This window comes from Scyliorhinus torazame, unplaced genomic scaffold, assembly GCF_047496885.1.
Source record: "Scyliorhinus torazame isolate Kashiwa2021f unplaced genomic scaffold, sScyTor2.1 scaffold_579, whole genome shotgun sequence".
NCBI classification, from domain to species: Eukaryota; Metazoa; Chordata; class Chondrichthyes; order Carcharhiniformes; family Scyliorhinidae; genus Scyliorhinus; species Scyliorhinus torazame.
Window position 1 is genome coordinate 9,032 of NW_027308306.1, and position 122,554 is coordinate 131,585.

General features: G+C 51.8%; 1 protein-coding gene across 1 annotated transcript; it reads right to left on the reverse strand.

Annotated features, from left to right (window-relative positions):
* Positions 1-11,303: 11,303 nt before the first annotated feature.
* Positions 11,304-119,640, reverse strand: LOC140406521 (putative sodium-coupled neutral amino acid transporter 10). Its single transcript, XM_072494524.1, has 12 exons — positions 119,464-119,640; positions 76,249-76,366; positions 69,185-69,230; positions 58,469-58,562; positions 54,558-54,698; positions 45,005-45,129; positions 41,857-41,959; positions 40,407-40,589; positions 36,936-37,047; positions 31,515-31,621; positions 30,264-30,411; positions 11,304-13,645 (listed from the first exon to the last, which is right to left on the reverse strand). The coding sequence occupies exons 1-12, from the start codon at positions 119,551-119,553 to the stop codon at positions 13,299-13,301; spliced, it is 1,614 nt and encodes a 537-aa protein (XP_072350625.1). The 5' UTR covers positions 119,554-119,640; the 3' UTR covers positions 11,304-13,298.
* Positions 119,641-122,554: the final 2,914 nt, after the last annotated feature.

The following is a 122,554-nucleotide window of genomic DNA, read 5'->3' on the forward strand; positions in this document are numbered from 1 at the left end:
CCTGACTTCGCAAAGACACTACGGAATTTTAATGTGTTCTTTAAGCCTAAGCAGCTCACTCTTATTTTGAAATAATTTTGATTTATTTTACAATTTATCCATCCTGCCATTCTCCAGGGTTATCACACACTACTAAAGAGGAGCCTCAAAAAGAGAAAATGGGATTACAAAAAGGAAAATAAACAAAAGGAAACAAATTTACTAAACAAATGAATATGTGCACACTCAAGAGTAATCTATGTGCAGGGGTGGGGGGGCCTACTTTTGTGTCCACGGTGGTCAGTTGCTGCAACTGTACTGTTTTGATTCTGTACATGCTGCGTCCTGATATTAGCACATACCAGGGGTGAGTTTGGCATCTGCCTTGGCATTGCCGGCGTGGTCACAGATGACCGCGTCTCCGCTGCTTGTCCAATCTGGCTCCCTACTTGACTTGTGTTTGGTTGATCTTCTCTCCCCCCCCCCTCATCTTCACAACCTTGGACATAGAACATAGAACATACAGTGCAAAAGGAGGCCATTCGGCCCATCGAGTGTGCACCAACCCATTTAAGCCTCACTTCCACCCTATCCCCTCAACCCAATAACCCCTCCTAACCTTTTTGGACACTAAGGGCAATTTAGCATGGCCAAGACACCTAACCCGCACATCTTTGGACTGTGGGAGGAAACCGGAGCACTTGGAGGAAACCCACGCAGTCACGGGGAGAACGTGCAGACTCCGCACAGACAGTGACCCAGCCGGGAATCGAACCTGGGACCCTGGAGCTGCAAAGCAATTTTGCTAACCACTATGCTTCCTTGCTGCCCATGGACAACCTTGGACATGGATTCGAAGAAGGTTGTCCAGTACCCGTAAAGTCTGGGGCAAGACCAGAACATGAGGGTGTGGTTGGTCAGGCCTCCCTGGCACCGTTCACATTTTCCTCCACCTCCGGGAAGAACCCGCTGATGCCTGTTCTGGTTAAGTGCACCCTGTGCACCACCTTTAGCTGCATTAGGCTCATCCATGCACACGAGTGCAGTGCTTCGATCCAGAGTCCTCCCTCCTCTCTCCATGCCCAGTTCCTCCTCACATTTCTTCTGTGCCTTGCCAAGGGGTGTGCGTACCTCTTATAGTGCTGTTTGTACATGTTCATGCAGTTACCGTTCCCTAGTTCGCCCGCGGTCAGAAGTATATCCAGTAGTGTGTGTCATGGTATCTGAGGGAATGTCATTGTCTCTTTTTAAAGGAAGTTTCTGATTAGTCTGCATCTTAGCTCGTTCCCTTTCGGGAGTTAGAGCATGTCCATGATTTCCCCCAGGGTTACAACTCTGCCGTCTACATATATGTCCTCTACCGTCATGTACCTTCGACTTGTTTCCGACTTTTGAAGGAGGCGTTCATCGTCGCGGGGATGAATCTGTAATTTTTGCAGATTGGGGCCATGATAACTATCGTGGTCAGACCAAAGTGGTGCCATGGTTGGTCCCAAGTCCTCAGCGTGGCCACTACCATTGAGCGTTTTGAGTATCTGGCTGGAGGGTGGGAGTGTGGCCATGGTCAGCACACTGAGGGTTGTCCCCATACAGGAACTCCCCTCCTCCATCTTAACCCATTCTGCAACGGTTCCTTGACCCATCCCCATACCCTTTATACGGTGGCAACCCAGTGGCAGAACTGGTTTGGGAGGGCCAAGCCTCCCATGTGTCTCCTTCTTTGCAGCATCTTTTTCTTGATTACCCCCCCCCCCCCCCCCCCACACCCCACCACATACACACACACACATACACACACACACATACACACACACACATACACACACACACAAACACCATGAAGAACGCCTTGGGAATAAAGATCGAGAGGAATCAGAACAGGAAGAGGAACCTGGGCAGCATGTTCATCTTGATCGTCTGCACTCTCCCTGCAAGGGAGAGCGGGAGCGAGTCCCACTTTTAAAGGTCCTTTTTTGCCTCCTCGACCAGATTTGTTAGGTTCCATTTATGGATCCATGTCCAGTTGTGAGCTATATGGCTCCCCAGGTATCGGAACTTGATCTGGGCCAGTTTGAACGGCAACCTCCCCAGCTCTGAATCCCCCTCTGTGGGTTCATGGAAGATTTCGCTCTTGCTCATGTTATGGGCCAGGGTTTAGAGAATCCCAAAGTGTATCATGGAGTTCACCTGACCCACAACTTTTACGAGATTGTGGTATGAGGAGCACACGGCCCACTCTACAGGTGTGGTACAGCAGAAATCGAAAAGTATTTTTTTAAGCAAAACAATGTTTATTCTACGAACTCAAGTTAACATTTTTAAAACATACAGTGAACATCTTAGCAACCATTAATTCAAATACAACCCCCAAAGAATACAACACTAAGTAATCCTTAAGCGTTCCTTTTAACTTCCTAAGACTTTAAAAAAAACGTTTTAACAGAAGCACATCAGGTTTAAATGCACTACTGAGAACAGTTATCACTCGGAATTCACCAAATGATCAAGAGATAGTCTTTACATGGCAGAGAGAACAACATTACACATTCTGTGGCTGGCTGCAGCTCCAACACTGAAACAAAACCAAAAAAACAGACACACCCAAGCTTTTCTCAAAGTGAAACTAAAAAGCAGAGCCAGAGGTCAGCGCCACCCACACTCTGACATCACTGCAGCAACTTTAGCAGACTACCATTTCTTAAAGTGATATTCTCATGACACTCAGGTTATGTTTGTAACCTGAGAAGACTCTGATTTCCCTTTGTAGTTCCATTATTACTCCCAAACTGGCCAAGGGGTTAGAGGCGTAGAGGAACAGGTCATCTGGGTAGAGTGAGACTATATGGTCTCCTGTAGCAGAGATAGTGGCCACCCCTGCCTCGTGCCTCTGTGCAGCCAGACGTATCCAGAGCTCGTGATGTTTGTCGACGCGTTCGCTATGGGAGTGCTGTTCAGTAGTTTCATCCACGAGGTGAACCCTTGTCACCTCATTTGACCCTATCAAAGGCTTTCTCTGCATCTAGGGATGGACCATGATCAGGTTCAGCAGGCGCCTGATGTTTGCTGTTAGTTGTCTACCCTTGATAAAGCTAGCCTGGTCATCTGAGACTACCTCTGGCACACAGCTCTCCAGTCACCTCATCAGGGCCTTCACCAGGACTTTGGCATCAGTGATTAGGAGTGAGATGGGGGCAGCACGGTGGCACAGTAGTTAGCATTGCTGCCTCACGGCACTGAGGTCCCAGGTTCAATCCCGGCTCTAGGTCATTGTCCGTGTGGAGTTTGTACATTCTCCCCGTGTTTGCGTGGGTTTCGCCCCCACAACCCAAAGATGTGCGGGGTAGGTGGATTGGCCACACAAAATTGCCCCTTAATTGGAAAAAATTAATTGGGCACTCTACATTTATTTTTATAAAAAGGAGTGAGCTGGGTCTGTATGACCAGCATTCCGGCGGGTCTTAGTCCTTTTTTGAGATCAGTGGCATCAAGGCTTGTGCCAGCTTGGATGGCAGGGACCCTCTCGGTAGCAAGTCATTGAACATCTCCCACAGGTGCAGGGCCAGCACTGGCATGTAATTTTTATCAAAGTCTGCCGGGAATACATCTGGGCCCAACGCCTTCCCCACCTGCGTGAAATTGATAATCTCCATGACTTCCCCCAGTTCTAGTGGTGCTTCCAAGCCCTGCCTATTTTCCTCCACTATGACTGGTATGTCCAGCCCATTGAGGAACTGCTTCATCCTCCAGTCTCCCTCCAGGGGCTCGGAGGTGGCCAGCTCTCAGTAGAAAGTTGCAACGGCTTCATTGATCTCGTCAGGTGCTGTGACTAGTTTGCGGTTCCCATCCCTCATCTGTGCTATTTCCCTTGTGGCAGCCTGCTTTGTCAGCTGGTGAACCAGCAGGTGGCTGGCTTTGTCTCTATGCTCATAGAAGGTCCCCGGTGTCTGACGGAGCTGGTTCACTGCTTTCCTGGTGGAGAGCAGGTCGAATTCCATTTGTGATATTTTCCTCCAAACCATTAGTTCCAGGGTTGGGGCTGTGAAGTACCACCGGTTCAATTGCAGTATGGAGTTGACCAGCTGCTGCCTAGCTTGCCCTCTCCGCCCTGTCTCTGAATGCCTTTGTGCTATTATTACCCCCCTTATCACCACCTTCAGTAGTTCCCAGAATGTGGAGGGTGAGACCACCTCGTTCTGGTTGCAGGTTACATACCTGTCGATGGCTTGTGACATTCTCTCATAGAATGGCTTGTCGGAAGGAAAGCTGCGTCTAGCCTCCATGGGGGGACATTGGGACCCATCTGTCTCCAATCTCACATCCACGGAGTGCGGTGCGTGATCGGAGATGACTATTGCGGTGTATTCTGTGTCCTTACCACCCCTGACAGCACTGTTTCCCCAATATAAAGAAGTCAATTCTGGTGTGGAATCTGTGGACCTGGACGAGAAGGAGACCTTCTTCTCCCTTGGGTGTGTGAACCTCCCTGGGTCCACCACCCCCATATGTTCCATAAAGGCGTTCAGTTCTCTCGCCATGGTCGATTGTTTCCCTGCTTTAGGGATGGATCTGTCTGTCCGTGGGCCCTGTACACTGTTGAAGTGCCCCCTCCCCCCCCTCCCACCTCCCCATGATGAGTTGGTGGGATTTCTGCTGTGGTCTTTTTTATAAAGTCTGCTTCGACCCAGTTGGGGGCATACACATTCACACGCACCACTGTGCACCTTCCAGGACACCGCTGACCATGGCATACCGTCCCCCGGGTCATCACTGTCTTTTTCACTGTGAATATTGTCCTCTTATTTAACAGTATGGTCACCCCCCCCCCCCCCCCCCCCCCCCCCCACCAGCCCTCGTTCCGTTACACGCTTGATAGGTCTATCCTATCCAACTCGTTCTTACCCTCAGTCGGTCTTTCTCTCTCAAGTGTGTCTCTTGGAGGAAGACTATGTTGGCCCTCAGGCTTTTCAGATGGGCGAAGACTTTGGATCTTTTCACTGGGCCATTAAGCCCCCTGATATTCCAGGTGACTATCCTGATTAGGAGTTTCTGTCCCCCCCCACTCCTGCTCCATCTATACTCACCATGTGGATTGACACTGCTCTGTGGATTTTCCTTTTGTTCGGGGGTCATTAAAGATGGATTTGCCCCTGCACTCCAGGGTTTCCCTTTGTTTGTGCCCCCCCCCCCCCGCCCCCAGGGAGTGACTCCTCCATTTTTCACCCGTTCTTTTGCTATTCCCTCCCCCATCCCTTCCTGGTTTGGTCCCCTTCTGCCCTCTCCCCTTCCTTCTTGGACATTCATTCATGCCAAAGGAAACTAAATTTATCATTGACCCTGGTCCATATCTGATTTACCTTTGCGGCTTTCCCAGCCCGTTCCTGTGGTAAACTCCTCCGCTTCTCCCGGCATGGTGAAATAATGTTCCTTGTTTTTGGTAGGTCACCCACAGTTTGGTCGGGTATAACATCCCACACCATAGCTTGCTATTAAATAGAGCTGATTTGGCCCCCTTAAATTCAGCCCAGAGCTTGGCCAGGTCAGCCCCAAAGTACACGTGGATCGTCTGCTCTTCCCACATGCAAGACAGTGTGTTTCATGCCCAGCTCAGGATCCGCTCTTTGTCTTGAAACCAGTGGAGCTTGGCGATAGTGGCCCATGATGATTCTCCTGCTTTGGGCATCTGCCAGAGCAACCTTTGGGCCCTGTCCACTTCTAGGGGCTTGGGAAGTTTTCACCCCCGACCAGCTTACCCAGCATCTGGGCCACATACTCAGTCAGGTTCATGCCCTCAATGCCCTCCAGTAGTCCTGCAATCCTGAGGTTCTGAGGCGCGACCTTTACTCTTGGTCCTCCACCTCCCCCTTGAGCACTCCCTGGGCTGCGTCCAGCCTTGTCACCTCTGCTGCCCCGAGGCGATCCGGTCTCCCTGGTCATCGGTCGTCCTTGAGTTCTCGCATCATTACTTCCTGCACCGTCGCTGCATCCTGTCCAGCCCCTCTTTGAAGGGGGCCAAGTTGTCTGCGATTGCCCACTTTACGGCTGCCATAATTTCTTTCTTTATGGCATCTCTGTGTTTTAGGAGCTCCTGTGTTAGCAGCTCCATCCATTGCCCCATTGGTGGGTAAACCAGTGTCTGTATCGGCGGCTCCACCCTCTCCGCCTTTTCTTGTTCTGCCTCACTCCTCATGTCCGCTGTCTCGTCTGTTCTTTCCTGGCTCTTGCTTCTCTTATTCTTTCTTTGATCCTTTTGTTGGTTCAAGGGCATATCATAATAATAATCGCTTATTGTCACAAGTAGGCTTCAATTAAGTTACTGTGAAAAGCCCCTAGTCGCCACATTCCGGTGCCTGTTCGGGAGGCCGGTATGGGAATTGAACCCGCATTGCTGGCCTTGTTCTGCATTACAAGCTAGCTGTTTAGCCCACTGTGCTAAACCAGCCCCTTATCTTCGGGTATGTGGTGGTTTTCATGGGAGGGTGGGGACGGGGTTTTGTTGACTTAGTGGCCAATTTTTGGACTAAAAGTACTCAACTGCATATCCTTGCCACCGGAAGTCCAGCTGTTCACCCACCTGTCACTCACCTCTTTCTGGAATGTACGTTTGCAACGTAAAGAGGTTCTTTTAAGTAGCTCCGTAACACAGGGCCCAGTGCTCTGTGGGCTGTTCCCAGGCATAACTATCAACTACACTGAGATAACTCTCAACTGCTGCTGCTACTCAGTGAGAATCGCTCTTTGGTCTGCCCGAAGATGCTGGACTTCCGGTGCAAAGAGCTGATGACACCCAACTGTAGCAGAACTGGCACATTCCAAGGTCCAGGACCACTTGCCGAGGGGCACACTAAAGCAATGGGCAGCCACTGCAAAGGCACAATGGGCCCCTGTCTAAGGCCCTCCCATCACAGTACACGGTGGGATGGGAAAACAAGGTTGTACGCACCAGAAAATGACATGAAATGCAAATGTAAATACAAACCTGTGATGGCAAGTAAGGCACCGCATGCACGGTATGGAAAAAAACCTATCTGCTTTACATTTTTCGTAATGTTAAGTTGAACCGTAATGCATTTCTGCACATTTTTGCGAAGAAAGTATTTTTTTGGAAAAGTTACCTCAAAGTTTGTTTTAGAATTGGAGGATAAAAACTGCTGAGCTGTTTTAATTTTCATACTTCTCAATCTGAGGCAGGTCCATTTTATTAGAGTTTAATGTTGTGACGTTTCAGAAGTGTAAAGCATGGAAAATGAGGGGATGATAGATAGTGTTCATCTCTTTGATTCAGAGACACGAGGAAAGTGGAACAGAGCAAACTGCGTTCCCCCCCCCACCCCCACACTCCCAATTGCATCTGGAATTTGTGAAAACACAAATAAAAATCCAAGAGCTTCACCGTGAACAAATCTACTCTTCCTTGGGACATATCGTACCAGGTTTCGTTGAAACACATCCGTCAGTTTTTGAGATATATTAACATTACCATTGGCCACTTCAGTAACAATGGAGCCAGAAGGAATTGGAGGTGTGTTGCCAATCCGACAGAATTGTCCTGGAGTCTTCAGGGACTGAAGATTAATCCCCGGGATCCTGTTGTGAGCAACCCAGGAGAAAGAACAGAGGCACAGAGAAACAATTGTGTCTCTTTACATTCCCTTCAAGTCCTTTGATTTATTAGCTGCCAAAAATATTCGAGATAGAAGGAAAAGATCTGTCGCGCTAACAGCCACAAATAAACCAATTTGTTAATAAAGAGCTTGCTCCCTTTCTAATTATCTGTGAGATGACAGTGTCCCTGGAGGACCGATCAATGGTTGAAGCGGCGTTTAGCTGAGGATCATGGGATGAAATCTCCAGGAATACCACTGACTGGAGTTGGCAACCTTAAACAAGAGTGGTCCTCCTGACTCTAGTGAAGGCTTCTGCTGGTCTGGCTGGCCCCACGACAACGTTGGGGTGGTGATTGGTGGGGATTTGTAAAGCCTCTTTATCATGTAACAATGAATTTGCACAGACTCACAGAACTATTGCAGAAGGAGGCCATTCAGCACAATGTTTCTGCACTGGCTCTGCAAATGAGCAGCTCACCCAGTGCCATTCTCCCATTTACTTCCCATAACCCTGCACATAAGGGGCAGGATTCTCTCTAATCAGCGCGATGTCCGCCGACCGGCGCCTAAAGCGGCGCGAATCAGTCCGGCATCGCGCCGCCCCAAAGGTGCGGAATTCGCCACATCTTGAGGGGTCGAGCCCTTACCTTGAGGGGCTAGGCCCGCGCCGGACTGACTTCCGCCCCGCCAGCTGGCGGGAAAGGCCTTTGATGCCCCGCCAGCTGGCGCGGAAATGACTTTGCCGTGGAGACCATGGCAAAGGCGGAAGGAAAATAGTGCCCCCACGGCACAGGCCCGCCCGTGGATCGGTGGGCCCCGATCGCGGGCCAGGCCACCGTGGGGGCACCCCCCGGGGCCAGATCGCCCCGCGCCCCCCCCCCCCAGGACCCCGGAGCCCGCCCGCGCCGCCTTGTCCCGCCGTTCAAAAGGTGGTTTATTCCACGCCGGCAGGACAGACATTCCAGCAGCGGGACTTCGGCCCATCGCGGGCCGGAGAATCGCCGTGGGGGGGGGGGCCCGCCAACCGACGCGGCGCGATTCCCACCCCCGCCGAATGTCCGGTGCCGGAGAATTCGGCAACCGGCGGGAGCGGGATTCACGCCTGCCCCCGGCAATTCTCCGACCCGGTGGGGGGTCGGAGAATCCCGCACAAGGTAACAGTCTATTTCCTTTGTGAATATTTCAATTGAACCTGCCTCCACCACACTGTGAGAGAGTGTGTTCCAGATCCTAAACACTTGCTTCATGAAAATTACTTTCCTCACTTTTGCTTCTTTTACAAATTACTTTAAACCTGTGCCCTCTCGTTCTCAACCCTTTGACCAATGGGAACAGTTTCTCCCTATCTACTCTGTCCAGACCCCTCTTGATTTTGAACACCTTTATCAAATCCCCTCTCAGCTGTCTTTACTCCAAGGAAAATAGTCCCAAATTCTCCAATCTCTCTTTGTAACGGAAGTTCCTCAACCATGGAATTGCGTGAATCTTTTCTGCACCCTTTCTATTTTCTTCACATCCTTCCCTAAAGTGCAATGCCCAGAACTGGGCACAATACTTCAGCTGAGGCCAAACTTCTACAAATTCAACACAACACCCTCACTCTTGTACTCTATGCCCATGATAGTTCAGGGTTGCTTTGACTAAATCCCCTCAGCTGGAATATGTGCTGCTGTGAACTTTGGATGAAAGTTTGCCTCAAGCTGTAATCGTTGAGTGATAACGGGTAACAGTGTAGGAGTTGTCGCCTGGCTATATGAGTGGGAGGCCTGACTGGCTTTAACTCAGCAGCACCGAGGCCAAAAGTATGCCAGTCCTATTGCCATTCTGAATAATCTGAGCTCATGCAGCAGCAGGAATGCCAATCCTCCAAGGCTCTGGAGGCTCCATGAATGAGAGCACCGCGGTAGCACAAGTGGATAGCACTGTGGTTTCACAGCGCCAGGGTCCCAGGTTCGATTCCCGGCTTGGGTCACTGTCTGTGCGGAGTCTGCACGTTCTCCCCGTGTCTGCATGGGTTTCCTCCGGGTGCTCCGGTTTCCTCCCACAGTCCAAAGACGTGCAGGTTAGGTGGATTGGCCATGATAAATTGCCCTTAGTGACCAAAAAGGTTAGGAAGGGGTTATTGGGTTATGGGGATAGGGTGGAAGTGAGGGCTTAAGTGGGGCGGTGCAGACTCGATGGGCCGAATGGCCTCCTTCTGCGCTGTATGTTCTATGAGAGATAAATCTGCAAGGCACTGCGAGATGAGACCAAGAGAAAAATCAAAGGGTCAGCTTTTTTCAATTCAAGTTTACTGGATATGGACTTCGCTGGTTAGGTCAGATTGTGTTGCCCATCCCAAACAGCTGCAGTCCATGTGGTACAGGTGCACCCACAGTGCTGTTGGGGAGGTAGGTAGCAGCAGCCACAACATGATTGAATTTTACATCCAATTTGAACATTACAATTACAATTTGAAAGGGAGAAGAATGGATCTAAGACAAACATTTTAACTTAAATAAGGGCAACTATATGTGAATATGAGCGTTGAGCTGGCTGAAGTGATCTGGATTACGAGGCTAAGAGGCAGATCAATAGAGAAGCAGTGGCAGAATTTTAAGGAGATATTTCAGAATACTTAGCAAATGTATATTCCTGCATTTTTTTAAATTAATTTTTTCGGGTACGTGGGCTTCGCTTGCTAGGCCAACATTTATTGTCCATCCCTAATTGCTCTTGAGAAGGTGTTATTGAGTTGCCTTCTTGAACCGCTGCAGTCCCTGAGGTGTAGATACACTAACAGTGCTGTTAAGGAGGGAGTTCCAGGATTGTGATCCAGCGACAGTGAAGGAACAGTGATATAAGTCAGGATGGTGAGTGATTTGGAGGGAAACTTCCAAGTGGTGCTCTTTCCATGTATCTGTTGCTCTTGTCCTGCTAGATGGTAGTGGTTGTGGGTTTGGTAGGTGCTGCCTAAGTAAGTCTTGGTGAGCTCCTGCGATGCACCTTGTAGGTGGTATACCCTGCTGCTATGGGGGGGTTGGCGGTGGAGGGAGTGAATGCTTGTGGAAGGGGTGCAATCAAACAGGTTGCTTTGCCCTGGATGGTGTTGATCTTCTTGAGTGTTGTTAGAGCTGCACTCATCCAGGCAAGTGGAGAGTGTTCCATCACACTCCAAACTTGTGACTTGTAGGTAGTGGGCAGGCTTTGAGGAGTCAGGAGGTGAGTTACTTGTCACAGGATTCCTCGCCTCTGATCTGTCTTGTAGCCACAGTATTTATATGGCCAGTCTAGTTCAGTTACTGATCATTGGTAACCCCTAGGATGTTGATAGTGGGGGATTCAGTGATGGTAATGCCATTGAATGTCAAGGTGCAATGATTTCATTCACTCTTATTGGAGATGGTCATTGCCTGGCACTTCTGTGGCGTGAATGTTACTTATTACTTGTCAGCCCAAGTGTGGATATTGTCCAGGTCTTGCTGCATTTGCACGTGAACTGCTTCAGTGTCTGAGGAGTCATGAGTGGTGCTGAGCATTGTCCAATCATTACAAACATACCCACATCTGACCTTATGTTGGAAGGAAGGTCATTGAAGCAGCTGAAGATGGTTGGGCCTCGGACACTACCCTGAGGAACTCCTGTCATGATGTCCCGGAACTGAGACGACTGACCTCCAACAAAACCATTTTCATTCATGCTAGGTATGACTCTAACCAATGACTCCAGTTTTGCTAGGGTTCCAATTGCCTCAACTGATTTATTTCTTTAAAAAGCAAACAAATTTCTATTCAGACCCCACATCATAGACAACTAATCCTTTAATAACCCCTTTAAACTGTCAGTCAAACTGTCAGTCAAACTGCAAAGTTAATTGTGGATTTTGAAAATCAGCCAAACATCCAAAATGATATCGAGCCCTTGGAGAAATGCTAACAAAGAATTATTTTGAAGCCACATGACCAGATGGGAATGCTTGTTCTAACCTACACTAGACAGCCTATTAATCAAGAGCTAAAAGTTTTTACTACTTTTTAACTCTTAATGATAATTTAAGCCTTGTTCATCATGCTTAAAGATTGGAAGGTTTAAAAGACTTCAAATCTTGACACTTCAGACCTAATCTCCCCTGCAATAGTGTTTATGTTTACTCCATAAATTTATGACTCCCAAACTGAGGGTTAAGATCCTTGCAGCAGCCAAAATGGGGACAGTTTGAACTTAGTGTTAAGTTCAAATGGCTGTGCTGAGTTTGGGTATCCCTCCTGCGTGACCCATGCGCTGCACCTTTCCCCACTGTTGGGAATCCAGCCCCAGCTATTGCTCCAAAGTTTACTTTTCAACAGATTCACAATGATTCTTCAGTACTTTAACATAGCAAAATGTCCCGAGGTGCATCACAGAGCATTAACAGGCAAAAACAACTGACATTCAAACCATTAGGATATGTGGCCTGTTTGAAAGGAAGAGAGAGGTTTATAGAGGTGGAGAGGTTTAGGGAGGTAATGTCAGGGTTTAGATCTAGATGGCTGAAGGCACAGCCTCCCTGGTGGCGAAAAGGAAGCCTGGGATGCACAAAGGCCAGAATTGATAGAACCCAGAGATCACAAAGGGTTTTTGGGGCTGGAGGAGGTTACAGAGGTAGGGAGCAGTGAGGCCATGGAAGGAATTGAACAGGAGGATGAGAATTTTAAAACTGAGGTGATGGTGGGGACAGAGAGCCAATGTAGATCAACACGTCCGCTCTGCCGGCTCCACATTCAGGCAAGAATGGAAGTTCTTCTTACCGAAGAGTGATATGTTGTGCAATGCGAATTCGGCATGTGGCAAGTAAGGTACAGAATTTTTACGGGGTTCTCCAAATGAGCACTTTGACTTAGTGCCATTTTCCGCCTTTTCCTATACCCCCGCATATTGTTTCTATTCAAATAATTATCCCATGCCCTCTAGAATGCGTCGATTGAACCTGCCTCCACCACAAACCGAGTTTAAAAAGTGAGAGGTGGGTCAATGCTGCTCATTTCAATCAATTTTTATTTACCACTTTAAATGTGGCCGGTGTGCTCTCCAGCAGCCAGTGCAAGGGGCTGTCTCAATATGGGAGGTGACCCGAAATATGTTCTGCCCTCGGGAGCAGAGGGGGGAGGGGGGGGGGGGGGGGTCAGTGGGCTGGTTAGCACTCGAAAAACAGATGCTATGTAGCTGAATTAAATGATTGTAGCTCTTATTTTCTGATTCGCGTTTTGCAAATGCCCGTGGGAAATGCAGTCAGAAAATCCAGGTTAATATGCTCACAGAAAGGAAGCAGATCGCAGGTCTCCCGTGAGTAAAACTTGGCACTTGCTCCAGACGGTCATCCAAAAGCTTTTGTTCAAATAAATTACACATCCATAAAGGACATTACACTGAGTTGGACGGACATGTTGCTGCGGTAGTCAAGATCAGGGATGGCAAATCTCTTTCTTGGAGACCTGCGCACTGTCAGTGATGGCCTCTATTCTGTTCTTGGGGAACGGTGTACTTGGAGAACTTCCAATCAAAGACAATTAGGAAAAAAGGTACAGTGGAACTTTCAAGAATTAGGTCTTATTTCCAGCAGTTCCCAATCAACTTTAGCTTGATAGTATAGAAGGCAAAGAACAAGCTGAGACGTTGTGCTTCCCTCCTTTCCCGAACACTTCCCACCTTTCCACAGTCTGGTAATGCTAAATCAAAAAATAAACGGAACTGTACATTTAAGTTCCAATCTGTTGGTTCCTTTTCAGCCTGTCGGCTGGTACAGTGTCAGGCGAGGACCATTCCTGTGCGTGTGTTCTTCCTGGTGGGTTTGATCGTTTTGCCTTTTGCCTGATTTCTGATAAAATCTTTAGTGCTTTTCTCCTTTCCCTTTCTTTCAGTTCCTTTAATCTTTCCTCCATGCTGGTCCCAGCCTCTCGGTGTTTGACAGCTTCTTCACTGCCATCGGTTTCTCTGGTGACAACAGATTTTGCATTGGCTTCACCAGGCCTGGTGATAAGTCCTCGGCCTTGTCGTTTAAACTGTTTCTCTCCACCATTCCTCATCAATCCTGGTAAGACTGGATCTGTGAGAGGGGGTGGGGCATGTGGGGATATAAATCAAGGTTAGTGTATTTTCACAGCTATCTTGCTCAGTGAAATCTCGACTAATTAGATCGCTCAGAAGGACTGTCAGAAAGCACTTCTCCATTCAAAGGGTGACAATCTGGAACCTCGTAAGCTGTTGTAGCTACAGATCAATTCACACAAAATGTCAAAACGGAGGTTGATACGCTTTTACTGAACTAGGGCAGAGATTTATTTAGGGTTAGGGAACCAAGGGAGGTAGCTGGAGTTAAGACACAGAACTGGAACATTAAAGTAAGTAAAGTCGCCCTAGTCCCAGATGACCATTGGCTGCTTTCCCCTTTGTGGTGGAGAGCTGACTGGTGGTGATTTAGCCTGAGGATCACCGCACCTCAGGCGAGGGTGAGGTGAGAAGGCGGGGCCTTCATGAATAACCCGCACTGCTGGCCTCGCTCTGCATCACAAACCAGCTGGTCAGCCAACTGAGCTAAACCAGCCTCCCTACATGATTTAATTAAAAAGTGTGGAGCAGGTTCCAGGGGAAGGATAGCCCAGCCACCCTTGTTGTCATGTGCCCCACATTCCTAAGCCTTCTTTGTTGGACTGCACAGAATGAATTTTCAAGCTACACTGAATTATGGTTCTGTCGTTCCTTCCTAACTGAAATCCAGCACTGTGTGTGTACCTACATGACTGCAGCAATTCAAGAAGGTGATAAATTTGTCTAGGGGAAATTAGTGCTGGAAAATAAATGCTGGCCTAACGTTGCATAAAATAACAAAAAAACAACCCCCAGTACAGGAGTGTGGGCGTCATTGCGGAATAGTACCCCAGTATCTGAGTGTGTCAATGACAGTGAAACTGTATCCCAGTATCTGTGTGTGTCATACATACATACACTGTAAATTGTAAAGGAGGCCATTCGGCCCATCGAGTCTGCACCGGCTCTTGGAAAGAGCACCCTACCCAAGCTCACACCTCCACCCTATCCCCATAATCCAGTAACCCCACCCAACACAAAGGGCAATTTTGGTCACTAAGGGCAATTTAGCATGGCCAATCCACCTAACCTGCACATCTTTGGACTGTGGGAGGAAACCGGAGCACCCGGAGGAAACCCACGCACACACGGGGAGGACGTGCAGACTCCGCACAGACAGTGACCCAAGCCGGAATCGAACCTGGGACCCTGGAGCTGTGAAGCAATTGTGCTATCCACTATGCTACCGTGCTGCCCTAATGACAGTGACAGTGATAGTGAAACTGTACCCCAGTATCTGTGGGTGCTGATTGACTATGAAACTGTACCCCACTATCTGTGGGTGCTGATTGACTGTGAAACTGTACTCCAGTATCCGTGGATGTCGATGATTGTGAAACTGTACCTCAGTATCTATGGGTGCTGACTGACTGTGAAACTGTACCCCAATATCTGTGGGTGTTGATTGACTATGAAACTGTACTCCAGTATCTGTGGGTGCTGATTGACTATGAAACTGTACCCCAGTATCTGTGGGTGCTGATTGACTATGAAACTGTACCCCACTATCTGTGGGTGCTGATTGACTGTGAAACTGTACTCCAGTATCCGTGGATGTCGATGATTGTGAAACTGTACCTCAGTATCTATGGGTGCTGACTGACTGTGAAACTGTACCCCAATATCTGTGGGTGTTGATTGACTATGAAACTGTACCCCAGTATCTGTGGGTGCTGATTGACTATGAAACTGTACCCCAGTATCTGTGGGTGCTGATTGACTATGAAACTGTACCCCAGTATCTGTGGATGCTGATTGATTAAGAAACTGTACTCCAGTATCCGTGGATGCTGATGACTGTGAAACTGTACCCCAGTATCTGTGGGTGCTGATTGACAATGAAACTGTACCCCAGTATCTGTGGTTGCTGATTGACTAAGAAACTGTACTCCAGTATCCGTGGATGTTGATGACTGTGAAACTGTACACCAGTATCTGTGGATGTGAATGACTGTGGAACTGTATCTCAGAATCTGAGGGTCTGTACCCCAGTATCTGTGGGTGCTGACTGACTGTGAAACTGTACACCAGTATCCGAGAGTGTCAATGGCAACTTATCATGATTATACTTTAAGTAAATATTAATCACAAAAGCTATGTGGAATGGAAACAGGCCATTAGGCCCTGTCAGTCCATACCATCATTTCATCTCTGTTTGAGTCTCCTACCATTTACAGCATCAGATTTAAAGTGGAGATAAGGATTAATGCAATTTCTCCACCATAGTCCAACAATCTACCACAACCTGAATAAACATATGGATAACAAGTCATGTGTATGGCTCCTATACCTTTGATAATTTTGGGGAAAACTATAGGTGAAGGGCTAAGACGACAAAGCTAAAGTGTAGTAAGGACAGGATATATGACAAACTGTTGACTGGGTGTTTTGGAAAAGACTTGGAAAGAAAGGGGCAGTGTTGGGCACAAAGCTTTCTAAGTTCGCTCAACACCTAATGACTGAAGTGCACTCGGCCTGTTGTTGGAGAATGCACGTTTTACATTCTCATTTTCAAACACATGACCTGGGTGTGGTATTATAGGTATTACGGTACCTGATAGGCTACAGCACCATTGGTGGAAACTGTATGCTTTCTATTGGTTAGAATGTATGATAGCTCCGCCCTGCTAGGCGGGGTATAAGAACCAGTGCCGCCCCAGCAACCTTCATTCTGTACCTGAGCTGCTGGGGGAAACTCTAGCTTATTAAAGCCTTCAGTTGGACTACAACCTCGCTTTAGTGGTCATTGATGGTGCATCAATTTAATAAGCTAGTTTTTTTAAGAAGAAAGGTGGAGCTCCGAATCAAGCCTGAGTGTCTGCAACTTAGCCCCCACGCGGCGAACTCAACGGCAATCTTTAAGCACTGGCTGGCGTGCTTTAAAGGGTATCTCGGGACGGCCGAAAACGCACCCACAGGAGAGCAGAAACTGCACGTCCTGCACTCAAGGGTAAGCCCGGAGATTTACATCCTCATCGAGGAAGCGGAAGACTTTGATACAGCAATCGAGCTGCTAAAAGGACACTATATTCGCCCGGTAAACCAGGTCTACGCCCGGCACCTTCTTGCAACAAGGCGACAAACCCCTGGGGAATCGCTGGAGGAATTCTACCGTGCACTCCTGGTGCTGGGAAGAAGCTGCAGCTGCCCGCAGGTTTCGGCGAGCGAACACACGGAACTCTTAGTCCGGGACGCTTTCGTGGCAGGTATGCTATCTTCACAAATCCGCCAGCGTCTGTTAGAAAAGGACACCCCCAGACTTTCGGTTGCGGCTATGCGGAGCTAAGTCGCACATTCAGCAGCTCCCGCTAAAAACGGACTTTTGGGCTATTTTCAGAGCCCCCAATGGCATTTTTTCGACGTTTCCCGGTGTGATTGCAGTAGTTCCCTGATAGTGTATGACTTGGACCGGGGCGGGGCGACTAAAAAAGTGGTGGTGAACCCAAAGAAGGTGCGAGGGAAGAAGAGCAAAATGGCGGCGAGCGGGGACCAGGCAGCGTGTATGCAGTGGGCGCAGGAGCAACAGGAGGGTATCCAGCGCTGCTTCAGGGAGATTAAAGCGGACCTGCTGGAGCCGATGAAGGCTTCTATCGACAAGCTGCTGGAGACCCAGACGACCCAGGGGGTGGCGATTCGCGAGGTCCGACAAAAGGTCTCCGACAACGAGGACGAGATCTTGGACCTAGCGGTAAAGGTGGAGGCGCACGAGGCGCTCCACAAAAATTGGCAAGAATGGTTCGAGGAGATGGACAATCGGTCGAGGCAGAAGAATTTGCGGATTCTGGGCCTCCCGGAGGGGCTGGAGGGGCCGGACGTAGGGGCCTATGTGGTCACCATGCTGAACTCGGTGATGGGAGCGGGGTCCTTCCAGGGGCCCCTGGAGCTGGAAGGGGCTCATAGAATGCTGGTGAGGAGGCCCAAGGCTAACGAGCCTCCGCGGGCGGTGCTGGTGCGGTTTCATCGGTTCGCTGATCGGGAGTGTGTGCTCAGATGGGCCAAGAGAGAGAGGAGCTGCAGGTGGGAGAACGCGGAGGTTCGCATATATCAGGACTGGAGTGCGGAGGTGGCGAAGAAGAGGGCCGGGTACAACCGGGCGAAGGCGGTGCTGCACAGGAAGGGGGTGAAGTTTGGCATGCTGCAGCCGGCGCGACTGTGGGTCACCTACAAGGACCGGCACCATTATTTTGAGTCCCCGGAGGTGGCGTGGGCCTTTGTTCAGGCCGGGAAGCTGGACACAAACTGAGGGTCGGGATGGGTGGTCGGGATTGTTGTTGGGGTGTTACATTTTGAGGGGGGGGTTCTTTGCTCTTGTTTCTTTTTGGTTCGGTGTGGGTGGTTAGGGTGGGTTGGGCACTGTTTTGGTTGGGTCTGTCGGGTGGGCTCTTGGAGGGGGGTAAGTAAATGGAGTAGGGGTGGATGGCAGGTAGGGGGGATGGGGCCCCGCGGGGGAGGGGGAGGCCCGAGTCGGGGGTGAGGGGACTGGGCCTGTAAAATGAGCGGCGACAGAGGTGGCGGGACCGGGCAGGTGGAAACCGTGGGCTATTTCCCACGCTGAAGGCTGGAGGGGGCGGGGCCGGGGGCAGGGAAGCGAGGGTTGTTTCCCGCGCTTGGGATGGAAGAGGGAGGCGGAGAGCCTGCTGAAGGGTAATGGAGGAGGAGGGTATGTCCCACAATGGGAGGAGTCGAAGGAGAGGCGGGAGTAGCCGGGGTCAGCAGGAGTCAGCTGACTTGCGGGAGTGCAATGGTGGGAGCAAAGTGGCTAGGAGGGGTCCTAGCTGGGAGGAGGGTGGGGGATGGGGGGTGGGTGGGGGGGCACCGGGTTGCTGCTGCTATGGTCAAGGGGGAGCTGGAGCGAGGAGAGGGGGTTGGGACAGGGGTCTGCCGCCGTGGGGAACGGGCCGGGCGTGGGGCGCGCGCGCGTGGCTGGCCAAGGAGGGGTTATGGCTAGTCGCCGAGGGAGGGGGGTGGGTAGCCCCCCGATCCGGCTAATAACCTCAATGTAAGGGGACTGAACGGGCCGGTCAAGCGTGACTGGGTGTTCGCGCACCTGAAGCGGCTGAAGGTGGATGTGGTCATGCTCCAGGAGACACACCTGAAGGTGGCAGACCAGGTAAGATTGAGGAAGGGGTGGGTAGGTCAGGTGTTGCACTCAGGGTTGGATGCCAAAAATCGGGGGGTGGTGATCTTGGTGGGAAAGAGGTGTTGTTCGAGGCGTCGAGCATTGTGACAGACAATGGCGGCAGGTACGTAATGGTAAGTGATAAGCTGCAAGGGGAGAGGGTGGTGCTGGTCAACGTGTTCGCCCCGAACTGGGACGATGCGGGTTTTATGCGGCGTATGTTGGGTCAGATCCCGGACTTGGAAGTGGGGGGCCTGATAATGGGGGGGGGGACTTTAACATGGTGTTTGATCCGGCACTGGATTGCTCCAGGTCTAGGACGGGTAGGAAGCCGGCGGCGGCTAAGGTGCTGAGGGGGTTTATGGACCAGATGGGAGGGGTGGACCCTTGGAGATTTGCAAGGCCGGGGGCTAGGGAATTTTCATTCTTCTTGCATGTTCATAAAACTTATTCCCGGATCGACTTTTTTATTATGAGCAGGGCGCTGATAGCGAGAGTAGAGGATACCGAGTACTCGGCGATAGCCATTTCGGATCACGCCCCGCATTGGGTAGACCAAGGGCTGGGGGAGGAGAGGGACCAGCGCCCGTTGTGGCGCTTGGAGGTGGGGCTGTTGGCGGACGAGGAGGTGAATGAGCAGGTCCGAGGAAGCATAGAGAGATACCTGGAGGCCAACGATAACGGGGAGGTCCGAATGGGGATGGTATGGGAGGCGCTGAAGGCGGTGGTTAGGGGAGAGCTGATCTCCATTAGGGCCCACAAGGAGAGGAGAGAGCAGAGGGAGAGAGAGAGGCTGGTGGGGGAGATGGCGAGGGTAGACAGGAGGTATGCGGAGGTGCCGGAGGAGGGACTGTTGAGGAAGAGGCGAAGCCTCCAGGCCGAATTCGACCTGTTGACCACCAGGAAGGCGGAGGTGCAGTGAGGGCCCAACAGGTCCACATATTTCTTGTAGAATTCGTCCGGGAAAAAGGCAAGTCGGATGCTGGTGCATCAGCTTCGGAAGCGGGATGCAGCTAGGGAGATCGGGGGAGTTAAGGACAGGGGAGGGAGTGTGGTATGGAGTGGGGTTGACATCAATGGGGTCTTCAGGGACTCTTATGATGAATTGTATCGGTCCGAGCCCCCACGGGAGGAGGGAGGGATGGACCGCTTCCTGGACCATGTGAGGTTTCCGAAGGTGGAGGAGGGACTGGTGGTGTGATTGGGGGCCCCGATTGGGCTGGAGGAGCTGACCAAAGGGATAGGAAGCATGCAGGCGGGGAAGGCACCGGGGCCGGACTGTTTCCCGGACGAATTCTACAAGAAATATGTGGACCTGTTGGGCCCGTTGCTGGTTAGGACCTTCAATGAGGCAAGGGAGGGGGGGGCTTTGCCCCCGACTATGTCACAGGCACTGATCTCCTTGATCCTGAAGCGGGACAAGGATCCCCTGCAGTGTGGGTCTTACAGACCGATTTCGTTGCTAAATGTAGATGCCAAGGTGCTGGCGAAGGTCTTAGCCACGAGAATTGAGGATTGCGTGCCGCAGGTGATCCACGAAGACCAGGCGGGATTCGTGAAGGGGAGGCAGTTGAACGCGAATGTGTGGAGGCTCCTGAACGTTATTATGATGCCGGCGAGGGAGGGGGAGGCGGTGATAGTGGTGGCGGTGGACGCTGAGAAGGCCTTCGATAGGGTAGAGTGGGGGTACTTGTGGGAGGTGCTGAAGAGATTCGGGTTTGGGGAGGGGTTTGTCAGGTGGGTTAGGTTGTTGTACGAGGTCCCGATGGCGAGTGTGGCCATGAATAAGAGGGGGTCTGAATACTTTCGGTTGCATCGAGGGACGAGGCAGGGGTGTCCCCTGTCCCCCCTGCTCTTTGCACTGGCGATTGAACCCCTGGCTATGGCACTGAGGGAGTCGAGGAACTGGAGGGGGCTGGTGCGGGGCGGGGAGGAGCATAGGGTGTCGCTCTATGCGGACGACTTGCTGCTATACGTGGCGGACCCGGTGGGGGGAATGCCGGAGGTAATGAGGATCCTCAGGGAGTTCTGGGATTTCTCAGGGTACAAGCTCAACATGGGGAAGAGCGAGTTGTTCGAGGTTCACCCAGGGGACCAGGAGAGGGGGATTGGCGAGCTCCCACTAAAAAGGGCGGAGAGGAGCTTCAGGTATTTGGGGGTCCAGGTGGCCAGGAGCAGGGGGGCCCTGCATAGACTTAATTTCATGAGGCTGGTGGAGCAAATGGAGGAGGAGTTCAAGAGGTGGGACGCGTTGCCGCTGTCCCTGGCGGGTAGGGTGCAGTCAGTTAAGATGACGGTGTTCCCAAGGTTTTTGTTCCTGTTCCAGTGCCTCCCCATTCTTATCCCAAAGGCCTTCTTTAGGCGGGTCAACAGGAGCATAACGGGGTTTGTGTGGGCGCGAGGGACTCTGAGGGTGAGAAGGGTGTTCCTGGAGCGGAGTAGGGATGGGGGGGCGGCTGGCACTGCCCAACCTCTGTGGGTACTACTGGGCTGCCAATGCGGCGATGGTGCGCAAGTGGGTGATGGAGGTGGAGGGGGCTGCATGGAAGAGGCTGGAGACGGCGTCTTGTGAGGGTATGAGTCTGGAGGCGCTGGCAACGGCGCCGCTGCCGCTCCCTCCATTGAGGTATACCACGAGCCCGGTGGTGGCGGCTACCCTCAAAATCTGGGGGTAGTGGAGGCGGCACAGGGGGGAAATTTGGGGCCTCGGTGTGGACCCCAATACGGGGGAACCACCGGTTTGTCCCAGGGAGAATAGATGGAGGGTTTTCGGGGTGGCACAGGGCAGGGATAAGAAGGTTGGGGGACCTGTTTGTGGACGGGAAGTTCACGAGCCTGGGTGAACGGGAGGAGAAGTATGGGCACCCCCGGGGAAACCTTCAGATATTTACAGGTATGGGCGTTTGCCAGGCGGCAGGTGGTGGAATTCCCGCGGCTACTGCCACACACAGTACAGGACTGGGTGCTCTCGGGGGGGGGGGGGGGGTGGGAGTGGGGAAGATCTCGGAAACTTACCAGGTGATGCAGGAGGAGGAGGAGGCCTCCTCGGTGGTGGAGTTGAAAGGTAAGTGGGAGGAGGAGTTGGGAGAGGAGATCGAAGAGGGGACGTGGGCAGATGCCCTAGGGAGGGTGAACTCTTCCTCTTCGTGCGCGAGGCTCAGCCTCATACAGTTTAAGGTGCTGCACAGGGCACACATGACCGGGACAAGGATGAGCCGGTTCTTTGGGGGACAGGACATGTGTGTTAGGTGCTCAGGGAGCCCAGCAAATCGCACCCATATGTTCTGGGCAGGCCCAGCGCTGGAGGAATTTTGGAAGGGCGTAGCGAGGACAGTGTCGGGGGTGGTAGGATCCAGGGTCAAGCCGGGCTGGGGGCTCGCAATATTTGGGGTTGCAGAGGGGCCGGGAGTGCAGGAGGCGAAAGAGGCCGGTATTCTAGCCTTTGCGTCCCTGGTAGCCCGGCGAAGGATTCTTCTTCAGTGGAAGGATGCGCGACCCCCAAGCGTGGAATCCTGGATCAACGATATGGCGGGGTTTATTAAATTTGAGAGGGTGAAACTTCTCCACGGGCCCTGTGCGGGCACCGCCATCTTCATATTCCAGGGCCATGTGTGCACCCCGGGCGCCGCCATCTTGTTCCGCGGACGCCACGTTGGAGAGATGGGCGCCACCATTTTGTGCACCCCCAGCCATGTGTGACCAATGGGAGCCGCCATCTTGGATGAACCCCCAGGACCCCAACTCGGTTGACCACGCACTGCCCGAAGAGAACTCTCAACTGCTGCGATTAGCCTCGGTGACTCTGGATCAGTCTCGGCCTCGAACACTCTCAACTGCTACGACGACCGTGTTCATCAACGGGCACGAGACGTCCTGCGTAATCGACTCTGGGAGCACGGAGAGCTTCATACACCCTGACACGGTAAGACGCTGTTCTCTCCTCATCCACCACATCAATCAAAAACTCTCCCTGGCTTCCGGTTCACACTCAGTGGAGATAAAGGGGTTTTGTGTAGCAAACCTCACAGTCCAGGGAAGGGAGTTCAAAAATTACCGGCTCTACGTCCTTCCCCACCTCTGCGCGGCTGCTCTCCTGAGTTTAGACTTCCAGTGTAACCTTCAAAGTCTGACCTTCAAATTCGGCGGCCCTATACCCCCCCTTACTGTCTACGGCCTCGCGACCCTTACGGTCGACCCGCCTTCCCTGTTTGCAAACCTCACCCCGGATTGCAAACCCGTCGCCACCAGGAGCAGACGCTACAGTGCCCAGGACCGGATCTTTATTAGGTCAGAGGACCAAAGGCTACTGAGGGAAGGGGTCATTGAAGCCAGTAACAGCCCCTGGGGAGCTCAAGTAGTGGTGGTAAAGACCGGGGAGAAGCATAGGATGGTCATCGACTACAGTCAAACCATCAACAGCTTTACGCAGCTGGATGCGTATATTCTCCCCCGCATATCCGACCTGGTAAACAGGATCGCGCATTATAAGGTCTTCTCCACAGTGGATCTCAAGTCCGCCTACCACCAGCTCCCCACAAATACACTGCCTTCGAGGCAAATGCCCTACTCTATCGAGGAGGTCAGGACAGCCACCAGGGACTGCTAAATCTGCGCGGAGTGCAAACCGCACTACTACCGACCAGAGAAAGCGCACCTGATAAAGGCTTCCCGTCCCTTTGAACGCCTCAGCATGGACTTCAAAGGCCCCCTCCCCTCCACCGACCGCAACACGTACTTCCTGAACGTGATTGACGAGTACTCCCGGTTCCCATTTGCCATCCCCTGCCCCGACATGACCGTAACCACCGTCATCAAGGCCCTCCATAGCATCTTTGCACTGTTCAGGTTCCCCGCTTACACACACAGTGATAGGGGGTCCTCCTTTATGAGCGACGAACTGCGTCAATTCCTGCTCAACAAGGGCATCGCCTCGAGCAGGACGACCAGTTACAACCCCCGGGGTAACGGACAGGTAGCGAGGGAGAATGGAACGGTCTGGAAGACCATCCTACTGGCCCTACGGTCCAGGAACCTCCCAGTCTCCCGTTGGCAAGACGTCCTCCCGGATGCCCTCCACTCCATCTGGTCACTGCTTTGTACGACCATCAATCAGACACCTCACGAACGCCTTCTTGTCTTCCCTAGGAAGTCCTCCTCTGGGACCTCGCTCCCGACCTGGCTGGCAGCACCCGGACCCATCCTGCTCCGAAAACAAGTGTGGGCGCACAAGTCGGACCCGTTGGTCGAGAGGGTCCATCTGCTCCATGCTAACCCCCAGTACGCCTACGTGGCGTACCCCGACGGCCGACAGACGGTCTCCCTACGGGACCTGGCGCCCGCCGGAACCCCACGCACATCCCAGCCACCAGTCCCACCCTCCCCTCCACCGCAGCACCTTACAGGAGGATCGGTCCTTCCGTCGGCCCCATCTAGGCCCCCCCCCCACCCACCGATGCCCCCCGCAGGCGCTCCCTTCCCAGGTCAACCATTTTCCCCACCAGTGCCGTCTAGGGGTGCCGAAGCTGCCATGGAGATCGAAGCCACGCTCCCGGAGTCACAGACGCCCGAGCCTCCACCGGAGTCACCACCGAAGCTCCGACGATCACAGAGGACGACCAGGGCCCCCGATCGACTGATTGCTTCATTTTAATTGTAAACTGTAAATATAAACCATCAAATGTACATAGCTATCAGAATTGTAAATAGTTACTCAACACTGGACGGAGGTATTACGGTACCTCCATAACTAATTATACCACGTTGCCATGTTTTGTAGTTTCAGGCCACCACCCCCGCCGGACTCATTTTAACAGGGGGTGAATGTGGTATTGTAGGTATTACGGTGTCTGATAGGCTAAAGCACCATTGGTGGAAACCGTATGCTTTCTATTGGTTAGAATGTATGATAGCTCTGCCCTGCTAGGCGGGGTATATAAACCAGTGCCGCCCCAGCAGCCTTCATTCTGTACCTGAGCTGCTGGGGGAAACATCTAGCTTATTAAAGCCTTCAGTTGGACTAAAACCTCGCTTCAGTGGTCATTGATCGTGCATCACTGGGCTACCCTTGAAGTAGGTGGTAAATGTTCGATTCCTCTACTCTGGATAACTGCCCCATTAAACTAAACACCTGCCATCCAAATGGGCAAAATATTACTCTTGGCCTTTGGCCTTGCTTGTGACTTGCTCCAAATTGCTTGAGCAAGTTCCAACTGAGGAACCTATTCCCAGTGACTTGTCATTGTTTATGTACTGTGGTAATGTAATGTAGTTCATGTAATGGAGACTAAATCTTAACTGGGGAGGCGGTGGCGTAGTGGTTTTTTCACTGGACTGGTAATTCAGAGACCAAGGGTAATGCTCTGGGGTCCCAGGTTCAAATCTGACCATGGTGGATGGTGAAATTTGAGTTAAATAAAAATCTGGAATTAAATGATGACCATGAAACTGTGATGTAAGGTAGACTATCACCTGTATATAATATGAGTAGTTCATCATCCCTGTAAATTCTATGATCTGCATGTGTATTATAAATTTTCCATTTTATTGTTGTAGTTCTACCATCCGACCAGCAGGTGGGGCGAGCACGGAGTCCCAGGACCTGGGATGCACCATGTGTTGCTTCAGAAGGTGTTTGTCAGGAGTTGTTAGCTGTCGCAGTTTAAAGTAACTCTGCTGTATCTTAGAATAAGTCAGTGATAGACTGTATTCACCTTAGACATTTTAGTTATTCGTTAATGTATTAGTAATAAATAGCTTTTTTATAAAACAAGTCTAATGTTCTTTGTTCACATCAGCTCAATCAAAGAACATTACAGAAACCATTGCCAATTGTTGAAAAAATCCATCTGGTTGACTAATGTTCCGGGAAGGTAATCTGTCATCCTTAACCAGTTTGGCCACATGTGACTCCAGATTCACACAGCGATGCGGTTGACTCTTATTTGCTCCCCCCCACCACTGAAATGGCCTAGTAAGCCTCTCAGTTCAAGGGCAATTAGGGATGGGCACCAACGGCACGCCAAGAACGAAAACAAAAGAACTAACGCCTTGTCTCCCTTTCTTGAAAAACCACCTGCATCTCTGCACCAATGATGGGTGAACAGGGGCGACTCAACCTCAATCACATATACCATTTATCTGTCCTGCAACATCTTCCCCAGCTGTTAAACAAAGGCTGAATGTCCCATCTGGAAACATTAAATGGAACTGCAGATGTTTAATAGATTGGGAAAGGCTATGGTCGTGGGTAGCCCATTGACGGAAGGTGAAGGAGGGAAGATGGCCGCCACACCCATTACTTTAGACATGTTGGCGGTAGTGATGGTGTCGGAGCTGGAGACATTTGCCAAGCAAATGGATTGGCAGTTCGATCGGCAGGGCAAGGAGGTAAAGGAATCCTTTACAGCCACTGTTGAGGAAGCTTTGGGCCCAATTTGGGAGCAGCTGGTGAAGCCCTCGAACGTGGTTAAAGTGCAGGATGAGACATTGAAGGGGGTTGAGGAGGCCTTGACGCAGCACAAGGATTGGCTTGCCTCATTGAAGGCTGAGTTGCTGATGGTATCGGATAACAACAAAGGCCTGAGGCTGAAGGTGGACGATCTGACAGGTCAAGACAGTTAAACCTCAGATTGGTGGGGCTGTCATCCTTACCCAGTTTGGAGGGCTCGAAGCTGACCCAGTACGTTTTGGAGATGTTTGCTCAGTTGGTGGGCGGGGATGAGCTGTTTTTCCCTCCGGAATTGGACACAGCTCACTGGGCGATCAGGTAAAAGCCAAGGCCAACTGAACCACTGAGGGTGGTGATTATCCAATTTCATATTTTCCATCAGAAGGAGAGGGTCCTGGAGTGGGCGACTGGGATGGACACATGGTGCAGTTTTATCAGGACATTGGGACTGAGCTAACGAAGAGGCATGCGGCCTTCAACAAGGTAAAGGCTATTTTCTACAGCAAAGGCATGCGATTTGGGGTGGTGTACCTGGTGAGATTGCGGGTCCCCATGGACCCAAAAGATCACTTTTTCAATATACCAGAGCAGGCAGAGGCTTTCATCAGAGAGAAGAGGATGGGCCACTGTGAGGAGGACTGTTTGGAACTCTGTGTACTTATGCCTTTCTGCTTTTGGGTGTTATCTGTTTTGGGGCTTTGTCGGGGGGACGGGGGCTTTAATAAAAATATGGGAATTGTTCAGTTTGTTCTGGAAGGGGAAGAGCTTCGTTAATGGTGGCAGGGTTTAGGTGTTGTTGGGGAGTGTGGGCCGGAAAAGATGTTGGTTTTGAACAGCTGTTGGAGGAGGGGCCTGGCTGAGGGTCACTTTGCTAGCAATGAGGAGAGGAGAGGCTAGTGAACAGGAGTGGTGTGGGGGAGAGGCTGCAATCTGATGGGCCTGTTTGGATGGGTTGCAATGGACCTAGCTGTTGTTCATGTGGTGGGGGGATGGTGGTGGGGGTGAAATGTTACGACAGGCAGTCTGTGGGCCTCTTTGGGGGAGGGGTGACAGGGGAGTGCTAACAGTGTCCAGGGTGTTTTCTTTGTTCCACCTTTGGGGTAGGGCTGGTGGCCATTTTAGGTGGGCCTGCAATCTGGGAATTTCGGCTGGAACATTAAGTCACGTTCTCGATGGCTGACTTGAGGGGAGGCGGGGGTGAGAGACCCCCAAGAAGGTTGACCACCTGGAATGTGTGGGGCTTGGGTGTCCTGTGAAGAAGGCAAGGGCTTTTCCTATTTGAAAAGTTTGAAGGCTGATGTTCTGTTCCTACAGGATACACACCTGCGGCTGCGGGACCAGATCAGGTTGCCGACGGCTTGGGTGAGCCAGGTTTTTCCATTCAGGATAGTAGGGCAAAGGGGGCTGGCGATTTTGGTGAGCAAGCTGCTTCGTTCTCAGGCTGGTCGGTGGTGGCTAATCATGGGGGTCGTTATGTGATAGTTACAGGTACGCTGGAAGGGAAGGTGGTGGTGTTGGTGAATGCCCTAAATTGGGATGACATTAAGTTCATGAAATGGCAGTTAGCTTCCATTCTGCAGTTGGATATGCATCAGCTGAGTTTAGGGGGGAATTTTAACTTTGTTTTGGATCTGAAGTTAGATCGCTCCAGGCCAAGGTCTCTGACTCTTTCAGGGTTCATGGAGGAGACAGGAGGGGTGGATCCGAGCGGTGGGGGTAGGAGTTTTCATCTTTTTTGCCAGTGCACAAGGTGTACTCAATTATTGACTTCTTTGTTATGGGTAAGTCTTTGCTCCCTGGGGTAAAAAGTGTGGAATATTCGGTGGTGGCCATTTTCGGACCATGGGCCGCACTGGGTAGATTTGAAGCCGGGGGCAGGTTAGGTATAGCATGGGGGCTGGAGATTGGATGTGGGTCTGTTGGCTGACCTCGGGTTTTGTGTTACGATTTCCAGGACTATAATGGATTATGTGGCATGGAACGAGAACAGGATGGTCTCCCCTTCTATATTAAGGGAGGTTTTAAAGGTGGAGATCAGGAGACCTGTCAAAGAGATCTAGGAGTACAGGTCCACAGGTCATTGAAAGGGGCAACACAGGTGGAGAAGGTAGTCAAGAAGGCATACGGCATGCTTGCCTTCATTGGCCGGGGCATTGAGTATAAGAATTGGCAAGTCATGTTGCAGCTGTATAGAACCTTAGTTAGGCCACACTTGGAGTATAGTGTTCAATTCTGGTCGCCACACTACCAGAAGGATGTGGAGGCTTTAGAGAGGGTGCAGAAGAGATTTACCAGAATGTTGCCTGGTATGGAGGGCATAAGCTATGAGGAGCGATTGAATAAACTCGGTTTGTTCTCACTGGAACGAAGGAGGTTGAGGGGCGACCTGATAGAGGTATACAAAATTATGAGGGGCATAGACAGAGTGGATAGTCAGAGGCTTTTCCCCAGGGTAGAGGGGTCAATTACTAGGGGGCATAGGTTTAAGGTGAGAGGGGCAAGGTTTAGAGTAGATGTACGAGGCAAGTTTTTTACGCAGAGGGTAGTGGGTGCCTGGAACTCACTACCGGAGGTGGCGGTGGAAGCAGGGACGATAGGGACATTCAAGGGGCATCTTGACAAATATATGAATAGGATGGGAATAGAGGGATACGGACCCAGGAAGTGTAGAAGATTGTAGTTTAGTCGGGCAGTATGGTCGGCACGGGCTTGGAGGGCCGAAGGGCCTGTTCCTGTGCTGTACATTTCTTTGTTCTTTGTTTGTTTGTTGAGACAGGTCATTTTGTACAAGACTAGGATAGGGAGGCTAGACAGGAGTGTCAGGAGCTGGTGGATGAGATTCTAGTTGTGGATAGGGAGAGTGCAAGTGACCCATGCCTGAGCTTTGGGCACACAGGAAGATGCTGCAAATGCAGTTTGACCTGTTGCCCATGGGCTGGATGATGCATGGGCTTGTGAGGAGCAGGAAGCTGTCGTCTAACGTGAGGCAGTTACTCAATGTGGTTTTTGCACCAGTGGTGGGGCCAGGCCTATTTTTGGAGGGTCAGTTTGCTGACAGGGAGGAGCTGAGGGAGGGGACAGGTCACGGTGGGATGGTTCGGTGTAGGTACTTTCAGGTCCGTAACTGGGACCGGCAAGATTTTCAACGTTCCCGGGGGTTCCGCCTTCCACCTCGCTGCAAAAGATTCTGTCCTGTGCAGGGTCGGAGGAGAGCGGTGCGTCTGGGTTGTACGGTCGAATCATGGGCGAAGAGGACGTTTCGCTGGAGGAGGTGAAGATTCGGTGGGAGGAGGAGGAGCTGGATCCCATTTTGGAGGAGGAGGTTTGGAGTGAGTCTCTCTGTAGGGTGAATGCGCGAGGCTAAGTTTGATACAGCTCAAGGTGGTGTTCAGGCCACATCTCGCCAAGGCCAGGAGTTTTTTGAAGGGGTTGCGGGTAAGTGTAAGCGGTGCTCGAGAGGGCCTGTGAACCATGCACACATGTTCTGGCCCTGCCCCAGATTGGTGGGTTTCTGGGGGTCTTTTCTCAAGACCATATCGGCAATTTTAGATGTGGATTTGGAGCCCTGCCCATTAGTTGCGGTATTTGGGGTGTCAGACCAGCCGTGATTGAGGACTGAGGTGATGGCGGATGCTCTGGATTTTGCCTCGTTGTTGGGTTGGCGGTGGATTTTCCTGAGTTGGAGGCAGGCGGCACTACCCAGTGCTACAGCATGGCTGGGTGACTTGCTGGAGTTTTTGTACCTCAAGAAGGCCAAGTTCATGGTGAGGGGAGCGATTGACGGTATTACAGTAGGTGCCGACTGTTTATATTGCATTTCAAGGATCTGATTCCTGTTTGCTGTTGAGTGGGGTGTTAAGTTGGGGGGGAATACAATTGTTGGCTGGGTTTTTGTTTTAATATGTTTGTTGAGGTTGTTGATGCATGTTTTATTGTTTGATTGTTCTTCATGTATAAAATGTTACAAATTTAATAAAATATTTTCAAAAAATAATTGAACAACGATCTCACCTTTATTCCTATATTCTGGCTTTGCATTTCCTGATTCATCAGCCGCTCTGGATTTCAAAGCCACTTGCAAATGGAAGTTTTTTCCGTTTAAATCAATGATACTGGAAACACGGATAAGTAGGAGGAGGATTCCAACTCCCAGAACAAGCTGCAAGACCAGGTTTCAGTTGAGACTCTTTTAACTGCATCAATATTGTCCACAATACAGGTTTCAAAATGGAGCTTGGAATTCAGCCTTTCAAACGTGAGAGAGATTTTTCTCAATAGTACAATATCCCCCTGGTTTCCTGGATTTACCGGCAGAATCTGCTGACCATTTTTTGTCTCCATTACCCGACCGCTGACAGTCAGATGGAGAGGCTGCTGGCTGTCAGGTGGGTAGGCCTTCAGCACTAGGCCGCAGTCGGGGAGTGAAGGGGAACCCGGGTAGATTGGGGAGGCCGGAGGGAAGAGGGAGATTGGAGTCTTGGAGCCTGGGAAAATCAGGAAGCTGCAGGGTAAGGGCCATTCGGAGTGCTAAGCCAGGAACCAACCAGGTGGCTGGAGTTGGGGGAGGTCTGGGTAGGAGGTAGAGTCTGGTTGCAGATGGTAAAGCAGATAGACTGGATCCAGCAGGTAAGCGGAAAGGCGTCTACCACCTGGATCAACATCATCACTTCTCTCTAACCACTGGTTCTCCCGGAGCGTGGGAGATCTCGACTGGCCAAATGGGGGTTAAATATGAAACATGCAGCCTCGTAATATTTAAATTGGCAACCTGCTTCCTGTGAGCTGGTTGGTTGCCCAGCACCTGTCCTGCCTCCCATTAAAACTGCACGGCGACAGTTTGGGTTCGGGATACAGATTTTTAGTATTTTAATACCACAAAAGGCCTCGCCGAGTTGAAGTCATCCCAGCCCCACTAGCAAAGGAAGTCTATCCCTTTATTCCCATCGGGCTGTTCCTTAAGATTAAAGGCCATTGAGGTGTGAAGGGGAATTTGTAACCACAGAATGTGGAATAGTAAATTACCATCTTTCACTGCTAGAGTTTAGAACATAATGTAATGTTGGGGCTGGTTTAGCACAGGGCTAAATAGCTGGCTTTTAAAGCAGACCAAAGCAGCGCGGTTCAATTTCTGTGCCAGCCTCCCCGAACAGGCGCCGGAATGTGGCAACTAGGGGCTTTTCACAGTAACTTCATTTGAAGCCTACTTGTGACAATAAGCAATTTTCATTCATTTTTCATTTCATGTCATAAAGTTAAACTTACACTTCCTGTGAATGTATGTTTCCGCAGTTTTGCATGAATTACAGATGGACAGATGAAGCAGATGAAACTCCCCATGGTAGTTCCCATTATCCCTAACACAGTCTCCACTGGAAAAACAAAAACACAACACAATCAGGGCAATGAGAATCTAGGTGGAGCGAAAGGTGTAAAGACTCATCGTCAGAGAGCTTTACAGCACAGAAACAGGCCCTTCGGCCCATCTTGTCTGTGCCAAACATCAAGTACCTATCTATTCTAAACTCATTTTTCATTCCCTGGTCTGGAGCCTTGTATGCTGTGGAATTTCAAGTGATCATCTAAATAGATCTTAAATGTTGTGAGGGTTCCCGCCTCTACCACCCTTGCAGGCAGTGAGTTCCAAATTCCCACCACCCTCTGGGTGAAAACGATTTTCCTCAAATCCCCTTTAAATCCCCTTTAAATCACGTGCTCCTTACCGTAAGAGCGTGATTCTCCAGCCTCGGTGCGCTCTCGCTCGAGGGAAACGAAGCCGGTGAATAGCGGGAGGGGCTGAAAACGAGAACCGCACCAGGTGCCAAACAGTTTGCGATGCAACTGGCCTGCTCGCGTAGGCAAAATCGGGATCTCGCCGTGGTGTGGCGAGAAACCAATTATCCCCACTTAAGCCCTATTTCCATGCAACTAATGGGAGCCTCCCCATATCCAACGGTCTCCTGTCATTCAGCGGCCTCCCCAGCAAGTGGTCACTCTGGCGCCGATTAGTGCTCCTTTTGAAAAACGTGAACCTAGCGGAAGGGCTTCTGCGGGGAGCCGAGGAGGTGAGTAGCCATCTTTGCTCACAGGCAAAGAGCCCGGGGGCGCTGGGCTTGCCACCGTAGTGCTCAGCGGGGAGTTGGGGGCACCCTCATCTGAGTGGGGGAGGGGGTCCACCCTCCAGAGGGGTGAGCCGCCACCATGGGAAGGGGCGGCGGCCGCTGGGGGGAAACCGCACGCAACACCAGCATACCAACTCCTGGTTCGTGTGTATCCATTCAGCGGGCAACCCTAGCTGCAACCATCTGCCCCACCAACCACTGTAACCTCCACCGACTGCCGAGGCCTCTGGCTGTGCGGCTGAAGGCTATTGCTCATAGGGAATTGGCAATCGTGGTTAAGTGAGCACTTGACACAACCCAAGTGGATTCCAGTGGGTGGGTGGGCCATGTAGCATGTGGGAGTCATTGCCTAGCATCCTAATCACACCTCGATGCATGGACGTTGTGGCTGAACTCCACAGGAGGCAACACCACACATGCAGCAGCCAATATCCGAAAACCCAGGGGGTGGGACACAGCTCCGGGGACATGTTCACGGCCAGAGAGTGGGTGAGTGATACGGAGAGGGAAAGATGCCTGGAGAGATGGGCCAAGTGTTCGGAGGTCAGGCCGATTTGCAGAAGAAAGTGACAGACACAATATACTGCTTGCGGTCAAGGGTGTTTATTGTGTTTTAAAATTCCCTACTCTCTCAATGGTGCTGCCCCCCCCCTCACCCCCTACCTATCCCCCCAACCCTGCCCCCCTCTTCCATTGTCCCCAGTGATCCTCGATGTGCTTTGCCTTCCTAGCTCTACTGCTACGTCTAGGTGTGTCCCCAGGATGCACATCTGAGGTGGAGGCAGCCAGCTGTTTACCTTGTCCCGTGGCTTTCGATGCCCCTGGCGGGTGTCCTCTGGGGGCAGAGATGCGGCCTCATCAGAGGGGTGGAACTCGGGGGAGCTGGTGGTCACCGTTGTTACTCCACGGGTCAGGTCCGTGTTGGCACTCAGTGCCCCCTCCTCCCGGTCAGTGTCCATAGGGCCCTGCAGTTCATCTTGGGATGGAGGGGCAGCTGGTTCGAGCCCCGGGTGCCCTGCATCATCTGGCTCTGCCAGCCCTGGCGGCTCGCTGATGCTTGCACCATCGTGTCAACGCCTTCGGCGATGCTCCTCAGTGATTGGGCCATGCTCTGCAGTGACTCGGCAATGTCTACCTGCGACTGGGACGCGCTCTGCAGCGGCTCGGCCATTCCCATCTGAGAGTGGGACACATCCCACATCATCTCATCAAGGTCAGCCTGGTGCTTGGTCACATCCCCCAGTGAGGCGGTCATTCTGCCAAAACCCTCAGCCATGGCCGTCACCGACTGCACAAAGCCTTGGACACCTTCACTCATGGTGCTGATGTCCACTGCGGTCGTCAAACTAGCAGTGTTGGCCTCGGTGCCACCCATTGCCAGCGACATCCCCTACACTCTGGGACTCCGCCAATTATGGATCTGCTGGAGTGTCGCTGACATCACCCTTTGAATGTTCTGGTCGCTTCTTATTATCTCCACCAGCTCTGGGAATACCTCTTCCACAGGCTAGGAGCCAACTGGGTCCTGGAATTCAGCAGACCTCACACTGCTGTCTCGCCTGGGCGTTCCTGCCTCAACCTGATGTACAGCAACAGCAGTGTGGTGCTAACCAGATGTGCCCTGAAGCCTGACCACTAACATTTCCCACCGAGGTGTGTGTATGTGCGCTGGTGGAGAATGGGGATGACAGCTGTGACACCTTGATTGTGTCTTCCTCCGAGCTGCCCTCCGAGGTGGTCTCCTGGGAGGCTGGAGAGAGTGCCCCCCGGGATGGGTCAGCAGCGTCAGCTGGAGGACCTGCGGGAGAATGGATATGTGGGAGGGATGGGTCAGTCAGTAGGGCAATAACACAGGTCCTCCGGGTGGGGCCCGATGGATCCTCACCTCTGAGGCGTCCACCAACCTCCGCGGGGGTAACCGCCCTATCTTTGGCCACCTCAGTCACCTCCAGGGCCCTCTCCTCGAGGAGGTGTGGATTCTTAAGTCTGGCACCCCGCTGCCAGTCTGGACCCTCTCCCGGTGATTGTGGGAGGGCTTTTTCTGAGTAGATACAGAGAGGGCATCGTTAGCCACATGCGTGGTTCACAGTGGTGGGAGGGGGTGTGAAGGAAGGGTTGGGGGTTGAATGGAGAAGGGATAAAGGGTGGGTTGGGGATCACATGGAGAGTTGGGGGGGTGGATGCTTGTGTGGGGGTGGAAAACCCGGAGTAGGGGTTGCGGTTGGTGTCTATTCACACATGCTGCTCTGTGTAGGTCGTTGACCTTTTTTGGCACTGGAGGTGGGTCTTCCTGGTCATTCTCTTGGAGCTTACAGCCATCGCCATCTCATCCCAGGCAGCACTGGCTGCCCTGTGGCTGACCCTCCGGGTTCCTTGGGGGAACAGAACATCTCTCCTGGCCTCCACTACACCTGGGAGCCTCCCCTGGTCTGCATATCTGAATCTTGGGGTTGGACGGTTGTTGCGAGCTGGCTGGGGTTCATAGAATTCCTACAGTGCAGAAGAATGCTATTCGGGCCATCGAGTGTGCACCGACCCTCTGAACAAACACCCTACCTAGGGTCAGGCACCACCCTATCCCCATAACCCAGTAACCCCACCTAACCTTTTGGATACTAAGGGGCAATTTATCATGGCCAATCCACCTAACCTGCGCATCTTTGTGACTGTGGGAGGAAACCGGAGCACCCGGAGGAACCCCACAGAGACACGGGGAGAAAGTACAAACTCCACACAGACAGTGACCTGAGGCCAGAATTGAATCCGTGTCCCTGGCCCTGTGAGGCAGCAGTGCTAACCACTGTGCCACCGTGCCGGGTTGGTTGAGCAAGTGCTGCTCGACCTTGTTAGTGGGGGCCTGGCGAGCGCCGTGCCGACAAATCGGCTGGCATGCCTTTATTTGTGGTGGGATGCCCATGGAGCCTCGTTGAGTGGACCAATTAACGTTGAATAGCATTGCCAGCCTTGCCGGGCCAAGTGCCGGGAAGCTCGCGGCAGTTCCCGCTCGCTACCACACTAAGAAATTGTTTGGGAGAATCGCGCCCGAAACATTTGCCTCCTGGTTATTGACCCCTCCACTGAAGGAAAAAGCTTCCTCCTATCTCGAACTCTTATAATTTTGTACATCTTGATGAGGTCCCCCCTTAGCCACCTCTGCTCTAAGGAAAATAACCCCAGCCTAACCAGCCTCTCTTCATAGCTGAAATGCTACAGACTAGGCAATATCCTGGTGAATCTCCCCTGCACCCGTTCTAGTGCAATCACACCCTTCCTATAGTGTGGTGACCAGAACAGCACACAGTACTTTAGCTGTGGACTAATGAGCATTTTAAGCAGCTCCATCATAACCTCCTCGGCTAATAAAGGTACGTTTCCCATATGTCTGCTTGGCCACCGTATCTACTGTCCTGCTGCCTTCAGAGATCTTTGGAGATGCACCCCAAGGTCACTCTGGTCCTCTGTACATCTCACCGTCCTACTTTCATTGAAAGGAGGTCATTCGGCCCATCGAGTCTGCACCGACCCACTTAAGCCCTCACTTCCACTCTATCCCCGTAACCCAATAACCCCTCCTAACCGTTTTGGTCACTAAGGGCAATTTATCATGGCCAATCCACCTAACCTGCACGTCTTTGGACTGTTGGAGGAAACCGGAGCACTCACTATTGAAAGTTACTTTTGAAACTGGTTCCACCAACCTTTGCATTCCATATCATAACAACTTACTGATTTTCAAATATTCTCTTTCTCTCCTGCCTGGTCCATTTGTCATGTTTTCCTTGCACTCGGAAATGTAAACACCCCACTCCCACCCCTCTTCCTCGCCAATGCATCACAGCTCTAGGGGCTGGTTTAGCTCACTGGGCTAAATCGCTGGCTTTGAAAGCAGACCAAGGCAGGCCAGCAGCACGGTTCAATTCCCATACCAGCCTCCCTGAACAGGCGCCGGAATGTGGCGACTAGGGGCTTTTCACAGTAACTTCATTGAAGCCTACTTGTGACAATAAGTGATTTTCATTTCATTTCATTTTCACTAGCAAATCTTCACACATTATGGGCCAAAGAATAATCTTACACATACAGCGGGCGGGACTCGCCGCTCTCCCAGCCGTGTGTTCCTCGGCAGCGTGCCATTTGCTGGCGGCGGGAACCTCTCTTCCTGCCGCATTTCAATGTGATTTCCCATTGAAGCCACCCCACGCTCCCAGGAAAAGAGAATCCCAATGGCCGGAAAATTCCAGCTAATATTTGGCGTTATAATGTGGTGTTAGAATCAAACAGAAACCCTTGCTGCAGAACGTAGTTTACTGGATATGACACAAGCTGTCTTGTGATCACTCTCACTCTAGAAAACGGTATAGCAGAACGATGAGAACATGGCTTAGGATATAAACTAGAGACTGGAATTCTCCGGCCGTTGGGATTCTCTGTTCCCGCCGGCAGCGCATCCCCCGCCCCCCGGGTTTCCCGCCAGCGGGATAATCACCAGTTGATGCTTAACTATTCTTTTTAAGAAAACAAATACTCTTGTACTGCTGGTTCCAGCTCACAGAGTTTGACTTACCGTCAGGCACCAGTATACCCAGGCTCATTGTGCAGTACACGATGAAAACTGTGGCTGTTACATGCTGGTGAAAGGGCATATCTCCACTGACTGAGAATGTGCCATCATCTTTCTGTAAAAGACGTAAAGGATGTATCTGTGAGCTTTGAATCGTTTCCACAGTGTTCAGACATTCAGAAAATGAGTAAGACACAAGCACAATCTGAGTCTTGCTTTCCTCAGCACACACATGCGAATATCCTGTCTGTTTTATATGAGATAGGAGCAGAAGTAGGCCATTCGGCCCCTCAGGCCTGCTCCGTCATTTGATATGATCATGGCTGACCTATTTGTGTTTCAGGTTCCACATTCCCATGTACTCCCAGATAACCTTTGATTCGCTCTCCTAACAATAATCTATCTCCACCTTAGAAATATTCATTGGCCTTGCCTCCACTGCCTTCCGAGAATGGTCAGTCTGAATGAAAAGATCTTTAATCATATCATTTAAACAGCCTAAGCTAACGGGTTACTTTAATCAGTCATCTGTTCCCTCTCAACTGAGATCTAACATCCAAACTCACACACATTTGGCAGGGTTTCAGGAAGCACTGCTTCCCTCACATCCTGTTGTCCAGGGACAATGAGGCCAACTGTAATAATCCTGCTGCTGTCCTGAATCTGGGAGCATCCTGATCCGACTGGCTGTGTCCTTTATTTAAGCCATCAGACTAACCTGGCTGCAAACCTTGGATCTGATGATGGGAGGAAGTGTCCTATGGGTCGTGGTGTAATTGGAATACCATTATGCAATTCTGATTTTGGGAGGCATGGGTTCAAATCTGATCTCTAATTTTCTTTTTCATAATGAAGAGTATTAGACTTTTGTTCAGTTCTCACTCATTCAGTTTTAATTGAAGCGAAGGAGAGTTGTGTTCCGTGTAGTGATTAGGACATTTTGGCTTGCACACATAAGCAGCCATAGGATTGGTTCGAGTTTGCAGTACAGACACAGGCCATTTTGTCCCACTCTACATGAACCTCCTCCTGATTTACTTCATCTTACTCCATCAACATAGTCTTCATCTATTGTCACCCGCTTTAGCACAAGGCTAAATAGCAACCTTTGCATTCCATATCATAACAACTTACTGATTTTCAAATATTCTCTTTCTCTCCTGCCTGGTCCATTTGTCATGTTTTCCTTGCACTCGGAAATGTGAACACCCCTCTCCCACCCCTCTTCCCGGCCAATGCATTGCAGCTCTAGGGGCTGGTTTAGCTCACTGGGCTAAATTGCTGGCTTTGAAAGCAGACCAAGGCAGGCCAGCAGCACGGGTTCAATTCCCGTACCAGCCTCCCCGAACAGGTGCCGGAATGTGGCGACTAGGGGCTTTTCACAGTAACTTCATTTGAAGACTACTTGTGACAATAAGTGATTTTCATTTCATAAAGTTTCCCCTTAAATATATTACAAGTCACACTGAAGAGAACAAAAGACCCTTCCTTAAAGTCTTCAGCCCTGATTTTAGCCTGGTTCACCTGAGAAGAACATAGTTCAGGTTGAATTGCCCAGTTTGCACTCTGGTCAATCATACTTCAATAGAGAGGGAAATTGAGTGACTGTACATCAGGTTTTCAACCCCAACCCCTTCAGTTTTCATGGGTAGACTGGGTTAAAATTAAAGCTTACGCATTCTAGAAATGTTTTAATTTCATATGGAGTGACTTGGTTTTCACTGCTATTGTGTAGTGACCGTCATGTAAGTAAAAGCTGTAACATTATGTGAAATGTTCAGAATACAAAGAGTTACTGTCATATAATTAACCACTAGATGGAGCTAGATGCAGAACGATATAAAGCACTGACTCACAGTCTTCTGGGAGAAGGCTGGAGAGGAGCAGTGAGAGAGATCAGAGTACAGTTATAGATAGAGTGTAAAGACTAGTGTTAGTACAGTGTAGATTGTAGATTACTAGATTATTGCTTACTATAGGAGTAAGTGGTTGAGCTTCAATAAGTAGTACAAATAAAAGTTAGCTTTGTTAATGAAGTTAGCTTCTGTGGTCTTTGTGAACACTACGACATCCATCCTGATAACAGAATCACAAAGAACACCACAAAAGTTTTAATTTTAGCATGAGAGCTATAGGTCAGAGTTTTTTGGATGCTGGGGCTCAGGAACACATCTGTGCCAACTCAGATAGGCCCGCTGCCATTTTATGCTCTAACGAGCGTTATTTGGCAGCAGGTGGGACTTCCCTCTGTCATTGGAAGACTTGTCTGTGAGAGCTGGCGGCCAATCAGATTGAGGTAGTTCAATCAGTTTTGTAAAATCATCCAAAGACCCCAGGCCATTAACTTTCACAGTGGCACCAGTTAATGCATTCTTACAACCCCAATGTGGTACTGGGAAACTGAAGCCATTAATAAGAATAATTGGATGGGTTGCATAACGTCTGACAAATCCTTCGCTGTAGGTTGCGTTCTTATAATCCATGACCAGCCCTGCACCAAAAATAACAAATACATTTAGAAAGAAGGTGGGATTTTCCACCTCCCTCCCTCATGGTGTGTATTGTGGCAGAGGCAGCCGCCATTGGTGGCGGCGGGATTGTCCAGTCCCGCCACTGTAAACAGGTATTCCTGTTGTCTGCACCCTCCCCTGCCAGCCGGGGGAGGGGGGGGGGGGGCTAGTGGGATCAGTGCTTTCTGTGGGAATGGCTGGAAAATCTCAATCTCAGCCTCCGGCATGGTGACACAGTGGTTAGCACGGCCAGGGACCGGGTTCAATTTCGGCCATGGGTGACTGTGTGGATTTTGCACTTTCTCCCCATGTCTGCGTGGGTTTCCTCCGGGTGCTCCGGTTTCTTCCCACCGTCCAAAGATGTGCAGGCGGATTAACCATGCTAAATTGCCCCTTTGTGTCCAAAAGGTTCGTAGGATTACTGGGTTACGGGGATAGGGTGGGGGCGTGGGCCTAGCTAGGGTGTTATTTCAGAGTGTCAGTGCAAACTCAATGGGCTGAATGGCCTCCTTCTGCACTGTAGTGATTCTATGAATTCAGAACAGAGAAACAAACCAGTAAGTTCAATTGATCTACAAGGGTATTAATATTCCTCGCAAACCCCTTCCCACCTTTACCTCATCTCATCCTCCCACCATAATCTTCTATTCCTCTTTTTCTCATGTATGTCTCCAGTTGCACCTTAAATGCACCTTTGCTACCCATTTCAACCACTCCAATTATGGTAGCATGTTCTACATTCTAACCACTCTCTGAATAAAGAAGTTTCTCCTGAATTCTGTATTGAATTTGTATGTGACTATCTTATATTTATGGCCCTTAATTTGGATCTCCCCCACAAGTGGAAACATCTTCTCTGCCAGTCTGTCAAAACCCAAGAGCTCAATTTGTGAATCATTTAGCTTTCCCTTAGCTATATGTTGAACTGTTATTAGCAATTATTGTGATTGATCAATAAACCAACCTGTTGTTCGATAAAGAGGGTGCTGATAGCTTGGCGACAAGGTAAAATAATCATTGGGAAGCTCAGTGCGAGGGAGATGTAAAATATAGCACGTATACCATATGTTACAAAGCTTGGGGGTAAAGCAGCAAGGATATCTCCTGGTACAGCTTCAGTGAGAGGCAGGTAGCCACATAATCCGACCTGAAATGTTTTTTTTTAAAAGAAAATAACACATCAGGAGCAGATCTTGATTGTTTTTTGTTTTCTGAATATTTTCTGAAGAATAATGGTTAAGAAAAAATAAAAATCAGTGTCATGACCAAAACATTTCAAATCCAAACACATGGAAGATATCAATATGATTAAGCTTTATGACTAATCCCCATTCGCCAGGATGATACGGAGCAGCATCTCCCTATAACCTATGGCCTCTGCCATCTAGAACACTTTCAAATTCCCCTTCAAATCACACAACATCCTGGCCAACCCTTCATTGTTGCTTCCTGAGGTGATTTGTTCGTCATAAGCCCCCTTAACCTGTTCAATGTACCTCTTTGCACTTTGCCAACACTTTATTTTCACTTTTAATAAGCTTCAGGCAGCTTTTCACCATAGCACGGAAGCACAGTGGTTAGCACAGTCGCTAGCACAGTCGCTTCACAGCTCCAGTGTCCCAGGTTCAATTCCCGGCTTGGGTCAATGTCTGTGCGGAGTCTCCACGTTCTCCCCATATCTGCGTGGGTTTCCTCCGGGGGCTCCAGTTTCCTCCCACAGTCCAAAGATGTGCACGTTAGGTGGATTGGCCATGATAAATTGCCCTTAGTGTCCAAAAAGGTTAGGTGGGGTTACTGGGTTGTGGGGATAGGGTGGAGGCGTAGGCTTAAGTAGGGTGCTCTTTCCAAGAGCCGGTGCAGATTCGATGGACCGAATGGCCTCCTTCTTCACTGTAAATTATGTGATTCTATGGTTCTATGATATAAGATGGGTGAAGGGGGCAAATTTGACTTTGGGTCAAAGTTAAAAGCAGTCTATGTCAAATTAATAGCTAATTCTACACCACTCCTCATTCACGTTAATCAGAATAAAAGTGAGGAGCCTAATCAATGGCTGCACGGATAGTACCCACTTATAAAGTAAAATGACCACCGTCACCTCCTCACTGCCCAGGTCAGAAACATACAGATATCAGTTCCAAGTTTGCTGTTCATTCGCTTAAAGCTGCATGCTTCTGTCTTATGCAATTTGAAATAAATGTGATGCCTGCTTTTAAAAATGTGAATGCAGCTTAATTTCAGAGTCATGGTCGGATGTGTCCCACCACAAATTGGAACGGGAGTTCTTGAAGGAGGTTCTGTCCTGCTTCATTTAGCAGTCAGGTAGGACTTAATCTCTGAATATACATCACACCAGTGCTCAGTGACTACACCAACAGCAAGGTTATAGCAGAAATAGAGTGAAAGTAACTTACTACTGTATATAAGGTGAAGGTAATGATGGTCGCTCGCTTGAAGACTCCATTCATTTGTACCACTGATTGCCCTCTGAGGTTGAAGAATATAGGAAGCACTAATCTTGACAAGGAACATTGGAGAGAAACCATAATGCAAACTGAGCTTACAGTTGAAGATTAATGTCTGACTCTGTAATGATGCACTTTCACAAACATCACTAGAAACACAAAATGTATTTACTAATAAGAGATCAGCAGCCTCATAGTTATAGCTAGCTCCGAAAATGTCCCTTTGCCTAAGAAGACTGTCTCACTATCACATTCTGAGTCCCGATTGGTCGCACAGGCCATGTGACCCTCACTCTGCTGTGTTCCCTTACTCTGCTGTGTTACCCTTAAAGGGACAATCACCACATCCCTCCCCTTTAAGTTCTTTGTACAATCTTCAATGACTAATTCCCCTGTCTTAAATATTAGCTAAACAATCTTACAAGAGAGGATCTAACCATCAGTTCTTGACATTCAATGGCATTACCATCGCTGAATGCCCCACAATCAACATCCTGGGGGTTACCTGGGGGAAACTGAATTGGCCTAGCCATATTAATACTGTGGCGACCAGAGCAGGTCAACAGCTAGCAATCCTACAGTGAGTAACTCACTGTCTGACCCCCTAAAGCCTATCCACCATTTACAAGATGCAAGTCAGGAGAGTGATGGAATACTCTCCATTTGCATGGATGAGCGCAGCTCCAACAACACTCAAGAAGCTCAACACCATCCAAAACAAAGCAGTCTGCTTGATTGCTACCCCTTACACAAACATTCAATCCCTCCACCACCGATGAACAGTGGCAGCCGTGTGTACCATCTACGAGATGCACTGCAGCAGCTCGCCAGAGTTCCTAAGATAGCACCTTCCAAACCCACGATCCCTACCATCTAGAAGGACAAGGGCTGCAGATACCTGGGAATCCCACCACTTGGATGTTCCCTCCAAGTCACTCACCACACTGACTTGGAAACATATCACCGTTCCTTTACTGTCGCTGGGGCAAACTTCTAGAACTCCCTCCCAAACAGCACTGCAGGTGTACCTACACCTCAGGGACTGCAGCAGTTCACAAAGGCAACTCACCACCACCTTCTAAAGGGCAATTAGGAATGGGCAATAAATGCTGTCCTAACCAGCATTGCCCACATTCCGCAAATAAATAAAATATTATGTACGAGTTGGGTCTTTGAAGGGGGTTTCTGATCCTTGTAGAGCGCCATAATTATGTTGTCTGAAGTTCTTCCACAGGATCAATGTTGTCTTTAATAAATTTAGAGTACCCAATTCATTTTTTCCAATTAAGGGGCAATTCAGCATGTCCAATCCACCTACCATGCACATCTTTGGGTTGTGGGGTTCCGCGGCATGGGCTTTAGGTATTCCAGGAGTTGAAAAGCTTTGGCATAATCTTTCAATAGCGTGCAGTGTAGGTTGCTTCACCTCAAAGATTTCCATCCATTTAGAGTGTGCATCAATCAGGACCAAAACGATTGTGCCCAGGAATGGACCAACACAATCAATATGGATTTGTACACGTGACCGACCAGGTCAATCCCAAGGGAGCAGTGCGGCTTTAGCAGACAACCTTCGTTGTGGTTGGTACTGTTGACAGTGCTTGACTAGCTTCTCGATGTCAGCATCAATACCAGGCCACCACACATAATGCCTGGCAAGCATCTTCATCTTAGAGATGCCAAAATTGTGTAATTCAATTAGGAGCAGCTCTCTGCCTGGGTGGCGCGGCCTCACAGCGTCGAGGACTCCAGCCCTGGGTCACTGTTCGTCTGGATTTTGCATGTTCTCCCTGTGTCTGCGTGGGTCTCACCCCACAACCCAAAGATGTGCAGGGTAGGTGGATTGGCCACGCTAAATTGCCTCCTCATTAGAAAAAAAATAATTGGGAACTTAAAAATCTCATTGGTGACGAATGGCAAGCCTCCTCTGCCACACCGGGGACGGAATTCCAACCATTGAGTCGGCGGGTGACTTGACGATGGTTTTCATATTGAAGTGGCATTTAACTAAAAAGGCTGTATCACACACAAATGAGGTGGCATGGTGGCACAGTGGCTAGCACTGATGCCTCACAGCGCCAGAGACCCAGGTGCAATTCCGACCTTGTGTGACTGTCTGTGTGGAGTTTGTACTTTCTCCCCGTGTCTGTGTGGATTTCCTCTGGTTTCCTCCCACAGTCCAAAAATGTGCAGGTTAGGTGGATTGGCCATGCTAAAATTGCCCTTTAGTGTCCAAAGAAGTGCAGGTTAGGTGGGGTTATGGGGACAGTGCGGGGAGTGTGCCTAGGGGATGCTCTTTCAGAGGGTCAATGAGGGTTGGACGGGGCCAAATGGCCACCTTCTGCACTGTAGGGATCCTATGGACAACAACTTTGCATTTATCTAGTGCCTTTAATGTTGTAAAATGTCCCAAGGTGCCTTGCAGGTGTATTATTGAACCAGATTTGATCCTGAGACACATAAAGCGATGTTAAGACAGGTGGCCCAGCGGTTGGCCAAAGAGGAATGTTTTAAGGAGAATCTTAAATAGAGGATCAAGAAACAGATATGGATGGATTTGGGAGAGAATTCTGGAGATTAGGTCCTTAACAGCTGAAGGCTGGACAGCCAATGATGGAATGATTAAAATTAAAGGCCACTGAAGAGGAGAAATGGAGATATCTAGGGAGGGAGGGGTGGGGGGGGAGAGACTATTGTAGAAAATTAGATAAATCAGGAGGGATTTGAAAACAAGGATGAGAATTTTAAAATCAAGTCATTGCCAGACAGGATCCAATGTGGGTCAATGGGCGCAGGGGTAATGGATGAAAAGGATGGAATGCAAGTCCATGTTGTGGATGAACGTTTGTCTTTAATGTTCCTGGAGGAGGACATTGTACACCAGAAGGCCAAGACCGGGTTTTAAGCCCTCCCCCCATTCCATAGGCCCGTGATGTTCCACCATTCAAACAAACATTAAAGTGTGTATTGGAAAATTGACCCTTGTACAATTATAAAAGAACGGCATTTTCTTGAGCTAACCTATCTCCCTCATGCAGCTATAATTCCAATCGTTAAAGCAAACAGTTTGCTAGCACCGTATTTTCACTTCACTTACGGGTGACAACAGAATGAGGTGGCAAATATTGGCAGAGAGGTGGCGATTCCAGACCACTGCCAGAGGCGGACATTCTCCATCACCATGTCACCAGACAGCACTGAGTTCAGGCAGTATGCCAACAGCTGAAAAACAAGATGGACCCCCGTGAGAACTCCTCATCACCCACCAACACAAACAAAATCACAGCACGCTCTGCCTGCATAAACACTCGCTTGAGTGTAATAATAAGAAGCTGTTTTATTCTCGGAGTCTCTGGCACTTCTGCCAAAGCATAACGAAAACAATACAAAAATGTTGACCTTGGAGTAATTGCTACAATGTGCTGGCTCCCACCAGGGACTGTGGAGTCGCTCAGTTAACCACTTTTAGGCATCAAACACAGCAGAGCGGACTTTTTAACATATACTTTCTCCCCCTCTCAATTGTCTCCCATGGTTTCCTCAAGAAGAGACTCCTGATGGGGCACCATGCATGGCCATTGAGATCAAACACAAGAAATAATGAATGTAATTTAATGTGGCCGACAGATGGCTCTCACCATTTGGGTAGACGGTGGGAGCCTGTGTGTCCCATCTCTCTGGGAGGTCTGACACTATCACATTCCAATCAGGCAGTTTTCTGGGCGGGGTTGGGCCTCCTGTCTGACTAAGCCTGCAATAGGGTGCAAGTTCCACCCCGAGGGATGTTAATTAAATCAGAGGCTGGAAGCGCCACTGGGAGCAATGTTCACAGCTGGTACTACAGTGGGCCCTTCACCATGGATTGGCGATGGATCCCGGGAGAGGAGCGAGTACTGGTTGGATTGTGGGGGGCTCGCAGGAAGGCGTTCAAGGGCAAGGGAGCTGGAGGAGAGAGTGGGGGGGTGGGGCTGTCAGAGGCTAGGGCAGGGATGTGACTTCCTGACACTGGATCCCTCGATCGGGCACAGAGCATCTGTGAATGAGGGAACCTCCTCTACTGGCCACTGGCAAACCTGACACGGTTTACTGGGCGGCCTCTCTGGATAGCAAGTTCCCCCACTCGCCTGGGGGTGGGTTGGGGCATTACATTCTGCCCACCGAGTGCAAAATTGTAGGGAGAATATAATTTTTATTGAAGGAGAGATCCTGCCATTGGCAGGGATACTGACATTAAGATCAGGACAGGCATTGCGGTGAATTCTACAGCAGCTCCCACCAGCGGGATTGTCCAGTCCTGCCAAAGTCAATAGAGTTTCAAGCTGCTCGTCGCATTTTCTGTCCCCGCCCCACTGCGGTAGGGGTGTAAAATTCTGCCCGGATCATTACATTTGATTGGTTTGACCTGACTCGTTGATATTTAATCTTCATGGTGAAGTCCATGGAAAATGGAAAATCTCTGGATTTAAGTTAAATCATCTTTTGGGGTTTTTCAAGGTATGATTGTCATCAGAATAAATTAACGGGTGCTGACATGTGTTATTTTGTCAACAAGATTGCTTCACAGAAATGGATATTTCTTTCTACTCCTTTTGTATTGGATGTGTCTGGTTGGATTCCAGGAACTGCATCAACTTTAACCAGTGAGTATAAAATGAGTTCAAGTAATGGCTCTTCTTACAGATACCAAAAACCAGGTCAAAGAATTTTTACTCTGTCCCTTCTGCACTGCTGACTTTACTTCTGACATTGAATAGGATTGTTTCATTTTGCACATACTCCCGACATCTTCCTGCTGAAAACCTGCATGAAATGGCCTCATTCACATCGACTGTTCCTCCCTCTGTGCCCTGGGCTAAGGTGGAAGAAACTGAGGTGCCAGTTTAGTGATCGTGAAGTTACCACGTCTGAAACTGAGCCACCCTAATGAGACTTTTCTGGATTCTGTGCTTGATTGATTTCAGGAAGATCAGTGGTAGACACCCATGAGTTTATGAAGGACCATGATCACTGCTTCTGACTATTGCCCATTGACCCCTGTTGAAAAGAGCAGTGTGCAAAATTGAGGGATGATGGAACGGGCTCAGCTTTGACATTCTACAAACAGGAATGTACAGTTAACATTCTCCATGGAGGCTCCACACCACAGAGATTCCCCACCACAGAGACATACCCACCTTGTATGCTCCTCACCATGAAGGCACCCCACCGCACAGACGTTCCCACCGCAGAGACGTTCCCACCGCAGAGACGTCCCCACCGCAGAGACATCCCCACCGCAGAGACATCCCCACCGCAGAGACGTCCCCACCGCAGAGACGTCCCCACCGCAGAGACGTCCCCACCGCAGAGACGTCCCCACCGCAGAGACGTCCCCACCGCAGAGACGTTCCCACCGCAGAGACGTCCCCACCGCAGAGACATCCCCATCGCAGAGACATCTCCACCGCAGAGACATCCCCACCGCAGAGACATCCCCACCGCAGAGACGTCCGCACCGCAGAGACGTCCCCACCGCAGAGACGTCCGCACCGCAGAGACGTCCCCACCGCAGAGACGTCCCCACCGCAGAGACATCCCCACCGCAGAGACATCCCCACCGCAGAGACGTCCCCACCGCAGAGACGTCCCCACCGCAGAGACATTCCCACCGCAGAGACGTCCCCACCGCAGAGACATCCCCATCGCAGAGACATCTCCACCGCAGAGACATCCCCACCGCAGAGACATCCCCACCACAGAGACGTCCCCACCGCAGAGACGTCCCCACCGCAGAGACGTCCCCACCGCAGAGACGTCCCCACCGCAGAGACGTCCCCACCGCAGAGACGTTCCCACCGCAGAGACGTCCCCACCGCAGAGACATCCCCATCGCAGAGACATCTCCACCGCAGAGACATCCCCACCGCAGAGACATCCCCACCGCAGAGACGTCCGCACCGCAGAGACGTCCCCACCGCAGAGACGTCCGCACCGCAGAGACGTCCCCACCGCAGAGACGTCCCCACCGCAGAGACATCCCCACCGCAGAGACATCCCCATCGCAGAGACGTCCCCACCGCAGAGACGTCCGCACCGCAGAGACGTCCCCACCGCAGAGACATCCCCACCGCAGAGACGTCCCCACCGCAGAGACATCCCCACCGCAGAGACGTCCCCATCGCAGAGCCGTCCCCACCGCAGAGACATCCCCACCGCAGAGACATCCGCACCGCAGAGACATCCCCACCGCAGAGATGTCCCCACCGCAGAGACATCCACACCGCAGAGACATCCCCACCGCAGAGACGTCCCCACCGCAGAGACATCCCCACCGCAGAGACATCCCCACCGCAGAGACGTCCCCACCGCAGAGACATCCCCACTGCAGAGACATCCCCACCGCAGAGATGTCCCCACTGCAGAGACATCCCCACCGCAGAGACGTCCCCACTGCAGAGACGTCCCCACTGCAGAGACATCCCCACCGCAGAGACGTCCCCACCGCAGAGACATCCCCACCGCAGAGACGTCCCCACTGCAGAGACGTCCCCACCGCAGAGACGTCCCCACTGCAGAGACATTCCCATCGCAGAGACGTCCCCACCGCAGAGATGTCCCTACCGCAGAGATGTCCCCACCGCAGAGATGTCCCCACCGCAGAGATGTCCCCACCGCGGAGACGTCCCCACCGCAGAGACATCCCCACCGCAGGGACATCCCCACCGCAGAGACGTCTCCACTGCAGAGATGTCCCCACCGCAGAGACATCCCCACCGCAGAGACGTCCCCACCGCAGAGACGTCCCCACCGCAGAGACGTCCCCACCGCAGAGACATCCCCACCGCAGAGACATCCCCATCGCAGAGATGTCCCCACCGCAGAGATGTCCCCACCGCAGAGACGTCCCCACCGCAGAGACATCCCCACCGCAGAGACATCCCCACCGCAGAGACATCCCCACCGCAGAGACATCCCCATCGCAGAGACGTCCCCACCGCAGAGACGTCCCCACCGCAGAGACGTCCCCACCGCAGAGACATCCCCACCGCAGAGACATCCCCACCGCAGAGACATCCCCACCGCAGAGACATCCCCACCGCAGAGACGTCCCCACCGCAGAGACATCCCCACCGCAGAGACGTCCCCACCGCAGAGACGTCCCCACCGCAGAGACATCCCCACCGCAGAGACATCCCCATCGCAGAGACATCCCCACCGCAGAGATGTCCCCACCGCAGAGACGTCCCCACCGCAGAGACATCCCCATCGCAGAGACATCCCCACCGCAGAGACGTCCCCATCGCAGAGACATCCCCACCGCAGAGACATCCCCACCGCAGAGACATCCCCATCGCAGAGACATCCCCATCGCAGAGACATCCCCACCGCAGAGATGTCCCCACCGCAGAGATGTCCCCACCGCAGAGACGTCCCCACCGCAGAGACTTCCCCATCGCAGAGACATCCCCATCGCAGAGACATCCCCACCGCAGAGACATCCCCATCGCAGAGACATCCCCACCGCAGAGACATCCCCACCGCAGAGACATCCCCATCGCAGAGACATCCCCATCGCAGAGACATCCCCATCGCAGAGACATCCCCACCGCAGAGACATCCCCATCGCAGAGACATCCCCATCGCAGAGACATCCCCACCGCAGAGACATCCCCATCGCAGAGACATCCCCATCGCAGAGACATCCCCACCGCAGAGATGTCCCCACCGCAGAGATGTCCCCACCGCAGAGACGTCCCCACCGCAGAGACATCCCCATCGCAGAGACATCCCCACCGCAGAGACGTCCCCACCGCAGAGATGTCCCCACCGCAGAGATGTCCCCACCGCAGGGACGTCCCCACCGCAGAGACTTCCCCACCGCAGAGACATCCCCACCGCAGAGACATCCCCATCGCAGAGACATCCCCACCGCAGAGACATCCCCATCGCAGAGACATCCCCATCGCAGAGACATCCCCATCGCAGAGACATCCCCACCGCAGAGACATCCCCATCGCAGAGACATCCCCATCGCAGAGACATCCCCACCGCAGAGATGTCCCCACCGCAGAGATGTCCCCACCGCAGAGACGTCCCCACCGCAGAGACGTCCCCACCGCAGAGACATCCCCATCGCAGAGACGTCCCCACCGCAGAGACGACCCCACCGCAGAGATGTCCCCACCGCAGAGATGTCCCCACCGCAGGGACGTCCCCACCGCAGAGACTTCCCCACCGCAGAGACATCCCCACCGCAGAGACATCCCCATCGCAGAGACGTCCCCACCGCAGAGACATCCCCATCGCAGAGACGTCCCCACCGCAGAGACGTCCCCACCGCAGAGACATCCCCACCGCAGAGATGTCCTCACCGCAGAGACGTCCCCACCGCAGAGACGTCCCCACCGCAGAGACGTCCCCACCACAGAGACGTCCCCACCGCAGAGACGTCCCCACCGCAGAGACGTCCCCTCCGCAGAGACGTCCCCACTGCAGAGACGTCCCCACCGCAGAGACGTCCCCACTGCAGAGACGTCCCCACTGCAGAGACGTCCCCATCGCAGAGACGTCCCCACCGCAGAGACGTCCCCATCGCAGAGACGTCCCCACCGCAGAGACGTCCCCACTGCAGAGACGTCCCCACCGCAGAGACGTCCCCATCGCAGAGACGTCCCCACCGCAGAGACGTCCCCAACGCAGAGACGTCCCCACCGCAGAGACGTCCCCATCGCAGAGACATCCCCATCGCAGAGACGTCCCCACCGCAGAGCTGTCCCCACCGCAGAGACATCCCCACTGCAGAGATGTCCCCACCGCAGAGACATCCCCACCGCAGTGACGTCCCCATCGCAGAGACATCCCCACCGCAGAGATGTCCCCACCGCAGAGATGTCCCCACCGCAGAGACATCCCCACCGCAGAGCCATCCCCACTGCAGAGCTGTCCCCACCGCAGAGACATCCCCACTGCAGAGATGTCCCCACCGCAGAGACATCCCCACCGCAGAGACGTCCCCACCGCAGAGACATCCCCATCGCAGAGACGTCCCCACCGCAGAGACATCCCCAGTGCAGAGATGTCCCCACCGCAGAGACATCCCCATCGCAGAGACATCCCCATCGCAGAGACATCCCCACCGCAGAGACGACCCCACCGCAGAGACATCCCCACCGCAGAGACATCCCCACTGCAGAGATGTCCCCACCGCAGAGACATCCCCATCGCAGAGACATCCCCATCGCAGAGACATCCCCACCGCAGAGACATCCCAACCGCAGAGACATCCCCATCGCAGAGACATCCCCATCGCAGAGACATCCCCACCGCAGAGACATCCCCATCGCAGAGACATCCCCACCGCAGAGACGTCCCCACCGCAGAGACATCCCCACCGCAGAGACATCCCCACTGCAGAGATGTCCCCACCGCAGAGACATCCCCATCGCAGAGACATCCCCATCGCAGAGACATCCCCATCGCAGAGACATCCCCACCGCAGAGACATCCCCACCTCAGAGACGTCCCCACCGCAGAGACATCCCCACCGCAGAGGCATCCCCATCGCAGAGACATCCCCACCGCAGAGACATCCCCATCGCAGATACGTCCCCACCGCAGAGACATCCCCATCGCAGAGACATCCCCATCGCAGAGACATCCCCACCGCAGAGACGTCCCCACCGCAGAGACATCCCCACCGCAGAGACATCCCCATCGCAGAGACATCCCCATCGCAGAGACATCCCCATCGCAGAGACATCCCTATCGCAGAGACATCCCCATCGCAGAGACATCCCCATCGCAGAGACGTCCCCACCGCAGAGACGTCCCCACCGCAGAGACATCCCCACCGCAGAGATGTCCCCACCGCAGAGATGTCCCCATCGCAGAGACATCCCCACCGCAGAGACATCCCCACCGCAGAGACGTCCCACTGCAGAGATGTCCCCACTGCAGAGACGTCCCCACCGCAGAGACATCCCCACCGCAGAGACATCCCCACCGCAGAGACGCCCCACTGCAGAGATGTCCCCACTGCAGAGATGTCCCCACCGCAGAGACGTCCCCACCGCAGAGACATCCCCACCGCAGAGACATCCCCATCGCAGAGACGTCCCCACCGCAGAGACATCCCCACTGCAGAGACATCCCCATCGCAGAGACGTCCCCACTGCAGAGATGTCCCCACTGCAGAGATGTCCCCACCGCAGAGACGTCCCCTCCGCAGAGACATCCCCACCGCAGAGACATCCCCACCGCAGAGACGTCCCCACCGCAGAGACGTCCCCACCGCAGAGACGTCCCCACCGCGGAGACGTCCCCACCGCAGAGACATCCCCATCGCAGAGACGTCCCCTCCGCAGAGACATCCCCACCGCAGAGATGTCCCCACCGCAGTGACATCCCCACCGCAGAGACGTCCACATCGCAGAGACATCCCCACCGCAGAGACGTCCGCACCGCAGAGATGTCCCCACCGCAGAGACATCCCCACCGCAGAGACATCCCCACCGCAGAGACGTACGCACCGCAGAGACGTCCGCACCGCAGAGATGTCCCCACCGCAGAGATGTCCCCACCGCAGAGATGTCCCCACTGCAGAGACATCCCCACCGCAGAGACATCCCCACTGCAGAGCTGTCCCCACCGCAGAGACATCCCCACTGCAGAGATGTCCCCACCGCAGAGACATCCCCACCGCAGAGACATCCCCATCGCAGAAACATCCCCACCGCAGAGACATCCCCACCGCAGAGACATCCCCATCGCAGAGACATCCCCACCGCAGAGATGTCCCCACCGCAGAGACATCCCCACCGCAGAGACATCCCCACCGCAGAGACATCCCCATCGCAGAGACGTCCCCTCCGCAGAGACATCCCCACCGCAGAGATGTCCCCACCGCAGAGACATCCCCACCGCAGAGACATCCCCATCGCAGAGACATCCCCACCGCAGAGATGTCCCCACCCCAGCGGCATCCCCATCGCAGAGACGTCCCCACTGCAGAGATGTCCCCACTGCAGAGATGTCCCCACTGCAGAGATGTCCCCACCGCAGAGACGTCCCCACCGCAGAGACATCCCCACCGCAGAGACGTCCGCACCGCAGAGACATCCCCATCGCAGAGACGTCCCCACCGCAGAGACATCCCCATCGCAGAGACGTCCCCACCGCAGAGACATCCCCATCGCAGAGACATCCCCACCGCAGAGACATCCCCATCGCAGAGACGTCCCCTCCGCAGAGACATCCCCACCGCAGAGACGTCCCCACCGCGGAGACGTCCCCACCGCAGAGACGTCCCCACCGCGGAGACGTCCCCACCGCAGAGACATCCCCATCGCAGAGACGTCCCCTCCGCAGAGACATCCCCACCGCAGAGATGTCCCCACCGCAGAGACATCCCCACCGCAGAGACATCCCCATCGCAGAGACGTCCCCATCGCAGAGACATCCCCACCGCAGAGACGTCCCCACCGCAGAGACGTCCCCACCGCAGAGACATCCCCATCGCAGAGACATCCCCATCGCAGAGACATCCCCACCGCAGAGACATCCCCACCGCAGAGATGTCCCCACCGCAGAGATGTCCCCACCGCAGAGACATCCCCACCGCAGAGCCATCCCCACTGCAGAGCTGTCCCCACCGCAGAGACATCCCCACTGCAGAGATGTCCCCACCGCAGAGACATCCCCACCGCAGAGACATCCCCATCGCAGAGACATCCCCATCGCAGAGACATCCCCACCGCAGAGACGTCCCCACCGCAGAGACATCCCAACCGCAGAAACATCCCCACCGCAGAGACGTCCCCACCGCAGAGATGTCCCCACCGCAGAGACATCCCCACCGCAGAGACGTCCCCACCGCAGAGACATCCCCACCGCAGAGATGTCCCCACCGCAGAGACATCCCCACCGCAGCGGCATCCCCATCGCAGAGACATCCCCACCGCAGAAACATCCCCACCGCAGCGGCATCCCCATCGCAGAGACATCACCACCGCAGAGACGTCCCCACCGCAGAGACGTCCCCACCGCAGAGATGACCCACTGCAGAGACATCCCCATCGCAGAGACATCCCCACCGCAGAGACATCCCCGCCGCAGACACGTCCCCACCGCAGAGACATCCCCACCGTAGAGACGTCCCCACTGCAGAGACGTCCCCACCGCAGAGACATCCCCACCGCAGAGACGTCCCCACCGCAGAGACGTCCCCACCGCAGAGACATCCCCGCCGCAGACACGTCCCCACCGCAGAGACATCCCCACCGTAGAGACGTCCCCACTGCAGAGACGTCCCCACCGCAGAGTCCCCATCGTAGAGCCACTTATCGCAGAGCCTCCCAACCACAGAGACGTCCCCACTCTGGAACCTCCCCAGAGTGGTAGCTCCTTCCCAAATAAGCTTACCCATGGGTACCAGAGCAAATAGTGCAGAGCGTTCAATTTCTATGGAACTGTACCCCAGCGAAGTCTAAAATGAGGACAATAAGATAAATCGCTTTACCCGTTAACGCAAATACAATAAAGTCAAATGTAAACATAATATTTTTGAAAACCTAACCTTTATATAATGGACAGTGATATATACACTGAGACAATCCATTTAACCAGCTGATTAATAATTCCAATCTGCTTCTTATTGTGCTCCTAATACTCACCACAATTATTAATAACAGGTAGAAGATAAGAGAGAACACTGACTGCCAGGCTGAATCTGACATATTCTTCTCCAGGCTGAGAGGAAGAATCACTGCCGAGGTGATGGTAAACAGTGCGAGAGCACATTGCCAGGGAGTACTCTGCCGGGAAAATTAACAAAAACTTGTGAAATGCCACAAACAATGACTACAGGAGGTTGCTTTTCCAGTTTATTTTAAGCCAGCTAAACTTAATTCACCTCATCATGGTTCTCCTGCACTGCTCTCCATGTTCAGAGCTTGAGGTCGCTGATCCTTCCCCAATCTAGTATTGAACTGTCAACGTGATCCAAAGTGGTGTGAGGCGACTCAAGTGGCATACTTACCCTTGGTCATCTGCACACCAGCATTTGTTCCCCCTTCCTTTCTGTCCACAGGTTTCCTCACCTCGTTTCATCTGCTGAACAATGACTCACTCCTTGGCTCTCAGTTGATCACCTGCCCCTCAGCCAAAAGGCCTTGTTCAGCTTTGGTAACAAGTATGGCAAGCTGTTTACCCAGGGAGGCATCACTGCCGTTTCTAACCTCACTAGGTATCCACACACACCTACACTTCTAACAAGTTTCGCCAGAGAGTGACTGCAAGGTTTTAAAAAATATTCATTCATGGGATGTGGGAATTGCTGGCAAGGCCAGCATTTACTGCCCATTTCTAAATGCCCTTGAGAAGGTGGTGATGAGCCACATTCTTAAACCGCTACAGTCCAAATGATGTAGGTACATCCATAGTGCTGCCATGGAGGGAGATCCAGGATTTTGACCCAGTGACAGTGAAAAAACAGTGATATATTCCCAAGTCAGGATGGTGCATGGTTTGGAGGGGAATTTGCGATGGTGGTGTTTCCATGTACCTGCTACCCTTGCTCTTCTGGATGGTAGCAGTCACAGGTTTGGATTGAGTGAGACATTACTCAAGTAGTCTAATATATCTTTGGACAGGCTCCATTACAATATTTAAAAAATAAGCAAACTACCGTCGAGACTGGAAATCTGAAAGGCGACACGGTGGCACAGTGGTTAGCACTGCTGCCTCACAGCGCCAGGGACCCGGGTTCCATTCCAGCTTTGAGGGGCTGTCTGTGTAGAGTTTGTACGATCACCCCGTGTTTGTGTGGGTTTCCTCCCAATGCTCTGGTTTCCTCCCACAATCCGAAGATGTGCAGGTGGATTGGCCATGTTCAATGCATGGGGTTATGGGAATAGGGTGGGGGACTGGGCCTGGGTGGAGTGCTCTTTCAGAGGGTGGGTGCAAACCCAATGGTCGAATGTACTCCTTCTGCATGGTAGGGATTCTATGAATAACTTCTATGGAAATCAGAAAAATGTTGAAAAACACCAGCAGATCAGGCAGCATCTGTGGAGAGAGAAATGGAGCTTGGTTCAGGTTGAGGGGGGACATTCTCCTTGTTTTAGTTCCGACGAAAAGTCATTGGCCTAAAACGTTAATTTTCCAATGGGGTGCTGATGAGGTGAAGTAACTAGAATGGGAGGAGATGCATGTTGCGCAGACTAATTTATCCCAATGGCATATTTTTATACATTCCATACAGTTCATGACACTGTACTTAAAACCACATGGGATCTAATATGGGAGTCTATCATTCCCCACTGCCATCCCTTCCGTCTTAGTGAGTAGGGATCAGGCCAAGTCAAATGCTGAGATCAATTTTTATTTGTTTATATTCCTCACACCTTGGTGGAAATTTGTTATTGACTGAGGCAGGCTCCAGGTTGCTGTCAAGCTGCAGGAGACATCAGGATTTCTATGGGGTTGAATATCGCTTGGGCTCATTAAATATAGTTTAGGTTAAGTACTTGTGGTGCTGTCGACTCACCCTTGCAATTAGAGACCACGGACTAATAATAGTCAGTGTGCATAGGGTCTGAATCACATTTGTATAATGAAAGACTACAATTAAATCAGGTAATGGGAATGAGTAGGAAGGGACTGAAATGTTAATGGATCGAGAGGGATGGAGGAGCACAAGGTATTTATGAAGGAACGTTTACAAAGGTATTTGTGGCATCTCTGAGTGTGTTGCATTGGAAATTCAAACTCGTTTGCCCACCTTGCATCAGCAACATTCTTTAGGAGCCTTCCCAGGTGATCCCAGGAGTCATGGCTAACTGGCTCTCGTTAACCTAAGGCAGGATGTTCCAGACAGGGGTGAGAAGAGCCCAGGTTCCAAGGGAGGAAAGGATCCCCGGTGTAGATCGATGATCTCATGGTGCCCAGACACTATCCCCCAAAAGGGAGGAAGCGTTTTCCAAACTTCAATCCTTGGCCATTAAGAGGCTCTGACTTTGGGCGTCACAGTGGGGCAGTGGTTAGCACTGGTGCCTCAAGGCACCCAGGGCCTGGCTTCAATCCCGGACCCCTGTCCATGTGGAGATTGCACATTCTCCCCGTGTTTGCGTGGGTCTCATTCCCACAACCCAAAGATGTGCAGGCTAGGTGGATTGGCCACGCTAAATTGTCCCTCAATTGGAAAAGAAATGTATTGGCCACTCTAAATTTAAATGAACAAGGCTCTGACTCCCTCCATTGGAGAATCCAAGCCTCCATTTTACCCTTCAGGTAGAAGAACTGCACTTCTTCTACAGATTTGGGAACCTGCCTCAACTATTACATCAATTATTAAGTACTAAACAATAATACTGGCGCTCCAGTCCAGTACTATGGAGGTGCTGTACTGTCGGATGTGCCATCTTTCCAATGAGACATTAAACTGAAGCCTGGCCTTCGCTCTCAGGTATATGTAAAATATTGCTTCTACACTATTTGAAGAAGGGCAGGAGAATCCTGGCCAATATTTCCTCCTTAACCAACACCACTGAAACAAATTGACTCAACATTTCTGTTATTCCTTCATGGGATGTGGGTGTTGCTAGCGACGCCAGCATTTGTTGCCCATCCCTAATTGTCCATGAACTGAGTGGCTTACTCGGCCATTTCAGAGGGCCATTTAAGAATCAACCACATTGCTGTGGATGTGGAGTCACATGTAGGCCAGACCAGGCAAGGACGGCAGATTTCCTTCCCTGAAGTGCATTAGTGAACCAGATGGGTTTTTACAACAATCAATGAGAGTTTCATGGTGACTATTACTGAGACTAGTTTTATATTCCAAATTTATTAATTAACAATGAGAGTGTGTGAGTGTTTGTGAGAGAGTAAGTGTGAGAGTGAATGTGAGAGTGAGTGCGTGTGCAAGTGTGGGAGTGAGTGTGTGAGAGTGAGTGTACGAGAGTGTGAAAAGCATGTGAGAGTGTGTGAGAGAGTGTGAGAGTGAGTGCATGACTGTGAGTGCGTGACTGTTTGAGTGCGTGACTGTGTGAGTGTGTGAGAGTGAGTTTGTGAGTGTGTGTGGCTGTGTGAGTGCATAACAGTGAGTACGTGAGTGAGTAAGTGAGTGAGTGAGAGTGTGTGTGGGAGTGAGAGGGTGAGTGTTTGTGAGAGAGTGTGTGGGTGAGTGTGAATGTGAGTGTGAGAGAGTGTGAGAAAGTCTGTAAAAGATGAGTGAGTGAGAGGGTGAGTGACAGAGTGAATGTGAATGAGTATGTGTGGGTGAGTGTGTGTGTGAGTTAGTGAGAGAATGAGTGTGTTGTGCACATGTATGGATTCCAGGGCATGGCTAGAATCTGTTGATAATCCCCCAGCGCTCACTGTCCTGAATCACACATGAATAATTGACAAGGGTACGGATAGTCACTGCTACCTGAACAATTGGACTGTGGTGACGAAACCTATTTGTTCACGAGGGCAGGTTGGGGAGAAAATTGCAGAGAAACAAAACAGGATAAAAAGAGAAAAGTTAACCTCAACAAACCTTACATTTTGCCCGTTTTACTGAATAATATATTGAACTTACTGGGGTTCCAGTTAATGCCAGGTAAAGGTTGGCTCCCAGGTCATGAAGCACAGCAAAGAAAGCAATGCAGGTTCCCAGCATCAATCCAATCATGCTGTAAGCAGAAAATCAGCAACACCTCATTATTAAATTCAATTAAATTCAAAAGCAAAATTCTGCTTCTGTGCCAATGATCAAGTAGAAAATATTTAAATGGGAAATGAGAAAACTTTTCTCTTATTTTGTGGAATCCCAATGTACCATTGACTGATTAATGTCTTTATGGGGTATCCTCCCTTTTCTCAGCCCTGGTCTTTTGTTGTGACTTCAAGTTCCAGAGCCTTATGCACATAATATAGGCCGACACTCGAGTGCAGTACTGAGGAGTGCTGCAGTGTCAGAGGTGCCCTATTTTGAATGAGACGTTAAAGAAAGACTTTGGGCAGAATTCTCCGGGCCTTCCTGCCGGCAGGGTCTTCCATTCCCAATTAAGTTACCCACCCCACCACCACTCCTCCACCCGCAGCGCCCCTGAGGCAAGCCACGAAAATTGCCACTGTCTTTGGCGAATTTCTTATGGCGAGTTTCTTCCGCCATGGGAAAACCTGCCATGGGTCTGGAAATTCCCGGACCTTGTCTGACCCCCTTGTCTAACACATTCCAGGGTGCTATTTTGAAGAAAAGTTGGGAAGTTCTGCCAATATCTTGGCCAGTATTTATCCCTTAATATGTCATTAGAAAATGTGGTCATATATCACATTGCTGTTTCTGACATCCTGCTGTGCACAGATTAAGAGCAATGGGGCGCGATTCTCCGAGGCCGCGCCGGTTGGGAGAATCGCCGGCCGCGCCATTATATCGCACGACGCCGGTCCGACGCCGTCCCGCCACTCTCCCAACCTGCAAGAACGGCCGCGTCGAGTTCTGCGCCGCGCCAGCCGGAGAATCGCCCAAGACATTCACAATGGCGATTCTCCGGTACTCCCGCTATTCTCCGGCCCGGATAGGCCGAGCGGCCTCTCCGACACGACAGGTTCCCGCTGGCGCCGTCCACACCTGGTCGCTTCCGGCGGGAATTGTGCAGGAATGCTGGGGGGGCAGCCTGTGGGGGGAGGGGGGTTCCTTCACCAGGGGGGCCTCCGATGGGGTCTGGCCCGCGATCGGGGCCCACCGATCGGCGGGCCAACTTCTCTAAAGGAGGACCTCCTTTCCTCCGCCGCCCTGCAAGATCCTCCCGCCATCTTCTTGCGGGGCGGCCTCGGGGAGGACGGCAACCGTGCATGCGCGGGTGACTTCATTTACGCGACGCCGGCCGCGTCATTTACGCGGCGCCAAGGCCCAGCGCACGTAAAATACGCGACCTCGCTCCTAGCCTCCCGGGGGCGGGAGAATAGGGGGCTGGGAGCGGGCTCCGACGCCAGAGTGAAACACTCTGGTTTTCACTCCGGCGTCAGGACTTTGTCTCCCTTTGGGAGAATCGTGCCTATGATTCCTACAATATGACCGGCGCCAAAAAAGGTGCAAATCAGTCCGGCATCGCGCCGCCCCAAAGGTGCGGAATCCTCCGCATCTTGACCAGCCGAGCCCTAACCTTGAGGTGCTAGGCCCGCGCCGGACTGATTTCCACCCCGCCAGCTGGCGGGAAAGGCCTTTGGTGCCCCGCCAGCTGGCGCGGAAATGACATTGCCGGGCGGCGCATGCGCGGGAGTGTCAGCGGCCGCTCATGGCATCCCCGCGCATGCGCAGTGGAGTGAGTCTCTCCCGCCTCCGCCATGGTGGAGACCATGGGGAAGGCGGAAGGAAAAGAGTGCCCCCATGGCACAGGCCCGCCCGCGGATCGGTGGGCCCCGATCGCGGGCCAGGCCACCGTGGGGGCACCCCCCGGGGCCAGATCGCCCCGCGCCCCCCCCAGGACCCCGGAGCCCACCCGTGCCGCCTTGTCCCGCTGGTAAGAGAGGTGGTTTAATCCACGCCGGTGGGACAGGCATTCTAGCAGCGGGACTTCGGCCCATCCGGGCCAGAGAATCGCCGGGGGAGGGCCCGCCAAACGGCGCGGCGCGATTCACCCCCCCGCCGAAAATCCAGTGCCGGAGAATTCGGCAACCGGCGGGGGCGGGATTCACGCCTGCCCCCGGCGATTCTCCGACCCAGCAGGGGGTCGGAGAATCTCGCCCCAGAAGTATTTTCATGGGATGTGGACATTACTGGCTGGGCCAGTATTTATTGCCCATCCCTAATTGCCCTTGAACTGAGTGACCTGCTTGCCGTTTCAGAAGGCAATCAAGAGTCAATCACATTGCTGTGGGTCTGGAGACACATGTAGGCCAGACCAGATAGGTTTGGCAGATTTCCTTCCCTAAAGGGCACCAGGGAACCAGATGGGTTTTTACAACAATCAACAATGGCTTCATGACCATTAGACCAATAACTAGTGGGAGATACAGTGTGGGGGTGACTGTTTTCCCCGTGCTCCTTAAGGAGTATGAGCTCCCCCACCAGGGGCGGGGAGCTTACCCATACTTGTATAAAAGGTCGGCCATTCTGGAACCGATTGACAGGAGAGAGTGCCTAATGAGGTTCTACCTGTACTCATGTATATAATTAATGTAAAGTAAATGTCATTTACTTTTTTGCTTATTGTGGACTCCCTGTACCTTATTAAAATTAGACATCACTTCCGGTTGCGGCCATGCCTGAATAGGTCGCACGTTCGCCAGCTCCCGCCGGGAACGGACTTTAGGGCTCTCTAGAGGGGCCCCAACGGCACTTGTTCGACGGCTTCCAGTGTGGGAAGGTGACAGCAAGGTCCCCCCGACAGTATATGGATTGGACCAGGAGTGGAGCGGTGAAAAAAGAGATCTTGGAGCAGCGAAAAGTGAGAGGGAGAAAAAGCAAGATGGCGGCGGGTGGAGACCAAGTAGCATGGGCGCAGTGGTCGCAGGAGCAGCAGGAGTTTCTTAAACACTGCTTTGAGGAGCTGAAGATGGAAATGCTGGCGCCAATGAAGGCGGCGATTGAGAAGCTAGTGGAGACCCAGAGGACCCAGGGGGCGGCGATCCGGGAGGTGCGGCAGAAAGCCTCGGAGAACGAGGATGAGATCTTGGGCCTGCCGGTGAAGGTGGAGGCACACGAGGCGCTGCATAAGAGGTGGGTGGAAAGATTTGAGGACCTGGAGAATAGGTCGAGAAGGAAGAATCTTCGGATTCTGGGTCTCCCTGAAGGAGTTGAGTGGCCCGATACCGGGGCATATGTGAGCACGATGCTCAATTCGCTGATGGGCGCGGGAGCTTTCCCGAGGCCCCTGGAGCTAGATGGGGCTCATCGGGTCCTGGCAAGGAGACACAAGGCCAAAGAGCCGCCAAGGGCTCTAGTGGTGAGGTTGCACCGATTTATGGATAGAGAGTGTGTCCTGAGATGGGCCAGGAAAGAGCGGAGCAGCAGGTGGGAGAACACGGAGATCCGAATCTACCAGGACTGGAGTGCAGAGCTGGCCAAGAAGAGAGCTGGCTTTAATTGGACCAAGGCGGTGCTCCATCGGAAGGGGGTGAAGTTCGGTATGCTGCAGCCAGTGCGATTGTGGGTCACATTCCAAGATCGACACCACTATTTCGAAACACCTGATGAGGCTTGGAGATTTATACAGACTGAAAAGTTGGACACAAATTGAGGGTTTGCTGTTGTGGGGGGGGATGTTTGTTGTATATATGGTTTTAACTAGTGTAGGGAATGTTCCCTTGGTTGGGTGCTGGATGGGGATGGATGAAGGGATTTGATGGGGAGACTGTGGAAGAGTGTGGGCGCCGGTGTTGGAGGGAGGGGAGGCCCGGGGATGGGGGAATTGAGATAAGGCCGCAAAAGGAGCTGCGCCAGTGGGGGCGGGGGCGGCTCAGGAAAGCGCAGGCTTTTTCCCGCACTAGGGAAGGACGGCGGTGGGGGTCGGAGGAGCGCACACCGACTGCTAGGGAGGAGGGGGAGGGGGGATTCCCACACTGGGGGGGGCCGATGGGAAGGCAGGAGAGGCCGGGGTCAGCAGGAGTCAGCTGACTTACGGGAGTGTTATGGGGAGCAAAAGAGCTAGATATGGATCTAGTGGGGGGAGGGGGGGAGGGGGGTATAGGGTTGCTGCTGCATTGGCCAATGGGGAATTGGAAATAGGAGAGGTGGTCGGGGCGGGGGTCCGCCGTCTGGGGGACTGGAGAGTGCGGGAGGCGCGGGCACGTGACTGGCCTAGAAAAGGAGATGGCTAGTCGGCAGGGGGGTGGTGAGAAGCCCCCCAATCTGGCAGATAACTTGGAATGTGAGGGGCCTGAATGGGCCGGTTAAGAGGGCCCGAGTGTCCGCGCACTTAAAGGGACTGAAGGCAGACGTGGTCATGCTTCAGGAGACACATTTGGTGGCAGACCAGGTCAGGTTGAGAAAGGGATGGGTAGGACAGGTATTCCATTCGGGGCTGGATGCGAAGAACAGAGGGGTTGCAATACTGATGGGGAAGCGGGTGTCGTTTGAGGCCAAGAATATTGTAGTGGATAATGGGGGTTGATACGTGATGGTGAGTGGTAGGTTTCAGGGGGTGTGGGTGGTACTGGTAAACGTATACGCCCCGAACTGGGATGATGCCGGATTTATGAAGCGCATGCTGGGTTGGATTCCGGACCTGGAGGCAGGAAGCTTGATAATGGGGGGGGATTTCAACACGGTGCTGGATCCAGCATTAGATCGCTCCAGATCCAAGGCAGGGAAGAGGCCGGCTGCGGCCAAGGTGCTTAGGGGGTTTATTGACCAGATGGGGGGAGTGGATCCGTGGAGGTTTGCTAGGCCCCGGCCAGGGAATTCTCATTCTTTTCCCATGTACATAGAGCCTACTCCCGGATGGATTTTTTTGTGTTGAGTAGGGCGCTAATCCCGAAAGTGGAAGGAACGGAGTATTCGGCCATAGCCATCTCAGACCACGCCCCGCACTGGGTGGAGCTGGAGTTAGGAGAGGAGAGGGACCAGCGCCCGCTGTGGCATCTTGATGTGGGATTATTGGCGGATGGGGAGGCATGCGGGAGGGTGCGGGGGTGCATTGAGAGATACTTGGAGGCCAATGACAACGGAGAGGTGCAGGTGGGGGTAGTCTGGGAGGCGTTGAAGGCGGTGGTCAGGGGAGAGTTAATCTCCATTAGGGCCCACAGGGAGAAGAGAGAGGGCAGGGAGTGGGAGAGGTTGGTGGGGGAGATCTTAAGGGTGTACAGGAGATATGCAGAGGCCCCCGAGGAGGGACTACTTAGGGAGCGGCGAAGCCTCCAGATGGAGTTTGACCTGTTGCGACAGGGAAAGCAGAGGCACAGTGGAGGAAAGCACAGGGGGCGACGTACGAGTATGGGGAGAAGACGAGCCGGATGCTGGCACACCAGCTCCGTAAGAGGGTGGCAGCGAGGGAGATAGGGGGAGTTAAGGATAGCAGGGGGAATACGGTGCGGAGTGCGGTGAGAGTAAATGAGGTATTTAAGGACTTCTATGAGGAGCTGTACAGATCTGAGCCCCCAGCGGGGGAAGAGAGGATGCGACGATTTTTGGATCAACCGAGGTTCCCGAGGGTGGAGTAGCAGGAGGTGGCTGGTTTAGGGGCGCCAATTGGGTTGGAGGAGCTGGTTAAAGGATTGGGGAACATGCAGGCGGGGAAGGCCCCGGGGCCAGATGGGTTCCTGGTCGAGTTTTATGGGAAATATGTGGACCTGCGAGGCCCATTGTTAGTGTGAACTTTCAATGAAGCAGGGGAGAGGGGGACCCTGCCCCCGACAATGTCTGGGGCGCTGATCTCGCTGATTCTGAAGCGGGAGAAGGACCCGTGGCAATGTGGGTCGTATAGACTGATCTCGCTCCTCAATGTGGATGCTAAGTTGCTGGCAAAAGTGCTGGCCACGAGAACTGAGGACTGTGTCCCTGGAGTGATTCATGATGACCAGGCGGGATTTGTAAAGGGTAGGTAGCTAAACACTAATGTGCGGAGGCTCCTCAATGTGATTATGATACCATTGGTGGAGGGAGAGGCGGAGGTAGTGGCAGCTATGGACGCGGAGAAGGCCTTCGACCGGGTGGAGTGGGAGTATCTTTGGGAAGTGCTGCGGAGGTTTGGGTTCGGGGAGGGGTTTATCAGTTGGGTCAGGCTCCTATATAGAGCCCCGGTGGCGAGTGTGGCTATGAATCGGCGGAGTTCGGAGCACTTTCGGCTGCACCGAGGGACGAGGGAGGGGTGCCCCCTGTCCCCCTTGTTGTTTGCATTGGCAATTGAGCCTCTGGCCATGGCACTAAGGGAGTCCAGGAAATGGAGGGAGTTGGTCCGAGGGGGAGAGGAACATCAGGTGTCGCTGTATGCGGACGACCTGTTGCTGTATGTGGCAGATCCAGTGGAGGGGATGGTAGAGGTCATGCGGATCCTAAGGGAGTTTGGGGACTTCTCGGGCTATAAGCTCAACGTAGGGAAAAGTGAGCTCTTTGTGGTGCATCCAGGGGACCAGGGAAGGGGGATAGACGACCTACCATTGAAGAGGGCAGACAGGAACTTTCGGTACTTGGGGATCCAGGTGTTTGGGAGCTGGGGTGCCCCGCACAAGCTCAATTTGACATGGTTGGTGGAGCAGATGGAGGAGGATTTCAAAAGTTGGGATGTGCTGCCACTCTCGCTAGCGGGCAGGGTACAGTCGGTTAAAATGATGGTCCTCCCGAGGTTTCTCTCTGTGTTCCAGTGCCTTCCCATTGTGATTCCCAAGGCCTTTTTTAAACGGGTAGGTCGGAGCATCATGGGTTTCGTGTGGGCAAATAAGACCCCGAAGGTAAAGAGGGTGTTTCTGGAGCGTAGCAGGGACAGGGGAGGGCTGCCGCTGCCGAATCTGTGCGGCTACTATTGGGCAACCAATGTGGCGATGATCCGTAAATGGGTAATAGAGGGAGAGGGGGCAGCGTGGAAGAGGTTGGAGATGGCGTCCTGCAGGGGCACGAGCCTGAGGGCGCAGGTGACGGCACCGCTGCCGCTCTCGCCGACAAGGTACACCATGAGTCTGGTGGTGGCGGTAACGTTGAAGATCTGGGGGCAGTGGAGACGACACAGGGGCGAGGTGGGAGCCTCGGTTTGGTCCTCGATTCGGCAGAACCATCGGTTCGTCCCGGGAAGGATGGATGGGGGGTTTCGGAGCTGGCATCGGGCAGGGATCAGAAGAATGGGGGACCTGTTTATAGATGGGACGTTTGCGAGCCTAGGGGCACTGGAGGAGAAGTTTGGGTTATCCCCGGGAAATGCGTTCAGGTCTCTGCAAGTGAGGGCGTTTGTGAGGCGGCAGGTGAGGGAATTCCCGTTGCTCCCGGTGCAGAGGATTCAGGACAGGGTGATTTCGGGTGCATGGGTCGGAGAAGGCAAGGTTTCGGCGATCTATCAAGAGATGAAAGAAGAGGAGGAGGTTTCGGTAGAGGAGATAAATGGCAAGTGGGAGGAGGAGCTTGGGGAGGAGATTGCTGAAGGTCTGTGGGCTGATGCCCTGAGTAGGGTTAATTCTTCCTCCTCTTGCGCCAGGCTCAGCCTAATACAGTTCAAGCTTGTTCACAGAGCGCATATGACAGGGGCGAGGATGAGTAGGTTCTTTGGGGTGGAGGACAGGGGCGACATTCTCCGACCCCCCGCCGGGTCGGAGAATCGCCGGGGGCTGGCGTGAATCCCGCCCCCGCCGGTTGCCGAAGTCTCCGGCACCGGATATTCGGCGGGGGCAGGAATCGCGCCGCGCCGGTTGGCGGGCCCCCCGCTCGATTCTCCGGCCCGAATGGGCCGAAGTCCCGGCGATAAATTGCCTGTCCCGCCGGCGTAAATTAAATCACCTACCTTACCGGCGGGACAAGGCGGCGTGGGCGGGCTCCGGGGTCCTGGGGGGGGGCGCGGGGGCGATCTGACCCCGGGGGTTGCCCCCACGGTGGCCTGGCCCGCGATCGGGGCCCACCGATCCGCGGGCGGACCTGTGCCGTGGGGGCACTCTTTCCCTTCCGCCTCCACCACGGTCTCCACCATGGCGGAGGTGGAAGAGACTCCCTCCACTGCGCATGCGTGGGAAACTGTCAGCGGCCTCTGACGCTCCAGCGCATGCGCCGCCCAGAGATGTCATTCCCGCACCAGCTGGCGGGGCAACAAAGGCCGTTTCCGCCAGCTGGCGGGGCGGAAATCCCTCCGCCGTCGTCCTAGCCCCTCAATGTTGGGGCTCGGCCCCCAAAGATGCGGAGCATTCCGCACCTTCGGGGCGGCGCGATGCCCGTCTGATTGGCGCCGTTTTGGGCGCCAGTCGGCGGACATCGCGCCGTTTCCGGAGAATTTCGCCCTAGATGTGGGAGGTGCTCGGGGAGTCCGGAAAATCACGTCCACATGTTCTGGTCGTGCCCGGCGCTGGAGGGGTTTTGGAGGGGTCTTGCGAGGACTAAGTCCAAGGTGGTGAAAGTCCAGGTCAAGCCAAGTTGGGGGTTGGCATCATTTGGGGTAATGGACGAGCCGGGAGTGCAGGAGGCGAAAGAGGCAGGTACCCTGGCCTTTGCGCCCTGGTAGCCCCGTGGAGGATCTTGTTATTATGGAAGGACGCAAAGCCCCCCAGTGTGGAAGCCTGGATAAATGACATGGCAGAGTTCATTAAGCTGGAGAGGATAAAGTTTGCCTTACGAGTGGCAACCGTTCCTAGACTATCTCGCGGAGCGCTAGGAGGAGGTCAGCAGCAGCAGCAACCCATGGGGGTGGGGAGAGGGTGGTGTCTCTTTCGGGGGGTATTTGGGTGGGTGGGGGGGGTTTCCCCAAGGGTACTCTTGAATGTCATAGGGGGGTGTTAATATATGCGGGAGAAACCCAATGTATAAGTAGTTTATTATTTTTGATTGTGCTGTTTGTGTTCTTTCTTCTTTTTGTTATGGGGGGGGGGGCTTGTTTGTTAAAACATTTTGTTGGAAAAATTTGAATAAGCACATTTTTTAAAAAAATTACATTAAAATTAGACATTTAATTCCAGATTTATATTAACTTCAAACGTCACCATCTGCCATGGTGGGATTCAAACCCATCTCCCCAGAGAATTACCGAGGGTATCGGAATTACTAGTCTAGTGACAACACCACTAAGCAATTGCCTCCCCTCATTGGCTATTGAGCACTTTGGGATGTCCTGAAGTCTCTCCAGGCACTATATCAATGCAAGTCCTTTGTTTTTATCTCCCCCTCTTCATTTACCTGAACATTTTGACAGTATGGTCCTACCTCTATTAAAACACCAAAACATGTTGATGTAATTGGAATGCTGCCATGTTAGAGGAACTGAGCTTTTCACAGATGGCCAGGAACTATTTACAAGAACAACAATTCGCATTTGGAGAAAAATAGCCCAAAATGTTTCACAGAGCTCTAATCAGAACCTATGTGACTGGATTCCCCGCTGGCAGGATTCTCCTTTGCGCCGGCAGCGCACCCACGCCCGCAGATTTCCCGGCGGCGTGGGGCCTCCCACAATGGGCAATCCCATTGGCCGGCTGGCGGGACAGAGAATCCCCCTGCCGGCTGGGGCGCGCCGTAACAGAAAAAGGGGGAAAGTTGTACAAACTATGGACTGTGAGTTTGTAGAGTGTGTTTTTGTATCTGTGGCTATTTTCTTTCCACATGCTTGAAATAAAATCCATTTTTTGAATAAAAGGATTGGAATTCGAGAGAACCACTGTGGGAAATTCCAGCCAATTAAAGTTGTCAGGCCTGACTTCCCCACACAGGATAAAGTGAAAACATTATCCATTTATTTTTAGGGACAGATGGATGATTGTTAAGACAAGGAGAGGGGCAATGATTAGATCCTGACTCTGTCAAACGGTGAGTCAGCAGTCTGTTGTGCATTCCTGTAGATTTTTAATTCCATTGGCTCCAACAAGCAGCTGGCTTGCTTTATTATTAGCAAACAGATAATCAGCAGAGGATGCCCGAGAATAACTGAGGGCGAGACAGTGGAAGCAAAAGGGGGGAAATTATCTTGGGCCAATCTACGTGGATTACTTTGTAGTTCCTTTCAAATGACTAGAGAGAATTCAGTCACCTTGGGCGACATTCTCCGACCCCCCCGCCGGATGGGCCGAAGTCCCGCCGCTAAAATGCCTGTCACGCCGGCCTAAATTGAACCACCTACCTTACCGGCGGGACAAGGCGGCGTGGGCGGGCTCCGGGGTCCTGGGGGGGGCACGGGGCGATCTGGCCCTGGGGGGGTGCCCCCACGGCGGCCTGGCCCGCGATCGGGGCCCACCGATCCGCGGGCAGGCCTGTGCCATGGGGGCACTCTTTCCCTTCCGCCTCCGCCACGGTCTCCCTCCACTGCGCATGCGTGGGAAACTGTCAGCGGCCGCTGACGCTCCCACGCATGCGCCGCCCCGACATGTCATTTCCGCGCCAGCTGGCGGGGCAACAAAGGCCGTTTCCGCCAGCTGGCGGGGCGGAAATTCCTCCGGCGCCGGCCTAGCCCCTCAATGTTGGGCTCGGCCCCCAAAGATGCGGAGCATTCCGCACCTTTGGGGCGGCGCGATGCCCGTCTGATTGGCGCCGTTTTGGACGCCAGTTGGCGGACATCGCGCCGTTTCCGGAGAATTTCGCCCCTTATGTCGCAACTGCAAACTGTACAGGGAGAATAAGATAGGAAACAACGTGGGAACTCTCACCCAAACAACATGAAAGCTTCCGGTGTCAAACTCATCGTAGGCCGCTTACCTGATTGCAACCACTAACTTTCCAAATATTCCATTCGATATCTGAGCTGAAATGCAAATTGTAAATTTGGTGAGTGATAATTCAAAATTCTCAGCTATCATACAATCTTCAGGAAAGGACAGATAAAGGAGTATTGAGGAAGTCCGACTGATTTCAAAGTATGTAGTATGGGCCAGGATTTAGAGAACACCAAAGTATATCATAGAGTATATCATAGAGTTCACCTGACCCACAATTTTTAATAGATTTTAGTTATGGGCCACACTTTACATGTGTGGTGCAACAGAGATCTAAAGTATTTTTAAACAAAAACAATGTTTATTCTATGAATCCAGTTAACATTTTATAAACACACAGTAAACATCTTATCAACTACCAACCTTGATAATCCCCACAGATACAATACTCTATAGGTAACTCTTAATAACTTTCCTAGCAACATCCATAAGTCATATACCCTTTTTAACAAAGCCAACAGGTTTGAATTCTCTATAGAAAGCAGGTATCACTTTTAAATTATCAAGTGAGCTGAAGACACTCTTTAGATTGCACAGAGAGAGATCAATACAGCTTTTTGCTTGAATGCAGCTCCCTACTACTTAAAATGAAAGTAAAACACAAAGCAGCATCCAGCTCAAAACGAAAGTAAAAGACAGAATCACATTCCAGCTCCACCCACACAATGACATCACTGCAGCTATTTGATAAAACACGCCTTTCTTAAAGAGACTCTCACATGACATATGCAAGCCACATTTTGAAAGCCAAGCAAGTTTAATGGTCGAAATAATGAATAAGTTCCAAGTAGTTCAAGTAATTGGACAAAATCAATGATTGTTAAATGTATAATCCACACTGACATTAAAATGCAGCAGCATTTTCACCATTATTGTCGGGAGTGACCTTTCCTACCTTTTGGGTTATTAGTTTACAAGGCCTTGCAGAAGCTTAGATTGTTCACTTTACTGAACAGAATTGTGGTAAGGGTTTGTTCAGTACCTCTCACAATGAGGTTCAGAGGCTTGTAAGGTCAGTCATGCTAATTGGTAACATATAACTATAGACATATATTTGACCTGTATTCGAATCTCTCCATACAACTCTGTCTCCTGACTACTGCCATGCGTCTCTCTATATCACACTATGGGCAGTACAGTTTGTCAGTCCCACATTAACCCTTTTTATGCTGGAAACCCCTTATACTACACCTCCCCCCAAGTCTTTACCCAACATGAGTCATGAGCTCAGCCTGCAGTTTGACTTTCATGGGCACATTCCATTCTTTCCTGCGCCCTTGTACCTCCCTGAGGTATGCGCTGGTGAGTTGATGGTGTTACGACTCCTGGGCCAGTACACGTTCAATTCCAGCCCCACTTGACCCGGAGTCACAACACAGATGAAAATAGATCTTATATTTGGTTGAATTAAATTGACCACAGCCACCACAAGTAACACAAGTAACCTTTTATTATTAACAGTAATTAGAATTAAATGGGCAAAAAATATAACTAACTATCCACAAGCTGATTCCTAACTCCCCTCCCCTTTCTAACTCCCACCCTCTCTACACACACACAACATAGATGGAAATGGTGGTTGAGAAGTAAAGAAAATATAATATAATAGAAGGAAAAGGATCTTTGATTCAGATGGATGTCTTCCAGCTAGTTTCTTTCTCAATGTTAAGTCTTCAGTTGGGTACTTTCTTTTCCTTCAGCTTGAAATGATCTTCACTACAGACTCACAAAGATAGCAGGCAACCGGTCGTGGAGAAAGAGAGAAAACACAGCTCCTTTTCCTTCGAGGGTCTAGAGGCTTCTGGCAGGTTTTCTCTGAAAAACCAAACGCTGACTGTTGTCAGGCAGAACACTATCCCTGGCCAATCCACTGGTTGCCAGTTAACCATCGAACCGACTTCCTCCAAAGCCAGTCCTAACATTCATTCAGTACCGATGAGTCTGACAGAATGTCAGCATTCCAAAAGGAGAATCCAGGATCCTTGATCTCACCCCAGAAGCAGAGTTGAACTTTTTCCTGGTGTGGTACCTCAATGTCATGGACTGTTTTGGGATCCTCCACATGTCTTTCTGTCTTAGAATCGCGCAGCTTTCCAAAACGTCCCAGCCGGTTGCAGTGGAAGCACTGTGCAGGGATTGCTGCACATTGCTCTCAGCTGTGAGCTCTTTTGACACCACAGCACAGAAATGGTCTCCCACCTTTGTGTGGTCTGATTGGGTATTGTCCTCCTTGGCCTGGAATCTTCCTGGCTTTTTGTTGTTTATGAGATGGACCATTGGAGTTGTTCTCTCCCATGGCTTCCTCGCCTCATAGAATCATAGAATTTACAGTGCAGAACGAGGCCATTCAGCCCATCAAGTCTGCACCGTTCCTTGGAAAGAACTACCTAAGCCCACATCTCTACCCCATCCCTGTAATCCAGTAACCCCACCCAACCTGTTTGGACACTAAGGGCAATTTAACATGCCCAATCCACCTAACCTGCACATCTTTGGACTGTGGGAGGAAACCGGAGCACCCAGAGGAAATCCACGCAGACACGGGGAGAATGTGCAGACTCCACACAGACAGTGACCCAAGCCGGGATTCAAACCTGGGGCTGAGAAGCAACTGTGCTATCCACTGTGCTACCGTGCTGGCCCACCGGAGCTGGTGTCGTTAGCAAAATTCAGATTACCTGATTATTTGGAAGGCCTTTTCTAGAATCAGAGATCTTCTTTTGCCTATAGTACGAAAGACAATCATCAGACAATCTGACCACTATTCGCTCTCATGTGAGCTCTAACGTAAGTCTGCCAGAATCAGACTTCAGCAGTCTGTATAGCTGGTTTATGAAAGAATCAACAGGGTCTCCAGGCTGCTGCACTCACTTGTTGAACTTTGCTCGCTCCAAAATATAACTTTTGAATTATAGTAGGTATCAAAGGATTTCAGAACCTTTCCAAACATATCTGAATAAACTTATTGTTTATTCCTTGCCTTGCAATGATGTCATCAACTATTAGCCCTACTGAGTACAGGAGTGTATTCACTTCTTCAGCCTCTGTCTTCTTATCTTGCCAAAGCCCTCAATTCTGTGCCTGGTCTGGCCCTTGAATCAACCCAAATTGATCTGGTAGAGTAGATTTATTATCCACCATTGCTTTTCAGCCCAGGGGAGTACAGCTTTAAATGCTGTTCCACTCTTCAAGATGGGGAGATACTGGCATTGGACTGGGGTGAGCACAGTAAGAAGTCTTACAACACCAGGTTAAAGTCCAACAGGTTTGTTTCAAACACTAGCTTTCGGAGCACTGCTCCTTCCTCAGGTGAATGAAGAGGTATGCTCCAGAAACATATATAGACAAATTCAAAGATGCAAGACAATGCTTTGAATGCAAGCATTTGCAGTTAATTAAGTGTTTACAGATCCAGAGATAGGGCTAACCCCAGGTTAAATAGGTGTGAATTGTATCAAGCCAGGACAGTTGGTAGGATTTCGCAGGCCAGATGGTGGGGATGAATGTAATGCGACATGAATCCCAGGTCCCGGTTGAGGCCACACTCATGTATGCGGAACTTGGCTATAAGTTTCTGCTCGGCGATTCTGCGTTGTCGCGCGTCCTGAAGGCCGCCTTGGAGAACGCTTACCCGGAGATCAGAGGCTGAATACCCTTGACTGCTGAAGTGTTTCCCGACTGGAAGGGAACATTCTTGCCTGGTGATTGTCGCGCGATGTCCGTTCATTCGTTGTCGCAGCGTCTGCATGGTCTCGCCAATGTACCACGCTTCGGGACATCCTTTCCTGCAGCGTATGAGGTAGACAACGTTGGCCGAGTCGCACGAGTATGTACCGCGTACCTGGTGGGTGGTGTTCTCATGTGGTAATGGTGGTATCCAAGTCGATGATCTGGCACGTCTTGCAGAGATTGCCATGGCAGGGTTGTGTGGTGGCATGGTCGCAACCTCCAACAAACCATTGTTTACAGCAAACTACCCAGCCTTCAGAACAGCGACCACAACTGTCCTGGCTTGAGACAATTCACACCTCTTTAACCCAGGGTTACCCCTATCTCTGGATCTGTAAACACTTAATTCACTGCAAATGCTCACATTCTACACATTGTCTTGCATCTTTGAATTGTCTATATATATGTTTCTGGAACATACCTCTTCATTCACCTGAGGAAGGAGCAGCGCTCCGAAAGCTAGTGTTTGAAACAAACCTGTTGGACTTTAACCTGGTGTTGTAAGACTTCTTACTGTCTTCAAGATGGCGCAGCAGTAACCAGTTTTTTCAATGCTTCTTCCCATGCTTGTCAGGTTTAGACAGGTGAATTTTCTAATCAAAGGTTCGGGCACTTTAGAACATTTTCAGAATATTCGGGTGATTGAAAGGCAATTCCCAGCTTTAGCTGGGTTTGTAATTATTTTTCCATGGGATTTGGCTGCCACAGCATTTGACGCCAACCTGGCTAGCCACGGTGATTAATGAAACCCACTGCTCGGACTGATCAATAGCTTGAAGACTTTGAAAGGCTAGCTTAGCCTTAGAACTGAATTTTTGCTCACCTTTGCTCGGCCCTTTGACTCTGATTCCTAATGGATCTCCAAGTGTTCTGGTGGAGTCCTCTAGCTTCACCATGGAATTTTCTTCTGCCCTCCAGCCTCCATATCTGCAGTGGAGCTTCTTCCTTGGTGATCTCCTGCTGCCTTCGGTTCAAATGCACTTCAGTCAAGTCAGGACGCTGTACCTTCCGTTTTTCAGATTCCAGGTCCTTCACCAGCTTCTTTGGTTCTGCATTTTGCTGCTAGCGATCACCATGTTGTAAGGGTTTGTTCAGTAGATCTCACAAAGAGGTCCAGAGGCTTGTACGTTGAACAGTTGGTAAGACATAACTACATACATATGCCTGACTTCTACTCGAGACTCTCCCGACGACTCTATCTCTTGCCTGCTGCCATGTCCCTCTCCACTTCACGGTGTGGGCAGTGCTATTCTCCAGTCTCACATTAACCCTTGCCATGGCGGGGTTTGAACCCGGGTTCCCAGAGCATGACTCTGGATCACTAGTGCAGCGACAATACCACTATGCCACCGCTTTGCCTGTTGACACTGAGTTTTTCTGATCTGGGGAATATTAGGCGGGGTTCTCTGTTCCTGAGGCTAAGTGTTGACTCCGTCGTAAACGGTGTCGCGTTTTACGACGGTGTCAACAGGCCCCTATGATCAGCGATCCTGCGCCCTACAGGGGGCCAGCATGGCACTGGAGTGACTCACGCAGTTCTAGCTGATATCGGCGGCAAACAGGTGCCACGGGTCTGCGCAAGCGCGCTGTGACCGGCGCGAACTCGCACATGCATGCTAGTTGCCTGAGAAAGGACGTACTGGCGCTGGAGGGTGTGCAGAGGAGATTCACTAGGTTCATCCCAGAGCTGAAGGGGTTGGATCACGAGGAGAGGTTGAGTAGACTGGGACTGTACTCATTGGAATTTAGAAGGATGAGGGGGGATCTTATAGAAACATATAAAATTATGAAGGGAATAGATAGGATAGATGCGGGCAGGTTGTTTCCACTGGCGGGTAAAAGCAGAACTAGGGGGCATAGCCTCAAAATAAGGGGAAGTAGATTTAGGACTGAGTTTAGGAGTTTAGGAGGAACTTCTTCACCCAAAGGGTTGTGAATCTATGGAATTCCTTGCCCAGTGAAGCGGTAGAGGCTCCTTCATTAAATGTTTTCAAGATAAAGATAGATGTTTTTTGAAGAACAAAGGGATTAAGGGTTATGGTGTTCGGGCTGAGTGGAGCTGAGTCCACAAAAGATCAGCCATGATCTCATTGAATGGTGGAGCAGGCTCGAGGGGCCAGATGGCCTACTCCTGCTCCTAGTTCTTATGTTCTTATGTTCTCCGCGTCGGCCCCGATGCAACATGGCGGAGAGCTACAGGAGCCGGCGCGGAGTAAAAGAGGCCCCCACCAGGAGAAGCCGACCCGCCGATTGGTAGGCCCCGATCACGGGCCAGGCCATGGTGGAGGCGCCGCCCGGGGTCGGATCCCCCCTCTCCCGCACCAGGCCGCCCCCCGCAGGATGGACGCCGAGGACACGCCAGGTAGGACCACATGTGAACGGCGCCGGCGCCACTCGGCCCATCCCGCGTGCGACACGCCATCAGGATTCTCCGTTTCGCTGGCTGGTCAATGGGGTTTTCCATTGTGGGGCATCTCATGCCATTGGGAAAACCCCAGGCTGCCGGAAAAATGGAGAATCCCGATTGCGAATAATTCAGTCCCTTATTCCTGATTCACAATGCACAAATTACAAGGGCTTTTAACTTCACTGCACAAATAACCGCATTAATCCATCTGTGCCATATTATTCTATCCCAATTTTGAAAGCGAGAGGTGTGGTGAATGTATTGTATCAATAATCCACCATTGTATTTATGCTATGCTGTTGCCCTTGTATTTGTATCTGTGCTATGCTGTTGCCCTTGTGGGCTCCCCCTATGGGCCATTGTGTGGCATTATCCATAAGGGAACATGTTGGGGCCTGTATGGGCTCCACCCATGGCTCCTCCCCTTGAAGGGAGGTATAAAGAGCAGTCGACCTGTCGGCGGTTCTCAGTGTTAGCTCAGTCGCAGGCAGGCATTGTTCTAGTTGATTAAAGCCACAGTTTATTTCTACTCTTGTCTCGAGTGAATTGATGGTCGCATCAAGAGGAACAGAAGCAAAGGAAAGCAAACCACTCACACAAACAGTTAAAATGGCCAGGGCAGGATGGGAAGTTGGAGATTGTTGTCTCAAGTAACTGCTTTGTACAGTGTACCCTCTGGCAGCTGGCGTCTCTGCGGCAACTAATGTTAAACATTTAAATTGTTTGGCCTAAAATCGAGGTTTGAATTGATGGAAGATGATGCTGTTACAGCACAGAGCAAGTTAGTGCATGATGGTGGAGCTCATTTAAAATGGTTGGCTGCGCACAAACTACAGCGCTGTCATCCTTTAGCTAGTTATCATAATCTCTGCTCAAGGCAGAGATTCCTCCCCCTGTTCTCATAAACTTACCGAGACCAAAGTATGTTTTGCGTTTAGCAGCAATTGCCGCTTCGAGCAGCATCAGGCTGGAGCTGTAAGCCAACCAGGAGCAGCAACTCAGCAGGAGGGAGCCCAGGATCACACCACACTGTAAACAAAGAGCAGGACAGCATTAAACCTTCATTATTAGGTTGCACCGCTTCATGGAGATCTCATGCTCTCACTCGGATTTCAGGAAATTTGAAAGTAAAAATGAATGCTGAAGAAAAGAAAGAACTGCATTTATATAGCACCTTTCCCAACCCCGCCCTCCCCCCACCATCACCACCCCAGGATATGGCGTGAAGTGCTTGTTTGTAATACTTGCCTGTGTCACCATTACATGTGACTCATTGGTTGCTGACTCGTGGGCTCTCTGGTTCCTCCAACTCCTGTTGTTTAACTGGTGTTGTTAGAACATGGGGATGAGGGTGGCACGGTGGTGCAGTGGTTAGCACTGCTGCCTCACGGCGCTAAGGACCCGAGTTTGATCCCTGGGTGACTGGTGGAGTGCCGTGAAATCCTGGCCATGGATTTATAAAGAGGTTTCTACACTCAAGGCAATCCCCAAAGGGCTTTTAGAATCACTTACATCATTTTTGAAGTCAAGCCACTATTGCAATTTAGGAAACATGGCTGACAATTTGCACATCACGAGATCCCTTAAGCAATAATGAGCAGCTAATCTGGTTTTTAACGTGCCGATGACTAATGGCAAATATTGGCTAGCACACCAGGGAAACCTTCTTTGCTATTCTTCAAAGTGGCACCACTGGGTCTCTTACTCCCACCTGAGAGGCCAGAAAGGGATTCAAATGAATGTCGTCTGGTACCTGCAGCAAGGCAGAACCCCCTTGATACCCCCGGAGTGTTAAGACTGGATCATTGTGCTCAGGTCTCTGGATGGTCGGCTTGAATCTGTAGCCTCCGAGCTCAGGGATAAGAATATAACCCACTGAGCGATGACTCACAGCACTCTGATAGTGCTGAGAAAAGCTTCAATTTTCATGAACTTTCAGCAATGTGTGTGTCACTCTTGCGATATGAAGGCCTAACCCTGAAACCACCCCTCCAATTACTCCATGCTCCCCTCAGGGCTTAGAGACTGCAGTCATTCATTGACTTCATACACAGTCATTGATTTTGGCCAGCTGGTGTTTTTGTCATGCTTCTAATTAGTTGGAGTCATACTTGGCACAAAGGAAGATGGCTGTGGCTGTTGGAGGTCAATCATCTCAGTCCTAGGACATCACTGCGGGAGTCCCTCAGGGTAGTGTCCGAGGCCCTATCACCTCCAGCTGCTTCATCAATGACCTCCCTTCTATCATAAGGTCAGAAGTGGGGATTTTCACTGATGATTCTGCAGTATTTAATACCATTCATGACTCATTGAATAGTCTGTGCCTGCATTCAGCAAGACCTGGAGAACATATGGGCAGCATGGTGGCACAGGGACCTGGGTTCAATTCTAGCCTCAGGTGACTGTCTGTATGGAGTTTGTACTTTCTCCCTGTGTTTGCATGGGTTTCCTCTGGGTGCTCCGGTTTCCTTCCACAGTCCAAAGATATGCAGGTTAGGTGGATTGGCTATGCTAAATTTCCCCTTAGTGTCTAAAAGATTAATGGGGTTACTGGGTTGTGGGGATAGGGTGGAGGCATGGGTTTAAGTTGGGTGCCCTTTCCAAGAGCCAGTGCAGACTCGAAGGGCCGAATGGTCCCCTTCTGCACTGTAAATTCTATGATTCTACGATTCCTCCCCGTCTCTGCGGGGGTTTCCTCCGGGTGCTCCGGTTGTGGTGGTATGTATTAGGGGTCATGTGGGACTGTGAAGCCGTGATGATATTGGCTGACAGATCCCGGGTCCTGGTTGGCTGCTGACTCCTGGCTCCGCCCTGAAGGCGGAGTATAAGAACCCGAGCTTCTCCCCGCCACTTCATTCTGTTGCTGAACTGCTGGGGACAAATCTCGCTTAATAAAGCCTGGATCGACTTCATCACTTCTCGTCTCTCTCGTAAGTCATTGTGCGCTACAATTTATTAAGCGAGCTTAAAAGACTATGGAGCTCCGTATCGCCCCGGAATGCCTGCGGATCAGCCCCCACGCAGCGAACTCGGCAGCAGTATTTAAGCACTGGCAAGCATGTTTTGAAGGCTACCTCCGAACGGCCCCCGGCCGGATCACAGAAGACCAGAAAATGCAGGTCCTGCATTCGAGGGTAAGCCCGGAAATTTACCCTCTCATAGAAGACGCAGAGGATTTCCCGACGGCACTCGCATTACTGAAGGGCATCTACGTTCGGCCCGTTAACCAGGTCTACGCGCGCCACCAACTCGCAACGAGACGGCAAAATCTCGGAGAATCGCTAGAAGAATTCTACGCCGCGCTGCTAATTTTGCGACGGGGCTGCAGCTGCCCGCCGGTGAACGCGATGGAACACACGGACATGCTAATTTGCGATGCTTTTGTGGCAGGTATGAACTCTCCCCAAATCCGCCGAAGACTTTTAGAAAGAGAGTCGCTAGGATTCTCTGAGGCACGGGCCCTTGCAGCTTCCCTAGATGTGGCCTCGCAAAACGCCCGCGCCTACGGCCCCGACCGCGCGGCAGCCCCTTGGGCTCCGTGGACCCCCGTCGCGACAAACCCCTCCCTCGCAGGCTTGCGCGGTTATAGCGCCAGACCATCCCGGGGGGGCCCGCTGCTATTTCTGCGGGCAAGTGGAACACCCCCGGCAGCGCTGCCCGGCCCGCGCAGCTATTTGTAAAAGCTGCGGCAAGAAGGGCCATTACGCGGCAGTGTGCCGGTCCCGGGGGGTCGCCGCAATCCCCGGAGAAGAACAAGCCCAGCATATCCCAAACGCTCCCCAACCCCCCCCAGCGCCCCATGTGCGACCCGCGGGTGCCGCCATTTTGGGTCCCGGGCACCACGAGGGGAGGATGGGCGCCGCCATCTTGTGACCCCCCAGCCAAGTGCGATTCATGGGGGCGGCCATTTTGTCCACCCCCGACCACGTGCGATCCATGGGGGCGGCCATTTTGTCCACCCCCGGCCGCGTGCGATTCATGGACGCCACCATCTTGGTTGACAACAAAGGACCCCAGCATCGACGGCTCCACGGGGTCCGAAGAAGACGCCACGACACTACTACCACCTTAACCAAGCGGGTAGACCCGTGGCCTTTTTCTCCCGGACCCTCCACGCCTCAGAAATCCGCCACTCCTCAGTGGAAAAGGAAGCCCAAGCCATAGTGGAAGCTGTGCGACATTGGAGGCATTACCTGGCCGGCAGGAGATTCACTCTCCTCACCGACCAACGGTCGGTAGCCTTCATGTTCGATAATGCACAGCGGGGCAAAATTAAAAATGACAAGATCTTAAGGTGGAGGATCGAGCTCTCCACCTTCAACTATGAGATCTTGTACCGTCCCGGAAAGCTGAATGAGCCGTCCGATGCCCTATCCCACGGCACATGTGCCAACGCACAAATAGACCGCCTCCAAGCCCTCCACGAGGACCTCTGCCACCCGGGGGGTCACTCGATTCTACCATTTTGTAAAGTCCCGCAACCTCCCCTATTCCGTGGAGGAGGTCCGTACAGTCACCAGGAACTGCCACATCTGCGCAGAGTGCAAACCGCACTTTTTCAGGCCGGATAGAGCGCACCTGATCAAGGCTTCCCGCCCCTTTGAACGCCTCAGTTTGGATTTCAAAGGGCCCCTCCCCTCCACTGACCGCAACGCATACTTCCTGAACGTGGTGGACGAGTACTCTCGTTTCCCCTTCGCCATCCCCTGCCCCGACATGACAGCGGCCACAGTCATTAAAGCCCTTGGCACCATATTCACACTGTTCGGTTGCCCCGCGTATATCCATAGCGACAGGGGGTCCTCCTTCATAAGTGACGAGCTGCGCCAGTTCCTGCTCAGCAAGGGCATAGCCTCGAGCAGGACGACCAGCTACAACCCCCGGGGGAACGGGCAAGTAGAGAGGGAGAACGGCACGGTCTGGAAGACCGTCCTGCTGGCCCTATGGTCCAGGGATCTCCCAGTTTCCCGGTGGCAGGAGGTCCTCCCGGATGCTCTCCACTCCATCCGGTCGCTGCTGTGTACCACCACTAACCAAACGCCTCATGAGCGCCTTCCTTGTCTTCCCCAGGAAGTCCTCCTCCGGAACGTCGCTGCCGACCTGGCTGGCGGCCCCAGGACCCATCTTGCTCCGGAAACATGTGCGGGCGCACAAATCGGACCCGTTGGTCGAGAGGGTTCACCTTCTCCACGCGAACCCGCAGTACACCTACGTGGCGTACCCCGACGGCCGACAGGACACGGTCTCCCTGCGGGACCTGGCGCCCGCCGGCAACACACACCCCCCCGACACCGATCATCCCCTCCCTGCCACCGGCGCACCCCGCGACCGCCCCCTTCCCAGGGGGATCGGTCCTCCTCCCATGCCCGCCCATGGGTAAAACAGGAACAAACACCGAAACGCTCCCGGAGACGACAACGCCTGAACAAGCACCTGCACCACCACCGGGGCTGAGGCGATCGACCAGGAAGACCAGACCGCCCGCTCGACTCGTGGCATCCGCATGACACCAAGAATGTTGTTGTATTGTAACAAAAAAAATGTTTTTCTTGCTAATATTGTAAATAGTTTCACAAACTTGTACATAGCCCAGTGTAGGGCTAAAACTGTAGTAACATGTCCGAAATTTTCCTTCCAGGGCCAGCCTTGTAAACCCCTACCACCATGCAAACCACCACCCCGCCGGGTTCCTTTTTAACAAGGGGTGAATGTGGTGGTATGTATTAGGGGTCATGTGGGACTGTGAAGCCGTGGTGCTATTGGCTGACAGATCCCAGGTCCTGGTTGGCTGCTGACTCCTGGCTCCGCCCTGAAGGCGGAGTATAAGAACCCGAGCTTCTCCCCGCCGCTTCATTCTGTTGCTGAACTGCTGGGGACAAGTCTCGCTTAATAAAGCCTGAATCGACTTCATCACTTCTCGTCTCTCTCGTAAGTCATTGTGCGCTACACCCGTTTCCTCCCATTGTCCAAAAATGTGCAAGTCAGGTGGATTGGCCATGCTAAATTGCCCCTTCGTGTCCAAAAGGTTAGGTGGAGTTATTGGGTTATGGGGATATGGTGAAGGCATGGGCTTAAATAGGGTGCTCTTTCCAAGGGCTGGCGCAGACCTGATGGGCTGAATGGCCTCCTTCTGCACTGTAAATTCTATGATTCTATGATACAGGTTTGAACTGATAAATGGCAAGTGACATTCACAGCACATACATCCCAGGCAATGTCCACCTCCAAAAACAGAACATCTTAACCATCTCCCCTTGACGTTCAATAGCATTATCATCACTGAATCCCCCACTATCAACATCCTGGTGTATCCTCATTGACCAGAAACTTAACTGCATCAATCATATATTGTGGCTACAAGAGCAGGTCAGAGGCTGGGAATACCGCAATGAGTAACTCTGTTCCTGGCTCCCTAAAGGTATCTACAAGTCAGGGGAGTGATGGAATACTGCCCCCTTGCCTGCATGGAATGCAGCTCCAACAACACTCAAGAAACTTGACACTAGCCAGACCAATACCCGCTCCATAAAAATTCACTCCCTCCACCACCGATGCACAGTGGCATTAGGGTGTACCATCTACAAGATGCACTGCAGCAACTCACCAAGGTCCTTTAGACAAGTTCTTTAGACAACACCTTCCAAACTCCGACCGCTACTCTAGAAGAACACAGGCAGCAGATACCTGGAAACACCACCACCTGGAGGTTCCCCTCCAAGTCACTCACCATCCTGACTTGGAACTGTATCGCTGTTCCTTCACTGTCGCTGGGACAAAATCCAGGAACTTCCTTCCTAACAGCACTGTGGGTGTACCTACACAATGTGGACTACAGCGGTTCCTGAAGATGGCTTATCACCACCTTCTCAAGGACAAATAAGGATGGGCAACAAAAGCTGGCCTAGCCAGTGACATTCAGATCCTAAAAATGAATTTTAAAAGACTGTACCAGTCTTTGTGAGCTCTTACTTCACTCTTTATATTTGTATAGATTTCCTTAAAAGTATAAAATAAATTGCATAATTTTAATAAACTTAAAAATGTAAATAAAAATAAAGTTTACACAACATTACTTTTGTTTCTTCCTTGACTATTTACTGCTTTAATTACTATGACATTTCTTCCCTATAAATGTACTCCTCTCCCCACCCCCCACCATCTCCTGAATCTTCGGCCTTCTTGCTGGAATCTGAAGCTGTTGGATGCCCATTGATCTCAGTTTGACTGGAGCACAATAGGCTGGAGGTTAATGTTGAGTTAGCCAATAGGGTAAGTGATACTTTGGCCTTCAGTGTATGATGGGGAAAAGCATTGAATGCTCGTAACAAATGAGGAAACCTGCTTATTTGTGATCCAAAGGTCAAGTCTTGCTAGGGGCAAATAGGAATACATTTTAGTGATAGTAGATACCCTTACGCAGACTTTATTGCATGTAACAGGAAGGTCTGGGCTAAATGGGCAAGGGGAATATTGGTAATGAATGGCCAGGAGCTCAAATTGCAGCCATCCCTTGAACACAATTGTTTTTTGGTAAGCAAGGCATGTATAAAAATCCTAGATGATCAGACTTTGGTAGAACAGATCCAAAGTGAAGACCATACAGTTAAACCGCTCAGTCTCTCAAGACCTTTTTATTAACAGCATTGCAAATTACTGATTATAGTTTATGGTTCCCAAGCTATTTGTTCCCAAGTTAAGTTTGCTGTGAACATGATTATCTGGTGTTTGAAACAATTTAACAATTAATAGCTCTTTTCTGCCACACTTGGTCAAATATTCTCTGCATATCAAAGACAGTTACTCTTCCCCTGCCTCAGCTATTCAACTCATGTCCAAGACTCGATCAAAGCTGTGACGGGATCTGGAGCAAAATAATTATGTAAGCAGAACCTGAGCATTGGTAATGTAGCCACTTAAATTGGCCAACTCCCGATTTAAAATGGCGAACGGCAAAGGCTGATGGGAAAGTCAGCCAACAAGACAAAAACCAGCAGCTGCAGGTTTGCTGTGTATTTACCTCTGCAAAAACCAGACAACATCGATACCAGCGACCATCAGCATAACAAAGTGAACAGCCATCTGCATATTGATGAGCAATCCCCGGGAACAATAAGTAACATTTTTGACACACAAAGCAAAGCCAGACTCCTCGGCGCAGCAGGAGCCAAAACAAAGGAGGTGAACGAGCACCTCAAGACCGCCCATCGATCAGGGAATCGCTCCAGTATTGGAGAAAATCGAACCAAGCGATTGGGACAAAGTCCAATCACTTGGCACCAGGTACAGGGTCCGCCCCGAAAGGCGGGAAGCCCCTGGGGACTATAAGAGTTGAGCCCCAAGTTCAAATCGCTCTCTTCACTCTCTTCTTCACCTCTTCGCTCTCTTCACGCTCTTCTTCCTGCCCGGGTCACCCAGCAACAACGAACCAACATTTATTTTTTATTTTTATTTATTTATTTAAAAAAATATATATTTATTAAGAATTTTAACACAATTTTTCACCCTTACAGACAAACCCCCCCCCCCCCCCCCGTAACAAAAAGAAAGAAAGCGCACATAGCAAGACATGAACATGGTAAATCGATATGATACAGAGCTTTGTACATTGAATTCCTCCCGTACATGTCAGTTTTCCAGATCCTTCATGTATTTTCTTGCTCAAATACCCCCCAAACAAGCCCCCCCCTTCCCCCCCTCCCCCCCCACCCCCCTCCCCCCCCCCCCCCCCCACGCAAGACATCCCCCCCTCCCCCCCCCCTCCCCTCTGGGTTGCTGCTGCTGCTGGCCGACCTTCATCTAACGCTCCGCGAGATAGTCTAGGAACGGTTGCCACCGCCTGTAGAACCCCTGCGCAGACTCTCTCAAGGCAAACCTTATCCTCTCCAACTTGATAAACCCAGCCATATCATTTATCCAGGCCTCCACGCTGGGGGGTTTTGCCTCCTTCCACATTAGCAAGATCCTTCGCCGGGCTACTAGGGACGCAAAGGCCAGAATACCGGCCTCTTTCGCCTTCTGCACTCCCGGCTCGTCCACTACTCCAAATAATGCTAGCCCCCAGCTTGGCTTGACCCGGACTTTCACCACCTGGGATATTACTCCCGCCACTCCTCTCCAGAACCCCTCCAGTGCCGGGCATGACCAAAACATATGGACATGGTTTGCCGGACTTCCTGAGCACCTCCCACATCTGTCCTCTACCCCAAAGAACCTACTCAGCCTCGCCCCCGTCATGTGCACTCTATGAACCACCTTAAATTGTATCAGGCTAAGCCTGGCACACAAAGAAGAGGAATTAACCCTACTTAGGGCATCAGCCCACAGCCCCTCCTCAATCTCCTCCCCCAGCTCCTTCTCCCATTTACCCTTCAGCTCCTCTACCAACGCATCCCCCTTTTCTTTCATCTCCTGGTATATCGCCGACACCTTGCCCTCTCCGACCCATACACCCGAGATCACCCTATCTTGAATCTCCGGGAATTCCCTCACTTGTTGCCTCACAAACGCCCTCACCTGCATTTTTCTGAAAGCGTTTCCCAGGGGTAGCCCAAACTTCTCCTCCAGTGCCCCTAGGCTCGCAAACGTCCCATCAATGAACAGGTCCCCCATTCTTCTAATCCCTGCTCGATGCCAGCTCTGAAACCCCCCGTCCATCCTTCCTGGGACAAACCGATGGTTACCCCTGATCGGGGACCACACCGAGGCTCCCATTGCACCCCTGTGCCGTCTCCACTGGCCCCAGATCTTTAGCGTTGCCGCCACCACCGGACTCGTGTGTACCTTGGCGGCGAGAGCGACAGCGGTGCCGTCACCAGCGCCCCCAGGCTCGTTTCCTTGCAGGACGCCATCTCCAACTTCTTCCATGACGCCCCTTCTCCCTCCATCACCCACTTACGGATCATCGCCACATTTGCTGCCCAGTAGTAGCCCCCCAGATTCGGCAGCGCCAACCCTCCTCGGTCCCTACTGCGCTCCAGAAACCCTCTACTTACCCTCGGGGTCTTATTCGCCCACACAAAACCCATAATACCCCTGCCTACCCTCTTAAAAAAGGCCTTGGTGATTACAATTGGAAGGCACTGGAACACAAAAAGAAACCTCGGGAGGACCACCATTTTGACCGACTGCACTCTACCCGCTAGCGAGAGCGGCAACATGTCCCATCGTTTGAAGTCCTCCTCCATCTGCTCCACCATCCTCGTCAGATTAAGTTTATGTAGGGCCCCCCAACTCCTAGCTATTTGGATCCCCTAGTACCAAAAGCTCCTTTCCTCAGCGGTAGATCGTCTATCCCCCTTTCCTGGTCTCCTGACTGTACTACAAAAAGCTCACTCTTCCCTACATTAAGCTTATAGCCCGAAAAATCCCCAAACACCCTTCGAGTCTGCATGACCTCCACCATCCCCTCCACTGGATCCGCCACATACAGCAACAGGTCGGCTGCATAAAGCGACACCCGATGCTCTTCTCATCGGACCACCCCCCTCCATTTCCTACACTCCCTTAATGACATGGCCAAGGGTTCAATTGCTAATGCAAACAACAGGGGGATAGGGGGCACCCCTGCCTCGTCCCACGATACAGCCGAAAATACTCCGACCTCCGCCGATTCGTAACCACACTCGCCGCCGGGGCTCTGTATAGGAGCTTAACCCAGCTAATAAACCCTCCCACGAACCCAAACCTCCGCAGCACTTCCCAGAGGTACTCCCACTCTACTCGGTCAAAGGCCTTCTCCGCGTCCATAGCCGCCACTATCTCCGCCTCTCCCTCCACCGATGGCATCATTATCACGTTTAGGAGCTGCCGCACATTGGTATTTAGCTGCCTGCCCTTTACAAATCCCGTCTGGTCCTCGTGAATCATCCCCGGGACACAGTCCTCGATCCTCGTAGCCAGCACTTTTGCCAGCAACTTAGCATCCACGTTGAGGAGCGAGATAGGCCTGTACGATCCACATTGCAGTTGGTCCTTGTCCCGCTTCAGGATCAAAGAGATCGTCGCCTCAGACATTGTCGGGGGCAGGGTCCTTCCCTCCCTTGCCTCATTAAAAGTCCTCACTAGCAACGGGGCTAACAGGTCTACATACTTCCTATAGAACTCAACCGGGAACCCGTCCGGTCCCGGGGCCTTCCCTGCCTGCATACTCCCCAGACCTTTGATCAGATCCTCCAACCCAATTGGTGCCCCCAAACCAGCCACCTCTTGCTCCTCCACCCTCGGGATCCTCAGTTGGTCCAAGAATTGTCGCATCCCCTCTTCTCCAGCTGGGGGCTGGGATCTGCACAGCTCCTCATAGAAGGCCTTGAATGCCTCATTTACTTTCGTCGCATTCCGCACCGTAGCTCCCCTTCCATCCTTGACTCCACCTATTTCCCTCGCTGCCATCCTCTTACGGAGCTGGTGTGCCAGCATCCGGCTCGCCTTCTCCCCATACTCATACGTCGCCTCCTGCGCTTTCCTCCACTGTGCCTCTGCCTTCCCTGTGGTCAACAGGTCGAACTCCGTCTGGAGATGTCGCCTTTCCCTAAGTAGTCCCTCTTCAGGGGCCTCTGCGTATCTCCTGTCCACTCTTAAAATCTCCCCCACTAACCTCTCCCTTTCCATGCCCTCTATCTTCTCCCTATGAGCCCTGATGGAGATTAGTTCTCCCCTGATCACCGCCTTCAGCGCCTCCCATACCACCCCCACCTGCACCTCCCCGTTATCGTTGGCCTCCAAGTACCTTTCAATGCACCCCCTCACCCTCCCACACACTGCCTCATCTGCCAGCAGTCCCACATCCAACCGCCACAACGGGCGTTGGTCCCTCTCCTCTCCCAACTCCAGTTCCACCCAGTGTGGGACGTGATCTGAAATGGCTATGGCCGAACACTCCGTTCCCTCCACTTTCGGGATGAGTGCCCTGCCCAGAACAAAAAAATCTATCCGGGAGTAGGCTTTGTGCACGTGGGATAAAAAGGAAAATTCCCTGGCCTAGCAAACCTCCACGGATCCACTCCCCCCATCTGGTCCATAAACCCCCTAAGCACCTTGGCCGCAGCCGGCCTCTTTCCGGTCCTAGATCTGGAGCGATCCAGTGCTGGGTCCAACACCATATTAAAATCCCCACGCATTATCAAGCTTCCTACCTCCAGGTCTGGAATGCGCCCCAACATTCGCTTCATGAATCCAGCATCATCCCAGTTCGGGGCGTATACATTTACCAATACCACCCACGTCCCCTGCAACTTACCGCTCACCATCACGTATCGACCTCCATTGTCCACTACGATATTCTTGGCCTCAAACGACACCCGCTTCCCCACCAATATTGCCACCCCTCTTTTCTTCGCATCCAGCACCGAATGGAATACCTGTCCTACCCATCCCTTTCTTAACCTGACCTGATCCGCCACCTTCAAATGTGTCTCCTGGAGCATGACCACATCTGCCTTCAGACCCTTTAAGTGCGCGAACACTCGGGCCCTCTTTACCGGCCCATTCAGGCCCCTCACATTCCACATTATCAGCCGGATTGGGGGGCTTCCCACCCCCTCCCCCCCTGCTGACTAGCCATCCCCTTTTCTAGGCAAGTCCCGTGCCCGCGCTGCCCTCACCTTCCAGTCCCCATGTCTAGCTCTTTTGCTCCCCCCATAGCACTCCCGTAAGTCAGCTGACTCCTGCTGACCCCGGCTTCCCCCGCCGTCCCATTGACCCCGCCGTGTGGGAATCTCCCAATTAGTGTGCGCTGCTCCATTCCCCCCCCCCCCTCCGTCCTTCCCTAGCGCGGGAAAAAGCCCGCGCTTTCCTCAGCCTGCCCCGCCCCCTCTGGCGCAGCTCCTGTCGCGGCCTTGTCTCATTTCCCCCATCCCCGAGCCTCCCCTCCCTCCAGCACCGGCGCCCACCGTCTCGCACTGTCTTCTCACCCGGTCCCTTTCCCCATCCTCATCCATCACCCAACCCGTGGAACATTTCCTGCGTGTGATTAACACCCTGTGTACAACAAACATCGAACATCCCCCCCCATCCTCACACACCCTCAGTTTGACTCCAACTTTTCAGTTTGAATAAAGGTCCAAGCCTCCTCAGGCGTTTCAAAATAGTGATGCTGATCCTTGAATGTGACCCACAATCGCGCTGGCTGCAGCATTCCGAACCTCACTCCCTTCCGATGCAGCATCGCCTTGGCCCGGTTAAAACTCGCTCTCCTCTTTGCTACCTCCGTGCTCCAGTCCGGGTAGATTCGGATCTCCGCATTCTCCCAGCTGCTGCTCCGCCCTTTCTTGGCCCATTTCAAGACCCTTTCTCTGAAACGGTGAAACCTCACCACAATCGCCCGTGGCGGCTCATTAGCCTTGGGCCTCCTTGCCAGCACCCGGTGTGCCCCATTCAGCTCCAGAGGCCTCGGAGGGACCTCCGCACCCATCAGCGACTCGAGCATCGTGCTCGCACATGCCCCGGCATCGGCCCCCTCCACTCCTTCAGGGAGACCCAGGATCCGAAGATTCTTTCTCCTCGACCTGTTCTCCAGGTCTTCGAATCTTTCCGCCCACCTTTTGTGCAGGGCCTCGTGCGCCTCCACCTTCACCGCCAGGCCCAAGATCTCACCCTCATTCTCATTAACTTTTTTCTGCACCTCCTGGATCTTTATCTCGTGGGCCTTCTGGGTCATCCCTAATCCTTCAATCGCCGACAACATAGGCGCCAGCATCTCTTTCCGCAGCTCCTCAAAACAGCGCTTAATAAACTCTTGCAGCTCCGGCCCGCATTCCACTTTATCTCCGGCCGCCGCCATCTTGTTTTTCTTCCCTCGTTTCTCCCGCTGCTCCAACGCTGCTTTTTTAGCCGTTTCACTTGTCCATTCCATATACAGTGAAGGGGAACCTCACTCTCACCTTCCCACACGGAACGTCTTCAAAAAATTCCCGTTGGGGCTCATCTGGAGAGCCCGAAAGTCCGTAATCGCGGGAGCTGCCGAATCGTGCAGCTTAGCTCCGCATCGCCGCAACTGGAAGTCCACAACGAACCAACATTGACCGTGACCGGTGCAGTTACTCCAGTGATCATCCAACTCGTAAGTCTTAATTCAACGCTCGCTACGAGATAGGCGCTCCTAGCTACCAATCCGTACCAACTTCGAATCCCGCAGACTCAGAACCCGAACGAAAGGCCATTTGTTTCCCTGACCTGGTGGGCCAGTTCAAAGTTAAGTATAGGCCTGTTAGTTGTAGAAGTAGCTTAGACATAGAATTTGTGCATGAGTAGCGATTACCGTGTATAATAAATTTGCTTTGATTTAAATCTTACTAATCGGTGTATTGGATTATTGATCATTACTCGGACTTGAACCTCGTGGCGGTATCATAAAGATACCTGGCGACTCGAGAGCAAAGGTAATAAAACAGAGCAATTGAACCAATGAGAAAATCAGCAACAGTGTGCAGGTTATTAATGTCATGGGATCATTGGTGATTCCTTCCCGCATTAATAATCGGGGAAAAGGTTGATAAACTGGTAACTGGCCAGTTTAGGTTGATTAGGGTTAGGGTTGATCCCAATAGGTGGCCATTTTCCATATATTCAGGTCAATGCCAGTGTCTCATCTGCACTGGAATAATTTGCCGAAGAAAGCTGCCAGTTCTGTGCACAGTCTTCAGTGCTACAAGTAGAATGTTCTCGGGACCTGTAGACTTCTCTATGCTTGGTGCACTGAACATCACAACATGGAGTAGAAGGAATTGGTCAGACAATGAGAACTATGATGGTTATCAGTCCATAACCTGACATCCAATAATGGTAGATTTATTGTGATTTAGCGGGCCTGTCACGGTATTCCGGGGTGCCCACGATTCTCCGCCTCCACCGGGGGGATTCCTGGCGGCGAGGTTCACTTGTGCTTTCAAAAATCGTGCAACAGTCCCTGCAGCTGCTGAGGGGGAGAGGGGGGTTGCAGAAAGTGTCCAACATCGCCATTGTTTGCTGACAGTTGTGTCGCTGGCCGGGGACCACTGCCAGGGCCGGAGGGGGAAGTGGTGGGGGATGGCCAGGATGTGGGCTGTGAGGTCGGGGTGGACGGGCATGGAACACAATTGGACAAACCGCTGACTGCCCACTGCGAACTTAGTGCCACGGGTCATATGGGTGTCCTCCCAGGCCACCCTTCCTCGGTGCCCTCTCGCCCCAGCTGACCCATCAATGGGATGGTGGTGCACCAGCACAACCAGTGCCATCTTGTTGGCTGGGATGGTGTATGTGGGGAGTGAAGTGTGTACATGTGGCTGCAGCTTGTCAGCCTCCTGAGTGTCAATCACGGGCCCGGCAAATCTGGCACCATTTCTCATAGGAATCGACCGTGATCCATGTGGCGCAGATGCCAGCCCCCTAACGGTCGCTAAATTGTTCCAGGTGCAGTGCCAGTTTTGCTGTCGTAGAAATCCACTAAGCCTGCCCCGTGTCAACACTTAGTATCAGGACCGGAGAATTCCGCTGACAATCTTGTGGCCTTAACTACTTCCGGTGGTAATGAATTCCACAGGCTGACCACTCACTGGGTGAAGAAATTTCTCCTCATCTCTGTCTTAAACCGTCTACCCCGGACCCTCAGACTGTGACCCCTGGTTCTGCACATGCCCACCATTGGGAACATTCTTCTTGCATCTATCCTGTCTGGTCCTGTTAGAATTTAAGAGGTTTCTATGAGATCCCCTCTCATTGTTCTGAATTCCAACCAATACAATCCTAACTGAATGGGGCCAGTAGAGGCCGGAAGTGGCCTCTTCTGGGATTTACCCAGCTCACCACGCCTCGCGAGATATCACGATTTGGATCCACCTGGGTTCCAGTCTGGCACTACCAGGCTGGCAGTGGTGCTGGTAGTGTCAAAGTGCCAGGCTGGCATTGTGCCTGTGCTGGGGATCAGGTCTGGGGTTGCCCTGCCTGTATGAGGTTGGGGGTGGGCCCCGGGGGTGGGCCCCGAGAACTCCCTTATAGCTTAGTTGGGGCTCTGGGGCTCATGTCGGGGGGTGGGGGGGGGGTGGGGTGGGGGGGAGGTTGAGAGACCGGAGAACCATTTAAAAATGGCATCCCCATCGCCACCTGCACTAAGGAGTCCTGGAGAGTAGAGCTCATCAGTGCAGGAAACGGACCTAAGTGCGGCCTTGGTGGGTGCCCCTCAGAGGTCCCAGATTGAAACAGAGACCTATTCGATAGCATGGTCTTTCCTGGCACTGTGACAACCAGGAAACACCTTGCTAAACGCGCTCGACATGGGACTCTATTGCAATTTGGTTAGATCGCGCCCTTAATGTCTCGTCACACGTCAGTCCTGCCATCCCAAGAATTAGTCTGGTAAACCTTCACTGTGCTCCCTCTAGAGTAAGAATATCCTTCCTCATAGAAGGCGACCAAAGCTGCACACCATCTTCCGGTGTGGTGTCACCAAGGCCCTGTACAATTGCAGCAAGACATCCCTGCTCTTGTATCAAATCCTCTTGCTGTGAAGGCCAAGATACCATTTGCCTTCTTTACCGCCTGCTGTACCTGCAGGCTTACCTTCAGTGACTGGTGTACGAGGTTACCTAAGTCTCGTTGCACATTTCCCTCTCCTAATTTATGGCCATTCAGATAATAATTTGACTTCCCATTTTTGCAATATCACCTCACATTTATCCAGATTATGCTGCATCCTCCTCACAGCTCACCCTCCCACTCAGCTCTGTGTCATCTGCACCACACTGACCGAGACCAACTAACTTGATACAGATCAGTCAACAAACTTTGTACCATCCCTTCCTCTATAGTTCAGTACTCACTGGATAGTCAGGGGGTCAGTTGGGGAGCACCTGATTTTATTTCCTACCTGATTAGCTTGTTTGACATTTATTCCTTGTTATCCCATTGCACTATTGAAGAAAGGCAGCGGAGAAATCCTGGTGTCCGTGCCAATCCTTATCTCTCAATCCACACCACAATAAAGTAACACAGTTGGCCATTTATATCATTTCTGAAGCTCGGGTCAATTGAATGACAGCACGCTGAGAGATGTGTGGAAAGACGGGAGGTGGAGGAACAGATTCATAAGACCGCTAATTAGTTTTAACAAGAAGAAAACAGTTATTAAACATGAAAAAATTGGATTATGATACAATGCTTCTTGACTCATCCCCTTAGTTTAACAATTACACACAGATTTTAAGATTAACACAGATTACCAAGTATATCTTAAGGTACAATGGTCTCATTAATACACAAAGTCCCTTTTAATCACACAAGATGACTGTAGACAAATACACTCTACACTCTGAACCCCCAAGTGATTGTTTGTGGATATCTGTTCAGAATTTCCCCAGATGATTATCATGTGGGAGTTTCCAAACTCCACTCCCAAAAACACGCCTTAAAATCTTCTGAGGGCGGCATGTGGCGCAGTGGTTAACACTGGGACTATGGCGCTGAGGACCTGGGTTCGAATCCCTGCCATGGGTCACTGTCCATATGGAGTTTGCACATTCTCCCCATGTCTGCATGGTTTTCACCCCCACAACCCAAAGATGTGCAAGTTAGGTGGATTGGCCTCTTAATTGGGAAAAAAATAATAATAATTGTGTACTCTAAATTTTTTTTAAAAAATCTTCTCTTGTAATTATGCTTTTGCTGAGTAGTTTGTATTCCAAAATCCATACCAGGATTTCCAAATAACACTTTTAAAGTTTCCTCTCCATTTTAATAGTGAATCCAGTCCAGGATTCCTTCTCTAGGCTCTTATTTACTCTTCACTCTGCAACCCTCTCTAAGCACAATAGAATCACAGTTGGAACTTAACCAACCCCCACACACACAAACACCTTTGTCCAGCATGAATCTAATTATAACTTTCACAGCTCCAGGCACAGAAACATTACATTAAACCCACTTAAAACTATACCTTATTTCTAAGTTTTACCAATACAAATATAACTCCCTTAAAACTACCTTTGTTTTCTTAACTGTTGTGAGCATAGCATGCCATCTGGGAGAGACATGAACGAATTCAGGCTACCGTGCATTTATCCAGATCCACAGCCCTCCCACCCCTAACATTAGGCATTGATGAGATGGAGAACATGGTTCTGCTATGTAAGCAGATATATGTGTGTGAGACCATTCGAGACTGAAAGTCTCATGTGCCTTTTGTCATGATATGCAGACACACACATAATGATATACAGACAAGCAGCTAATGGACACAGAGAACAGGACATGACCAATAAGCAGGCAGGACACGCAGGGGTGGGATCTGACTATAAAAAACACGAGGCACTCACACTCCACCTCTTTCCACTGATGAACATCTAGAGAGTCAGTCAAGGGTGTTGTTACAATCTCACACCTCCACCACGTGGCTAAGAGCTAGTCTGGTTCAGTCAGACAGAGCAACCAGACTTAAGTTAGCAGAGAGTCGAACTCATAGAGAACTGTGCTAACTGTGCTATTAGTTCTATAAACCTGATTGAACTAACTTTAAGGTCTGGAGTATCTTTCTGATCTAAGCTGCATCCAGTTGCAGCCAGTGTTAGACCAGTGTACCTAACCAACACCTTTTTCCATTTCTCAAGCCAGAATATCTCTCGGAAGGGGAAGTGCAGCAATAGGAGGGACTGCCCCCCACTTCAGCGACCAAGACCTCCAAATCCTGGAGGAGGAGGCTCCGAGAGAATGCTCCGTGTTATATCTCAATGGCTGCTGGAGCTTGCCCACATTAACCAAGAGGGAATTTCAGAAGTATGCCACTGCAATGAGTGCAGTAGGAGATCATGGAAACTCTTAGATTGAGGAGGCTGTGGTGTAGTGGTCTTGTCACTGGACTAGTAATCGAGAGACCCAGGGTAATGCTCGAGGAACCCACGTTCTAATCCCATCATGGCAGATGGTGACATTTGAATTCAATAAAAATCGGGAATTAAAAGTCGAATGATAATTAAACCAATGTTGTAAAAATCCCTCTGATTCATTAATATACTTCAGGGAGTGAAATCTGCTGTCCTTACCTGGTCTGGCCTACATCTGACTTCAAACCCACAGCCACAGCAATGTGACTGACTCTTAAATGCCCCACAAAATGGTCCAGCAAATCGCTCAGTTCAAGGGCAACTAGGGCTGGGCAACAAAAGTAGCAGGTGAAGCCCACACCCCTGAACGAATAAAAACAAATGTCAATGTGGGGAGAGGTTCCACACCCAACTGCACTGTGGCAAGTTGAGTTGTTCAGCACATCTATCCAAGAGATGTTTCACATACTGCATGCTGCCGGTGGGAGACCTGGCACATTCCTCTCCTTTAGCGTGGAGGCTTGGCTGCCGAAACTGCTCCTGCGGGGCACACATGTGGAGACACATGCAAGAAATGTGTCCCTGGTGACACTATATGCTCGGCTAACATCACTCTTTGTTTTGTATCTGCAGGGCAGGATGGCCCATAATACCAGGGAGATGGTCCAGACTGAGGGTGTGTTTGTGAGGCTACAGGCAATAAGGAATGTGAAGGGACAGACATGGAGGTAACCAGGGTACCCACCCGGCTGCACGGCAGGGATGGTGTGCCGCCCAAAGCCAGTGCTGTAGGTGGTGGTATCAGCACTTTGGACTTTGCTGATAATAGTGGATGTGCTGCTGTAACTAATTGAGCACAAGGGGAAGTTGGTATAAGAAGGAGTGTGACGGCTGGATTGCATTAAAAGGGGAGCATGATTAACGTGTGTATTACATTGTGATCCCACAATGTGAAGTTCTTCATCTCATTACGTACTTTTGTGCCTCAGACAGATCCCAGTATCTGTTGCTCACCGCCCCGACCCACGACTGCCCACCAAGCTGGGTCAACCTATCCCTTCGGCATGAAGAGGAGGAAGAGAGGCCCATGGAGGTAGAATCACAACTGACTAGCCCAAAGTCTGCCAACACAAATACCAGCTCATCAGAGGGATGCATATGAACATACAAAATGGGAGAAGAGGAAGACCATTCAGCTCCTTGAGTCTGCTCTACCATCCAATCAGATCATGGGCGGGATTATCCATTGGCCACCGCCGGAATCGAGAAACGTGATTGAGCGGAGAATCGGTTCTGATGCCGAAATTGCGGCAGGCGCCAATTTCACGCCAAAATCACAATTCTCCGTTGCCTCGACAGCGGCATCAATGTGGTCCGGGATGTACGTACAGGCAACACCGTCTGCAGATCATTATTGTGCCCGACACGGCGATGCTCCGCCTCCGATGGACCGAATTCCCGACAGCGAGGTTCACTCTGCTCTTAAAAATTGTGAAACCGGCGTCGTGACTGGTGAGGGAGAGAACGCGGCTACGGAAAGTGTCCAACAACGCCATCGTTTGCTGACAATTGTGCCGCTGGCCAGGGGCCTTCTGCGGCGGTGGTCAGGAAGTGGGCTGTGATGCCGTGGTGGACGGGCAAGAAGCACCATTGCCGCGGCCTGCCAGGCAGCCATGCAGCTGCGCATGCTGCTGACTGCTCACTGTGAACTTAGGGCCACAGGTCATATGGGTGTCCCCCTAGGGCACCCCCCTAGGTGCCCTCTGGCCCCAGCCGACCCATCAGCTATATGGGCATGCTCCAGCACAACCAGTGTATGGGGAGTGAAGTGCGTATATGCGGCTTCATCTTGTCAGCCTCCCGAGTGTCAAACCCGGACCCAGTGAATCAGACACCATTTTGCATTGGAATCGATTGTGTTCCAAGTGGCGCCAGTGCTATCCCCTCAACGGTTGCTGAGTCGGTCCAGATTTGGCGGCAGTTTTGCTGTCGTGAAAGTCCATGAATCCTGCGTCGGCGTCAACACTTTCCCACCCCATGTGCCCTCTTCACAACATACTCTCCTACCTATCTTTGTATCATCTGTAAATTTAGCTCAGGTTCACTGAGGGAGAATGCAGAATGTCCAATTCACCTAACAAGCACGTCTTTCAGGAATTGTGGGAGGAAACCGGAGCATATGGAGGTAACCCACGCAGACACATGGGCAACGCGCAGACTCCGCACAGATGGTGACCCAAGTCGGGAATCGAACCCGGGTCCCTGGTGCTTTGAAGCAACAGTGCTAACCACTGAGCTACCGTGCCACTCATAAGGGAATTGGTATTAATATTTTGAAATCTGGGTCCACAGGGTGGGTAATATCAAAGGGAAAGAATGATATATCCATAGCACAATAACTGGAGAAAAGCACACAGTGGCAACAGCTACCATCACAGCCACACCCAGCTGAAGAGAACAGTCTCCCCTGAAAACAAGTTGTTGCCAAATGGGTAGCTGGTTAAAACTCAAAATATGGACATAGAAGGATACACCTTCGCTGAACTGAAGACTGTTCTTCCCAAATGTGGACAAATAACCTGTGCGTGGTAGTTATCTGCTGGATTTAGCCCATCGAGTTATATAATACTGGATGTTGCTTGGGAAAAAGGAAATGGAGGAAGCTGGGAATGAAGGGGTAACTTTATGAGACACTGCGTCTGTATAGCCATCAGTGTAGTTAACTGCATTGTTGTAATGTATAACAGTCCTTCTTGTCATGTGTTTTTTTCTTTTAAGTTAATAAATATTCTGTATTATTTGATCACAAAATGACTGGACTATTCCTCCCTGGTTTGCCTATCTTTTCTCACACTGTACCAAATTGAAAATATACACCACTAAGAACCAGAGTTCCAAGTTACCCTTCTGGGATTTGGGATACCCTCATATTTAACATCAGTAGTGTTTTAACTCCCATTCTCAATCTCTAAAGGACCAACACTCATTTTACTTAATCTTTTCCATTTCAAATAGCTGTAGGAGCACTTGCGATCAATTTTTACATTCTGAGTTAGCTGCACCTTATACCCGAATCTCTTTCTCCGAATTAACCTTTTTAGTCATTCTCTACTGTTCTTTATATTCTGACCAACCACCTGACCTGCCACTCATCTGACCTGTCACTCATCTGACCTGCCACTCATCTGACCTGTCACTCATCTGACCTGCCACTCATCTGTACATAATTATGTGCTTTTCCTTAAGTATGATGCTTTCCCTAACTTCTTCAGTTAACCACGGATAGTAGGAATATATTTCTACTGCGTATTCTGAAATATCCGCTTAAAATTCTGCCACTGCTGCTCTATTGATCTGCCTCTTAGCCTCGTAATCCAGATCACTTCAGCCAACTCAACTTTCATACTCACGTAGTTGCCCTTATTTAAGTTTAAAATGCTTGTCTTAGACCCATTCTTCTCCCTTTCAAATTGGATGTAAAATTCAATCATGTCATGGTCCTTGCTACCTAGGGGTGCCTTTACACTCTCTGCATCTGCATCTAACGGGAGACTAAGTTGCTCTCCTCCAAACCCGTGTAAAGATGGTATCAATGACAGCCCTGACGTGACTGTGTGTGGCTGACTCTGAGATTCCACAGAGGTCGCCTGCTTTATCCTGGAAAGAGCTGGTTGCATCAAACGTCAGAGCCGCAGTAAGAGCCAGTATCAGGGCCTGTGGATTGGCATGGTGCCCGACCTTGTTGCACCAGGGCACATATGTAGGTTACCATTTCCCAGGTTAACCAGAGCCGGATTCATAGAATCATAAAATCCCTACAGTGCAAAAGGAGACCATTCGGCCCATAGATTCTACACTGACTCTCTGAAAGAGTACCCTACATAGGCCCAAACTCCCACCCTATCCCCGTAACCCCACCTATGGCCAATCCACCTAACCTGCACATTCTTGGACTGTGGGAGGAAAACCGGAGCACCCGGAGGAAACCTACATAGGCACGGGAAGAATGTGCAAACTCCACACAGTCACCCGAGGCTGAAATCGAACCCGGGTCTCTGGCGCCGTGAGGCAGCACTGCTTACTGTGCTGGACTCACTCTAATTTGCAGTTCCCAGAAGCACCCGAGGCATTGGGACCGGAGACCTCGGGCAAGCGCCGTTCATTATTGTCTCCACAAACGGGGACCAGATGGAACAGCCCCTTGTCCGGGTCTCCCAGGCGATCGGAGGCTCCAGATGCATGCCCATTGGGCAGGGTGGCATCCTGACACTACTGGCACCACTGGGGAACCTTGGCAATGCCAGCCTGGCACCTTCACCTGTGCCAGCCTGGCACAGCCAAGGTGCCTGGGTGGCACTGCCAGGATATCAGGTTGGCACTACCAAGATTCTAAACTGGCATTTTTCACATGGCATTGATCAGGGCAGAGGTGCCCTGAGCGGGTGTTAGTGGGTGTGGGGGGGAAACGGGTCCTCCTAATGGTGAGTTGGGGCTTGGGTGGGGGGAATTGGGGGTTGCGCGGGGGCTCTAGAAATCAGGATGCCATTTAAAAATGGCATCCTGATCTCTCGCTACACTGAGGAGTTCTGGCAAGGAGAGCTCCTCAGTGCCGAAAACGGGGGCTATGTGCGGCCTCGGCCACATGTACCCGCTGCGAGTGCCAGGACACACACGGCTAAATGTGCTCAATATGGGACTTTGTTCCCATTTAGTTAAATCGTGCCCAGAAACCTTTCCGTTAGATCGCACCCCATGTCTCGAAAACTCTTCACTCTTCCATTTTGCTCCAAAATATAACAGTCTTATACATTTCTTATATGTAACAATTTCCTTACATTGTGACAGTGGCTACACTCCTCAAATCATTCATTATTTAGGAAGCGCTTTGGGATGTCCTGAGGTTCTGATAGGTGCTGTATTAATGCAACGTCTTAGATAATCATGAGGTGGATTTTATGGAGGCATCATTGTTCTCATCTGCTGGCTGCAGAGAGCTGATGAGAGACACCCGTGGGCTCCTCCAGGAAGGCCCGCTGGAAATAAGTGTCACTCAGGAACTTAGATAGCTGTAGCAGGCCTCTCCTGGGATCAAGGACCTTGGGAGTAGAAGCCCCAGCTACAGAGAGCTGCTGGCCAATCAGAGGCCACCAGCTCTTTTAAACAGCAGCGCAGTTTGGGAGGCAGTGGCTGCTGCCGGAATGACACCTACTGGAGGCCCAGGGTCGAATAGTGGCAAACAGGCCATATGTAAGTAATAGTGGGAGGGATTTCACAGGTTAGAGGTCATGGGGAGAGGGCTCTCGGAGGGATAGCAGCAAGGGATCATGGATCGAGCCACTGCCTTTCCAGCCCCCCTCCGAGATGCCAAGTTGGCCGCAATTTTACCTGTTGTGCACACGACATGTCGACAGGCCTGACGGCCGCTGAGTTAATGTCAGCGGTGACAAGATGAGGCTCTTAAGGACCCTTAATTGCCCATTTAATGGCCTCAATTGGTGGTGGGGCAGGAAGTCCAACCACGGGCCTTCCCGCCCTGACTTAATTCTGACCAAGGCTGGACGAGGCACACCACCATCATATCCAATGAAATGTCTTCCCTGCTTCCGAAACATGCCCTGGGAGAGGTCATAAAATTCCATCCCGTGAGTGAATTGGAATCTGAGCAAATCCCTGCCTGTCACAGTTGGGTTGCTGACTACTTTCTTCCTTCCCTCATTTCAGCCTTGGTGCTATCTTGCACTATGAACTTTGACCTCTAGTTTTCCCACTTGGGAAGGATCAACTGGCGTGGCAGCACTCAGAGCAGCAGCCGCACCCGATCCAGACCTGGACGCCTTGAACCAGCCCAGTTGGAGAATTAGCGCAGAAGTTCATTCCAACGTCAGCTTTACCTCACCAAATCCGTCAGTTCTCTCAACTTGGTTTCTGAACCAGTCGACTACTTTTCAAGATAATTTCCCCAAATTTGGGGATCTTTCACCGTGTGCAACAATAACAAACAGTTTAACAGGTGGAGCAAAACAAGTATCTTCAGTGTGGCAGGGCGAGTTAGACCAGTTGTTAACTGAACATTCCAGTCTGACTCTTTGAAGCTAATTCAGTACAATGGCTGTGCTTAAATGTTATTTCAATAAAGATCTCTCATGAATAAAGACACCTGCATACTCCAAACACAACGCCCATGTCATCATAGAATCTTCTGAAAGTCCTCTGAAAGAGCACCCCACCCGGGCCCATTCCCCCGTTACCCTACACTGAGGGACAATTTAGAATATCCAATCCACCTAACCTGCACGAAGGTTCATGAGATATAGGAGCAGAATTAGAGCATTTGGCCCATCGAGTCTACTTCGTCATTCAATCATGGCTGATCTCAGGGCGGCACGGTGGCGCAGCGGCTAGCACTGCCGCCCCATGGAGCCGATGACCCCGACTCGATCCCAGCTCCGGGCCACTGTCTGTTTGGAGCCTGCACACTCTCCCCGTGTCTGCGTGGGTCTCACCTCCACAACCCAAAAAATGTGCGGTATAGGTGGATTGGCCATGCTAAATTGCCCCTTAATTTAAAAAAAAAATCAAGGCTGACCGCACCCTGGCCTCAACTCCACCGCCCTGCCCGTTCTCCATAACCCTTCGACTCATTACAATTGCGAATCCGTCTAACACCTCCTTAAATTTGTCCCAGCATCCACCGCACTCTGGGGTAGCAAATTCCACAAATTCACAACCCTCCGGGAGAAATAGTTTCTCCTCAAATCTGTTTTAAATTTGCTATCTCTAATGTTAAGGCTAGAATGCCCCGTAAGAGGAAGCATCTGCTCCACGTCTACTTTATCCATACCTTTTATCATCTTGTTATTATTATTATCTCAATTTGATCTGCTCTCATTCTTCTAAACTTGAGAGAGTATAGGCCTAACTTGCTCCATCTCTCTTCATAACGACAAACCCCTCATCTCTGGAATCAACCTAGTGAACCTCCTCTGAACTGCCTCCAATGCCACTACATCTTTCCTCAGATAAGGGGACCAAAACTGTGCACAATACTTCAGGCGTGGTCTCACCAATGCCTTGGACTGTGGGAGGAAATCGGAGCAGCCGGAGGAAAACCCACGCAGACATGGGGGGAAAGTGTAAACTCCACATGGACAAGGTCGGAATTGAACCCGGGTCCCTGGAGTTGTGAGGCAGCAGTGCTAACATGTGGCACCGTGCTGCCCTAATCTTGATCCTGATCATTCGGGAATCTCGTGGTAATTCCTGCTTGCTACAACACTTAGAAATCTTTCTGGGGAATCGCGTCCCATGCTTCATATTCATGTGGATTCCATAAAACCCTGTTAGTTCAGGATTCAGACTATAAAACATGGGGCACGATTCTCCGGAAAGGTTTCTAAGTGTTATAGTGAGCAACAATTGCTGTGAGCTTCCTGAGGCTCGGCCCAGCGAGGCCGGCAACGCTATTCAACGTTAATTGGTCCATTTAACGAGGCCTCACAGGCTTCTCGCCGCAAATGAAGGCTCGCCAGCTGATTCGCCGGCACCACACTTGGCATCCCCCCCCTAACAAGGTTGAGCAGCACTTGCTCAGCCATGAGGACACCAATGTCTCGCTTTCCACCTCTCTCAATTTACACCCATTCAAATAATAATCTGCCTTCCTATTTTGGCTGCCAAAGCGAATAACCTCACATTTATCCACATTATACTACATCTGCCAGCATATACCCACTCACTCAGCCTGTCCAAATCACACTGAAGCATCTCTGCATCCTCCTCAAAGCTCACCTTCCACCCAACTTTGTATCATCTGCAAATTTGGAGACAATACACTTAATTCCCTCGTCCAACTCATTAATATATAATGTGAACAGCTGGGGTCCCAGCACTGATCGCTGTGATTCCCCACTGCCAGCCAATCAGAAAAAGGCCCATTTATTCCAACTCTTTGCTTCCAATCTGCGAACCAGCTTTTTATCGATCTCAAGATACCACCCGCAATTCCATGCACTTTAACTTTACACAGTAATCTGCTATGTGAGACCTTGTCGAAGGCCTGCTAAAAGTCTAAATAAAGTGAAAAAGTGAAGTGAAATCTAAATTTGAAAAAACATCGGTGTCACCTTTGTGTTCTTAATAAGTCTTATGTTAATGGCAACGAAGTTGAACAGGTAAGTTCTAGCCTTCATACAGAGGCTCTTTTATAGCCTGCCCTTCGCTGCACCACTGCCAGCTGACAGTGGGTTTCATCAGTGAAAAGCTTCCCTCTTTGCAGAATGGCATGTTTCTCCTGTGCACACCGCCAGAATGTTGGGCGCTATTCTCCCCCCTCCCACGCCGGGTGGGAGAATCTCAGGGGCACCGTGTGAATCGCGCCATGCCACCCCGACCCCCGCACGCGATTATCCCACCCCCCCGGAAACCAGCGGCGCGCGATTCGCACCGGACCGCTCGGAGAACCGGCGAGCGGCGATTCTCCGGCCCGGATGGGCCGAGCAGCCACTACGACATGACAGGTTCCCGCTGGCGCCGTCCACCCCTGGTCGCTGCCGGCGAGAACTCTGCGGGAACGCTAGGTGGGTGGGGGTGGGGGGGGGGGGGGGGGGTTGGGGGGGGCTCCTTCACTGGGGTGGCCTCCGATGGGATCTGGCCCGCGATTGGGGCCCACTGATCAACTTAGCCATATTCTTGTAGGCATCAGACTTGTCTATCCATAAACCTTCCTCGTTGTTTCCCATCCTCCACCCTCCATAAACACCAACTTGTCCAAACCTCCTGCCGCTTGTATCCTGCTCTGCACCATGTTTGTTTCATCCACAATCCCTATCATCATTCTCTAATATAAAAATATAAAATCCATGCTCTGAATGAGAAAGCTCTCTCTGGACTTGCTGCACTCTGTCTGTATACATGGGCATACTGAAATGGGCAGCACGGTAGCACAATGGTTAGCACATTTGTTTCACAGCTCCAGGGTCCCAGGTTCGATTCCCGGCTTGGATCACTGTCTGTGCAGAGTCTGCACGTTCTCCTCATGGGTTTCCTCCGGGTGCTCCGGTTTCCTCCCACAGTCCAAAGATGTGCAGGTTAGGTGGATTGGCCATGATAAATTGCCCTTAGTGTCCAAAATTGCCCTTAGTGTTGGGTGGGGTTACTGGGTTATGGGGTTAGGGTGGGGGTGTGGGCTTGGACAGGGTGCTCTTTCCAAGAGCCGGTGCAGACTCGATGAGCCGAATGGCCTCTTTCTGCACTGTAAATTCTATGATCTATGTATACTCTGTCCTGCTGCTGAAGCTGCTCCAAAATACTCCGGTCCCCCAAAGCTCACCTGAGACATTGACAGGGATTGAAAGTTTGAGGCAATGGCAAGGGTACAGTGTTTGCAGTGAGCATTGTCCTCCTTAAGCACAATGAAGTGTGGATGTGACATGTGCAATTATTCATTTTAGAGCACGTTGGTGTTCACAGCGCCTAAGGGAAAACAGGACAGTTGTCAATGTTTTATCTTCCCTGCTTTTGTAAGGTAATTGAACTTTTTTCTGATACTGATATGTGCTGTTTGAGTTGGGAGGCGTTCCAGCTAGTGTCACTGCCACCTTTCTGTACATTATATATGGAGCACATTTCTGAAGCTTGTTCTTATGTATGTCTCATTTCATTCAAGAGTAGGTTTAAAATTGTGTGATAAAAGCAAATTACCACCCATGCTGGAATCTGAAACAAAAACAGAAAATACTGGACAATCTCAGCAGGTCTGACACCATCTATGAAGAGAAAAAGGGGCTAACGTTTCGAGTCTGGATGACTATCCGCTTTGACAAAGAGTCATCCAGACATGAAACTGTAGCCTCCTTTTCTCTTCACAGATGCTGTCAGACCTGCTGATATTGTCCAGTATTTTCTATTTTTGTTTAAAATTGTGTGCTTTGTGAATTAGGTCTGTGATAAAGCCAGGGGAGTCCAACGAGCTTCTTAAAAGTCCTTTATTTCAGCAACAGCATCATACACGCACAGGGCCCGGTTCCCTTTCACCGGGTCCTCATTCCTTTTTAGCTGGCTCTACAGCTGCCTGCCTTTTATGCTCGTGCTGGGTTAACTCAGTCCAATTGAACACGGGGAACAATCATCTTCAGCTGGATGAGTCCTGTGCAGGTTATTACAAGGTCATTTTTCAGTTCCTAAAGAATATGGGATTGTCCTTGGGAGTGGAGTCTTTCTGAACATGGGGAAATTGAATCTGAATCACAATGGGCAGTTTGTTAAATAAAACGAAGTCTGAGAGTACATCAGATTTACAGCAGAGAATACAGAGTAAACCAGCAGTATCTGTAAATCCTTCATCCCTCGATCATATTCTTGCTGGACCAACTTGCCCCCTTTGCTCCTTCAATACTGGATTACTGCCCTTTTCCTGTTCCCTCCACTCAACCACCTAAGGTAAGTTTTTCAGTCAATATACACCATCCTTCCTTTGATCTTTTTGTGCATAGCCACTCTGCCTTACTGCCTCCCAACCTCCAATGGCCTGCTTAAAACCAACCTCTTTAACTGTACTTTCAATCCCCTCTCTATATCCGTTCCACTCGATCAGTAACATCCCCTCATCCTTCCTGTCCTACATGGAGGATGTTATAGAAATGAATGGCCTTGTTCATGCTATCAGTAAGATACATGCATCTAAATGCGAAAAGCTCAATAAATCCTAATAATGAATAACAGTTTTCCTAAATTGGCCTGTTACTTTAGATCCTTGGACTCTTTAGTTTAGTTGTGAAATGTATAAATGGGAGAAACACTCTGTTTTTCTTTACAATCTGCTTTTTAAAGTGGCGATGTTCCAAAATGTTTAATTGGCTTCAAAGAAACTTCTGTTTGTTGCCACAACATTGGTATATTCATGGCTTCACTTGGTAATGCCCCTGATACGTTTTCTTTGGATAGAATGTGCCGTCGAAAGTATGACTCTGGAAGGAATGAGACTATTTCCTTTCCACATTATTGAGAGGTGACCGGTTTCAATTCTGTTAAAAATGACACTTTGCTTAACGAAAATCCAGGTTCTCTCTGACTAACTGTCCGAGCAGTGCTTTTTTATTTCTCTCTAAAACCCATCTTTTAAAATTGTGTGAAAGCATGTTAATTGCAGATCTCTTAGAGTGAGTGTCACAGAACGTGACAAAAGTCAGTATGCCCATGTTCTTAGATGTAAATTTGGGCCACCTTTTCATCCAACTTCGCTGGGCTGGCCACATGCTCAGAATGTCAGAGTCCTGACTGCCAAAGCAAATCTTCTCTGCCCAGTTCAAGGAAGATCTAGGCGACTTAAATCTGATGAAGCTTTGGAGGAATATCGAGAAAGTAGGACAAATCTCAAACGCGCAATAAAGAGGGCTAAAAGGGGTCATAGATTTCATAGAATTTACAGTGCAGAAGGAGGCCATTCGGCCCTTCGAGTCTGCACCGGCTCTTGGAAAGAGCACCCTATCCGAGGTCCACACCTCTACCCTATCCCCATAACCCAGTAACCCCACCCAACACTAATGGCAATTCTGTACACCAAGGGTAATTTATCATGGCCAATCCACCTAACCTGCACATCTTTGGACTGTGGGAGGAAACCGGAGCACCCGGAGGAAACCCACGCACACACGGGGAGGATGTGCAGACACCGCACAGACAGTGACCCAAGCCGGAATCGAACCTGGGACCCTGGAGCTGTGAAGCAATTGTGCTATCCACAAGGCTACCGTGCTGCCCAATCATGAAATATCTTTGGCTAACAAGGTTAAGGAAAATCCCAAAGCCTTTTATTCGTATATAAGGAGCAAGAGGGTAATTGGAGAAAGGATTGGCCCACTTAAAGACAAAAGACGGAATTTATACGTGGAGTCAGAGGAAATGGGTGAGATTCTTAATGAGTACTTTGCATCGGTATTCACCAAGGAGAGGGACATGACGGATGTTGAGGCTAAGGATGGATGTTTAAATACTCTAGGTCAAGTCGGCATAAGGAAGGGGGAAGTTTTGGGTATTCTAAAAGGCATTAAGGTGGACAAGTCCCCAGGTCTGGATGGGATCTATCCCAGGTTACTGAGGGAAGCGAGGGAAGAAATAGCTGGGGCCTTAACAGATATCTTTGCAGCATCCTTGAGCACGGGTGAGGTCCTGGAAGACTGGAGAATTGCTAATGCTGTCCCTTTGTTTAAGAAGGGTAGCAGGGGTAATCCAGGGAATTATAGACTTGTGAGCTTGACGTCAGTGGTAGGCAAACTGTTGGAGAAGATACTGAAGGATAGGATCTATTCACATTTGGAAGAAAATAGACTTATCAGTGATAGGCAGCATGGTTTTGTGCAGGGAAGGTCATGTCTTACAAACCTAATAGAATTCTTTGAGGAAGTGACAAAGTTAATTGATGAGGGAAAGGCTGTAGATGTCACATACATGGACTTCAGTAAGGCATTTGATAAAGTTTCTCATGGCAGGTTGATGGAAAAAGCGAAGTCGTATGGGGTTCAGGGTGTACTAGCTAGACGGATAAAGAACTGGCTGGGCAACAGGAGACAGAGAGTAGTGGTGGAAGGGAGTGTCTCAAAATGGAGAAATGTGACTAGTGGTATTCCACAGGGATCCGTGCTCGGACCACTGTTGTTTGTGATAAACATAAATGATCTGGACGAAGGTATAGGTGGTCTGATTAGCAAGTTTGCAGATGATACTAAGATTGGTGGAGTTGCAGATAGCGAGGAGGACTGTCAGAGAATACAGCAAAATATAAATAGATTGGAGAGTTGGGCAGAGAAATGACAGATGGAGTTCAATCCAGGAAAATGCGAGGTGATGCATTTTGGAAGATCTAATTCAAGAGCAGACTATACGGTCAATGGAAGAGTCCTGGGGAAAATTGATGTACAGAGAGATCTGGGAGTTCAGGTCCATTGTACCCTGAAAGTGGCAACGCAGGTCGATAGAGTGTTCAAGAATGCATACAGCATGCTTGCCTTCATCGGACGGGGTATTGAGTACAAGAGTCGGCAGGTCATGTTACAGTTGTATAGGACTTTGGTTAGGCCACATTTGGAATACTGCGTGCAGTTCTGGTCGCCACATTACCAGAAGGATGTGGATGCTTTAGAGAGGGTGCAGAGGAGGTTCACCAGGATGTTGCCTGGCATGGAGGTTGCTAGCTATGAAGAAAGGTTGAGTAGATTAGGATTGTTTTCGTTGGAAAGATGGAGGTTGAGGGGGGACCTGATTGAGGTCTACAAAATTATGAGAGGTATAGACAGGGTGGATAGCAACAAGCTTTTTCCAAGAGTGGGGGTGTCAATTACAAGGGGTCACGATTTCAAGGTGAGAGGGGGAAAGTTTAAGGGAGATGTGGGTGGAAAGTTTTTTACGCAGAGGGTGGTGGGTGCCTGGAACGCTTTGCCAGCGGAGGTGGTAGAGGCGGGCACAATAGCATCATATAAGATGCATCTAGACAGATATATGAATGGGCGGGGAACAGAGGGAAGTAGATCCTTGGAAAATAGGTGACAGGTTTAGATAAACGATCTGGATCGGCGCAGGCTGGGAGGGCCGAAGGGCCTCCTGTGCTGTAAATTTCTTTGTTCTTTGTTCTTTGAACAAGAGGAGGACAGAGGGAGCCCTTCAAAGACACCCTGAAGGCTTACCTCAAGAAATGCAACATAGATGTCAAAACCTGGGAGACCCTTGCTCAGAGGAGGCCTACGTGGATGAACCTCGTGATTGAAGGGACACAAATCTTCGAGGACAACCGGTGGCAAGACGTGGCCCGGAAAAGAAACCTGAGAAAGGAACGCCAGCGATCCCGAGTCCAAAGATCGATTCCACCTCCCGAAATCCCTGCCAACTGAGTGATTGAAGCAGCTCTAGGTGCTGTGTTGGGTAGGCTGGGTCGATACAGTGTAGCGAGAGACAGACCTCCAACACTTGATAAGGTGCAACACGATTTTATTTAACATCTAAACTATTATACATGTTCAACTGTGGGTTGACACTATGCTGACTTGACTGGAGACCTGATACTAGCCTAACCTGACTTACTAGCTACCACATGGTGTTTGCACTGGCCAGCTCACTAACTCTGACTGTCCCAGAGGCTGGGTCCTGAGAGAGCGGGAAAACTGGTGCCCTCTGGCTTTATAGTGGCCGTGTCCTGTCTGGTGGTTGGCTGCTCTGTTCTGTGTGCTTACTGGTCATCCTGTATGTCAATCACTGCCTGCCTGCACTCCATTATATACATAGATGTATATTATGACACTAGGATTAGGCTAATCAGCCACGCAAAAACTCACAGAAACCGTGATCAGTGGCACGGAGTTTCTAAGGTGGACAATCAGACTCATTGGTGAGTGATCGCTGAAGAAGGTCACACTGTGTGTGCCCTGTTAGTGAAACTTTTCTGTGCACCCTCTAAACTCAAAAAATACTTTTCAGTTGTAACTTACTGGAGGTGGAAGCAAAGCAAGGTCTTCAACATAAGAGGGAGGTTAAGGGTGAAGTGCCATTTTTTTTACAATGCCTACAGGGCTTACTTGAGAGTAGGATTACTGGATTCACTCAAACCTCAATGCCATCAGCCTGAAATAGCATGCATTTTAAACAACTGCTTAGAAAGGTATAATATTTAAAGCTTAGAAACAAGCCATTCAGCCGAAATGGTTTATGCCACTGCTTACGTTTCACACAAACCTCTTATCACCCTACTTCACCTAATACCATCAACATGGTCTCCTTTTGCTTTCCCCCTCTTGTGCTACCCTGGCTTCTCATTAAATACATCTATTCACCTCAACGACTCCCTATGGCAGCGAGTTCTACATTTTTGCCATTCTCTGGATAAAGCCGTTTCTCCTGAATTCCCAAATAGGTTTTTTAGTGACTATCTTACATTCATGGTCCCTAGTTCTGATCTCAACTGCAAGTGGAAACATCCACTCTATCAAACCGTTTCATCATCTGAAAGGACCTCCATCAGAACATTTCTTTTCTCGATGAAGAGACCCAACCTGTTGAATTTTACCTGACAGGTGTAACAATCTCACTTGTGACAGAACTCTGATCATTTTCTTTTCACCTTCTGCAGGGCCTCGATATTTTTTTATAATACAGAAATCAGAATTGTTCTTTGCACTCTAAGTGTGATCTAAATATAATTCCACACAAATTAACATAATTTATCAGCTTTTTGATTTGTTTCCTTTTATGTGAACCAAGAATATGCTGCTTCATTGGCGACAGAGCGATCTACTCCAGGAATAACTAGCTATTAAAACAGATGGAAAGTCTGCCTTCGTGCTTCACTAGATGTGGGAAGAGAATTGGAATTAGGAATACTACCTCCCACTTACCTATATTGAAACTCATTCAACAATTGAATGCCCATTTTAGCTGTTTATTAATGCTTTCCTGTATTTTGTTAATCTTACTAAACCAAGGCCCACTTTACTCTCTTGGGGAGCTGTAAATGATCTCAAAGAAGGCACCTTGTCCAAGAATGATCCCTCAATAAGCACCAGCAAAACGTAGGGCGGGTGCCTCTGGCCGGGTCTGCCCGGCGACCAGAAATTCCTACCTGATGTCAATGGACCTTTACATGGTTCGCGTCCCGCCCATGGCAATCTTGCGGCGGGCGGGGTGGAATAACCCAGCCTTAGTTATTCATCTGATGGCTTTGTTATGCAGGTAAAATTAGCATACACCAAACAGTCTCCGTTTCAACAATACTTTGTTGGCTGTCAAACACGACACAAATTATTTACTTTAACAATAAGCAACTTGTTTTTCGTCTACAGCGTAATTATTCAAAGAGCATGATGCTCTTTGAATGGCTTATTATTCATGTAAACGATTTGAATATTAGAATACAAATTAAAATTACAACTGTAGTAACTCAGAGGCAGCTGGCGATAAATGAACATAGTTTTATTTAGCTATTTACAAAGTTCTGCTTAAGGCATCATATCTCGCCCAGTACAGTCTTTGCTGGGAGAACTAACCACACCAGGCCCTGCTTTGGGCTGACTTTTATCTTAGTCCATAACAAGCTTCAGGTGGGGGACCTCGATCCCGTACCCGGGAGGTTTGTACTCCACGAGTCCCACAGAGAGATCAATTATGGTTTCCCCTTGGTCCTCGTGGGGGTTATGACAACATTTTGTGATGATACCAAATTTGGGGCAAGAACAATTAGCGAAGTTGACACTATCAATCGAGTTTAAAATCCCATCTGAAGCACGACATCTACCAACGATGCACACTCCTTCAGTACAGCTCTGCAGTGTCAGTCCAGAAAATGGGCAGGCTGGGCCCTGAAGCTATTTGTTTATTAGCTGAGAGGCAGGGTGGCTATTGAGTTGAGGACGGAACTTACAAAACGCAAGTAAATTACATTCAATCATCCCTCTGATTTAAGTTAGAGGAAATAGGCCATTCAGCCCATCAAGCATATTGTGTGGCCAACAGTTCTGTCACGGGTCTTAGTTCATTAAACAACCAAACCAGTTTCTGACAGGCAGGGGGCTCCTCAACTGACTTGATGTACAGGAGTGAACCATCAGTTACTGACGTTTCCTGGAGAATTTACTAGTTTATTTGCTGATGGTCTATGTTCTCCTATTCTCATATTCATATGCGAATCACGAACCTCCCTGATTATTTCAATTCATATCGCTCTCATTTGAAGATGGAAAGCATCAGAACATTGTGTGTACAAAATAGTCACTCTGGATTGATGGAAAATATGACAAATAAAGTGCCAAAAATTCACACTGCTCTGAAAGATCTCGGGCGAAATTCTCCGTTATCGGCGGAAAGTCCGCCGATCGGCGCAAAAAACGGCGCAAATCCGACTTGCGTCACGTCGGAAAAATTGGTCGATAGTCTCCGGCCCGAAATGGGCTAGCAGCGACGTAACGGGATCCGCGCTTGCGCAGTGGTTCACGCCGTGCAGCTTCATACGCGCTGCACGGCGTGACGGCTCATAAGGCCGCGCTGCTCCCCCCCACCCGACCGCAACACCCGACCGCAACACCCGACTGGATGGCTGGCCGTCGCTCAGCCCCGAGGTTCGAGTCACGCGATGTGGAGGCGCTCCTGGACGCGGTGGAGCAGAGGAGGGACGCCCTGTATCCCGGGCACGGCCGCAGAGTTGCCCCACGCCACAGCCGGCGTCTGTGGAGGGAAGTGGCAGAGGCCATCACCGCTGTGGCCCTGACACCACGGAAAGGCACCCAGTGCCACAAGAAGGTGAACAACCTCGTCAGAGCAGGCAGGGTGAGCCTCCCCATATCCCCCCTCCCCCATATCCCCCCCTCCCCCATATCCCCCCTCCCCCATATTCCCCCCTCCCCCATATTCCCCCCTCCCCCATATCCCCCCTCCCCCATATCCCCCCTCACCCATATCCCCCATCCCCCATAACCCCCCCTTCCCCATATCCCCCCTCCCCACCCCCCATATCCCCCTCCCCATATCCCCCCTCCCCATATCCCCCTCCCCCATATCCCCCCTCCCCCATACCCCCCTCCCCATATCCCCCCTCCCCCATATCCCCCCTCCCCCATAACCCCCATATCCCCCCTCCCCCATATCCCCCCTCCCCATATCCCCCCTCCCCCAAAACACCCCCTCCCCCATATCCCCCCTCCCCCATATCCCTCCCTCCCCCATATCCCCCTCCCCCATATCCCCCTCCCCCATATCCCCCCTCCCCCATATCCCCCATCCCCCATAACCCCTCTCCCCCACATCCCCCATATCCCCCCTCCCCCATATCCCCCCTCCCCCATATCCCCCCCTCCCCCATATCCCCCCTCCCCCATATCCCCCATATCCCCCCCTCCCCCATATCCCCCCTCCCCCATATCCCCATATCCCCGCCTCCCCCATATCCCCCCTCCCCCAGATCCCCCCTCCCCCATATCCCCCCTCCCCACCCCCCATATCCCCCTCCCCATATCCCCCCTCCCCATATCCCCCTCCCCCATATCCCCCCTCCCCCATACCCCCCCTCCCCATATCCCCCTCCCCCATATCCCCCCTCCCCCATAACCCCCATATCCCCCCTCCCCATATCCCCCCTCCCCATATCCCCCCCTCCCCCAAAACACCCCCTCCCCCATATCCCCCCTCCCCCATATCCCTCCCTCCCCCATATCCCCCTCCCCCATATCCCCCCTCCCCCATATCCCCCCTCCCCCATATCCCCCCTCCCCCATATCCCCCATATCCCCTCTCCCCCACATCCCCCATATCCCCCCTACCCCATATCCCCCCTCCCCCATATCCCCCCTCCCCCATATCCCCCCCTCCCCCATATCCCCCCTCCCCCATATCCCCCATATCCCCCCCTCCCCCATATCCCCCCTCCCCCATATCCCCCCTCCCCCATATCCCCAAGTGAATCCAGCCCTAACCTTAACCTCTGCAATGCACGCGCGACCGATGGCGTGCATTCATATACCTGCCTAACACTGTTGCCTTTTACCCCTGCCCCCCCCCCCCCAGGGAGAAGCACGCACACAACAATAGGGAGCATGTGAGGACTGGAGGAGGGCCCGCTGATGAGAGGCCACTGACCGTACACGAGGAAAGGGCCCTGGAACTGGCTGGCGGACCTGAGGACCGGGAGGTTGCTGATGCAGAGGTCGGGGGCGTACTAGCGAGTGAGCCACCGACAGCCCGTCCCCATATCCCCCCTCCCCTATATCCCCTATATACCCTCCCCTATGTCCAGGCACCCATCCCCGCAGATGCAGACCGCCCGCAGGATGCCCCTCGGAGACCACAGGAGACGGAGAGACCCGCACCCTCCAGCATGCGACGCCCGCAGGATGCCCCTCGGAGACCACGGGAGACGGAGAAACCCGCAACCTGCAGCATGCGAGGCCCGCAGGATGCCCCTCGGAGACCACGGGAGACGGAGAGACCCGGACCCTCCAGCATGCGACGCCCGCAGGATGCCCCTCGCACACCATGGGAGACGGAGAGACCTGGAGCAACAGGGAGACGACACCCCCGTCACGTGCGGGAGCGACCACCCAGCGATGAGGGGGGCAGACACAGGCCCCCGTCACATCCGAGCCAGGACACCACTACCCAGGACACCACTACCCAGGACACCACTACGCAGGACACCACGACCCAGGACACCCCTACCCGGGACAGCACTACCCAGGACACCTCTACCCGGGACAGCACTACCCAGGAAGACGAAATACCGGACAGTGAGTCAGAGTGGATGGGTGGAGACAAACCCCCACCCCAAAGTGCCATGGACTCAGAGTGGGACGAAGAGCACGACACAACGCCACTGCTGTCACCAACACCCTCCACCATCGCAGAAACACTCACCACGGTTGGGCACTTTAGTGATGAGGCGTCTGGTACACTCACTGGTGCGCACAACACAGCCGTCCCGGTACAGCAGGTGGAGGTAGGAGCAGCAGAGGGACCGGGCGGTCGGAGGGCAGCCCAGCCCAAGCGAACATCTGCCGCCCAGATGGATCCCGGGTTCCTGCAGTTACCACACCCACACATAGATCCGATGCAACCACCGACCCGGAGACGAGCGAAGAGGGTGACGGGTGGCTTGCGGCGGCTGCGGTCGCAGGTGGAGGAGTCCACCCGCGTCCAGGAGCTGGGAGTGGTGCCGGTCATGCGTGCCACCCAGGCTGACACCGCACGGGTGGCGTCCGCGGTGGAGGCAATGGGTGCGACGGTGTCAGACATGGGGAACGGTTTGCGAGGCCTGGGGCCTTCCGTGCAGGCGGCGTCTGTGGCCCAGGAAATGGCTGCCCTCTCACAGGAGGCCATGAGCCAGTGCCAGCGCCAGATTGCAGAGGCGCTCAACGCCATAGCCCAGTCTCTGCAGGCCACGGCCCAGTCTCAGCAGGCCATGGCCCAGTCTCTTCAGGCCATCGATGAGGGCATCGGCGCCAGTGGCCATGTGCGAGCCGGCGTCGCACTGTCACAGACAGGGTTTGCCAACACCCTGGGCTCCATGGCTGCAAACCTGCAGACCCCTGTCGATACCAGCACGGGCCTCCAGGACTGGCAGCGCCAGATGTCGGGGGGGCGTTGGATGGCCAGTCCGTTCGCATTCCCCACCCATGTAGAGGCCTGGGGGCCATCGGGCACCCCGAGGGAGGAGGAGGTGGTGTGGTCCGTCCCGGCTCCCTCTGTAGGGGAGGTCCCGGTACACCGCGACACCTCGGACTCCCCCCGTTCCATCCCAGGTGCATCGGGTGAGCAACGGGCAGGACAGGCTGGCAGCTCGCCATCCCAGTCGCCCGGGCCGCAGCCTGGCCCATCTAGGCCAGGACGCCCCAGGAAACGGCCGCCAAAGGGATCCAGTGTCAGAGGGCAGGAATCACAGGAGTCCACCTCCAGTTCTGCTGTACCGTCTGGGGAACCACGTAGACGTAGTCAAAGGGCCCGTAAGGCCAAACAATTAGACACTGAGTAAGTTGGCACGGGTGCAGGGCACAGATGAGTTTGAGGGGCTAGGGCACGTGCATGAACTCCTTTGGTTATTAAAGTCAATGTTACACCTACAGAAGCTGCCTTTGTGCTCTGTCCAAAGTGTGCGGGGGTGTCATGTACGTTGAGCGCAAGTGTGTGTGTGAGGGGTGGTCTTACCTCAGCCCCAGGTGAGTCTGCCCCCTTCCCCCTGGGCCGCCATTAACATCCCCCGGGCAGAGGACGGGACCGTGCGCTGCAGTGTCACAGCCGCATGCAGGGATGGTCCGGGTGGATGGTGGTACTGTGGCCATGGGTCAGACATAGTCCAACGATGTAGAGCAAGGAGCTCATCGCAGGGCGGGTTGTCATCATCCTCCATGGCCTGCGATAGACACGCGTCCACCCGCAACTGTGTGAGCCCGGCCCGTTGTGCCGCAGGTGGATCGGCAATGGGGGGGTTGGTGTGCATGCGGGTGGGTGGGTGGGGTTGGGGGTGAGGGTGCTGGGTGGGTGGATGGGTGGGGGGTGTGGGTGGTCGGCTGTTGCCATGGTGTGCGGTCTGTGGCTATACTACCCGATTCCCACGCCCATCTAGTCAGTGAAGCGGGCGTCTATCAGTCTGTCCCGTGCCCGCTGGGCCAGCCGGTAACGGTGGACAGCCACCCGCCTGTGTCTACCCCATCTGCCCTGACCATTGCCCCCATCCCCCTCATCTGGGGAGGAATGGGCCTCTTCCTGCTGCTCCTCCACTCCGCCCTCCTCTGCCTGCGGCACATCGCCCCTCTGCTGGGCTATGTTGTGCAGGACGCAGCACACCACAATGATGCGGCCGACCCTATCTGACCGATACTGAAGGGCGCCCCCAGAGAGGTCCAGGCACCTGAAACGCATCTTCAGCACGCCAAAGCACCTCTCGATCACTCCCCTCGTCGCTACATGGGCATCATTGTAGCGGTTCTCCGCCTCATTGCGTGGCCTCCGTATAGGCGTCATCAGCCACGATCGCAATGGGTAGCCCCTGTCGCCCAGCAACCAGCCCCTCAGCCGGGGATGGCGTCCCTCGTACATGCCGGGGATGGATGACCGCGACAACACGAATGAGTCGTGTACACTGCCTGGGTGACGGGCGCAGACGTGCAGGATCATCATGCGGTGGTCGCAGACCACCTGTACGTTCATCGAATAGGTCCCCTTCCTATTGGTGAACACGGCCCTGTTATCTGCAGGTGGCCGCACGGCGACGTGCATCCCATCGATCGCGCCCTGGACCATGGGGAACCCGGCAACGGCAGAGAAGCCCACGGCCCGGGCATCTTGGCTGGCCCGGTCCACGGGGAAGCGGATGTAGCGGTGCGCCATGGCATATAGGGCATCTGTCACTGCCCGGATGCACCGATGTCTGCGATATGCCGGACAGGTCCCCACTCGGTGCCTGGAATGACCCCGTTGCATAAAAGTTCAGGGCCACCGTAACCTTGACGGACACGGGGAGAGGGTGTCCCCCGCCAGTGCCACGCAGTGACAGGTGTGCCAGCAGGTGGCAGATGTCTGCCACGGTTTCCCGGCTCATCCGGAGTCTCCTCCTGCATTCCCGGTCCGTGAGGTCCTGGTATGACTGCCGGGGCCGGTACACACGGGGCGCCCTCGGGTGCCTCCGTTGCCGTGGGGCCGCGACGTCCTCCTCCCCCTCCTCGTCCTGTCGGTCAGGTGTCCCTCCAGCCTGGGCGGCTGCCGCCTGCCCCTCTGCGTCAGCCTGCGCCGCCTCTCTGGCACGCTCCTCCTCCTCCTCCTCATCCAGGGCAACATAGACATGAGCGGCTGCCACTACGGCGGCCAACATCGTTGGATGATCTGAAAACATGACGGCCTGGTGGGGGGGAGGGGAACGACGACATGTCATCATTGCCCATATCCCCTCCTCCCCCCAGCCAGGTGGCATGGACCGCATGGGTCCAACTGTTGGAGGCTGGCACCTGGCCAGGTGGACCAACTCACTTGCCCACCCATCCCCCTCCTCGGCACGGACCCCCCCCCCCCCCCCAACCTCCACCCCGGCACGGACCCCCCCCCCCAACCTCCACCCCAGCACGGACCCCCCCCCCCCAACCTCCACCCCAGCACGGACCCCCCCCAACCTCCACCCCAGCACGGACCCCCCCCAACTTCCACCCCAGCACGGACCCCCCCCCAACCACCACCCCAGCACGGACCCCCCCCAACCTCCACCCCAGCACGGACCCCCCCCCCCCAACCTCCACCCCAGCACAGACCCCCCCCAACTTCCACCCCAGCATGGACCCCCCCCCAACCACCCCAGCACAGACCCCCCCCCCCCAACTTCCACCCCAGCACGGATCCCCCCCCAACCTCCACCCCAGCACGGACCCCCCCCCTGGTGGACCAACTCACTTGCCCACCCATCCCCCTCCTCGGCACGGACCCCCCCCCCCCCCAACCTCCACCCCGGCACGGACCCCCCTCCAACCTCCACCCCAGCACGGACCCCCCCCAACCTCCACCCCAGCACGGACCCCCCCCCCAACCTCCACCCCAGCACGGACCCCCCCCCAACTTCCACCCCAGCACGGACCCCCCCCCCAACCACCACCCCAGCACGGACCCCCCCCCAACCTCCACCCCAGCACGGACCCCCCCCCCCAACCTCCACCCCAGCACGGACCCCCCCCAACTTCCACCCCAGCACGGACCCCCCCCAACCTCCACCCCAGCACGGACCCCCCCCCCCAACTTCCACCCCAGCACGGACCCCCCCCCCCAACCTCCACCCCAGCACGGACCCCCCCCCTGGTGGACCAACTCACTTGCCCACCCATCCCCCTCCTCGGCACGGACCCCCCCCCCCAACCTCCACCCCGGCACGGACCCCCCCCAACCTCCACCCCAGCACGGACCCCCCCCCAACCTCCACCCCAGCACGGACCCCCCCCAACCTCCACCCCAGCACGGACCCCCCCCAACCTCCACCCCAGCACGGACCCCCCCCCCAACCTCCACCCCGGCACGGCACGGACCCCCCCCCAACCTCCACCCCAGCACGGACCCCCCCCAACCTCCAGCCCGGCACGGACCCCCCCCCAACCTCCACCCCAGCACGGACCCCCCCCAACCTCCACCCCAGCACGGACCCCCCCCCCAACCTCCACCCCAGCACGGACCCCCCCCCCAACCCCCAACCTCCACCCCGGCACGGCACGGACCCCCCCAACCTCCACCCCAGCACGGACCCCCCCCCAACCTCCACCCCAGCACGGACCCCCCCCAACCTCCACCTCAGCACGGACCCCCCCAACCTCCACCCCAGCACGGACCCTGCAATTAACATGCTTTCACACAATTTTAAAAGATGGGTTTTAGAGAGAAATAAAAAAGCACTGCTCGGACAGTTAGTCAGAGAGAACCTGGATTTTCGTTAAGCAAAGTGTCATTTTTAACAGAATTGAAACCGGTCACCTCTCAATAATGTGGAAAGGAAATAGTCTCATTCCTTCCAGAGTCATACTTTCGATGGCACATTCTATCCAAAGAAAACGTATCAGGGGCATTACCAAGTGAAGCCATGAATATACCAATGTTGTGGCAACAAACAGAAGTTTCTTTGAAGCCAATTAAACATTTTGGAACGTCGCCACTTTAAAAAGCAGATTGTAAAGAAAAACAGAGAGTTTCTCCCATTTATACATTTCACAACTAAACCAAAGAGTCCAAGGATCTAAAGTAACAGGCCAATTTAGGAAAACTGTTATTCATTATTAGGATTTATTGAGCTTTTCGCATTTAGATGCATGTATCTTACTGATAGCATGAACAAGGCCATTCATTTCTATAACATCCTCCATTTGGACGGGGAGGATGAGGGGATGTTACTGATCGAGTGGAACGGATATAGAGAGGGGATTGAAAGTACAGTTAAAGAGGTTGGTTTTAAGCAGGCCATTGGAGGTTGGGAGGCAGTAAGGCAGAGTGGCTATGCACAAAAAGATCAAAGGAAGGATGGTGTATATTGACTGAAAAACTTACCTTAGGTGGTTGAGTGGAGGGAACAGGAAAAGGGCAGTAATCCAGTATTGAAGGAGCAAAGGGGGCAAGTTGGTCCAGCAAGAATATGATCGAGGGATGAAGGATTTACAGATACTGCTGGTTTACTCTGTATTCTCTGCTGTAAATCTGATGTACTCTCAGACTTTGTTTTATTTAACAAACTGCCCATTGTGATTCAGATTCAATTTCCCCATGTTCAGAAAGACTCCACTCCCAAGGACAATCCCATATTCTTTAGGAACTGAAAAATGACCTTGTAATAACCTGCACAGGACTCATCCAGCTGAAGATGATTGTTCCCCGTGTTCAATTGGACTGAGTTAACCCAGCACGAGCATAAAAAAATCGGCTGCCTTGCGCAGACCTGTGACATTCTCCGCGGCAGCGGCACCATTAACGCCCCGCCGACTTTTCTCCCTTAGGAGACTTCGGCGGGGGCGGGATTCACGGCAGCCAACGGCCATTCTCCGACCCTCTGGGGGGGCGGAGAATGACGCCCCTCATGCATGATTTACAGAAAACCAAACTCTCAAAAACCAACGTCTGAAATTGCTGCTACAACCAGGTTTAACTAAAATACCAGCCAGCAAGAATCAACAGAGGAAGAAAGAAAATGGACAAAAGATGTTAAGTAAATGAGTTAGGTAAACTTGCAGTCAAGATGTGAATTGAATTTAAACTCCCTCCTGACCGTGGAGGTGGACAGATATTGCTCCCAGCTCTCCTGACGGGAGTTAATCACCCTGTCAGATCTTGTTTGAATCAAGCTTTAATCTGAATAGTAATTACCTGTTGAAAGCAGAATGGTAGTGCTAGCAGAGATACTCCAACAAAGCTGTTCACGACATTGATCGTTAAACACAGCTCCTTCACATTCATTCCCCTGTGCTCTTTTCAACAGTAACACTTTGAGAAATAGCCAGGTAGCAACTGTTCCACTGCTTAAAGGAAGATCAAATGTACTTTCCATGACATTGCTCAGGACTCCCCACAGTTTGACATTGTTTCCTGGTTGTTTAAATGTTTGTGTTGAACTCCTCCCTAATTCTTGTGGATTATAGACAACCTAGAGAAATAAATATATGCAGTGAAGGGTTGATTGGCATCTGACTCACACTATCCAGAACCTGTATATGGTAGCACCCAATAATTCTGAATGACCCCAGGGTTTTTTCCTCCACTACGAGAAGGAAAGACTTCTACGTTTATGGCAATTTTCCACACTTCAGGACATTTCAAAGAATCTTACGGGCAGTGAAGTACCTTTGAAGTGGGCTGGTTTAGCTCACTGGGCTAAATCGCTGGCTTTTAAAGCAGACCAAGGCAGGCCAGCAGCACGGTTCAATTCCCATACCAGACTCCCTGAACAGGCGCCGGAATGTGTCGACTGGGGGCTTTTCACAGTAACTTCATTGAAGCCTACTCGTGACAATAAGCGATTTTCATTTCAAGTGTAGTCACTGTTGTAATGTAGGAAACATGGCAGCCAATGTGTGCACAGCAAGCTCCCACAAACAGCAATGGGATAACGACCAGATCATTTGCAGATTACAACAGTGACTACACTTCAAAAGTACTTCACTGTCTGTAAAGTGCTTTGAGATGTCCTGAAGTTTGGAAAAATTGTTAAAAGAACAGGGGCGAGATTCTCCGACCCCCCGCCGGGTTGGAGAATCGCCGGGGGCTGGCGGGAATCGCGCCGCGCCGGTTGGCGCCCCCCCCCCCCCGCGATTCTCCAGCCCGGATGGGCCGAAGTCCCGCCGCTAAAATGTCTGTCCCGCGGGCGGAGATTAAACCACCTACCTGACCGGCGGGACAAGGCAGCGCGGGCGGGCTCTGGGGTCCTGGGCGGGGCGCGGGGCGATCTGGCCCCGGGGGGTGCCCCCACGGTGGCCTGGCCTGCGATCGGGGCCCACCGATCTGCGGGAGGGCCTGTGCCGTGGGGGCACTCTTTCCCTTCCGCCTTCGCCACAGTCTCCACCATGGCGGAGGCAGAAGAGACTCCCTCCAATGCGCATGCGCGGGAATGTCGTCAGCGGCCGCTAACGCTCCCGCGCATGCGCCGCCCGGAGATGTCATTTCCGCGCCAGCTGGCGGGGCACCAAAGGCCTTTTCCGCCAGCTGGCGGGGCAGAAATTAGTCCGGCGTCGACCTAGCCCCTTAAGGTTGGGGCTCGGCCCCCAAAGATGCGGAGCATTCCGCACCTTTGGGGCGGCGCGATGCCCGACTGATTTGCGCCGTTTTGGGCGCCAGTCGGCGGACATCGCGCCGTTTCCGGAGAATTTCGCCCCAGAAGTATTTCTTGGTGGTAGTGGAGGCAAATATCCTGGGGCCCTGAAAAAAAATTGAATGCTGCAATGTACAGGGTCTAATGTTGGTTGAGGGATAAATATTAGGCAGAGCCTGCGTGGAGAACTCCATTGCTCTTTTTTAAATTCCATTTATGGGATGTGGGCATTGCTGGTTAGGCCATCATTTAATGTCCAACCCTAGGGCAGTCAGGGATGGGCAATGAATGCTGTCCTAACCAGCGACGCTCATCCTGTAAATGAATTAAAAATTTTGCACCATTGGATCTTTTACAGGCAGCATGGTAGCACAGTGGTTAGCACTGTTGCTTCAGAGCTCCAGGGACCCGGGTTCGATTTGTGGCTTGGGTCACTGTCTGTGCGGAGTCTGCATGTTCTCCGTATCTGCGTGGGTTTCCTCCGGGTGCTCCGGTTTCCTCCCACCAGTCCTGAAAGACGTGCTTGTCAGGTGAATTAAACATTCTGAATTCTCCTTCAGTGTATCCGAACAGGCTCCGGAGCGCGGCGAATAGGGGATTTTCACAGTAACTTCATTGCAGTGTTAATGTAAGCCTACTTGTGACGCTAATAAAGATTAATATTATTATTTATGTCCACCTAAAAAGCAGACAAGGCTTGGGTTAATGTCTCTTCCAAAAGTGGCACTTCCGGCAGATCTGCATTCCTTTAGTACTGCACTGGAGTGTCAGACTAGATAATGAGCACAACCTTCTGAGTCAGTCCACTCAGCCACGACTGAAACTGCAGAATAAGTGAGGTGCAAGGAATCAGATGCAGGGTAGAGAGGGTGAGGATGGAAGATCGACTGAAAAGAGCAACGAGGGTGAAAGGAAGAGCAGGAGGAGGGAAAGGGTGAGGATGGGGGAGAAAGGAATGGGAGAGGAGAGCGAATGAATGGGAAGAAAAGAAATGCTGAACAATGAATAGGAAAGGGAGGGGAGGGGAGGGGCGAGACAAGGGCTAGGATGGAGAATGGGAGAGGGAAAAAAATAATAAATTAATTTGCCTCATTTGGGCGGGGAAAATCGCCAGAATGTGGATGTTCCCTCCATTTGGCAAGGCCTTCCACTTTGGGCAATGTCATGATTTTACGATTGGCCGATGGATAATGGGTGAAAAGTTGCAGTCTCCTAGGTTGCTGAACAGGATTCCCTCCCTTTCTTCCTGACAGCTTAACTGGAATTCTGCCGCCATTGAGATCCACTGTTCCCGCCAGCAGCACACGCCCACCAGCGGGTTTCCTGGCGATGTGGGGGGAAAATCCCATTGACAAGCGGCAGAAGTAGTGAAACCCACCACCAGGGAATGGTGCACCACCGAGGAACATGCAGCTGGGGGACTGGAGAATCCTGCCCATGTAGCAGAAACCCTGATTAATGGTTGAGTCAGTAATCTGGGATGGTGAGTGTCATTTAAAATCGCTTTGTTTACCCATTTCTATCAGTTTCATGTCAAAGCTCTACTGTTCTTATTCAAACTGCCCTCTGCTTATTTATTTTTCAACTTCTTCGCATTTTGATCAGTTGCCTTTTCTTTCGCAACGTTTTACTCATGCGTGAGGTACTTATAGC

Coding starts and splice junctions, on each gene's coding strand:
- LOC140406521 (XM_072494524.1), bottom strand. CDS start 119,553: ATGAATGTGAAGGAGCTGTGTTTAACGATCAATGTCGTGAACAGCTTT. Junction 30,412..31,514: donor AACATACATTCACAGGAAGT/GTAAGTTTAACT, acceptor CTGGTCTTGCAG/CTTGTTCTGGGAGTTGGAAT. Junction 13,646..30,263: donor GCCAGAATATAGGAATAAAG/GTGAGATCGTTG, acceptor CCCCTCTCACAG/ATCCAGTCTTACCAGGATTG.